General features: G+C 40.8%; 1 protein-coding gene across 4 annotated transcripts; it reads right to left on the bottom strand.

Moving 5' to 3' along the window:
• Positions 1-45,492: 45,492 nt before the first annotated feature.
• AP1S3 (adaptor related protein complex 1 subunit sigma 3) lies at positions 45,493-119,314 on the bottom strand. Of its 4 annotated transcripts, none has more exons than XM_059703334.1 (6): positions 119,160-119,314; positions 89,731-89,888; positions 78,483-78,661; positions 76,905-77,013; positions 70,942-71,079; positions 45,493-45,624 (listed from the first exon to the last, which is right to left on the bottom strand). In XM_059703334.1, exons 1-6 carry the CDS (start codon positions 119,248-119,250, stop codon positions 45,514-45,516), a joined length of 786 nt encoding a protein of 261 aa, XP_059559317.1. In that variant the 5' UTR covers positions 119,251-119,314; the 3' UTR covers positions 45,493-45,513. The 4 variants fall into 4 exon arrangements, with proteins under 4 accessions (XP_059559317.1, XP_059559320.1, XP_059559318.1 ...); XM_059703335.1 differs by lacking the exon at positions 45,493-45,624 and adding an exon at positions 57,073-59,573 and having other exon boundaries at positions 119,160-119,313; XM_059703336.1 differs by lacking the exon at positions 45,493-45,624 and adding an exon at positions 61,200-66,289 and having other exon boundaries at positions 119,160-119,308.
• Positions 119,315-130,337: the final 11,023 nt, after the last annotated feature.

The raw sequence follows: 130,337 nt of genomic DNA on the forward strand, positions 1-130,337 counted from the left end.
GTGATTCAAACTAGTCACGATTGAGATTACAGGTTTGGCCCTCATAGTCTTGCTATTTTATCCCACTTGGAAATGTGATTAGTTAGGCAAAATAAATTTAAACTTGAGAATTTAATGATGATCTTTTATATAAGTGAAATCTCCACTGAGCAAATCTAAATCTAATTGGGGATTCCTGGAACCAGTATTGTATAACTGGGTCTTACACAGGCTACATGGAGAGTGTGTTCTCCTTCAGCCTCCCACTCCACATAAATCTTTGATAGAAGTGAGTGCTTCCTTCAAGAGCCACCATTACGCAGCAGGTTTTAAATAAAGGTGCAAAATCCGGCAAGATGGGTATGGGCTTCACTACATTCAGATGTCCATCATTCTGTCTGTCTATTCATCATCTCTCATGTAATTATTTGTCACCATCAACTCAAATCAAGACCATAGAGGTTATTTTTAGAAGTTATGGAAACAGTACTTGTTGGGGACTCTACACATCCTTTGACCCCACACAGGCCTGTCCCTCCACAGCTGCATTGCAAACCTCAGACCTTAGCCTTCCATGAAGTCCTGCTCTCTGATAGAACCAGTCTGTAATAATGACAACAAACACCATTTGAGTAACCTTCTGCTCATGCATTCATTCAGTCATTTGCTCATTCATCAAATGTTTATTGAACCGATTGAATTATTCGGGAGGAGTGAGCCATCTTCCCTGCCCTCTGAGAGCCCATAGGCTAGGGGCTAGAGGTTTAGGTAGATGCATGGAGGTGGGTGAAAGAGGCACATGCATAAGTCATTGTTAGATAAGACAGAATAAAATATATTCCCAAGGGAGGCTCAAGGAAAGGGCCAAGAGGAAAGAGGAGTAATTCATTTTCCCAAAAGTTCATGAAAACTTTCATGGGTGTGGTGGCATTTGAACAGGGCCTTGAAGAAAGATTGCATGTAGAAGAAAGATGAGATAAGGATATGCTCTACTGAGGGAAAGAGCAAGGCACAGAGAGAAAGAAATAGATCTGCTACAGAAAACGGAATTTGGTTTGCCCTAACACCAACAGGTAACATGTATTAAACGTTTACCTTGTTCCAAGCACAGGGTTAAGTGTTATACATAAATGATGATACTTAATCTTTATAATAATTTTATGAGATAATCTTATTATTATTCCCACTTCACATACACGAAAACTGAAGGCACAAAAGAACCAACAACTTTCCCAGGTTCATTCATTTACTAAAGGGAAGAGCAGAGACAACCCCAAAGAACTGGCCTTCTTCCTAGCCCACCTTGTAACCATGCCCCTACACCTGCACCACCTGCTGGATAGTGCAGAACAAGGCTAGAGTCTTGATGAAAATCCCTTTGGATGCCAAGTGAAGGGGTTGGGGCTTCATTATTGTCACCCTGTCTCAATAGACAGGGAAATAAATGTAGAGAAAGGAAATAAATGACAACACAAGGAAAACTAGTGGGGCAGCTGTGTGGAGAATATATTTGCATTTTGATGAGAACGCTTAATGCTTCAAGATAGAGCCTTTAACCAAGGGAAGTTCAGACTTTGAGGTAGCCCCAGATGTTAGAGACTTCCAGATGAAGCTGAGGGTGGGCAACATCAGCTTAAGGATACCTTTCACACATCCTGGGAAAGTAGCTCTCTGCAGATAGAAACCCACTTCCACCTCCTCCCCTGCAAATGAAGTCATTTAAATCAATCTTATTCTACAGATAAGGAGAGTGAAAGTCTGAGGTGTGTGTGTGTGTGTGTGTGTGTGTGTTTTCCAAACTCATGCAGCTGGAATGTGGCTGAACAGAGATCCAAAAGCAGGTTGTCTGTCTCCCAGTTCTGTGCTTCTTACATGGCTAGAGTCAGGTTTAAACTTCCTGAGTTAATATTTAAACCAGCAGAGTCAGAAGCATGGCAGCAGGCTGCACACAGCTGTACTTCCAACTCTCCCAGCTTCCGCCAGCCCAGGAAACACGACCATTGCAGGAAAGGGGGAGCACTGCTGCTCCCCCTGCTACTTAGGTTGCAAAAGGAAGGCTGTAATCTGCCCCTCTTGTCACCCCTTCTCCCCCATCCTCCCCTCTCACCTCCCAGGCTACTTCAAAGTGCTCTTGTCCACTGCCTGGCTGCCTCTCACTATTGTCAACTCCTTGTTGTTGTTTTTCAAAGGTTAGACCAAAACAAGTAATCTAGAAGTACCCAGAGAAGAGTTAAATAAAACAAATCAGATTGGGAAGGCAAGTGAGCCAGATGCAGAAAATCAAGTTCCTCCTGTGTTTTAAACACAGGACTCCAAGAATGAGAAATGCATCTCCAGACCGCTGTGGGCCTTCCCCTCCTGCAACTTCGCAAGTGGACACATGGAGCTATTTGCCTTACACCTAATTGCTACAAATTAGGTTTTGCATCTAATTGCATTAAAGCCTTGCTGACTTATTCATGCACTTTTTAATGAGAAAAGTGCAGCCTGATTTCAGCTCTCTGCTCCCCTGAATATCAATCTCTCATTTATTAGCTCAAGTGTCTCTGGAAGAGAGAGTGCTTTCTGGCAGAGGGGCCACTTTTCATCAAGTCATTCAACATTTTGCACATTTGACTAAAGTAAACCTGAAGAATGTCCCTTCCTTCATGGGTCCGCAGCTACATGGACTAGGAGAAGAGGACCAGAGCTGTTGGATGGGAGTTGAGGAACTATTGAGACTATACTGCAAAGGCATCTATGAGAGGAAGATGCAGGCCTGGTTGGGCAGCTGTCTGTCTGAGGAAGGTCCATCTGCTAGGTGAGACAGGGAAGAGCGGTAATACTCCAAAACAGGAATGTAGCAGCACTGATGCTAATCCCAGTAGCCAGAGGGATAGCAGCAGGACCCACTTACCCAGAGGAGTCTTTGCTCATTCCCAGGTCAGATGCAAGAGACCAACCAAGCAAGTTGGGTGTGGGCTCTTAATCACCCCCTACTCAAGATTCTCCAATGGCTAGCCATTGCTCTCAAATTGACATCCCAAACCTTAACACTGCTCACCCGTTCCTGTAGATCCTGCCTCCGCTTGTCCCCCAAACTTCACCTTCTTCCACTCTAGTCTTCCCTCTCTGTTCCTCAATCACTCAGAGCTTTCTATCACCCCAGGGCCTTTGTGCATTCCATCTCCTAAATGTGGAACATGGCTCCTAGTCCATACAAATAAACTGCCATTCAGTCTGTAGCCTTCCCTTCACTCATCATGTCCTAATGGAAGCCATCCTTGACACCCCAGATTAAAGCAGGTTCCATTCTTAAAAACTCTCAAAGAACCCAATTCCTTACTGGATGGCCTTCATTTTCTGTCTTTATGCTGTGGCATTAGAGACCTTGGTCCTGGAGAGACTGCCCTCCCAAGGATAGCTAATACATAAGAGATAATAAAAGATTCCCTTTGCAAGCATGACTTTGATATTTAAAAAAAAACAACAACCAATTCAGAGCCCACTATCCCACTGTCTCCTTTATCAAACTCTTACACATTAAGTCAATATTCTCCCTGCACTATTAAATCACTCCAGGACCAGGTAGTGGATAATTAGGGACCTACCATGCAGAGGCTGCCAATATTATCCAAGCTATCCAACCCTAAGCTTGTTCAGAACACCTTCTGACCAAAATCCCAATAGAGGCTCTGACCCATGCTGTGTACTTTCGCTGCTCTGCCTCCTGGCTGACCCTGGTGCTTCCCCGTGTGGCCCTGCATGGCAGGTGGTATCTCCTGTTTCTAGAGATCCTGAGTACAAACTTTTTTATAATTATAAAAATATTCTTTCTTTTCTTTTTTTGTATCTACATGAGATGATGAATGTTAACTAAACTTATTTGGTAATAAATTCATGGCATTTAAAGTCAAATTATGCTTTAGACAAACTTATACACTGCTGTATGTCAATTATATCTCAATGAAACTGGGGGAGGGACTTATTCCTTCATGACAATCTTTCCCACATCTGTTGATTTTGTACCATACCTGTTTCAAACAAACCCAAGCATACTCTAACACATTTACTGTCATCAGACCTCCCTTGATCATTCCTATAACAGACTGTTTTATATCTCCCCCACTGGACTGTAAGCTCCCTAAGAGAAGGTTCCATATCTGTCTGCGCTTACTTTTGTTATCACAGTACCTAGCTCTTAAGAGATACCCTAAAAAAAAGAACAAGTATTCCCAATCCCATGAGAAGTTCTAAGAGAATTACACAGGAAGAGGGAGGCAGAAACCTGCCATAATGACCAGGTTGACACAGCCAAGCATGGAAACAGGCTGGACACCTAAATCTAGGTAGGTACCCAGCGCTCCTCTAAGGTGGAGAGGATGCCAGGTGAATCGCAGTAGTACCATCTCCAGAACCCATTAGCTGAAGAGATAAGCCCAATCCCACTTAGGTCCGGGTCACTGGTGTGTAGACTAAAGGCATCAATGGCTTGTTGAGAGGGTCTGGGGCTTGGAGAGACATAGTCAAACTGACTGGTGAATCAGCATTTTAGTATTACCCAGCCCGAGTGAGCCTCCACAGGCCACTTACTTCACCTGCAGGTCTTTACCACCGAAGAAATATGGTGATGCAAAAACTATACATCAGTGAGAGGGCAGGAAATGGAGGCTCCTCCTTACTAACCAGAAAGTCATAAGTGGTCAAGAATTTACTTTGTATTGTGTATGTGCACATGTTTTTGTTTTTTTATTTACTTATTTATCTGTATTTTAATAATTTTTACATTTTTCAGTTATAGTTGATATACAATATTAGTTTTAGGTATACAACCCAGTGAGAATACATTAAAGGGATTAAGAAATAATTTTATTTTTTATTGTGATATACTTGACATATAATACTGTGCTTGAGATGTATGATGTGTTGATTGATACATTTATATATTGCAATATAATTATCACATAGCATAACTAACACCTCTATCATGTCACACAGTTATCGTTTCTTTTGTGTGTGTGTGTGATGAGAACGTTTAAGATCTAGTCTCTTAGCAACTTTGAAGTATCTAATACAGTCTTGTTGACTGTAATAGAAGCTTGTTTTTTTATATTTGTCTGAAAGAAACCATCTGTGTTCTCAGCACACCCTTAGGACATTGCAGAGTGTCTCTGAAAATACATTCATTGATGCCCAAGGCCATTTAGGAAGACAATCTGAGTGATGGTTAACATAGGTGACACTGTAAAATAATAAATAGCACTGACAGCCAACTGTTAGGGCTTATTCACAGGAGGCAAGAGTGTCACTGTTGCTTCTCGCTTGCTGTTTAAAGTGCGTCACAGAGGCTAAACGGACATCCTGTGCGTCGTGCTCAAAGCCAGCTCTGTTCTCTGACACAGCATGTCCAATTAGAAGCCCAGCAGCTAGCACCCCTGACCCCAACTGTGGGAGGCAGGCTCGAGCTCCGGTGCTATTTCCAGCCGAGATGATGAGCCCGGGGAGGTGACGCATCCAAACACTTCGCCTGTTGTTTCTTAATTGACAACCCGAGCGCTTCGCTTCAAATGATCCTTCCTCCAAACCCAATTAAGTAGCTTGCTTCTCCCGGAAGGCAAGTTTCAAAAAATTCCCCTGTACTCCCATTCTCCGTTGCCATTCCCCAACTCCTAGCCACCTCCCCTGAGGCAAGCATTCGAATGTGCTTAAGGTGGATCTTTTTTGCTTGTTTGTGCGCTTGCAAAATGGACTTTGTTGCTCTCTGTGCGTGTATTTTTAATTTATGTAAATTGTATTGTGTTAGATGTCCCCTTCCATTTTATGCACTACTGCCCCCCTCCCCCCCACACACACACACTTATCACTGTCTCTCTGTGGTTCAGTTGCTAGGTGTTCATCTAATCTGCACAGTATGAATACCCACACCTTACCTGGCCACTGACTTGGTGATGAATACCGACTCTCCATTATTGCAGAAGACAGCCCTGTGCCTGCCCCTTACATCTGTGCACATTCTTATCTTTCCTAGGGCCAGAGTGCTCTCCACAGGCTCCGGAGAGCGCCTCTATCCTTGCATTCCCAACCTGCCTAAGCCTTTGGAATTTTCTAGTCTCCCACTTTTGCCAAACTCATATGTGTAAAGTGATATTTCATTAATTAAATTTGCATTAATGAGTTTGAGTGACCCTCTATATGCTTGGTGGTCTTTTGGATTTCCTCTTCTTGTTAAACTATCTATCTATATCTTTTGCCTATTTTTCTTCTATGGTTGCTGTCTTGTAGAGTCTGGTTATCAATTTATCATCAATTTTCTACATTACCACTATCTTATCCCATTCTGCCATCTATTACCTTTGTAGTATCCTTTGTTGAAGGATTTAGATGTCATTAAAGTCATCTTTTTTTTTATCCTAAGGTATTCGAGGTGTGTGTTTTTTTCTCATCTCTGTAAAACAAAGTAGTTTACATTTTTTACTAGTAAGTTTACAGTTTTCATATAGAAAAATTGTATTACTCTTTGAAGTTTAATCTCATATCTTCTAACTTACTGAATCTCTTAGTTTAAAGAGTTTGAATGTTGATGTTGTTTGATTGTTTTAGATTAGTGATTATATCATCTTTAAATAACAGCAGTTTTATTTCTTTTTCTAAATCTTTATATCACTTTTATCTACAGGACTCTGATAACAGAAGTGCTGATATAAGATCTTTGTCTATTTTTAAAATTTGATTAATTAATTTTTGACATGCTATATTATATTAGTTTCAGATGTACAACATAATACAAGTAAGGGATCTTTGCTTTTTTACTGATCTTATATGTAATTATTATAATTTTTTATTAAATATAATATTTGCCTTAAGTTTTTTTAAATAAAGCTTTAATCAAATTAAGGAAATTCTTTTTTATTCCTAGTTTGTGAAGAGCTTTTATCACAAATTAATCTTAAATCTTATAAATGCTTTATGTACATGGATTGCAATAATCATTAGATTTCTCTTCATTAGCTTATTACTGTAGGTCAATTAGTATAGGTTGTTTTGTTGTTAGATTTCTGTATGTTACATCATCTTTACATTCTTTGAGAAATAACTTGGTCATAACATTTTAAAATATAATATTAGTTGGTTAGATTATATTTTATTCAAAAATAATTCTGTGTTTTATATTTTTCCTTATATGGCATTGGAATCAAGATCATACAGGTCTCATAAAATTGGCTGTTGCTCTTGTCTCATTACTTTCTAGAATAAATTACATAACCTGGGAATCTGGTGCTCTTGATAGTTTGGTGGAGATCCCATGAAGCTTTCTGCACTTGAGTTGGGGACACAAACAGGTGGGTGCATAGGAGGAGTTCCTTTAATACTTATTGGTGCACTAATTTCTCTACTTCTTGTTATATCAATTTTGACACTTGTTTTTTTTTTCTAGAAATTCATTTAGTCCATCTAGTTTACCAAATAAATTAGATGCAGTTATCATAAGAGTCTTTGATTATTTTTATTTTTATTTTTAAATCTCAGTTGTATTTGTGGTTGCTTCCCCTTCTGCATTTTATCTTTTTTCCCATTTTCCCTTCTTTTTTAAATTCTTCTTGCCAAATGTTTCTCTTGAATTAATATTTTTAAAAACCAATTTTGAGTTTGTTAATCTTCTCTTATTCTTTATCCCCATTACATTGACATCTAATTTATTTTCATTGCTTCTTTTCTATTTTGTTTATTTGCTCTGCTGCTCTTTTCCCATGTCATAAGCTTAGCTTGTTTATATTTTAAATCTTTGATGTTTCCTGATAAGTATATTTAAAGCTATATATTTCCCTCAAAGTTCTCCTGTAGATGTGCCTGACAAGTTTTGACATTAATGCTTTCATTATAATTTAAGCCTAGATATGTCTTCATTTCCTTTATGACTTCCTCTCGACTCTAGGTTTTTGGGGTTTTTTTAGTAGTAAGATATTATCTCATTATATGTGGGATTTCTGTTAGATATCCTTTTCTTATTGATTTATAATTTTATTGCATTACCAGGTACATTTGGGGTGCATGCGCTATCAACTTTCTGCAGATGTCAAATCTGGAGCACTAAGAAAAAGTAACAAATTTTGACCTAGACACAGTTGAGACATTTGGAGGTTTAGAATGCCATTTTGAAGTCAAAGGAAGAGCCAACCAATAATAACTTAACAATGAGAAAGGCTACAGGAGCTTACTTTGGGCCTTAAGAGTGTGGAAAGATTCTAACAGGGAAGGAGCTCTCCAAGAGACAAGAAATAGGTGACATTTGGCGTTGGAGCTTCGGATTCTATCCCAGAAGCACATTATAGATTTTTTTGGAACATGTTCATTAAAGGAGTAGTCTCCCATCTATCCTAAACTCCTTCCTCACTTTTGAGGATTTAAGAACACAGTGGGGCCTTGATTTATGAGTGTCTCAACTAACGAGTTTTTCGAGATACGAGCCATCTCTCGGCTGATTTTTTGCTTTGAGTTGCGAGCTAAAATTCGGGTTATGAGTCAGCTTCAGATACCCCACTGCTAGTTGGTGCAGCGAACGTCACAGTGAACGCCACAACATCAGCCCAGCATCACGTGTCTCACTCGTTCACTTTTTGATTTGACATATGAATAATTTGAGTTACAAGCTCCGTCACAGAACGAATTAAACTCGTAAGTCAAGGCCCCACTGTAAATGGTTCTCAGAGGAATTGTAGGCACAACAGATGAAATATAACCAGGAATCTTCTTGATTTCTCTAGGTGTTCAAATGCCTCCCTCTTGGGCTAGCTTGAGATTCCAGTCCTACCTATCCTTAGCCTTTTTCGTTTTGCCTCTAGATCAGCGGTTCTCAACCTGTGGGTCGCGACCCCTTAGAGGTTGAAAGGCTCTTTCACAGGGGTCGCCTAAGACCATCGGAAAACACATATATAATTACATATTGTTTTTGTGACTAATCACTATGCTTTAATTATGTTCAATTTGTAACAATAAAATTGGGGTCACCACAACATGAGGAACTGTATTAAAGGGTCGCGGCATTAGGAAGGTTGAGAACCACTGCTCTAGATGAACACTTTTTATGCTACTTTTGATTATTTATATATCAGCATCACCATTCCTGTCAGTCTTCCAGCAAGTAACTGAAAGATGAATGTATCACATTCTAAATTTTTTAACGACATAACTAGACTCTCCTGAGGCAGTCATAAACCTGTTAAGGCTCCTACATATTACCTCCTTAAGGATTCTAAAACATGAGCTTACTCTAACGTGTCCTTCCCCCCACTTTTTTTTTCTTGGCCCTTTTGGACTTCCTATTTTCCCAATTACTCTTTGGTTCTGGAAACTCCATCTCCAGTAGGCAATAATACTTAATTAAGGATATTTGTCTACAAGCTTTAAGTAAGCTTTTCTAATTGCAACAGTTTCACATCACTTTTGTTCATGCTGATAACTTATTTAAACAACTTGAATAATTCAAAATCATGTTTTGAATTGTTAATCAGAATAATGATAGCAGCAGTTCAACACTCTCTAACAATTTGACTTGCAGTGGGTTTGAAAAAGGCCCTGAAACCATTTCCCTCAACATCTTGAGTCTCTACCCTCAAAGCAAATCCAAAATAGATTTGCTGCTCCTCAGAGACAGCCTTTCCCCTGTAGTGTGTTGATTTTGGACATAGCAATACAGAGGAGACCTGGTGTCACTCCCCAGGTACATTTCACAACTGCAAATATCTTTGTATTCTCCCTGGCTTTGATTTGCAATCTCTCAATTAAAGGAGACAATAGGAAAGCTCTTTTCTGCTCCTTTCTTCTGCACATGTATCTCATCTCTCTTTGCCTGGCTCATGCCGTACCTCTCCCACAACTCACATCATATCAGTACACAGTAGTCCCTCCCTTTCTCAGCTGCCAATAACACATGGAATTGATGGCGTTCTCTTCCCTAATTAGTAATTACCTAGCAAATCATTGTGTCCCAATTGTTTTTCTTTTCCCCTGGTGGAAGCATCCTTAGGTGTTGATGGACTTTGTTTCTCTTTTATCTTTCATCAAAGGTCAGGCAGGGCATTCATAATTCCCAGCCAGCCCAAGGCCAGGCATGCAGTACACATTAGGTAAATAGTGATTAATCAGTGTCAGTAGCTGAGTGAAAGAAAAAAGATTTTAAAACAAGATTATGACAGAAAGAAACTCTGAGCTCAAGTAAACAGGTCATGCTCCTTAGCCCTCTGGACAACTGGTCTATAGCATTTGTTACAGTTTTAATTATTTGTTTCATTACTATGTTCTTTTCTAGAAGGTTACCTCGACCAAGATGAAAATTATGTCTAAAATTACATAGGGAACAATATTGCAGGGAATGCATTTCCATTGCTTCTGCTATTCTTAACTGGAAGTATATGACTATCTGTAATGCTACTGGTCATGGGCAATTAGGATGTCTGTGTGCTGGTGCCAAATAGCCTAAATGTGAGAGAAGCCAACTTAGTATTAATCACGAAAGTCACTACAGTTAGATTTATGCAAAGAAAAGAGAACTATTTGCACAGGATTAATAAATCATCCTCTCTAATACTTTAATTCCAGAGACTTCTAAAAACCTAGACTTGAAATTTAGCATTAAGGAATTGACTGTTCCACCTTAACTTCACAATTTTTTTCCCCCTTTCCTGACACATAGGAAAAACCATGAGGGAAAAACCCTAAAATCATCACAATTTAACCATGTCACCAAGCACTATCTGTCTCTGCAGTTTAACCTGAGAGTTTGACTGGGGTGGAATAAGGTACCTGACGCGTGACTGACATTTGATTTGTTTCCATTAATTTGTGGGACTAGAGAAATGAAAATTGTAATAGCTACAACTTACTTGGGTGACATTTTATCTATTTTAGATATTTTAGCAGATTGACAATGAATAGAATGTACTATTTCAGTACACTCAATCTGAAATACCTCATTTGCCCTATAAAGAAAGACAACCACTGGTGAAAAGGTTATTTTTCAAATGTCAAGAAGCAACTGCTCCACATTATTGCCTATCGGAGAGAATGCCTTAATGTCCCAGATTTTCATTTTCCGCTACTCGTAAGAGAATCTCTAGAACGGCTAAAAGGTACAAGAAAGACACTAAACTACAAATTAGAAGGGTAAATACCCTTCGGAAAGGATCTTGACCATTACAAGTGCTCTTTCTTAGAATGCATATCAATGTCTGGCTCCACTGCACTCAATTCACTCTGAAAACAGCCCCCAAATCCATGCTTCATCTGTGAGTGCTGTATTCATGGTGAGGCAGCACACATCCATTTATTCTCTTACTGAGCCTCTTATATGTGGATAAATCATGACATCCAAGACACACCAGATCCCTGGCACCATTAATTGAGGTAGAAAAGACGAGGAGAGGAGCAGAACCTACTGCGGGGGCGGGGGGGGGGGGGAGAGGGTAGGGAGGATGGATCAAGAATTCTGCTTTGGAAATGTTAAGTCTGCTATGCCTGAAGACATCCAAGCAGAGATGTCAAGTAGGCAGCAGAGCAGAAGAGGGGTGGAGATGTAAATCTGTGAATCATCAGCATAAATAAGTTATTTAATGTGATAAGCAAATTCATGCCTCTAGAATAATACTCTTCTACAGAATAATCATCAGAATAACAACCAGGCCTGCTGCTCAGGAGTATGGTCATGAAAGTTATTAAAATATTAAAATATTTCCCTGTCTCAAGTCTCCCACACCCCCAGCACCCGTTGGCCTGCCCACCATCTAGTTACTTAAAGGTATAACATCTTCAGGCAGTGACAATTTAGATTGGTCTCTATTCATGACCTACCACTTAAACATTTCAAATATAAGCCCTGATTCACAACTAATATTTCTTGAGCTCTTAACATATGCCAGGTGCTATGTTAAACCCTTTATTTGATTGCCCTACTCAGTCCTCACAACTACCCTTTATGGTAAATATTAATATCATCCCCTTTACACAGTTGAGAAAACTGAGGCTGGGAGAGGCTGGTAGCCAATTCTGGGCTCTATAGATAGTGGCTGATGGAGATCAGGCCTGAGCCAAAAAATTCTAAGGTTGGAGCCCCTATACCAATCTGCTTCCCTAGCTCTGGAGAGCCTGTCTTTGGCTGCATGGCATTATCAGGGCATGGGGATCTATAGGGTGTCTCAGAAAAATGTATACACACTTTAACAGCTGATAGCTTAACTTTGAAAATAAAATGTATTTTAATAAATACTGCCTTTATAATTGCAGTGAGGACATAGCAAGAACGTGGCCATCTGCAAACCAGGAAGAGAGTTTTCACCAGGAACCGAATCAAATCACCTTGATCTTGGACTTCCCAGACTCCAGAATTGTGAGAGAATAACATAAATTTTTATAGTTTAAGCCACCCAGTCTAGGGCATTTTGTTATTGCAGCCTGAGCAGAGTAAAATAATTTGCTCTTCCCTATTTCTTTTTTTTGTCTTCTTAAATTCCTTCAGTGAGTATGCATTTCTTTTATGGAAGTTATTCGTTCTGTTTGATAAATATTTCTTGCTCTTTGCATTTCAAGCCCATAGAGAATTGAATTCCTTTATCTCCTTGGAGGTTAAGCATATACATGCTTTTTAAAAAGCCAGGCTGTGATGTAGCTCATTCTCTCCCCTAGCTCAGGTGATCCTGGCAGTGCATGATGTTGATGTAGAGTTTCTCTCAGCCAAGGCCATTGAGTGGCTATGATTAGCGGACTTCCTACTCAATGGAAATTGATTGAGAAATAAAACTATGATATTTGGGATTATTTGTTACTGTAGCATAGCTTAGCCTATCCTGCCAGATATAGCTTCTAAATAAAAAAAAGGAAAAAAAAGAAACTTTTAAAAATTTAAATAACATCAGCTTTTACATAGAATTAGACTCTACATACAGTAAATTAAACCATGTCTGTGTTCACCTACCTTGTGGGATCAATGAGAACTAAAATATCTCCCTAGATCAAACACTCATTATACTGCTTTATTTTCAACTAGAGGCCCGATGCATGAAACTCGTGCAAGAGTAGGCCTGTCTTCCCCCAGCTGCCAGCACCAGCTTCCCTCTAACACCCAAAACCTGGGCTTCCCTCGCAGCCTGGCTTTGTCCAGAAGTTTGTCTGGAAGGATGTTCAGAAGGACATCAGGTCTAATTAGCATATTATGCTTTTATTATTATAGATTGTTGATCATTTTATTTCTATCTCCATACATTCTCTTACTAAGTAAATGGTCACACCCCCAAGGAGGATAACTCAGAAATTTTTCATCAGAAGTAGCTTAACAGGAATACTGGGCTCCTTTATTGATAAATCATTGAATTCTTGAAGGACAAGGCGATAGGTGAGGACATTGGGTAGATTGCCACAGTGGACAGTTTTGGACAATAAGGCATGACTCTTCTGTAAATAAAAAGTGAAAGGTGACTAAAAAGGAAGAAAGCCAACATGTCCTCACGATGTTACTCAGTCTTCAAGGCTGTCCAAAAAGTGTAGTGAATGATTTTATCTAAGGGAAATTACTTATCCTATTTATCCATCCTACAAATCAGAACAAAATCTGGAGGAAATACAGGGTGGGAGAAGTGCCAATTAGAATAGGCAGCCAAATAGCAGTGGTTACAGGGAAATGCTTGCTATGTGTCACAAGGTACGAGTTACAGGGCCCTCGTCAAAAACACAACACAACTCAGCTGCAACTGAGCTCAGCTCTTTTTGTTTCACATAAAGTATGAATAAAACATTGGGCGCTATTCCGAGAAGAATAACCTATTATGAAAACGGCATCAGTGAAAGAAATGGGGATAGCAGGAACAGCCAGGCAGTTACACTATGTGTGCCACAGCACAAATATTTTCATTAAAAGTAAATATGTCCAACACAAAAATGCTCTGCTTTACCGTAACTGCTCTGTTTTGTAGCATCTATGAATCAATCTTGGGCTATTAAATGTGTAAAAGTGAACAACATTGTGCCTTACTAATTATGATCTTCATTGGCATGGAGCCTGGGTAGAAAAGATACAATTTGCAGCTCTGTATTGAAAGCAAATCTCCCCACAATTGTTTACTGAAGTATACCATTTTCTTCTTTATTTCCAAAACATATGCAAGGTGACAAAGTACTCTAGCCTTTTTCACTTCAGCTGCCAGGACTGTATATTAATGCCTTTGTAGGAATGCTCACAGTTACTGAAATAGAAAGAAACAAATCCTCAAGATGGCAATATTAAGAAAACACCAAAGAATTGGAATAAGTTCAGTTTTTCCCCCTCTCTCCTGTTTCTCCTTATCTCTCACTCAACTATTCCTAAAACATTTTTTTTAACTTCTTTCTGATTTCCAGGCTAAGAGCTCTCTACTTTTTTCTAAATCAGCCTTCTCCTATCATCATTTCCTTCCCTTTCCACTTGAGTCTGCAGGGTTCATCACCTCAAGCAGGATCCGCCAATATCCTCAATCCCTTCTGTGCCACTATCTGTCCAATGTGTTACTTGGTACAATGTTTTTAGGGTTTGTTTGCTCTTGGTCTCCTTTTACTTGACAAACTCTTTCATTTTCTTCAAGACTTAACTCAGATCTATTTCCTTAGCAAATTGGTTTCCACCTTGAGAGTTCCCCAGGTGAATTCAAATTGTACCCCCTACCCCACCCCACCCCACCACCACACACAGGGAGGGCAAGGAGAGACAGAAGAAAGAGACAGACCACTCCAGGTTGGTAAGTGGCAGGTGTGGTAAGCAAGGGAACTTACACAGGAAACTTGGTCTGGGCAGCCACAAGACAAGTAGATTTCCACACTCACCCACCAGAATCGTAAAAGTTTATATAGAGGCCTTAATGGGGTTTAGTCACGACAGCACCTTACTCTCTCAAGGCTACATCCTTGAAATGGTTCCTACTGTGGAAATTGTGGGCAGAGTGTACATTCCAAAGATGGGGGTGGGACTGGGGCAAGCCTCCAATTGCCCAGCCAGCTCCAGTCAACAGGCAGTAGTGTCCTCTCAGTGACCTCCTCCAACACAAACTTTGCCTGGCACTCCCCTTCCAGGCTAAGGGCATATACCTAAGTCTTTGGTTCCTCTATTATTAATTTCACTTGTATTGTTTGTTTGGGTGGCTATCTTCCCCAATTGACTGGGAGCTCCTTCAGCGCCAAGACTTGCCCTAGAAATGTTTGCATTCTCAATATATTCACGTCATACGTATTGCTTCTCACACAGTATGAAGTCAACCACTGTTTGTGGATTATGATGGCAATTTGTATCAAGAATACAACAATTAGCCCTAACAGGTTTGGCTATCAGTGGATAGAGCATCGGCCTGCGGACTGAAAGGTCCCAGGTTCGATTCCGGTCAAGGGCATGTACCTGGGTTGCAGGCACATTCCCAGTGGAGAGTGTGCAGGAGGCAGCTGATCGATGTTTCTCTCTCATCGATGTTTCTAACTCTCTATCCCTCTCCTTTCCTCTCTGTAAAAAATCAATAAAATATATATTTTAAAAAAGAATACAACATTTATTACAAGAAGTGAATGAAATTAGAGAGTCCATATTTTCCTCATGGTTTACAGAAGGGTCACAAAAGAGGCCTGGGGAATTTGGTTTTCTGAAGATACAAAGGAAATTTAGGGTTTCTGCTTCTAAACTTTTAATTTGAAAATGTGACAGTATCCAAAGGTAGCTTATAGCATAATTGCAAAAACCGTGTTAACATGCTAAATACACTCACCTGAAATGGCAGTGAAGTTAGAAATCCAATTCTTTAAGTGTAGCTGGAATAATTGAAAAATCGCATCAGAAAAAAATCTGATGTAGTCATGAAATGAGAAAGAGTCTTAAAACTGCTTTATTTTTTTTTATATATTTTACTGATTTTTTACAGAGAGAAAGGGAGAGGAATAGAGAGTTAGAAACATCGATGAGAGAGAAGCATCGATCAGCTGCCTCCTGCACACCCACCACTGGGGATGTGCCCGCAGCCAAGGTACATGCCCCCGACCGGAATCAAACCCAGGACCCTTCAGTCCCCAGGCCGACGCTCCATCCACTGAGCCAAACCGGTGCTGGCTTAAAACTGCTTTATTAACCACCATTGAAATTTAATAGTTTAAACATTAACTCTTTGCTGCAGAGGGTCTCAAACGTAAGAGAGTTTGTAATACTAATTGTTAAAATGCTCCTAATCTGTTTCCAAGGGCTTGAAACGGCCTTTAATTGCTGCTCTGTCTTTGATCAAGGCAAAGAAAAAAAAATCACTAATGTTAAATTCATTCAGCATTCTCAATGCCCAACAAAGGGAATATATGTTAAAGTTTTTTAAGTATAAATAAAAAATTAAGAATTAGGCCAGCGGTTCTCAACCTGTGGGTCGCGACCCCTTTGGGGGTCGAACGACCCTTTCACAGGGGCCGCCTAAGATCATTGGAAAACACATATATAATTACATATTGTGATTAATCACTATGATTAATCACTATGCTTTAATTATGTTCAATTTGTAACAATGAAAATACATCCTGCATATCAGATATTTACATTACGATTCATAACGGAGGCAAAATTACAGTTATGAAGTAGCAATGAAAATAATTTTATGGTTGGGGGTCACCACAACATGAGGAACTGTATTATAGGGTCACGGCATTAGGAAAGTTGAGAACCACTGAATTAGACAATTGACAGAAACTTTAGTTGACAATGAATGTAAAAATAGACTTTACCCTTCCACCTGTAATTCTTAGTGAATAGGGGTTTTCAGTCTGGAATGCAGATATTTCTTCATCATTCATGATAATTTTACAGGAAATAATAAGTTTTATTTTTACCTCCTGAATATTAAAAATATTTCAAGATCATTATATATTTTTATTACAGTAGCTTTGGACATGTTCATTTATGTTGTTTAAAAGTTACAAATCACAGTTAGACTACATCAGAATTACTTGAAAATTTTCCCAAAATAAAAATAATGTTGGGACACCAGACACTGGGGGGTAGGGGAGGTGGGGGGAAGGTCAAGGGGGGGAAAAAAGGAGACATATGTACTACTCTTTGTAATATTTTAAGCAATAAAACAAAATTTAAAAGAATAATGTTGGTTACATCCAATACTATTGATTACTTTTACCACAACTCTTCATTTATGGTCAGAATAATATTTCTTAAATACATTCAAACTAACAGATAAATGCATCAGAAAAATAATAATTAAGAAAAATAAATTTGCAAAGTGCAGAACTGTTGACAGGGAATACTAAAAGGAGATCATAACTCTTTTTTTAATAAAAGGAAAACATATAATAATTTCACTCAAACCAATATAATATTAAGGTACTTGTAGAAACATTGTCACCTCCAACATCTGTCACCTAATTCTTTCTTGCTGAGTACACAACCTCTTCCATATAATATGTTCAAAGATGATGGCTGAAGACTCAGTCCCAGGGTGAATCTGAATCAAATTTAGCCTTTTATGGTAATCCTGTTCCCTTTGTCAGGGTGGGCATACAATCAAGGCAATACGTCTTCTTTTATTACAAGTTGTTTGTCAGAATCTGATGCAGCCATGGAACTGTACAGCCATCCTTCAGCCCTGAGGTGGGTCAGCCTGAGGGCAAGCTGCCATTCTGAAGGTGGTAGAATAGACCAATTGTTACCATAGTTAGCTAATTATTACTAAAGGGAAGGAGGCAAAGGGAATGGACACTGAGCCTGTTTGCTTCACCAGGAAGCTACAGACTCATCCACATACTCCAGGGGATTGCCACCGAAGAGATTTAATCTTGGAGGGACAGGAAATCTCTCCAGGAGCACTGCCTGCCCTCCACGACTGGATTGTCTGCAGTGGTCGGCAAACTCATTAGTCAACAGAGCCAAATATCAACAGTACTTCTTCAAAATAGACTCGCCCAGGCCAAAAACCAACTTCTGCGCATGGGCCACGAAGTTTCAATCGCACTGTATGTGCACGCCCACATGGTATTTTGTGGAAGAGCCACACTCAAGGGGCCAAAGAGCCGCATGTGGCTTGCGAGCCGCAGTTTGCTGACCACGGGACTCTGGGGGAACAAGGGGAGGTAAGTACATGCACAATAGAAGCCAAAATGGCACAGGGGGAAGTGCTTGACCATAGAGGGCTTTCGGTCTAATCTGTAAAAGGGATTACTGGTCAGGGGTGGACCTATCAGAGGCCCATAAGCTTGGGAGGTTGATGGATTATTTTGTAAAAACTGCTTCTTCCCAAGCCTAAGATGATAAAAACCCAGTTTAACGAAGAAGCTCTCTCTTGCCCAGCTAGTGATACACTGGCCCCTCATTTGCACTTTCGCTTGCCAGGGCACACACAACCATGCAGGTCTAGCAGCCAACTGGGGCATGCAGCAGGCCACAGCGACTCCATAGCTTTAATAAGCGACTCCATAAGCTTTAATAAGAAACAAAATTCATTGGGATTTTGATAGGGATTGCACTGAATCTGTGGAGTAATTAAAACTGTATGGTACTGGCATAAAGATGGACATAGACAAATAGAACAGAACAGAAGAGAAGGCCCAGAAATAAACCCACACATAAACAGTCAACTAATCTTCAATGAGGGTGCCAAGAATATACAGTGGGGAAGGATCATCTTTTCAACAAATGGTGTGGGGAAAACTAGTTATCCAGATGGATCCGGAGGCCTTTGGACTCTTATCTCACATCATATACAAAAATGAACTCAAAATGGGTGAAAATATTAGACCTAAGACCTGAAACAGTAATTCCTAGGAAAGAAACCATAGAGGAAATGCTCCTTGATGTTAACCTTGGCAATTACGTGTTGGGTATAATCCCAAAAGCACAGGCAACAAAAGCAAAAATGGACAAGTGGGACTACATCAAACTTAAAGCTCTGCAAAGCAAAGGGGACTTTTAACAAAGTACAAAGGCAACCCACAAAATGGGAGAAAGTATTTGCAAACCATATATCTGATAAGTGGTTAACACCCAAAACATACAAGCAACTCCTACAACTCAATAGTATGGAAAAAAAGCCTAATAACCTAATCTTAAAGTGGGCAAAGTACCTGAATAGACATTTCTCCAAAGAAGACATACAAATGGTATATAAAAAGGTACTCAACATCACTAATCATCAGGGAAATTCACTTCAAAACCACAATGAAATATCATCTCACACCTGTTAGAATGGCTATTATAAAAAAAAAAAGGTAACAAGTTTTGTTGAGGATGTGGAAAAATTGGAACATTTGTACAGCATTATGGTAATTTAGAATGGTGCAGCTACTAATGGAATTGAGGCTCCTCAAAAAATTAAAAATAGAATTGCCATATGATTCAGCAATCCCACTTCTGGATATATATCCACAAAGAATTATTAATAAGATCTGGAAGAGCTGTGTCATCCTCATGTTCACTGCAGCATTATTCATTATAACAAAGATGAATAATGAATGGAAACAACCTACATGTTCATCAGTGGATGAATGAGTAAAGAAAATGTGGTATATACGTACAATGGAATATTATTCAGCTTTTTAAAAAGAAGTAAATCCTACCATTTTCAACAGCAGGGATGAACTTGAAGGACATTATGCTGAGGAAAATAAGCCAGCCACAGAAGAATAAATGTTGCATGGTTTCACTTACATGAGGAACCTAAAGTAGTCTACCCATACAAGCAGAGAGTAGAACCGTGGTTGCTAGGGGCTGGGTGTGAGTAGGCGAAAATGGGTATGTAGTTCCAGTTATGCAAGATGAGTAAGTTCTAGAGATCTGCTATAAAACATAGTGTCTACAGTTAACCATAGTATATTGCACACTTACAATAAATTATTAACAAGGTTGATCTCATGTGAGGTGTTTTATCACAAAATATGGGTGGGCATGGGAAAACTTTCAAAGGTGATAGATATGTTTATTACCATGATGTAGTGATGGTATGGGGTGTATGCATTTGTTCAAACTAATCAAATTGTATACATTAAATATATGCAGTTTTATCTATATACTAAAGGCCTGGTGCACGGATGGGTCCCTCAGCCTGGCCTGCACCTTTTTGCAATACAGAACCCCTTGGGGGATGTCAGACTGCTGGTTTGGGGGATTGGGCCGAAACGGGCAGTCCAAGGAATGTAGCAGTGTGCGAAGTCTGACCATCCAAATGGCCAGTACATATGACGTTCATTGACCACCAGGGGGCAGATGCTCAACGCAGGAGCTGCTGAACTGTGGTGACTTGGCAGCAGCGCTTCTCAGGTGATGCACCCCAGAACCAGAGAGGAAGGATCCTGATTCCTCACGAGGTTGCATGATACCACCTTCGGCCGTGGGTTATGTTATTGCTGGAGCACTGTTGGCCCCAAATCTGGTTTACTGCTGAGCTGCTGTAATTAATTTCCTTTCAATGTGCACGAATCATGCACCAGGCCACTAGTATATAAATAAAGCTGTAAAAATATTGAATGAATATGGGTTTAAAGGTGATTGTAACAAGACAAAAATAATAACCACCACAACAACAAAAACAGTTTTCTGTCCTTGCACAGCCCATGTCCACCAGGCAGCTCCTATGGTGTGGCTATCAGCATTCTCTCTAATTCTAGTACATAGACATTTCCACCACTCCTTTTATTTCCCTGAAATTAGCCATTGTGATGTTAATTTTATGGGTCAACTTGTCTAGTCCATGGTACCAGGATATTTGGTCAAACAGCAGTCTAGATGTCTACTGTGAAGGTAGTTTTTAGATGAGGTTAACATTTAAATCAGTGGACTTTAAGTAAAGCAGATTACTCCCCACAATGTGGTTGAGCCTCACCCAGTCAGTTGAAGGCCTTAAGAGAAAGACTGACTTCCCCAAGAAAGAAGTAATTCTGCCAGCAAGTTGCCTTAAGATTTGACCTGCAACATCAACTCCTCCCTAGTCTCTAGCCTGCCAGATTTTGTGCTTGCCAGCCTCCCCATTACCTGACCCAATTTCTTAACACACACACACACACACACACACACACACACACACACACACATCCTGTGGGTTGTTTCCCTAGAGAACTCTGACTAATATAGTTTACTAGTGGCCTGGTACATGAATTCATGCACATTGAAAGGAAATTAATTAGAAGAAATATTTTAATATTGCTATTCGCCCTTTCTCTATAATAGAAGTGTCAACCAAATTCACGATCGACAATAACACACTTGCCATTGGCACCAGCAAGAGCTTTATATGTATCGTGCATGTGTGAGTCAACTTAACCTTTCATATATATATAGAATAAACTTGCTTAATTAGATCTGCTTTCTGATGTAGCTAAACTTTTTCCAGCCCAGTGAAGCACCCCAACTTCTCTTTCAGGTAATTGTCAGCGACACAGAAGTAAATATCAACATGAAGCAGATTATTATTGTAGATCATGCAGGGAGAACAAAGGGTAAAAAATTTAACTGCAGCAGTGTTTGACTATATTCTGCACAGTGAGAAAACCTGAAGTCATTTTCAAGGTCCACCATTTCTTACTTTTCAGACAGGTCAAGTTTCTAAGCTTTCTAAATCTCTGTTTTCCAGCTAATGAAAAGAAAATAGGATTCCACCGAGTCTCCTATCTACCTACTCCAGGACTTCTGTGAGGATCAAATGAGATGAGGCACGGGAAAATGCTTCACAGTGTGAAATGTTTCCACCAGGCTATAAAGCAAGTGATGTTCCTGGGCTGAAGAAACTGCCAAGGGGCTAGTCAGTAGGGAGAGGAAGCCAGGCATTGCTACATGATGTCATTACCCAGATGGACACTTAGCATATTAGCCTTATATATATATAGATGTTTTCAAAAAAGTTTCTTATTTTTATTTTATCTAAAAACTCTAGACCTTTAGGGAAGTGTATATATTACCTAGTTTTCTCCTAAAGAGCCCAAACAATTCTTCATAGTTTTAAAGATAATTTATTTTATCCACAAAACAAGACTATTGCTGTTTATTTCCCTTCTTTTGTTAAATGGCTATAATATAAAACTAAACAATTTTTAAGTAATAATTGACACTGAAGAAAAACTTCCAGAGGTAACATCTATGACCAAAACGAACAAACAAGACTCAGTCACCTGGGATTACAGATCACATTTTAATTATCAGGGGAGGAGGTATAGAGAGAGCACAGCCAGCTGCTTTAATTTCTAATTAATCCAAAACCGTCATTTCAAATGACCAATCAGCCATTCAGCCATGTCAGAGTGGAGTTTTCAGATCTGATTGTTAATAGGCAACAGTTCAGGGCTTCCTAAGAAAAACAATATATGAGAAGGTTTTTTCTGGAGATCTAATATTTAAATAAATATAGTTTTAGTAGCTTGCTATTTGATAAGCACCTATACTATAGGTCCTATAGGGTCCTGCCTCTGAAAATTAATAAAATGCAAGGAATAGCTGTCCACTTCAAAACATCCCAGCTAAACCGACAATCTCGTAGGCTACATATCTAGTTAAGTTGACTTACCTTACTGTTTGGCCACATTATGGTTTATTTGCTTGTTCCCTTGGGCCACGAGATAATGTTCTGAGTGTGTGGGGGCATGTATATACTTATACATACATAAAATGTCATGTTTAATAACAGTGATAATTATATCAGTTGTAACCACAAACACATATGTTTCCTAAATGGCAGGCACTATGCTAAGTATCTTACAGGTGTTGCCTCATTTAAAGTTTACTACAGCCCAATCGGGTTTGTTTGTCTCATCTTCCAGATGAGAAATCAAAGGCTCCCAAAGGTTAAAAAATGTCATAGCTAAAAATTGACAGAGATGTAGTCCAAATGTCAGTCTAGGAACTCAATCACTAAGCCTCGGGCTTCTCAATGTAGAAAGGGAATAATAATAATCTAGGGTAAGATTATGAGTGATTTTTCCCTATATATTGATTTTATTTACCATTTTTGTACAAAATTGATAACTTGCACATTTTTTCTTAAATAGAAATATAAGCAGATATTAGGGCACACTAGAGAAGCAACATGTTTTTTAAATAGATAGATAGATAGATAGATAGATAGATAGATAGATAGATAAATAGATAGATAGATTTCAGAGAGGAAGAGAGAGGGAGAGATAGAAACATCAATGATGAGAGAGAATCATTGGTCAGTTGCCTCCTGCATGCCCTACACTAGGGATGGAGCCCACAACCCAGGCATGTGCCCTTGACCGGGAATCAAACTGTGACCTCCAGGTTCATAGGTCAACCCTCAACCACTGAGCCACGCCAACCAGGCAGCAACATGCTTTTTGATTGAGGCAGGCTGATGAAGTCCTGCCTTTGCTCTTGACCTTCACTCACTTGAATGTTAATTCACTCAATCTCCCCCAGGCTCAGTTTTCTCTTAAAGGCATTGTGATTAGTGATACAAAATATTTTGTCTTAACACAGTGCCTGAATATAATAAACACATTGTAAGTGTTATTCTTGTTTTTATGTCATTTTTATTCTCATTTCTATGAAAGCAGAGTCTCCATTTTTATAAAAACAGGGTTTTTAAATATCTACATATATGATGGGGCCATGCCACAAAGGGCTTCCTTAGTCCAAAGAGCCAGACATCTGCCATTTCTCCTCCAGAGGAAGAAATAGTTCCCAAGCCACTACATTTCCTTGTCACTATAGAACAGTTTTCATTATCACCGTGTAGTAACAATTAGTTGTGTATCTCACTGAGACCATCAAAACATATTTAGATTGTAGCTTAACTGTTCTGCTAAGTGGTAGCAATGAAAAATAGTGGGAAAATGTTGTTGCCCAGGATAAACTATTTCAGAAACAAAGAACCATTGCTTTATGAGCTAACCTTGGAGTTAGATACCTTTCATAATATCAGAAAACAACAATATATCTATGCATCTATAACTACATACAGTGTTATTTTATATTAAAATTTTATATTTGATTATATATCACATTACATATATAATCTCTAGGTTGTCAATATAAAAAGTTTCAACAAGCATTTAATTATTTTGGTATTGTAGAGTTTTTAAGAAAATTAAGTCATATAAATAGAGTCAGGTTTGAGGAAGTGACTTACTGTGATTCTAAAATACTAAACCAAGTAATTGAAGGGCCCCCTTCGCTATCCTTGAAAGAATCAGGGAAGTTATGGGTGTGAACAGTTTTTTATTTCCCCTGATGAATTATGTATGTTTCATCTCCTTAATATGAGAAAATATCAAAAAGGCAGAAAGCAGTGATTTTGCTAATAAGTCTTAATTAAAAGGACAAGGCCAAATTGCTGGATAAATTATGGCCACTCGTCCGAAGTCCCACTCCATTCACTATCATTTGGATGAAAGTTTCATCTCCCATGTCCCAAAGTTTTCCTTCTTTAATCTATTTAGTGTGCTGTGAACAGAAATGTATGATCTTGATTAAATTCAGAAGAACTGCTGGGTTGTGCATGTTAGATCTCAATGGGTCACTGCTACTAGAAAATCAAAATTAGAGTTTTAGGAATGTTAAATAAATAAATGAATGAATAGCTGGGACCTTTGCTCTGATGGAGAGTTAGTGTGAAACTAGAAAGAATCTGGCTAACCTACAGGCAAACATTCCAAGACCTAAAAGGGTCAACGTCTGGGGAGTCATTAATTTATAGGTAGAGGGTAGCCTGGGGATGAAGGCAAATTTGTTTGCATAAAAAAGTAGTAGATTAAAATACAGACTCACAGGGGGCCCAGGGAATTGGCATGTTTTAAAGTGCCCCAGCTCTTAACAATTGATGGAAAGTCAATTTGGAAAAATTGACTTAAGAAGTAAAAATGGCCGAAACCGGTTTGGCTCAGTGGATAGAGCGTCGGCTTGCGGACTGAAAGGTCCCAGGTTCGATTCTGGTCAAGGGCATGTACCTTGGTTGCGGGCACATCCCCAGTGGGAGATGTGCAGGAGGCAGCTGATCGATGTTTCTCTCTCATCAATGTTTCTAACTCTCTATCTCTCTCTCCCTTCCTCTCTGTAAAAAATCAATAAAATATATTAAAATAAAAAGAAGTAAAAATGACAAATCAACTTTTGGTAAACTAATCTACCACCTCCAATGACATTGCAGCAAAAAAATCGAAGTATGTAATCTTTACATTTAAGCAATCTTGCCACAATGCTGAAAAAGCCATATTTGACATGGGAGAGAATTAATAAACCAGCAGACATTTTTGCCTTTGAATTGCCAATTTGATATTTTGTTCAGTCTCCTACCCCACCTAATTGAGCAATTCTTTTAACTTATAAACACACCACTTCCATATCAATTTCAAATGACATATAAAATTGAATGACAGAAGTAAATAGGTATTGTGGAATCCATATATATAAAGAGCCAGGGGCCATCACAACCGAAACAACCAAATGGACAACTGAACAGGCTGAGTGGGGCAACAAGGCTGGCAGGGGGTTAGTGAGGGACGACCAAACGACTGAGCCCCAGGCTGTGTGGAGCGACCAGGCCACCAGAGGGGGGCATTGAGGGGTGACCAGGCTGGCAGGGGGGGCAGTTGGGGGCAACCAGGTTGGCAGTGGGGGGAAGTTGGGGGCGACCAGGCCAGCAAGCAGGTAAGCAGTTAGGAGCCAGCAGTCCCGGATTGTGAGAGGGATGGATTGTGAGAGGGATGTCCTACTGCCGGTTTAGGCCTGATTCCCAGGATTGGGCCTAAACCGACAGTCGGACATCCCCCGAGGGGTCCTGGATTGGAGAGGGTGGAGGCTGAGCTGAGGGGACCCCCATGCACAAATTTCGTGCACCAGCTCTCTAGTCTATAATAATATCACAAAGATTGGCATTACTCATTAATTACTAATTACCTTCTCAGATTTCTGGATTTGAATATACTGTAGACATTGACAATATATTCTCGCATAGCTAATGCTAAGGTTGGAATTTAATCTGTTCTAAAAGTCAACCTTCAAGTTCAGGCCCTCTCTCTGGGCAAAAGCAGTAGCAAGGTTGCAGAGTTTCAACTGTGTCCTCCCAACAGTTTTCAACTTTCACTAACCATACGGCCTAATGGCAATAGTCCTGGGAGAGTTGAAGACCTAGGTATTTTACCATCGGAATGGGAATCATCCCAAGATGACTGGGGAACAGGGGAGTAGAACTGGAACCTACATTTTCATAAGCCAGACAGGATGATTCTAACTCTGTTACTAAATGTATTAGTCAGGATAAAGTACATGATCATTCATGCTTTGGTTTGCCAATCTAGTATAATAATAATATCTGAATCTTCCTTTTCCCTAGGAATATTGGAAAGATAACATTACTGAATTTACATTTAAAAATTAAAACTTAAGGATTATGTTTTTTAAAAGTAGCAGTTGAAATTAACAGGTTAAGCATTAGGAAAATTTGAATCTAAAACCCATTATACCACTTACTCATCACTGAATTTGTGTATCAGTTTCATACCTGCAAAGAGGAGAGATTTAACAACAACCTCATGATGTTATGTGAGATTAAAGCAGGTATTTTATGCAAAGCACTAGTCTCATGATTGCCACATTGTATGTACTCAATTAAAAAAAAAAGATGTTAGAGGAGCTATAAACTTGCTGGATTTTTTTCCAAGTAAGAGTGATAAATAAAGCTGTGCTGCCATAGCCACTAATATTTTGGGAATCTTTGTTGCTGCTACATAACCTAGCTCTCTTGGTCAGTTGATGGTAGAATGTTTTGCTTCTAAATAAAGTAATTACCAGGTACAGCCTTCCCTATGAACCGTGGTCACCATGGAGATCAGATTCTTCAAGCAATGGATCATCTGCCAGAATGCCAAGAGCAGATCCATGTATAAATATTCCTGCAGAGGCACACATGAAAAGCCCCTGGCAGAATACACTTCGTGCCAGATGTTCAGTTTCATGTTTAACCAGATGCCCAGTTGTTTTTATTTTCCTGCTGTAATTAGTTACTAGCACTCATGGGAATGAGATCTTGAGACATCAGAAGAGAAAGCCTTTCTCAGCGACTTTCAAGGATCCTCTGTCTGCACTAATGTGCAGTCTCCTGACTGCGTGCAAGAGTTTGCCACTTCTCCAACCACCACCACCCCCCCCACCCCCATCTCCTTGTAGAGCAAGTCTGCTCAGCTGAGATCCACCAGTGCTGTGACTGCGGGCAACACCAGCAGCCCACTGCCCACTGTTCACCTCTGGCACTGGCAGCTCCCAACCCCTCCTCTCTGAGGCCTTGGATGACCCCTAGAGTCTTGTCAACATCTGTCATGGAGGAGGACTTTGTATGGAAAGACGCTGCCGGAACATGTGTCAGGAGAAAAAAGTAATGATAAGAAACCACTAGGAGGGAAAGACAAAGCTTATAATTATTAGAGATCAACACCACATAGGAAAGCCAAGCATGGGGGTTGAAAGAAGACAGAATTCGGAGTCAAAAAACAGGGATTTGAATGCCAGCTCCTTCAGTCCTACCAGTAATAATCATACTTAACATTTCTTTTAGCGATCTCTAGCACCTTACATGCAACCTCTCATTGAATGTTCACAACAAACACATGAGGTCAATTCTACTGTATCATTACCCGGTTTTTCTAAATTGGGGGCCTGGGGGGAAATGAGGTGTACCACAAATAAAAATGTTCCTTTTAGTTTATCCAACAATTCCTCTCCTTTTAAAACTCCAGTGATGAGTAATTGTTTTGTACATCTGCCAACTACATTCAGGAAGCTAGGCGTCTGAAATGTCTGTGTGATCAATTTCTGGTACAATCAAGGGACAGTGGGTCTGTTAGGAAACGCCTCCTAGGGCAGCAGCATGTGAGTATGCGATAGAATTGTACAGAAATAAGGCTCCAGCATTTATAGGCTAAAGGGGATTTTTCAGTTTCCTTACACTGGGTTACATGAGCATTCCCTCCCATATTTTCCTCCAAACATGTCTCGTGTAGATAAAAATAATTTAGATCTCTCTAAATATCTCACCTTCCCCCACTAGAAACCTTCAATAGCTCCTCAATACCCAAAGAAAAGGTCTATAACCCTTAATGAGGAGTTGCAGGTTCTTCACAATCTTCCCACGCATACCCTTTCTGGCAAAAAAAAAAAAAAAAAAAAAAAAAAATTTAAAGCCACTCTTTACCTTCCCCCATGTACACATACTGACTCTATGTTATAGCTACCTCACACCTCTGCTACCACAACATGCCTTTACCTCCGTGTCTTTGTTCATGCTGTTTCCTCTACCAGATGCACCTTTTTCCTAATCGTTGTCTGTCAAAACAATATCATGTATATTAGTTTGCTGGCCATTGCAAAGCACCATAACTGGGTGGCTTAAACAACAGAAATTTGTCTCACTGTTTGTAAGTTGGAAGTCCAAGATGAAGGGTTTGCAGGATTGGTTCCTCCTAAGGGCTGTGAGGGAGAATCTGTTCCCTGCCCCGCTCCTCGCCTCCCCCCCCCTCTCTCTCTCTCATTTCTGCTGGTTTGCTGGACGTCTTTGTCATTTTTCCAACATTTCTTTTGGAATGTTTTCCAACATTTCTTTTTCTTAGGCTTTCAAGCTCTAAAATAAGGGAGAGCATCCATCGTAGGTATCAATCTCATCAGCACTTTGAGACACTGAATACTTTTGAGACTGTAACGTGTTTTTTAAAATTACTAAATGAAAAGTCTGACTTCCATAGCTAAAAGGTGTTTTGTGTCTGTTGAAGTGAAGTGATTCTCCTTAGAAACGGATCTTCCTTCATTAAGCATGCTGAATCCAAGTGAAATGGAAGCCTTACCAGGAGAAGGAAAGATCAATCGATACTGTTCTATAAGGCTGTCCTTTTCATTTGTTTCTTGTGAATCACATGAACTTCAGGGAGATCTCGCATCCGTGCTTTTCATTAGGGAACAGGTAATGTGCTTAGCTTCCCTTTTATGACTCAGTCTAGGGAACACTGTGATCTGGCTTCTGGGTTTCAAAATAAACAAACTTTTTTCTCATTAATGTTAGAATAACCTTGGAGAAGCTGAGAGACTGGTTTTACTAAGCTTTGAAAAAGAAAAAAAAGTGCATTTTAGAAAGGCAAAATATATATACCTACAGCAAGATGATAGAATTTGTCTGCTAAAGTGTATGGCACAACATCCACCTGGGCCTGCAGGCCGGGAGAGTAATTCTCTGACACAGCAGCCTCCAAGGTCAGTCCTGAGAGGAAGGCCAAGAACAGTTTCACCACCCACACGGGAGAGTCCACAGCCACACTGTCTCGGTTACAGGCAGTAGATCACCCATTACCTTTCGCACTCACCATGTCATATAAGGCGCAACAATTCTAACTTCAAGGGGGCCAATACTTGGGACTGGGTGGAGGTGAGGGGCAGGGCATCTGTGTCCTTAAAAACCTTTTCCCTATTTCAGTCTTGCTTTTTCTAACATGTTTTCAGGATAACCATCCCTGCTAACACATCACTCTTTTTTAACAGTTTTATTGAGGTATATTTCATAGGCAAGAAACTGCATATATTTAATGTCTTCAATTTGATGAGTTAGAACATGTGCATATACCCATGAAACTATCACCACAATCAAGATAACAAACATATCCATTGCCTCCAAAAGTTTCCTTTTGCTCCTTTGTTTTTCCCTTTGTTGTTATTTTTGTGTATAAAATATGAACACTGACTGTGACACCTACCCTCTTAACAATATTTAAGTGCCCAATACAGCGTTGTTAACTTGAGGCAACATATTAGTCTTTATACAAATGTTGTTGAAAAGGAGCCACATTTGCAGAATGTGTTCAAGGAGACTGTTTATCTGATCTTGCCCTAGCAATGCTTCTGGCTGTCATTCATGGATTTTAATGGGCAAATTTCAAGTCAGTTCCAATCAACAAGGTTAGTTTACTTGAATCGTGTTAGAGGCAGAAAGCGTGGCCCTAGCCGGTTTGGCTCAGTGGAAAGAGCATCAGCCTGCACGATGAAAGGTCCTGGGTTTGATTCTGGTCAAGGGCACATGCCTGAGTTATGGGCTCGATCCTCAGTAGGGGGGGGTGTGTAGGAGGCAGCCGATCAATGATTCTCTCTCATCATTGATGTTTCTATCTCTCTCTCCCTCACCCTTCTGCTCTGAAATCAATAAAAACATATATATTTTTACAAATAAAGGGTTCCATGAAGGCTGGAGAGAGTTTAAAGGAGAAAACGTTTGCAAGATAGGAAAATGAAGAGGAGCCTGAGCCATTCTAGACAGTGTTTAATGATAGCTCATGTAGCTGCCCATCAAGGGAAATGAGGATGTGCTTAGATGCTTCCACACCTAGTAGAAAAGAACATAAAGTACTTTAGTGTTTATCTTGAAACCTCTTGCGTAGATGAGATGAAAAAAGATGAGTTGTGACTCAGTGACTAACTAGAGGAAATGTGTCATAAGACAGTGATTTAGTTGAGTTTCAGCATCACACTCAGCCAATCTGACATACAGTTTGAAAGTTGAGAAGTAAACTTACTAAATACGATTTTTATTGCTAGTACATTTATTTTCCAAGATAAAATACATTTCTTAATCCCATAATTCTGGATCAATCTTATAAAAGAATTTCACTCTCAAAAGCCAATAAATTTTGATTATTTTTCCCAAGTAAATATCTACATTAGTCATAGAATTTATTATTACAGGAAACTCATAAATGCAATGAAATAATTTATGCTCTCTCCCTGTGGGGAATATAAATTCATATGTATTAAAAAGAAGCTAAATTAACTATTTCAGAAAGCCAATCGTGGCAACTATATAGCAGCCACATTATGAAATATACACCCTCAGGGTTTAGCAAATGTTGACTAATTTATCCAATGAAATACAAAATATCAAACTTTCCATGTTAGAAGAAAACATGGTTTTAAATTTCTGTTGCATTTGGTTCTCTTATATTCATCCAAACTTTTTGAAGATAACATTTTTCCAGTGTTATTGAGGTATAATTAACAAATAAAATTGTATATATTTAAAGTGTACAAGTTGAGGAATTGTGATATTTATTTAATTGTTGCCGGGAGCCGGTCCATCCTTGCTGTTTCAAAGGACCTGGCATATATGACATACTGTTCTTAAAATGTTTGCTCACCTTCTTGGCACTATGTGTTTTAACCAAGTTTTCCTCTCTGAGAAAGGTTGTTTCCCCAGGTAGGGATTTTCCCCTGAAGTTAGGGAGGGAATAAAACCCCTCAACTAAGTGCCAGGCGGGTAATTAATCACTTTAACTACAAACAATCATGCTTAAGCTACATAATCTTTACTCCCTGGAATGGAGATAAGAAACGCCCTAACCTTTGTAATAGAGATTGATAGGATTGAATCAACTGGTATAAATACAGATGTAACAAGACAGAACTTAGAAGACAGAACCAAGAGAGACAGAACCAAGGCACAGAACCTACACAGAACATTCTCTAGAGACAGAACTTCGCTGGAGAGAACATGGCAAAAGATCCTGGACAGAAACTGGCCACAGAACCTGCAGACAGAACCTAGCGAGAGAACCTGGCTGAAGAACCTAGAGACAGAACCTGGCTACAGAACCTGGATAGAACATGGCAAGAGAACCTGACTAGAACCTGGTGACTGAACCTGGCTGGAGAACCTGGACCGAACCTGGCTGGAGAACCTAGCGAGGGAACATGGCTACAGAACCTGGCTGGAGAACCTAGCAAGAGAACATGGACACAGAACCTAGCTGGAGATCCTAACCAGAACTTCGCTGGAGATCCTGAACAGAACTTGGCTGGAGATCCTGGCTAGAGATCCTGGCTAGGCTGCTGATCAACTGAACGCTGTCTCCGTGTCATTCCTTCTTCGCCGACTCCGTCCACACCTTTGGGAACCCCTGGACCTGCTGGGGTTGGACCCCAGCAAATTGTGATATTATTTATTTGAGTCTTCCCTCCTTGTTTTTAGTCAGTCTAGCTACAAATTTGTCAACTTTGTTACTTTTTTTCAAGAAGATAGCTTTTAGTTTTGCTGATTGCTTCTATTTTTTTTCTAGTCTCTACTTCATTTATTTCAGCTCTGATCTCTATTATTTCTTTCTTCTGCTAACTTTGGGCTTATCTGTTCTTTTTATTCTAGTTCCACTAGGTATAACCTTAGTTTGTTTATTTGAGATCTTTATTTTTTTCTTAATGTAAGCATTTATCACTAAAAACTTCCTTCTTAGAAATGCTTTTGTTGCACCTCAAGTTTTGGTATGTTATTTTCCTTTTATTGTTGTTTCAAAATACTTTCTAATTTAGCTTTGATATTTTTCTTTGATTGTTCAACAGTGTGTTGTTTAGTTTCCACATTTTTGTGAATTTTCCAATTTTCCTCCTGTTTATTGGTTTCTAGTTTCATACCAATGTGATCAGAAAAAAAAACTTGATATTTTAATCTTCTTAAATTTGCTAAGACTTGTTTTGTGACCTAACATATAATGTATTCTGGAGAATGTTCCATGTACACTCAAGAAGAATGCATATTCTGCTGTTTGGATGAAATGTTCTGTAATATTTGCTAAGTTCCTTTGGTCTAAAATATAACTTGAGACCAGTGTTTCCTTATTGATTTTCCTTTTTATTTTTAAATATATTTTATTGATTTTTTACAGAAAGGAAGGGAGAGAGATAGTCAGAAACATCGATGAGAGAGAAGCATCAATCAGCTGCCTCCTGCACATCTCCTACTGGGGATGTGCCTGCAACCCAGATACATACCCTTGACCGGAATGGAACCTGGGACCTTTCAGTCCACAGGCCGACGCTCTATCCACTGAGCCAAACCAGTTTCGGCTGATTTTCTTTTCATTGTTGACAGTGGGGTATTAAAATCCCTAATATTATTGCATGGATGTTTATTTTTCCTTTGATGTCTGTTAGTATTTGCCTAATATATTCAGGTATTCTGATGTTGGGTGCATATATATTTATAATTTCTATATTTTATTGATAAATTGACTCTCTTAGTATTATAAAATGACCTCCTCTGTCTTTTGTTACAATTTTGACTTAAAGTATATTTTTCTTAGATAAGTATAGCTATCCCTTCTCTCTTCTGGTTTCCATTTACATGGAATATATTTTTCTATTACTTTACTTTTAACCTGTGTGTGCCCTTATAGGTGAAGTGAGTCTCTTGTAAACTGTATATCATTACTGTGTTTTGTTTTGTTTTTTAGTCTATTTAGTCATTCTATGTTTTTTTATTGGGTAAATAATCCATTTATATGTAAAGTGATTATTGATAGATAAGGACTTACTACAGCCATCTTGTTATTAATTTTGTCTTGTTATTTGTTTTCTTGGCTTCTTCAATACACAACATCAAACATTATATTCACATTTATTTAAAATGTCTGATCAATTATCATTTTAAGGTATTGGCAGGATATGCAAATTACTTTGATAGAAAATTAGATGCTTGATATTTTTAGTTTTCATTCATAATTTTTATGCCTTGACACTCCCTAAGAAGTGTAACCTGCACTTGTGTAGAAAAAAATAAGATAGGTTCCCAAATATTCACTAATTTTGAAACTAAAAAGTCACTATCTTTAAAGTATTCCAGCATTTATTTAAATCAGGCTTTTTCTGTAGGAGGTCAGATAGTAAATATCTTAGGTCCAATGGGTCACCCAGCCTCTGTCACAACTATGCAACTCTGTTATTGCAACACAAAAGCAACCACATAGCATATTTAAAAGAATGGACTTTGCCAATAAAACTTTATTTACAAAAACATGAGGCAGACAAGTTATGGCCTATAGCCATAGTTTTCTGACCAAACCATGATCTAAATTATCACAGGGACTCTTACATTTCCTGCTCTTCATTAATCAGGTAATAATGAGGAAATTAAAAACATGAAACAATACATGTTAGGCATGAAAATAATCCATAGGATTTTAATTTCTCAGAAAATAACATGATAAATATTCTTTTACCTCCACATTTAACTGATAGTAAACCTTGGACTATTTAATGGGCTCAAGATACATTTTTGGCCGAGACGGGTTTGGCTCAGTGGATGGAGCGTCGACCTGCGGACTGAAGGGTCCCGGGTTCGATTCCGGTCGGGGGCATGTGCCTGGGTTGCGGGCATATCCCCAGTGGGGGATGTGCGGGAGGCAGCTGGTTGATGTTTCTCTCTCATCGATGTTTCTAACTCTCTATCTCTCTCCCTTCCTCTCTGTAAACAATCAATAAAATATATATATATTATAAAAAAAAAAAAAGATACATTTTTGAGCAGAACCAACAACAAACCGGACTCACTAATGAACTGAATTTAAGAGAAGAATCAATAATGACTCCAAACTTTTTAGCATGAGAAAATAGTGATGCCACTTATTGAAATGAAAATACTAAGTAGGAATATATTTGGGGATTGAAATGCTAATTTTGAAATGTCTGTGAAACATCAAAGAAAAGCTGCCAGATAGGCTAATGAATGTATTCAGAGAAGAGGTTTTGACTAAAAAGATAAATTTGGGAGTCAACAGCTCATAGATGGCAGTTAAAGCTATGAAAAAGGATGAAGTTACCTAGACAGAGATGGTAGAAAGAGAAAGCAAGGCAAGGAGAGATCTCAGTGTACTTTCTGAATCATCCAAGAAAACACTAATCATGGTCAGCACAGTTAAACAATGTGAAGAGGATTTTATTGCACTCCCAATCTTGGTAAGTCTGTAACTTATGGGAGGTAATAAATCATATTTCTATTTCCCATAGTTATTTTCAAATTTTTCAAATAAGATAGCCCTTTGTCCAGGAAATATGTTAGGGTACAGGTTCATCTCAACAAATTATAGGAAATGCTATACAAGTTAATAATGATTAATGTACTATATTTAATTTAAGAATTTTTATAAATTCATCTTCTTATACTCAGTACCTATGGTTCACTAGTCAAAGAGTTAATATTAGCCTCCCCATTATGTAGAAAAGCAGCAGATTTCAAATAATCTCTGCAATTCAGATTCATGCTGCATTTTATTTCTATCTACATAATATACTTATTGTTCTTTCTCTTTAAAAAAGTATTTTTATTGATTTCAGAGAGGAAGGGAGAGGGAGAGAGAGATAGAAACATCAATGATAAGAGAGAATCATTGATTGGCTGCCTCCTGCACACTCCCCACCGGGGATCAAGCCGGCAACCTGGGCATGTGCTCTGACTGGGAATCCAACAGTGACCTCCTGGTTCATAGGTCAACACTGAACCACTGAACTACACCAGCCAGGCTGTTCTTCCTCTTGAGAAACTATCTTCCCAGAAGAATAGGCAAGTTCCCTGCACTTTATTAATGTGAACAGAACTAGGACTAAGAGGAGATAGCTTTTGTCATCTGCTCAAGCATTTTAATTTTCACTTATAAAAGTCCACTATCTATTTTTCAGGAAGACGTTGGAGAAAGGAAAAAAGAACAGTAGATGAGAAAAGACCAAGAGAATGCTCAAGACAATGAACTTAGTGCAAACAGCCATTCCATTTTCTGGGCAGTGGGGAAGATTTATGTAGTTCACCTTCCAGGGTGCTTGAGAGACTCATATCAGACCAACCCTCTAGTAAATAACAACTACAAATTCTGAACAGGTATAAAAAGCAAACTCTGAAGGTATTCGAGGGTGAAAAAATGGAATGGAGTCAATATTTGTAAAAAGAGAGTTGCACTGGGTAAATTCCAGTTTTTATAGCTTTTGATAGAGCTAAAAAGGATAAAAGAGCTGCATTGAAATTTGAGCTGCTTGCCACCTACTGCTGGAGAGACAAAGTTTTTTAAATTTCAGTTTAACCAAATTACCAGCCTGATTTTTTAAAAATCAATATTGTTCAGAGAACCATAATAGAATCAAGAGTTTTTATAACATTCTTCACAATGTCCAAGATGCAATACAAGATTGCTCAACATAAAAATAAACAGGAAAACATGGCCCATTCTCCAGTTAATAGACAATATAGACCAATCCAGAGATGACTCAGATGTTGACATTATCTGACTCGGATTTTAAAGCAGCTATTACCATTATTATCATAGTATGTTAAAATTAGGCTATATCATCAGAAAAACAAACTATAAAAGGAATCAAATATAAGTTTTATACCTAGAAAATGCTATATCTGAAATTAAAATGTTACTGGATGGGTTTAGTGGGTCAGAGTGGAAAAGACAAAAAAGAGATCAGCCAACTTGAAAATAGATCAATAGAAATGATTAATCTAAAGAATAGAAACGATTGAAAATAAAAAAAGGAACAGAGCTTCAGAGATGTGTAGGGCAATATTGAAAGGTCTACGCTATGTGTAATAGGGGTCCCAGAATGAGAGCAGAGAAAGTATGGGGTAGAAAAACAATTTTTTAAAAATAATGGCTAAATTTTTTCCAAATTTGGTTGAAGTAATAAATTAACATAGTCAACCTGTTAAAAACCAAAGGAAAAAAACTTATGAGTAGACAAAGAAAAATAACACATTGCACGCAAAGAAACAAGAATCATTGACTTCCTCTCATCAGAACAATAATCTTTAAAGTGCTAAAATAATTTTAAAATAGTGAATGTATAGTTTAATCTTCAGCAAAACTACCCTTCAAAATTCAAGATCAAATAAAGGCATGTGTGGATAAGAGAAAGCTAAAGTTCATAACCTTCAGACCCGGACTTCACGAGGTTCTTTAGGCTGAACGGGGTAAAAACATAAATTTTCAGGAAATAATAAAGAGCATTAGAATGATATATGTGTAAATATGCAAAAGGCTAATTTTTCTCTTAATTTTTAAAAATACATATGCCTATTTAAAGAATTACATTGACCCAAATATTTGAAGATAGACTGAATTTTTCACTTTGTGTCTAAATGTTATCAAGCTTAGATCTTAAAAGGTCACCAAATTTACTCTGGCATGAAACTGACATTTGGAGATAATATGATTTTTATTTTCTGGAGTTAAATATTTTTTCTATCAACATTTACTTGTCACATTCATTCTAGTTGGATCTTTTTCTCCCCTTAGTAAAGAAATGTGTCCAGAGTTGATAAGCTTAGCAAGCTTCTAGCCTAATAGGATTATTCTCAGAACCTCTTTTTTAAAAAGAAGACACTTTCCTAATGGAGTTTTATTCTGAGAGATTTCTGATTTGCTAATTAATGAAGCAGTAAGTAATAAACAACTCCTGTGTAGTTAGAACCCCTAGGTTCTAGGACGTATACTTAGTTCATTAACTCTGCAGACTAATTTAGGTTAGAATAAAGAGCAAGGTATTTTCAGATAATGGTAAAATTATTTTTTAATAAAATAGAATCTACTCCCCATTCATACACACACACACATTATAATGTAAAGTTCCTCCAAAGAGAAAGTTGTATTTAAAAATTCAGTTAAAAATGCATCCAAATGCTGGTAAACAGAAGAAGGTAATTTTGTACTATTAAAAATATTGAGCAAAAATATCCAAAATAAAGTTATCAGAATCATACTATATTCAGAATCTTTTCATAATTTCTAAAAATATTCAACAAAATTATTTTCCCAATTCTTGTGTTTGCCTGCTGGACATTTCTCCTGGATACTCTATCAATGTCTCAACATCTATTTATCAGCAATTAAACTTTTCATCTTCTGCCTCAAAACATTTTTTTTCCTAACTTCCCATTCCTTGGTATCACCATCTTCTTTGTCTCTGAAGTTCCAAATATAACATTTATTCTTGGTTTCACTTTTATCTCTCATAAAAGGATTGACCTTGTCCTATTTTTTTTATTGCTAAGTCCCTGTAAACTAACCTTTTCTTTTCCTTGCCTCTACCTCCAGTGTAATTCAGGCTATAAAATACTTCACTTGAGGCCAAGAATCCTGGATTCAGGGTTAAAGAATACAGAGGTAAAGAAAATGCTGTGCAAGCCTTCATGTTATCTGGTGTTTATTAAGTATTTAAGTTAATTCATCTACTCTTACTACAGCTCATTTAAATTAATTCACCTAATATTACTATCCTATATAATAAAACCCTAATATGCAAATTTACCAAACAGTGGAATGACTGGTCATTATGAACTGACCACCAGCAGGCAGACACTCAATGTAGGAGCTGCCCCCCTGGTGGTCACTGTGCTCCCACAGGGGGAGCACCGCTCAGCCAGAAGCCGGGCTCACGGCTGGCGAGCGCAGTGGTGGTGGCAGGAGCCTCTGCAGCAGCACTGAGGAGCAGCAAGCCAAGCTGTAGGGAGCAGCAAGCAGTCAGGCAGTAAGGAGTGAGGGGTCCTGGACTGTGAGAGGGCACAGACCAGGCTGAGGGAGGCCAAATTTTGTGCACTGGGCCTCTAGTAGTTCTATAATAATACAGACATTATTACTATCCTAGCATAGAGAGGGGAAGACTATATAAAAAGATACCAAGTAACTTGCCCAGTTACCACATATATGTACATTAATGAGTGGGTCTTAGGCTGAAGCCAAGTCTGTTTGAGTCCAAAGTATAAATCTTTTTTTTAATTTTTTTATTGATATTTTTACAGAGAGGAAGGGAGAAGGATAGAGTTAGAAACATCAATGAGAGAGAAACATCGATCAGCTGGCTCTTGCACACCCCTTCTGGGGATATGCCCGCAACCAAGGTACATGCCCTTGACTGGAATCTAACGTGGGACCCTTCAGTCCGCAGGCCGGCGCTCTATCCACTGAGCCAAATCAGTTAGGGCCAAAGTATAAATCTTCATCAGTACAGGTACTGCCTTTCAGGGCCAGATTCTAAGGCCATGAGGTAGTTTGATGGCATCTCCATGCATTTCTTCCAGGGCAAGTCTTCTCAAATCAATTAAGTTCAATGTGCAAAAATATAGTGGTCACAGAAATGTGTTTCATCAATCGATGTCTGTCTATTCTGGTATGATCTCCTTCACCCACAGCTTTAGAAGAAAGATAAAAATGGAATCTATCTAGCTAATTGGTGGTATTTGTGTGAAGGGAAAATCTATTTGGAATCCCAGTGGGTTCAGCTTCTGCTGGGTTTGTCCTAATAATTTATAACTTTTCTGCCCTCAGTCATCAATGCCATCCCTATCCATAGGAAGAAACGTAAAATAAAATAAAAATGTTTTAAACAGCTAGAGTTTAGAAGAAATGGCCCTGCCAGCATTGGAGAAAGACAAAAGAGCAGTTGCTGTTGAAAAATGCTGGTACCACAAACTGAAAGCCACTCCTTGGAGATTCTGAAGATACAGAAAGGGAAAAGTCGAAGAGGGAGAAGGGAATATGCGTGGCTGCCAATGTTGCCTCCGTGAAAGGAAGTGTTTTTGCTTTGCCTTTTTGGAATGAGCCTTCTTAGTACAAAATGCATCTTCAATTGTGCATGAAGCCTGAGGTAGAGGAACGCTGGTTCCCTCTAATCTGATTGCCCTTTAGCACAGATTGGGAAGAGGGTCCTAGAGACAGGGCTGGAGGCGCCTGGAGGACAAGCAGGATTTGCTCCATGGGAGCCCAGGAACATTTCGTCCAACTGTCTGTTCATCATCTCAGCAGCCAGTGTCTGCTAGCGGAGCGGCTTTCAGCCAGAGTCATGGGCTAAGGGGGTGTACACCGGGTGGAATTGGCAGGATCTGAGCCTTTTGCCCATCAAAATCCATTGCTGGTTGGCACAGGAACAGAGATTCCTTTTAAAATGGAACGTGTCAGCCAAATTAATCCCATTAAACTCTAAATGACCTTCCATTGAGGAAAGCTCACTAAAAAGGATGTTGCTCTATTACTATTCCTTCTCTACCTTAGAAATCTTCTTGGGAAAATAGAATTTCTTAAAGTGTCAGAATGTCAGAGGTAGAGGCAATCTTAAAAGATATAATCTGCCTTAGTTATTATCCCATCTAACCATTTTATTTCATAAATGCTTGACATAGGGAGAAAGATAACTCATCAGAAGAGGTGAATTACCTTACGTTTTCTTGTTGCTGTTGAAACATAAAATTCATGTACTATATAATGTCTATAATTTTGTTTATAAAATAAAATAATAATTTTTTCTAGTTTTAGTCCCTTAAAATAGATCTCAATAAAATCTAATTCAAAGTCACCTTGAAAGATAACTCAAAATAGCTCTTTTTGTAAAGTTCTAATCTATGTTATTCCAGGGTTGATTAAAATATCTCTTCTGGCCAGACTGATCTCTCCACTATTAAAATAAGACTTATAACGCACTTTCTTTATAAGTTCTAACCTATTTTTGAAATTGTATCATACGTTGAGTTCACTGCCTTCTCCCTTATATCATTATACATATCTTGACTTCCTTCTTTCTGTGTACTTATTTCTAAGTACACAGAACTCTAAACATATTAGAAAGTTCTTGTACTTATTGGTTTGAGGTTTCCAATGTCAATCAGACTTAAGAAAAGACAAAGATTTCAGCATGAGACACACTATTACTATTGCTAAGAATGGTAGCTAATATGTAGAGGGTGCTGACTAAGTGGGGAACAATTTACTAAGGGTATTACCTTGTGTTATCATGACACCTGTTTTTATTAGGAGGTTAGTGCTATTAAAATTCTCCATATTGCCAATAAAGAAATGGGGTCAGAGTTCAGAAATTGTCCAAGGCCACACAATGAGAAATAGTTGAACCAGGATTTTAGTTCTAAAACTCTGATATCAAAGCACTGACATAACCACTATGCAAACCTGCCCATAAACTTGTGAGAAATGAATCTGTAATGTAATCAATTGCAAGATTTATTGGGGAGTTTCTAATGTTGTGCGAAAGAGCTGAGTACCTGACCTAGCCTTGGTGGGGGTGCTCATGGAAAAAATCCCAAATGAATTGCCCTCAGCGCTTAGTTTTGAATAAAAAGTAGGAGTTTCACAGTATGGTGGAGGTGTTCGCCAATCAGTGGGAAGAACACAGAGTAAAGAATAGATGCAGAAAAGGGTGTAGTGCATTTTAATATAGTTTATTATGATTTATGTGTCAATTTTTTAAAGTCCATTATGTAGACATAAGTACGCAAAAAGTCAGCAAAATAAAACATACTTTAAACATGTTTCAGTGGATAGATTACTTTAAATTCCAGATTTTTCAGTCACTTCATTATGATGCTGTGACAGACAAGTAATCCTTGACTTCTAGTTGGAGTGACCTTTCAGTCTGGCTTCCTTGCAGATCCCAACTTTTATATTATTTTCTTTCCTTTGCCCTTCAGAGTTTTCCTGGGGGTTTAACATGGCTGTGTGAATTAGCATCTCCAAGTTCTAGAGCTTCATTATAAAGGTCTTCAGTAACTTCATCAATAATGTAATTTCAGTTTCTTGTTCTTACATCCAATCCAAATGTAAATATACCTTTCATATGCCCTTCTGAAAAATTGTATCCCTGACTAAAATATTTATTTGCTAGCAGCTAGGAAGAAGTCAAATTCCAGACAAGAGATTTGATTTTTACATGTGAAATAGGTCTTTTCACAATCAGACTTGATAATGTCTTACAAATTGTCTTTGAATTCACACTGTCATGTTTCCTTCTGATATCTCCCCCCAGAAGCATTTCTCTTTTCATAAGCCATCAATTGAGTGGGAAAACAATAGCTTATTTTGGTATTTCCGCCACTTTTGACATCTCTGGTGATACTCTCATCATTGTGAATCTGTTGTGTGTTTTTTCTCTCTCTGAATTTCATCAGCCTTACAGCTAGTTTCATAATAAGCCCTAATGGAAATCATTGGCATGAATAATCAAAAGTTGCAAACCATGTGTGTGGTTCATGATGAATTAAAGTCATTCTTATTTTGATAAGAATTACCTTGACAGCAAGTCATGATTAAAATTTACTATTTTGTGATTCTTTTCTCTTGAATTTTCTTGGGTTTTGTTGAGCCTGACTTTTAAGAAATAATGTTAATCAGACCAGAACTATTTTTTTTCCTTTATAAGTATGATGCTATCAGTAGAATTTGTCTTTACTGCCATTTAAAATTTAAAAGAAAAATATCAAACTTTCAGTGGAGTTGTAGTTAAAGTACAGATAACTCTGTACAAGAGTCAGATGAGACTGTGTCTGTTTAGTTTCAAAGAGAAAAATACTATTATTTATTATTTATGATTTTTTTTATTAAAAACTGTCAATAGAATAAAAGTTTAAATTCTAGAAAGTATTCTGACTTTATCTTCCAGTCCCATTGCTATCTCTCTTCAATTTCCTTCTTTCTGTAACTTCTCTTCTAGAGCTTAATATAAATTTTGTTTTCATCATTATCTTGGGTTAAATTCAGTTGGGAAGGAAGGAAGAAGCATGGGAGTTGATAAGCAGAAAAAGTCAATTCAAATAAAACTGGCTTTTGCATTTTTCAATCTTCAAAGAAGAATCACAGGTTTGGGGACAGATTCATTCTGCTGAAGCATTAATGCCCACTTATTTATTCAGTAAGTATTTCCTGTGTGCCAACCACTGGGGAGCAGTGTTTTGGGCTCTAGAGATATATTGGTGAGAAAAACAAGACTGAAACCTGGCCCCACAAAGTATAGAATCTAGTCAGGAGAACAGACTAAAATAAACATGTAAATTAATGTAAGCTATGGTACATACAAGACAAGAAAGGTAGGTGGCATGATGAACACATTATACAGGAACCCCCAGAATGTTCCACCAAGGTCAGATGAAGCTTCTCAAGGAAATGGCATTGTGGTTGAGAGCTGAAGATGGGTAAGTGGTAACTAGGCATGGGGGTAGATGATGAGAAGATTATTTGGGCAGTGGAGAACACTGTACTTAGCTTGTTGGTGTATCAAGGAACCCTAAGAACTACTTCATAATATAACTTCAGAGTAATGCAGCAGTAATTTTGAGGAGGGGGGAATAGAAAAATGGGTCACAGTACTTCACACAGAATAAGTACTAAATGAACTTGGGCTTCTGTAGCTACCGTTTTCCTTTTCAAAATGCTGCGCCCCACCTCCCTCCTCATCTGCAGCTCTCTCAGCCATCTTCCAAACATTTTCTAAGAACCCAACTTTTCAGCCCCCAGGCAAAAACCCTTTTCAATGTATATTCTAAGTCTGTTCTGTGACCTAGCAGAAGCCTTCCTTGAATACATAAAATTAATGTATTGGTCATTCAGCAAATGTGTGTTAAGCTGATATGTGGTTAACAATAGTGACAGCTAAGACTTACTGAGTATGTACCATTGTGCCAGGGATGTCATATGGGTAGTGATCTCTTAACAGCAATTTTATTTATCAGGGTCTTTTACTGCCTTCATTTTACCAATGGGTACAGGAGGTCAAACAATTTTCTAGGGGCATATGTCTAATAAGTGGCAAAGCTGTGCTTTGAATTCAAGAAATCTATCTTGAGTGTGAGAGCCTAACCACTGCTCCAAACTACCTCTTTAAAGGAACACAAGGCTCTTGTTCATGTGGCGCTTCCAACCTACTTGGAAATAGACAGGAAGATGGTGTAAATTCAATAAAAATGTAAATAAATAAGCTGCACAATGGCCATTTGTGATTAATTTTACAAGGGAGTTAAACTGAGTGATGGGATGCATAGGGGTTAGGTTGTGGCAGGAAACAACGATTTAGAAAAAGTATTCAGAAATAGATTTTTGAGCAAGGGTCCTTAGAACTGAGATCTAAAAGATAGAAAAGAAACAGCAGTATGAAAATGTAGGAAAGAATTTCCAGCAAAGGAAATAGAAAAAGCAAAGGTCTTAAAGTAGGATCAGACTAATGTATAGGGGACATTGAGAGAGACCAGAACATGGAGGGAAAGTGTAAAGAGATAAACCAGACCATGTAAAACCTGCTGCCACCATAGTAGGTTTCAATGTCATCCCAAAGACCATGGGAAGCCAGTGTATATTTTATAGCAAGCACTGACGTGAAAAAAGATCTGATTAATATTTTTAGAATATTAACTTTCATATGGGAGACTAGATTACAGAAGTCAAGAGTTAAAGAAAGAAGACCAGTTCAGAGTTACTGCTGACAACTGAGAAAAACATGATTATGGTTTATACTAGGGTAGTGACATTGGACATGGAGAGAGGGAATAGAGAGAGAAATGTAAAGACCTGGATGTAGGGAGTGAGAACAGAGGAATCAAGGATGACTCCTAGGTGTTTTGTCTTAGATAACTACAAATGCTGGTCCCTCCTAAGGGAGACAAAGGAGAAGCAAGTTTTGAGGAAAAGTCATGAGTTCCAATTTGCACCTGAAGTTTGACTTCTTATTGGACCTTCATGTGAAAGTATAAAGTACAAAGTTGCACCCATGTAGTTGGAGCTTAAGGCTAGAGGTAAAATATAAGTGTCATCAATGATATATAAAGTCATGGAGTTCACTAAAAGGGGAAAGAAAAGAGGTTTAGGCCATAGTTTCTAGACATCACCATCTTTCTCTGGGTCTTAGATTCCCTATCAGTTAAATGTAAGAAAAGCAATAATGATATATCCTGCCTCAGGCTGGAGGAATCTAAACTTATCACCCTCTTTTCCTTCATTCTTGAGGGTTCCTCTACATTGCTCGCAAGTAAGGAAATATTTTTCCCAGCAGATTGTCAAATGGGTTGAAAGCTTGGTTATGGCTTCCTGGAGCAAAACAAAGAACAATTCTTAGATCCTTATTCAACTTTCCTTCCATTGAATCCCATTTGTGACCAAGCAGATAAAGCTCCAGAAAGGGCCTTATTTATTTTCCTTTCAGAATGTTCATGAGAATGGGGCCAGCGATGTTCCTAACTTCTTTATGTAAATCCAAGGAATCTGAGTTGACATCCCACACTACAGAGGAACAAGTAAGCACAAACTTCTGTATACCAACCACATAATCATATCTGAACATTCAGCTTCAACACCAAGATTTACAAGGATCCAGCAGATCCTTTTGTCAATCAACAAGAATTTACTGAGAGTCCTTAGAGTCCCTGGTACCAGATGAGGCTGCTTTTGTGAGCAAGCAAGCAAGTTCTCTGCCACAAAAATAGAAATGTAATCACTTGTTCGTCCAAACATTTCCCTTTAGCTTTTGCAATATGCTTTTTTTTTTTTTTTTTTTTTTTTAATGAATGACTAACAGAATAGCAGCTGCAAAGGTAGCTTGCAAATTTCAGCCAGAGGCCCTGAGAGGAAAGATGACTCATCCACACCTGACGTCAAAGCCTCCTTCCTCTCAGAGCAGCAGGAAGAGAATGGTAATGCCAGGGTAGAATGACCCAGATGCCCTCCTGAGTCCCTCATGGATCATAACAGCTTCCTCCTCCCCTGACTGGTAATGATGATTTCAACCCAAAGAAAGTTTAAAATGTGAAAACTAAAATTTCATAGTTAAGTTGACTAGAAAACTAAAAACAAGAGTTTCTCTCTTCCTGTCAAGCAATACCAAGTCTCTGTTGTGAGTTCTCCTTTGGAAAATGTTGAAGGAATGAAATTCCTTTCAGTGTGTTTTGTATTGATTTGTGTCTCAGTTCAGGCTGCTGTAACAAACACCATAGACTGGACGGCTTAAACAACAAACATTTATTTCTCCCAGTTCTGGAGGCTGGGAAGTCCAAGATCAAGGTGCCGACAGATTTGGTGTCTGTTAAGGGCCCTCTTCTGGGTTTGCAGATGGCGAACTTCTTGCTGCATCTGCAACAAGGTGCAGAGAAAGAGGGGGCTCTGGTTTCTTTGTCTTTTTACAATGAAACTAATTTCATTATGGGGGCTCTACCATCGTAACTTCATTTAACCCTAATTACCTTCCAAACCCTCCACCTCCAAATATCATCACAAAGGGTTCGGGTATCAACATGTGAATTTGGGGGACAGGGGACAAAAACATGCCATACATAACAATTTGCTTACCAACATCTTCCTAGTGACTATTTCCAGTTTGCCTTTTACTTCATGATTTCTAAGGACTTTAGTAGGTTATGCACCAGCCATTCCCCTACTCATTCTGATACTTATTCAGAGGCTCAAGTGCACCAAGTAACTCCAATGTCACAATTCAACAAAATTCTGACATCTCTGTGCAAATCATAAAACAAATGTGCCCTTGAAAACTTCCGGGTTATGTCAGAGTTCATCCTCCAAGGTATTTGTCCTGGGGCCTCCTGCCTAGGCTACTACTCTCTTTGTTTAGTGCTCTGGGTGTTGCAGAAGACCGGAGAAAAACCAAGCCACGCTTAGAGAAAAGGAGTTACATTTTATTATTAAATTCTGTGCAGGCCCAGAGAACAATGTGTCTTTCAAATGCTGGGCCCCCAACATGGAGGAAACTTTCTTTATTTATACTTTTTCCAGTCCTTTGTCTCCCAAATTTGGAATGAGACTTCTGGGCCTTCTCAGAAAGAAGGCCTGTGTGCTGGGAAGGGGCCATGAGACCATATCTCCAGGCCTGGCCTGGTGTCAGCACTGACAACTCTGTCTGGGGCATAGTTTACGGCCTCTCTGGAATGGGAGTAGTCTTATTTTCCTTATTCTTTAAGACAGAAGCCAGAATAGCAGGGTTAAAATTTCAAACAGCAGTTTTTATATAAGATGGATGCTTCATGGGCAATGCATCAATTCCATTCTAAATCTTTCTCTTCTTCCCAAGGTGACTGGATATCTAATTAGCAGATTAATCCTAAATCATTGATGACTACTAATGGGTTACTTGGTCTTCCTCTGAAATCCCAATTTAAGTCATATGTCTGGTCACTCTAGCACCCACTGATCACTTAGCTCTTGGAATTTTTATTATATAAGAGTCTTTTATTATTCCTTTGAGTATTGGATATATTGAATTTTTATTGTATCTTACTATTTGTTTTGCGGCTCTTAATTGGAGTAAAATTACTTTATCATCATCTTAATTTTCATTTGTTCTTTTATTCAGAACACCTATCACAATGGTTTTAAAGGTCAACCCAATAAGAGTTTGTGAGGTTGAATTGAATTTACATGATGGTGACTTCAGGAACAACAGTCCAATTTCATAAACCTAATAGTAGCATTTCAGATATTATAGCAGATAGGTGGGAAAGATAATTTTGGATGAGAAGGACTTTCAGAATCCCTTAACATATTCTCGTATGTGCTATTGATATGGAAAACTAGCCCTCATTAGTTTGATGCCCCAGGGTAGGCTTCAATATAACATTATCACCCAAATTTACACAGGACCAGCTGATAATAGGAAACCAATTATTAATTCGTAAATTATAATGAGAGAAGGACCTGGCCTATGAACCATGACACTAGCCGAGGGCATGTCCTCTCTAACATGCAAGTCTGCTAAGGAAAACACACTAGAATGAGAAGTAGATGCCTGATAAATATTGGATAAGAGTCAAAATAGAGATCTTTTCAATAGGCTTCGGAAATCTCGTGAAAGGCCCTTCATTTTTGCAGAAGAGTACAATTTTTGTCATATGGAGTTGGAACCCCAATCCTTTGGGAAATGCCAAAAATCATCATAACAAAAACGCTTATTCTCCAACTCCCTTTTCTAAAGTTTATGCAAATGTGCATCTTCTGAATTGTATATGTTCATCTTATTTGCAAAGCTCCCCACCTTCCCCTTTGTCATTAGGGGGTCATTTCTATACTGGATGGTTTTATTATCACTCTCATTGAGACTCTATTGTCCTCCTGGAAGAGGACAGCCTCTAACCCTTCTAATATTCAATCTGGAATTTCCCCAAAATGGGTGTATGACAGATAATGAGACTATTCCATGAGTTCACCCCAAACGGATCCAAACTATATGCATCTGTTGGAGGAAAAGAGAAGCATCATAAATAATCAGTAGAAATCATAAATAGGCAGGTGATGCTCGATTATCGTAATACAGAGCTTTAGGGGAGGAGAGAGGCTAACATGAAGCATTGATAGGTGTAGCAGGCATGATGCCACTTTGATTTTAACTCTATAATAGTCCATGTCCAATGGTGGTAATAATCCTAATTATGAAAATCCTGAAGTATAGAGAAATTAAATAACTTGAGTAATGTCACAACTTGTGATAACGCTGAGATTTAAATTAAGTTCTGTCTGGTTCAGACATTCTCTGCACTTCTCACCATGTGCTGGGCTCAAGGGTCATGGGCTCTCAGCTCCAGGAATCAGCCATTGTATTTCCATTGAATTTCTATTTGTGTTCAGTAGGCAGTTCATCTGTGTCAACACTGGTTTTAAAGTGAAATAATAAGGAGACCAACCAAGATGGCGGCATAGGTTAACGCCGGAGTTTGCTGCTTTGAACAACTACTTCAAAAGTGAAACCAAAAAACGGAAGGGACGTCTCCCAGAACCACAGGAACGCTGGCTGAGTGGAAGTCCTACAACTAGGAGGAAAGAGAAACGCATACGGACACTCAGAGGAGGCGCAGTGCTGAAGTCAAATTCTGAGGTGCGGAGTGCGCGGAGTGGGCTGGCGGCGGAGGGCGCGGTTGTTGTTTTCAATCGGGAGGGAGTCAAAGACTCTGAGCACCAGATACAGGCGAGTCTTTAGGGACCCAGACTCAAACAGGAGAAGCGGGACTGTCTGGCTTCGGTCAGAGCGAGTGCAGCTTTCTCTCCCAGCTTTGCAGCGGGTGCTGGGACTCAGAGAGGCAGAGCCCCTGGGGACAGGACTGAGAGCCGCCATAACTGCTCTCTCCAGCCCACGCTGTTGATCCTATTCGACCCGCCCTACCCAAGCCCTGCACAGAGGCATTTGCCGGATAGCCTCAGGCAAAGGCTAGATTAGCACCTCCCTAGAGGACAGAAGTTCTCTCACTGCTGACACTCATAGCTGATTCTCATAGCCACTTGGCCTGGAGGTCAAACCCTCCCTGGAATTAGCTACAACAATCAAGATTTATCTATAAGACTGCGAACAAAGACCACTAGGGGGTGCACCAAGGAAGCATAACAAAATGCGGAGACAAAGAAACAGGACAAAATTGTCAATGGAAGAAATAGAGTTCAGAACCACACTTTTAAGGTCTCTCAAGAACTGTTTAGAAGCTGCCGATAAACTTAATGAGCTCTACACGAAAACTAATAAGACCCTCGATCTTATATTGGGGAACCAACTAGAAATTAAGCACACACGGACTGAAATAACGAATATTATACAGACACCCGACAGCAGACCAGAGGAGCGCAAGAATCAAGTCAATGATTTGAAATGCGAGGAAGCAAAGAACATCCAACCGGAAAAGCAAAATGAAAAAAGAATCCAAAAATGCGAGGATAGTGTAAGGAGCCTCTGGGACAGCTTCAAGCGTACCAACATCAGAATTATAGGGGTGCCAGAAGATGAGAGAGAGCAAGATATTGAAAACCTATTTGAAGAAATAATGACAGAAAACTTCCCCCACCTGGTGAAAGAAATGGACTTACAGGTCCAAGAAGCGCGGAGAACCCCAAACAAAAGGAATCCAAACAGGACCACACCAAGACACATCATAATTAAAATGCCAAGAGCAAAAGATAAAGAGAGAATCTTAAAAGCAGCAAGAGAAAGAAACGCAGTTACCTACAAGGGAATACCCATACGACTGTCAGCTGATTTCTCAACAGAAACTTTGCAGGCCAGAAGGGAGTGGCAAGAAATATTCAAAGTGATGAATACCAAGAACCTACAACCAAGACTACTTTATCCAGCAAAGCTATCATTCAGAACGGAAGGTCAGATAAAGAGCTTCACAGATAAGGAAAAGCTAAAGGAGTTCATCACCACCAAACCAGGATTATATGAAATGCTGAAAGGTATCCTTTAAGAAGAGGAAGAGGAAGAAAAAGGTAAAGATACAAATTATGAACAACAAATATGCATCTATCAACAAGTGAATCTAAGAATCAAGTGAATAAATAATCTGATGATCAGAATGAACTGTTGATTATAATAGAATCAGGGACATAGAAAGGGAATGGACTGACTATTCCTGGGGGGAAAGGGGTGTGGGAGATGTGGGAAGAGACTGGACAAAAATCGTGCACCTATGGATGAGGACAGTGGGTGGGGAGTGAGGGCGGAGGGTGGGGCGGGAACTGGGAGGAGGGGAGTTATGGGGGGGGAAAAAAAAGGAACAAATGTAATAATCTGAACAATAAAGATTTAATAAAAATAAAAAAAAAATAAAGTGAAATAATAAAAGTGAGAGATACCTGCATGAAATTTATCCTAAATTTTTTTGAGTGTTATCTTATATGTTACTTCCTTACCCCATTCCTGAAATAAACCAGTCAAATAAATTTCCCAACATAGTAAGTATAAAGTGATGTGCCTACAGCCTTGAATGAACCTTCAGTTCTTAGCCCCACAATTTGTCCAACATAGTCCCTACTGTTCTTTCCCTTGTTCTTCCTCAGCAGAGGTCTGAATGTCAATAACTGCAGGGTCCTCCTCCAAGTTCTGAAACTCCTCAGAGGCCCAGGCCCGGCTCTGGGGGATTCCCCCTCTGAGATTCTAGGTTCTAATTACTTGAATCTCTTTTCTTTGCTCCTTAAAGTGGTAACTGCAGTCACCACCTCTGTGATACATCAGGATTCCCTTTCCACTTTTTCAACCCACTATACTGTCTACACAATTCTTTATAATAAGTGCCCTCTGCTCAAATGACTAAGAGCTGTTTTGTGACTGGGCCCTAACTGACACAGTAATTGATACTAGAAAAATTATAAATCATAAAAATAAAGAAAGAAATAGAAAGAGATGGAACAGTCAGAAATCACCCTTTTGAATAGGAGGCATACAAAAATAAATGAGTAAAGGAAGCCAGCCAATAGGCTCTTTATTGCCAATTTATGCCTATAGTAAACAATCACAAAACCTCTGTGACTACAACTCTGAGCTTGTGCTGCCCTTGTGTCTAGGAGCTTAGTTAGGTGGTACTGCTGATGTTGGCTTGGCTCACTAAGAAACCAGGAGTGAATGCCAACTTGGCCACAGTAAAATAGACAACTGGGAGAGCAACCTGAAGATAGAGACATTGGCAGGAGCCAGATCCAAGTAGATGACAGTAAAACATTTGAATTTGATTCAGGTGTAATAGGAAGATCTATTTCTATTTCTTTAGGAATAGTTTATTTCAATTTCTTTACTTTTCATTGGTTTCTTTTCACAGTTATCACTACTTAAAATGACAGTGAATACTGATTTTCTACTTATTTATTGTCAGTCTCTCTCAATAAATTACTGGGAGGCAGGGATTTTTGTCTTACTCATTACTATATTTCCAGGGTCTATGCGAATTCTTTTAAAGATAAGGGGCTCAATTTTAGGGAATGGCTATAGGGTTAAGCCTTGGACTAACCTGTGGCAGGGCCACAAACAAGTCCCAGCTTGGAGGGCAGAGCCCTCTTAGCATAATTAAGCTTAACCTTATAGCCCTCCCTAGTTTCTTCCTAGGTAGCTAATGGGCTGTGGGAGGTGCAGCAAGTGCTGCCAAAACAAAATGAAACTCACAAAAACATTGTAAACATGTTGACCACACCCTTGTTTTGATCTGACTATAAAATAAAGCCTCAGCTTACAGGCTGGATCTTTCTGTGTCCTCATCCAGGCATGGGAGACCCATCGAACCCTAGCTGTATTCTCTTTGCCTGACTTCTTAATCCTTCACAACCTCTCCTCAGGTTCCCTTGGCCATGCTGGCATGGCACACTCAATAAATATTTTTTTAATAAATGACTGATATTAAATTGTTTTTATGTCACCCTTAGGAATCCTTGTCTGATACCTGCATACCCCCACTCAATAGAGATATACTCAGGCTTGGTACTTCTGGGCTGTCTAGTACAGTGTTTCTCAACCTGTGGGTTGCGACCCCTTTGGCAGTTGAACGACCCTTTCACAGGGATCACCTAAGACCATCCTGCATATCAGATATTTACATTACAATTCATAACAGTAGCAACATTACAGTTATGAAGTAGCAACGAAAATAATTTTATGGTTGGGTCACAACATGAGGAACTATATTTAAAGGGCCAGAAGGTTGAGAACCACTGCTCTAGTACTTCCCTGTCTTAGCACTTTCATACTGCTTGCCTACTTATCAGTATTCCTCTCTAGACTATAAGTTCCTGGAGACCAGGGGCTCTGTGTTGGTCGTTGTTTTATCCCTAGTGTTTAGCATAAAGATGTGGTACATGGCAATGATTGCTGAATATTTTCTGAAGATATGAGTATATATTAAGCATATAGTAAGTCTATTCTAGGATGAATGACTTTGGTTATTATGTTAAGGGAAAGAAAATAGAGAGAAAAATACTCAAAAAGGAGAATGAGATCCTATGCTCTTTTACTTTAGTTGCACAGAATCTATTTTATGAAAGTTAAAGATTTTATACTTAGTTGGCTGAACTGCCTACCCACAGATGATTTAAAATTCTCCCTGAGGAGGGAATGACGCAGAAAAACAAGAATAGCTGTTGTTGATATGTGACTTATACCCCTCAAGGATATTCAGTAGCTTGTATATCCGTTACATCAGGCTTCTCTAGGTTATTGTATTTATGATGTGGACTTGAAATCAGAAGACTAAATATAGCATCAAGAGCCCCAGGCAATTTATAAGAGCCTTGGACAAAAGTTTATCTCATGTTTTCCATCAAGCACCCATTTGAACCTGTCCCTCTTGTATTGGCTTATATCGTTTTAGCTGGATAAACCAGTAAGGAGGAAAGGACATTTTATTAACCATATCCTTATTTAAGGTTGAAAAGCACCCCCACCTGTGACTTACAGTGCAGAACATACTCAAAGCAGGGTTTGGGGCTTTTGGTGTTTGTTACTTTCCTTCTTTCCTTCCTTCCTTCCTTCCTTCCTTCCTTCCTTCCTTCCTTCCTTCCTTCCTTCCTTCCTTCCTTCCTTCCTTCCTTTCCTCCTTTTCTTCCTCCTCCTTCTCCTCCTCCTCCTCCTCTTCCTCCTCCTCCTCCTCCTCCTCCTCCTCCTCCTCCATCTCTTTCTTTGACTGAAGCCTCATTAAATGAGTGGAAATAAGACCTAATCAGTAATTATATCACTTAACAGTGAGATTGCTATCTGAGGGCAATGCTGAAGTCAGTTCCTATTCCAAAGGGCAAATGGTAAAAATGAGGCTGTGTGGCCTTGGAGTCTAAAGTCCAGTTTTTGGAAAAGGTCCAAGATCATAATGTGAAAATGTCATTTAGGCCATTGTTTTCTAAGTAGAAGAACCCAAAATAATTGTAGACATGAGTAACTAATGGACTGATGAATTATTCATACCTGTGCACACCTGCCACTTTTCTAATGTAAGACTGTGGGAATGAATAACTAGAGTAGTTGAAATTAAAATTTCATCCTCATTAGTTACTACTGGCTGGGGAACATAGACGACATAATCTATTGAAATGGTTAGCATAGTGCATAGTTGCTATTATTTTCTTATTAGAGCTACTATTTAGTGAGTTCCAAATCAACTTATTTTCTGACTGAGGTATGGATGTTTCAGAAAAATAGTTGACTGTCACCACAGCAGCTAAATTCTACTCATTCAAGTACCCATAACTGGGTTTAGCTGACATTTATTAAACATTTTCTAATTGCCAGGCATTGAACCAACCTCTTACAAGTTTTACTTTACTTAATTCCCACAACAAAAAAAGGGGGATTCCTCCCACCACCCCCTAGTTTTACTGATGAAAATTGAGAAGTTGGGCAAAACCCAAAGTTCCACAGAGAATAAATGGCAGAGCTGGGATCCAAACCTGGGTCCAACTCCACAGCCTTAAATGTGGTTGTTTCTTTGAGATCAGCTCCCATCTGAAATTGAGCCCCCTGTGAACCTCACCCATCTCAAGCTAGTTGCTCTATTTAAAACTCATTGATGCTTGTTAATGAGCATAATTCACTCTAAGTTCTTTTTTTATTCAATGAAGGTATTATTAAATAAGGGATATATGAATGGGCACATGGATGAATGAACAAAGCATTGAATGAGTGAGCAATCTCCCCATCTTCCCTGTATCTTAATCCCTGAGCCTGTGAACAATGTCTACCTTAACCTTATCTTCTGACAACCATTGTGCAGCTGATTCTGATTAACTTCTGTTTCTTTGTATGTGAGGTGTCTTGCCTGAATACAAACTCATCCAATGGAAACATGAAATGAACTTTTTGAAGCTATTTCAAAAACTCCATTTTCCATTGCACTGTAAATAACTTTAATGAGGGAAAGAGGTGACTAGCAGCAGAATAACAGCCAGAAGTACTATGCATTCACAATTTCTACAGTTTTTGTTTGTGTATCAAGTTAAAACAGAGAAATAAGAAAGAAAAAGGCTAAACCAAATATGAGTCAAACTACTTCTCTTCTTAAACTCACATATTTTTAAACTTGAGTACAATTAATATTGAGTTAATAAATATAGCATAATTTTCAGGTAATGGATATAGCAATGTGTGTTGTTTTGTTTCTTTCTCTTTAAGGAAAAGGAACTGAGAAATTATAGACTTGAGTCAACTCAACACAAGGAGTATTCATTGAGAAACTACTTTGGAGTTATTATTTTGTTCATTCAGGCAACAAAAATCTTCCCTTACTATAAGCTAGTCTGTGAACTGTGGATGCAGAGAGACCAGTCCTTGCCTCGCCAGGCTCTTCACAGGCTAGTGGAGGGTTTGATACATGTCTTGATCATAGAAGCTACATAAGAGCTGTGTTGTCAGAACAGAGGAGGAGATGTGCTCCTCTACCTGAGGAGGTCTGGGAGGGTGACCTTTGGGTCCTGAAGAAGGTGTCTTCTGCCACATGATGGAAAAAGATTTGGGGAACCTAATGCATGCCAGGCTCTCTTCTAAGCAGTGTTCTAGGTGCTGGGGATTTGGGTCCCTGCCCTCAAAAATCATTCATCCTAGTGAGGAAGAAAAAGGGGAGGATAAATACATAAAAACATGCACACACAGGTGAATAAAGAGGCTAATAACCAAACAAACCCGTAGGAAAATTTCAAATAATGTGTTATAAAGAAAATAAAACAGGATCATGGGAATGAACTTGACATTCTGCTTTTCTGGAACTATCATCAAAGGGCTCTCTGAGAAGGTGACATATAAATTGTAAGTTCTGAACATGCAGAAGAAAGCAAGAGTGGGTCACATGTTGGCAGCACAGTTGAATGAAGGGTCCTGTGATCAGTGAGGCTGGAGAGACCATGACGAGACCTGGTTCCACACCAAGGAGCTTAGATATTATCATATGAGCACCATGAGATGACGACAGGGTTTATAGTAACAGGGGAGAGATCTGATCTGGACTCACTGTGCTTTGCTCAGTCACTGAGAAATCACTGCACAAAGTCTGGATTAGGAGATTTTTCTCAAATTCTTTATTGGAAAGACTAAACCAACAGACCTTGTCTCTTTCTCTGAAAAGGGCAAACAATGTAAACTATATCTGATGTTCTTCAATAAAACAAAAATGTGACTCAGTTAATATTCCTGGTCATGGTTCTGAAGCTTGACTTTTATAGAAATTATGACAAGAGTCCCATGTAGGGAGATAATGTAATGTGCCTTATTGTGTCCAGTTTTGGAAAGATGTATAAATCAATAATTAAAGAACATAAGTATCCCACCCAACCCCACCCACAGCAGTCTCTGCAGAATGTGGAGGAAGGAGCCTGCTGGCTGCCAGCAGGAGAGAAAAGAGTAGCCTCTCAAGTAGACTGTGATGCTGGGCGTCACCTCCCTGGTATGAAGGTCCTAAAAGCAAGGGCACAGGTATCAGGCCCTATCAAGGCCTGTTTCTTAAATCAAGATCTTCGTGTTTGAGGCAGAATATCATCAAATTTTTAAATGTGCAGCTTATCCAACAACTGCATTGAACACTAAAAAGTAAGAAAATGTCTGTGAGCCATGGTAGTCGGTAAAGTGTCCCTAAGGTGGGCAAAACTCATGGTCATAGACCAGCCGTGGGCGAACTACGGCCCGCGGGCCAGATCCGGCCCGTTTGAAATGAATAAAACTAAAAAAAAAAAAGACCGTACTCTTTTATGTAATGATGTTTACTTTGAATTTATATTAGTTCACACAAACACTCCATCTATGCTTTTGTTCCGGCCCTCTGGTCCAGTTTAAGAACCCATTGTGGCCCTCAAGTCAAAAAGTTTGCCTACCCCTGTCATAGACCCATGACCCTCACTAGCTATTCCTGGACTTGTGGTAAATATCCTCTTCTATGAGTTACTGAATACTTACCTAACCACTCTTCTATCCTGGGCACTTAGATTGTTCCCAATCTTTTGAACTACTAGAAAACTACTGTTGAAGATCATCCTTATTCATGTAGACTTTTCATGTTTTGGATTATTCTCAGACTAGAGGCCTGGTGCACAAATTCATGCACAGGTGGGGTCCCTCGGCCTGGCTGGCGATTGGGGCCAATCAGGGCAGTCTAGCCCAGTCCAGATCAGGCCGGCCTGCCAGGGGAAGGGACCGCAGGAGGTTAGCCGGCTGCGGGAAGTTGGCTGTGGGAGAGCACTGACCACCAGGGAGCAGCTCCTGCATTGATTGTCTGCCCCCTAGTGTTCAGTGCACGTCATAGCAACTGGCTGGTCATCTGGTTGTCCAGTCGTAATGGTCGCTTAGGCTTTTATATATATAGATAAGATCAGGAGTAGGCAAACTTGTGGAGAGGGCCAGATAGTAAAAGTTTAGGCTTTGTAGAGCAGTGTGTCTCCTCTTCCTTCCATTCCTCCCCCTCCTTCCTGTGCTCTTCCTCTGCCCTCCTCACCTCCTCCTCCTCTTCCTTTTCTTCTTGTAACAAACCCTTTAAAACTATACAGACCTTCCTTACCTTGAGGGCCATACAAAATCAAGCCAAGGGTTGGACTCGGCCCATGGGCCAGTCTCAGAATTCCTGGGTCAAAGGCTATGAGCACTGTGATGTCATTTATACTCACTAACAAAAGGTATGCTGTTTACCTGGGTCATCCAACGTTGGGTGTTATTTTTTAGCTTTCATTTTGTGTTAAATATAATTTGAATTTTTGTAAAAGACAAAGAAATTTTGCTAGGAATTCTTATTCATTTTTTTAAAAACATTTCAATCTTGCTAAAATGGTTGAGGTTAGAAGTAGAGCCCATTACCCCAGAAAAATGAAATGCCTCATTATGCTTTTTTTTTTTTCTGCACTGTGGAGGGGCAACATCATTGTGTCATATAAGGTCCCTCAGTGCACTGGAGACATTAAGTTTCTGGGGAACATGACCTGCCCATGGCCTTTCAAATCTGTGTGACACTAAGCTTTATCATTTGGGGATTATCCTGAATATGTCAAAGGAAGAAACTATTTTAAAACTAGAGTTTGCCCACGATTAAAGTTTCTATTTTGTCAGATTTGCCCTGTTGGCCTCAGGGGAGATATTAGCCTCACGCTTGCTTTGTCCAATGAAGCAAGAAATTCGTCCTAGCCAGTTCATCCCAGCCTGGCAGGAGTCAGGAGAGGAGTGCAGGGGGTGGTAGGAGGGAGGAGAGGAAAAACCTCCAGGGGACACACCCCAACCTATTAGCTATAAAGAAATCCTCTTCCTTGAATAGAAAGGTAAGAAATGGTATTTAAGTGCAATTTCTGTCATCCACTTATAAAATGCTGACCCAGTTCCATCCTTTTTCTTTGTTTCAGCTCCATGAAGCTATTTTTGGCAACTTAACTCTTCTTCCCAACAATAGAGTTAGGATAGCTCTTCTGCTGCTTATCGATGGACCCAGAATAGAAAGCAGTACCAGCAGCTGGCATTTATTGAGCACGTACTAAGTTCCAGACCCTGTCCAGATACAGATGAGGAAACTGAGGCAGGCAGAAGTTACCTGCCCAAAGTCACCTCAGGCAAGTAGCAGCCTCAGGATATGAACCCTGAAATTCCAGGTCCAAAACCCACCTTATTAATCAACTCAGAGATTCTAAGTGCTGACTGTAAGAGTTGATCAAATGGGATACGTAAAGAGATTCTCCTGGTCTTAGAGGAGAGCCAGCAAGGTTGACAAAGGCCACCTCTCCACTTGTTCCCATGCAGGTCTACCTTTCCTGCTGCCCAGAGGGACCAACCTGGCAAGGCTGATGGGCAAGCTGCCCTGAGCAAAGTTAGAGCCCCCAAATCTGCAAAGTTGCCAGTTATATATATACTCTTTGTTTACTTCACCCCCTTCCCTTTTGTATCAGAAGAAGCAAGGCTTTCTGCCCCCAGCCATGTCAGTTCTGGCTCTAACCACACAATCCTGATAAAGTGGAAAGATGCAACCTTCTCAAAGAACCCATTGCACTTCACCCCCAAAACACCTTCCCAGATTCTCCCCTTCCTGGTCTCCATAAGTATTGGTATTCACATACCATACAACTGATCATAGCATCTGAATGTGGGGAGGGGGTCCTAAGACCACCTTCAGGCTTGATGATTCATTGGGATTCGCAGGGTTCAGAAGCTGCTATAGTTACAAGTATTGTTTATTTCAGTAAAAGGATATGGAATAGAATCAGCAAAGGGACAAGGCACATGGGACAGGTCCAGGAAACACAAGCTTCCAGGGTTCCTTCTCGGTGCTGTCACACAGGGATATGCTGAATTCTCTCAGCAGCCAAGTGCAATGCATACAAAGTGCTGCCAGTCAGGGAAGCTCATCAAGGGATTTTTGGGGGCGGCGGGTTAGTCATGTAGGCATGTGAGGTTCATGTGACTGATCTCAGCTACTGTCTCTAGCCTCAAACCCAGAGCAAAAACCATAAATCACAATGTTAGGATAATAATTGTACAGCCTGGCCCAAGCCCTCAGGCATGCAGAAACACTCTTATCTGGCAAATCATTCCAAAGGCTTAGAGTTTATCTCCCTAGAGGCAGTCTGCTCTGGGTGCAGGTTTTATTTGGACTATGCAGGGTTTGAGCAACCAGACCTGATGAGTTAACACTTTCCTGTACACATTTTAATCAGAGAAAATGACATATCTCCTCAAATGGCTCTACCAACAATATTATTTGCCACCCAGATGAATGGCTTTGGCATAAAATCTTAGTGTCAACTCACATAAATATATTAAATTCAGGCTGGCCTGGAAATGTGATAGATCAACTTTTAGTCCCAACCCACTTGTTTTCTCATTGTTGTTGTTTTTTCCACAAGAAACAACACATATCTTTATGGTACCACTAGTAGATGCTCAGTTTTAATTTTGATCACATTACTGACATCATAGGAGCATCTGCAGCCAATTAAGTGCCATGTTGAATTTAGTCTTTCATTTTCCAACTTACATAGCAAATATTTATTGATATTTTTACTGTGTGTCTGATACTGGTATTAGTTACTTGTATTAACTCTAGACGGTGCTATATTTTTTTCATTCTCTGAAAATAAACTTGATTACATGTATCCGGATCCTGTTGATAGTAGCCCATAATTGTTTCACGCATTAGGGCAGGCTCACTGCTGTAACAAACCCCAGGAGTTCAGTGGCTTAGCACAACATAAGCTTATTTCTGACACACATTTCAATCCAGTGTGGCTATTCCTACAGGGTTGGCTTTCTTGATGACCTTTTTTTAGGTTTCTGCCATCTCATGGCTCTGCCTTCTCTGGATCCTGGAGTACTTTTCCTTCAGCTGCAAACAGGAAAAGAGAAAGAATGGAGGGTGATATGTGGGAGGATGTCTATGAGTCAGGCCTGCAGTTGGGCATATGTTATTTCAACCCACATTTCACTGGCCATAATTCCCCCATAGAGAAACCAAACTTACAACGAGCCTGGGAAATGAAGTCTAGCTCTATGCCCTGGAGGAAACAGCAAATGATCGGATAAATAAACAGCTGGTATTTGCCTCATTTTTCATTCAACACTGGCTCAAACGTGAAGGTGCTATTTCATAGGTAGATTCAAACAAGGTCGAAATGGAAGCCTTAGCTAAATGCAGAAAATAGTCACAGAATCAACGATTTCCCCTGCCCTCTTCCCCCCCAGATTATCAGTCCCTTTTATTCAACACTGGAAAATATGAAACATGTAAGAAATTCCACCTCCAAAATTAAACACAAACTTGGTAATTCACCCTTTATCTACATTCCAGGAGTAGCACTTCTGTCTCCTCCTACATGGTACCCTTCATTTAAAGTGCACTCAATGTACTTCACTTGATCATTTAAAAGGGTGACAAACAGGCTTGAATGTCATTAGGCTTGTATTTTATACCAGTATACAGGCTCATCAAATACTTTCATGAGGGAACACTTTGATCAAGACAAGGTTTAATTAAACAAATGGTTAGCACTGGGACCCGATCAAAGCATAAATGTTAATGTGCTGATTATTCTTCCCTCTCGTGTTTAAGGAGTGGTTCAGACTAGCTCACTTCCATGTTCCCACCTGACTCTGACATTCTATTCATTCCAAAGAGCAAGTTCATGAACCTTGTTGGTGGGACATCCAGGACCAGCATGAAGTTCCCCAATTCCTAGTTCATTTTGATGCTTCAATCATAATTATGATATTTAGTCGTTTGGCTCAGAATATCCCAACCAGTGAGTTATGGCCCACTTGCTTGCTCTGAGAGACTGATGGCTAAAAATCATATATATTTAGAAAAAGAAAATTAAGCCACTATTTCCCATCGACTCAAAAGTTCACAAGTTCAATTTATATTTGAATAGTATTTGGATGGCTGTCTCAGAAAAGTATCTAAATGTATTGATTATTTATTTTATCTCATAATATTCTAAATATAAAATGCAAGAGCAGAGAGGACTTGGAATAAAAATATCTACAAATGTAACAGTTCCTAAAATAATGAGTTATTCTGATTTTTGCTTTATGATTCATCATTCTTGACATTCTTTATAGTATGCATAAGATTTAAATTTTCTTTCATATTGACTTGTTCTATTCTCTTATATCTTAAATTAAGTTTTCAACTAATAAAGTATGTACAAATGGTTTTCTTTACAACTATGACTATTATATCCCATGAGGTTAGGTATTGCAAGTAGAACATAATTGATTTTATTCACTTTTTAAAAATTTATGTTCCTTGATTTATTTATTCATCCATCCACCATTTCAGTTTAGCCTTTAATGTTACAATTAGCCAAAGTCAAACTCTTGATAAAATATTATAAAAATTTGTTTCTAGAATTTAAAAGATACTTATTTATAAAAACAGAAAAATATAATTTACCCAGTTCATTAGATTCCCCAAAGTTATTTAATTCTACATAAGTGAAATTAATACTTATAGTTTGACTTTTTAAAAGTTTGTTTTAGTAATAAAAATATGTATTTTAATACTTTCAAACTTTGACTGCATTATTTTCAAAATTATTCTTCACTATACTTAATTTTTAAATTTACTTTTGTAACATTCTAAAAATTCCAAATGACCCAAATTATTTTTGAAACAATTTTTAACCACAAGCCCCTTTTTACAACCATATTAGTTCTTTATTCTTCACATTTATGTAATCTTAAATTTTACAGATATTTTCCCACCATAATAGAAACATTTTATTAAAACTGGAGGCTTCAAAAATTCAAAAGATTTCTTCCCCTCCAAAAAATATTTTTCTTAAAGTTTAAGTCACCATTGAAACCGTATGAGGGTTATCTCACATTTGGAACCAAGTGTTCTCATAATTCTTTCTTTCCCCCAGCCTAAACGTTTTATTTACTTCAAAATATTATCAGGTAAATTATGCTGACATCTTTCTACTAAACATCCATTTTACACACAGGATTAATGAACATTGCAAACATCTGCAAGTATAAAATATGAATCAAAGTTCTCTTATAAGTTAGTTATACAACCATGTCGGGTGTAGCTCATAAACCTAGTGGATGTAGCTCCTGAGGTCCTGCTAATAAAGCAAAGGCCCCATAAGTCACACAATTGGAGTTGCTCATTTTACCAGCCTCCATGGACACTCTCAACATTTCCAAAGGAAAGAGAAAAGGCGCCACTTTGGAATAATATTATTAGTAAACAGATAGGGGTCATGTCAATACCATGAAGATAATTCTAATCTAGAGGACAGTTAAATCATAACTGTATCATCTCTGATTAATCTACCCTTGTTAGGAACTATGCTAAGGAGAAATGTTTAAAACCTTATCTATTCTGTAAAGTAGCAAAACAAGCTGGTTGACAAAATAGCAAATGAACACTTCGAAACGATTAAGTTATGATGGAAACACTACGTAAGTTAGTACTGATAGCAGAAATGCAAGGTGGAGACGTTGAGATTTAGTTAATATCTGAGTTTACTCACAAAGAATTTGACAAAAATAAAAGTTCATCTGTAGGCCTAAATTCTATATTAAATGTTTCCTTGAAATTAGCTAGTTAATATTAATAAAGGAAAGAGAGCAAAGGAGAGGCCAGACATTGTAAGCATGGTCATCTGGGCAGCTTCACCAGGAAGCACAGCTTCACACTCCTTAAGGAACCATGGATCCATTCCCTGCAGACCACTGGGGGGAGGGACTGAACAAAGGGGGGAGATGGGTGAAGTCCAGGTGACACACAGAAGGTGCTTGCCTGTCAGTTTAGCCTAGGGAACGATGGATTGGCTAGGGGGTGGACCCCATCAAAAGTATGCGAACTCTTGAGTTAATTGGTTAGTTTGAAGAAATTTTCGGGTTAAAATCCCCAGACTAATGAGTTTTCATGCTCTCTTTCCTCTTGTTTGCTCTTGCTTTCTCTTGCTCCACAACCCATACTCACCCATGTACTTGCCTGTTCTCTCTTCATAGCCATGTGTCCTTAGTAGCCGCATGGCCCATGGCCACGCTGACTCCGCACACAGGATGCTGGACTGGACTGGACTGAATTCTAATATGGAACAGAAATTCTGGGCAATGGCCTTAATTCTGGCCCTACTGAAGACAAGTTTAGACTTTGTCCATGGCGAGGTGGACAGAGATGGGACCTTGGAGGTCCTCTTAATATTACATCATCAATAAAGCTTTCCACAAAACCCCATTCTTCTGTGGGTGCCTCAGGAAATTTTTTTCCTTATGGCACCCCAAGAATTCCACTTCCACTGATAACAGTAGTATTACCAAAAGGTGAATCGAATACAGCCCTACTGTTACAGTCCTGTTTTTTGCTTTACTTGACAAAATAGATTATCATTGTTTAATACCAAAGTACATTGTCTATGGATAGAGTTTTTCAAGTTGGTCAAGAATTAAATAAAAATTGAAGAAAAAAATTAATGACCCTCATTTTGCAAGTTACTGTAAATAGTCATTGGCTTGCTTTACTTACATTCCAGAGCATCTGATTGAATTTAATCCAAAATTGTGGGAACCATGTGAAAACAATGTATTAGCATTTCCCAAAAAGTAAAGTTAAACACAGTTCACCGGTGATGTTTCATGGGAATTATCATGTGAGTTCTAAAGAAGAATTATAGGTTCAGAAGAACATCTATGTATGTCTGAAGAAAAGTTGTATCATTATTTTAGGAAATTTGGTATGGAAAAAAATAGTTTGAATAAATTAAAAGTTAATTTGCTTTATCACAATAAATTCCAACCTTACATAAGTTAATAAAATAAAAGGGGTTACTAGTTTTAAAGAATGATCTGCTTCATTAACTATGGGTAAAGAGATTAGATTATCAAAATGTGGGTGGTGGTAAGAAAGAAGTCAACAGGAACAAAGCAGTAAATACTCTTCCCTCATTTGCTGTCACCTACTTGTGGGGTTTCTCCTTGATGATAAGCACCAAGAAAATTAAAAGGACTTGACCAGGAATTTTCATGTCAAGCATGAAATCTGATTTTTCTAAAAAATTTACTCCTAAAAGCACACTCATGTTCCTCACTTAAAATTTTAAAAAAACATTTTATTTGGACGTTTTATAAAATTTAGTATTTATTATCTTTTCTTTCACTTGGTAGTTTTATTATAATTATACAATACAAAGAAAACATAATGATTATTTTCACCAAGGCTCATGTAAGATGTCTCCAAAGTCCCTCAAATTTACCCCAGCGTGCCATATTGTTGTTCATTTTCTAGGTGTGATGCTGACATGAAGCCTGAGGAGCCCCGTCTATAGCTAGGTGGTCTCTAATCTGTATTTTATGGAACAGAAATTCTGGGCAGTGGCCCTACTGAAGGTGATACGGGACTTTGTCCATGTATGTAAAAATGAGGTTCAAAGCCCATCTTACAAGACTTTTTTTTAAAAAATAGGGTTCCACCAAATAATAACAACGAAAGCTAAACCACAAACTGAAGAACTTAGGTAAACAAAGTGATCACAAGTGATAGTTAAACTTCAATCTGATGCCATCATTATAATTACATGATTAATTGAGGAAATGTTAGATATTGAAAGCCCAATAATTACTTCGTACGCTAATCTGAGTTATTTCCATTTAATGATAGTTATATTGAGGAACTGGTCCATTTTTCCTTCTGTACTGCTGCCTTGCCATTCTTCCCTAAATATCTCTGCCAAGATTACTCAATGAGAACATTTTTCCCTCACGGTCTCTAGAGGTCTACCCTATGGGATCTCCTGGAGGATCCAATAGCAGGCACACTCTTAGAAAAAGCACTCCCTACCCACTCCAGTGTGAATGATACCATACCTCAGCACTAACATTGAAAATGCACAGGTAAGACATCAGAAGTGGGCACTAAGATAAAAGCATTGCGAGCTATTTCCATACAAGGTCTGATCACATTCACTACCTGGTTATATAGAACTTTCATTCCAGGAAGCATGGATGTGACATATTCACAATAATAATGGTCGGCAGCAAATATTTTCTTCAGGGGTGAGGAAAGAAAAGAGGAGAAAAGGCATCTACCATACAGCAATAATACGGGGTGGGGCAAAAGTAGGGTTACAGTTGTGAGTTCATTACTTTATTATCATTTATTAACTAGAGGCCTGATGCACAAAATTCAAGGGGCTCGGCCCTCACAACCCCAGGCTTCCTCTGGAAGGTTGTCTGGATGGTCATTCCGCTGTTTGGCCATCAGGTCTAATTAGCATATTACGCTTTTATTATTATAATCGTATCATTTTCCATATGAACAACTGTAAACCTACTTTTCCTGCCCTGTATTAAATGCCCTAAGTAAGCCTAATAAACAGTAAGTCTTCAAATATCTTAAAAATACCTTAAAACATAGTTAAAACAAAATCTCTCCAGCAACTAAGAGTGCTTTGTAACATAAAGATTATTAAAATAGTAATAATAACAATTATTACTCTTGTTATTTACCTCTATTATACTATTTTTATAATAAGGGAAATAAGTTATAGACACTATATCTCCAGATGTCTAAAACCTTAATCAATATATAGAGTCTGTAGAAAACATGACCTCATTATACTGTCCCTTATATTAAATTAAAAGGTAAAATTAAAATCTCAGTCAAGAGAGCAGCTTCCAAGGCCTCAAAAACACAACTATCTTTGGTTCTTATACTATCTTTGGTTCTCTTCCTTCATTCCAACCCTGAAAAATAAATAAATTCAGGACATTAAGATCAGATACATTGTATCTGGACTGAAATTTCATTATTTTCAAGTGTATTTAAAATGTCCAGCATGGCCCTGGCCGGTAGGGTTCAGTTTGTTGGGCATCATCCCGTGCTCCAAAAGGTTGCCATTTTTATTCCCAGTCAGATCACATGCCCCAGTTGGAGGCTCAGTGCCTGGGTTGGGGACTCGATCCCCTGTGGGGGCCATGCAGGAGGCAGTCAATCAATGTTTCTCTCTCTCTCTCCCCCTCTCCCTTCTTCTCTCTCTAAAATCAATAAAATCATATATTTTTAAAAAATGTCTAGCGTTACATATGAACTCTGAACTATTAACATAATTTTGAATGATCAATCAGATAATTTTAAAAGCTAAACCTTTAGAAAAAGTATTGCTACTTTACATTCTAAAGCACGGATTATTATAATACAGTTCTCAGCCTGTCAGTAGAGGACCAAATGCAGCAAAAAAACATACTACAATAAATGTATTTAAATTAGCTTAGAAAATTACATGGAGTTAGCACATTGCAAACAAATGTTCAAATCTACTGAATCATGAGGCTGTTATGTGAACATCCAGAACGACAATAAGTCATATACAGTATAATACAGGCATGTAATAATGATAAATATGTTAAACAACTTTCAATTTTGCTAGTTAACAAAAAATCCCTTTTAAGTTATTTTTGGCATGGTGCTGGAGGCTCTGTCCAATGACTGGAGGCGGGCGCTGCTTCTTTGCAAGGCCAGAGCACGCAGCGCTCAGAGACTTCAAGAAGGTGCAGTCAGAACGTCGGCTTGTTCATGTACTCTTCCAGGGTCTGCAAGAGAACAGCAACTTAGAACAGCTTCCCTCAAGCCACATCCTGTAGCAGACTGTGAAGTCTGTTCCGCATTCCTTTGCCATTACTGAAAGGCAGTGTTGAAAAGTTCGTGTGGACATAAAACTCTGCATTCTAATCAAGAAGGATGGTTCCAAGTCTGAGTATCATTCGTATACACACCCATAGGGCTCAAACTAACTAATGATCAACTGAGGAGAAACTATGCTGGATCACAAAAATGAATGTCCAGCAAGAGCAACGCTAAAGCAACAGCTGCAAGATATCACTGCTGACTTCAGAGAAGTGCGCCTGCTAAAATGATCATGAGGACTATGCCAGGCACATGTATGAGAGAAATCGAATTCTATTTGTGGAATATTTTTAGCGTTACAGATATTGTACAGAACATCTTCCTTACACTTGTTGCCAAGATATATCGAAAAAACAACCATAAGTCTTAAGATTTCCTGCCTTGCATCTTGAGGAAGCTTTCTTCCAAAGTATACAATTATGTTTCTTCATCTTCCTCAACAGTTACCAGGTTTGTGACATGCCACAAGGCCATGGTTTTTGTCCAGACTTTTTAAATGTTTGAGTGGCTTCACAATGACAGGCAGAGTTCAAAGCTACGGTGATGTTGCAAGTCCATACCATGCACGATGGATGGACTTTTCTCTTGCACTCTTTCCTAGAATACCTGTGTGTGCAACACACTGGGTTCTGGGTTAAATCAATAAGATAGATCAAGGGGGGAGACTTAGGTAACACCGCTGCCTTTGATAGCTCAATCTGTGATGCTCAATGCATTCTTAAGCCTGAACCCCAGGACACGTGGTTCACTTGCCCCTGCCAGGAAGACAATCAACCAGCATGGGACAAACAGGTGAAGGCCAAGGCCAAGCCAGATTGTTCAGAAGATACTCGGGTTACAAATCAGGTGTGTTCTAACTGGTCTTCACCAGCTCTATTTAGAGTGCCAGTGCTCCTCTGCTGAAAATACTGTGGTCAGTCATCCACACTTCCCTATTAGGTGCTTACACCTTGAAGATGAACATTGGCCAATAAGAGCTGACACCCCAAGACCTCTGCCCTCTACCACCTTTTACAGATGCTGCCCATGTCTTCACAGTTAGCAAGGGTGTCACATTGGCCAGGGGCCCATGCCTGTTTTGTGGCAACACTTAAAAAGGAATATAAAGTCACAAATACAAAATTGGGCATAAAGTTTTTGAAAATGAGGGGGGCGGGGGAATGACAGGAGATTGCGAATTTTTTTTTAATTTTATTTTCTTGTTTAAAGTACTACAAATAGTAGTACATATGTCTCTTTTTCCTTTTTTCCCTATTGACCTTCCCCTGGCCTTCCTTCCCCCCCAGCATATGCCCTTCCCCCCCTCCCCCCCAGTGTCTTTTGTCCATTGGCTATGCTTATATGCATGCATACAAGTCCTTCGGTTGATCTCTTACCTCCCCCTACCACAACACTCCCTAGCCTTCCCGCTGTAGTTTGACAGTCTGTTCAATGCTTCTTTGACTCTGTATTTATTTTTGTTCATCAGTTTATAATGTTCTTTATATTCCACAAATGAGTGAGATCATGTGGTATTTTTCTTTCACTAACTGGCTTATTTTTAAAAGATGACAACTATCGCAAAATCCAGAACAAGAGCATATGGTTACCAATCATTAAGTGCCTGACACCCTCTACAATATATTTATTGTCTGGCTACTTCTTCTTTGCAGTTAAGATACCCTGGAGTTGTCACCTCACTGACTCCACAATTCATTGGCCCCTACTGAACGGCACTGGTGCATTCAGTCTGCTGAAGACTGAGCCATGCTACTCAAATTACATGAGCCAATAATGTATGAGGTTGGTACAGTCTTGAGCTTGTAGGAACAGATTCTTTTCTAAACTTGCTTTCTTACTCTGTGGTCAAAACATCTGTTTGTCAACCCCATTAGTAATCTCAGGAATTGCAACCTCTGCAATTCAAGATCACTATCTTCTTTTTCCTTCTAATCACTTTGCACCTGTCATCTGCAATTCTTAGTTGTTACCTTCACAGCAAGATACTGCCTAAAGCCATCCTCAACCAATCAAACTGTTCATTTACTTCCACATTATCAACATCTTGCCCTAGTATACTCAGAATAAGCTTTCACCACTTGGAGATTTAAGACTGTATATATGGGGAGACAGTCTTTTATTAAGGGGTCTAGAGAAAGTCCCAGGGGCTATGTGCAGGTTTTCAGTTGGGTTAAAAATGAAACAACGTTATTATTTTAATCTTAAGGTTACTCCCTTAACCTTTAGTAACTACAAATATGTGTTTAGGTCCCAAGGACAGAAAATAAAGAAAGCAGTAATTTTTTTCTTTATGTGATTATATTACTTGCGTGCATTCATTTAAACTTCTCTGACTGAACTTACAAAGCAAACCAAATATACAAAGTCAATTTTTTAGCCAGCTCCCCAAATGTTCATTGACTTAGCCTGTATCAGAATGCCGATAATGCTGTTTCGATTTGGCAGGTGCTGTTGAATCAACGAGATTTATAGGGCAGTCATGGCATTGCCAGCTCACTATGGGGACACAGAGGCTAACTGGAGGACCCCCGAGACCTACTCATCAGGACCTTCCACTCAATCACAGGGGACATGAACTACCAATTAGTGTTTAAAATTGTGAAAGGGCTCTCTCTTGAAATACCTGCTTCCAGATTTAAATGGAACTAGAAGTACTAGATACACTGCAAGCTCTTTAAAATGTTTTCCTGGGTCGGGGGAAGGGGTGTTCAAAATAACACAGGTGTGTCTTGGCACCAATTCAAAAAATTTTAATTCCCTAAGTGCCAAAAGACCCTGTTTAAAGTCTGTTTCTCCTATATTTTAAAAAATATTTTTATTAATTTCAGAGAGAAGAAGGGAGAGGAGGAGAAAGAAACATCCATGATGAGAAAGATCTGCTGCCTCCTGCATGCCCCCTACTGGAAATCAAGCCCACAACCCAGGCATGTGCCCTGACAGGGTATCAAACCCTGACCTCCTGGTTCATGGGTCGATGCTCAACCACTGAGCTACAATGGCCAGGCAAGTTTGTTTCTCCTACAAGGAGACTTCACAGTAAGAGCCCTGGGATGGAATTATAAACAACCTCCTGGCATAGTGAAAGAAAGGCTGTTCTGTGGAATTTCCAAACCACTGATTTCTCAAGTATCTTGTAAAATTCCCTTCCCATAGCATTTGAAGAGAGTCAAGTAAACAGCAGAAAGTTTATGTGCATTTTTTGCACCTCTAGCAATAAATACATCGGCCTTTTAGCTGGCACAGACAAACTCAAAAAGACGTCTTTCTCAGTATCCAAGAACTGATGCCCTAGATAGGCAGGAACAAGTAATCAGCTCAAAGACGTGCAAACACAGTTGCTGGGAAATCATTCCGCACATTGTTTTATTAATTTAATCAGTTTATTCTTTTAAAACAGTAGGAAGAATGGCTTTAATGCCAATTTTTCAAAGGTACTTTGTAACACTCTGGAATCTCTTGACCTGCTGTTATGAAAATAGAAAGATGGCAAGACCCATAAATGCTGTGGGAAGAAGTACCCAGAGGCGGCAGAGCTGGGTTGGATTATCTCATGTAGGAGGTCAAAGGCCAGTGGAGTGATGCGCTATTCTTCACAGTGTACCTGGGAAAACTGAAGGGACCCATGGCGGGAAGGTCCTTTATGCCAATCTGGACTACAACTAAAAGCAAAGCCCCACTATACTTTATATGAGCACCACAGAGTGGGGAGCACAAACAAATGGATGCTTCAGGGCCCTTTTATACCTTGGCAAGCGAGCCTCGGTATTCCCAACTAATTTATGCAAATAGGAGCCCACACACAGCCTTCTGAGGAGGTGTAAGAAATTTTAATTAAAATGATAAATGCCCTCTTCAAGAATAAAGCTCTGATAGCCCTGGCAAATGAAATAAAGATGTGCTGCAAATTTCCTTTCTGGGGCAGCACATACTTTAACGAAAGTTTTTATACCCCTCATAAAATTATTCTTATAAAGAATACCACCAAGTATTTGATAGCTTTTTGATAGGGAGGTAACCTCACTGAAAAGCTCAAACGTGAAGAGTGAAGGTTCTGGAGCCCAAGTGCCTAGGTTCAAATCTCTAATCCACACTTAGTAGCTGTGTGATGTTCAGCAGGTCACTTAACCTCTCTGTGCCCCAGTTTACTCATCTTTCAAATGAGGCTCACAATACTACCTACCTCTTAGAGTTGCTGTGATAATTAAATAAATTAATACATGTAAGTTGCTTGGAAACTGTACTCAGTACAGAGTAAGAACTTAATAAGTGTTGACTAATATTTAATTACCACTACCACCACCACTACTACCACCATCACAATCATAACTACCATCACCGTCACCACTACTACCACCACCACAACCACTACTACCACCACTACCACCATCACTATCGTATCTACCGCCACCACCACTGCCACTACCACCACCAATATCACCACAACCACTACCACCACCATCAACATGACTGCCATCATCACCATCACTACCACCATCAATACCACCACCATTATAGTCATCATCAACTTTTCCCACTGCATGAGAAACTGAGTACTGACCTCCTGTAACATATCAGAATCTTCAATGGCTTTGACAGCAGATTTCTTGGACGTTTCCTGAATTTCTCCACCTATTATAAATTCATCCAGGATAAAATAAGCCTTTTCAAAGTTAAAGATAATATCCAGCTCACAGACCTGGTAGGACAAAAAAACAACAACAAATGTTTTGATAAACCTGCAGTGATATCAAGGGAAACATATACTAGTGTCTCGAGCTTTTCAAGTAACACCCATGTGGCATACCAAGGATAAAAATATCAGGTAGCATGTTAAGGACAGAAAAGTTGAACTAGGGAATTGCAGGCCTTTAATAAAAGTAGTAAAATCACATTCCATTAAAGCAGAGCGTGTCCCTAGGTAATGTTTAATGTCACAACAAAAGATTTGAGACTCGGTGGAGGAATGAGGCTGCCCAGCTCCTATTTCAACCTGCTCAGATGAAAGCTAAGCCCCACTACATTTCAGGCTCTGGGGCCGTGCTTCCTCTCTCCTGCTCTCTGCTCTGTGAGTCGGAGCTCCTAGTTTTAGGACCCTCAGAAGGTCACACTTCAGACCTCAATTGCGCTAATTTTTCTCAAAATTATGTCACAGGCCAGTGGCTCTCAACCTTCAGAATATGTTTAAACCACCCAGAAGCCGTGTTAAAACATCACTGCTGGAGTTTTTAGTGCAGTGTGCCTGGCTAAGCCCGAGAGTTTGAACCTCTAACGGGGTCCCAGGCGATGCTAATGATGCTGGACATGTGGGGAACCAATGACACTGCCATAGACCAGAACAGTCTGATAGATTTGGTCAAGTGAAGCAGTGGTAAGACTACTCCCCGTATTTCAAATAAAGCTCATTTCCAATTATTCAACCCAACAGCCATTCAGGGACTCTCCTTGCTGTTTCCTTCAACTCACTGACACCTAACTCTCCATTCCCACACCCTCCTGAAGGTCTGAGAACGGCAAGATTTCAGTCCTCCCTGACCCCTACCTCTCAGCAGACTGGAGCTTTGGAAACTCTTCACCAATCTCGTCCCTGAAAATTTTCTCTCTCCTGTTCCCTGACTGTGGCGGTCCCATTCAAGGCCTGTCCTCTTCCTCCATCTCTGATGATTCCTTTTCAAGCTCCTTGGATGGTTTGTCTCCCCTGTCCCCATCCATCTACATTTGTTTAAGAAGTATTTCACATGGGTACTACACTTATTGGGGGGATCACCTCATAAGGGATATAAATGCCTAATCACTATGTTGTACACCTGAAACTACTATCATAGTGTATGTTAACTGTAATTGGAAAATAAATTAATTTTTTTTTAAAAGAAGAAGTATTTATGGAGTGCTTGGGACATATCAGGCAAGAGGAAAAAGAAGGTTGTAAGAGGAAAAAGAAAGTTGCAAAATAATGTGCATAATGCAATTCCATAATGCAAATCCATTTTATTTTTAAAAGTTTATGTCTAGAAGGATAGGTAAAAAAATATGCAGTACTTTGCAATTTTAAACAATGTAGATAAAAAGAAAGCACAGCAGATCAGACACCATGCACGTGAAAGAAGGTAGGAGAAGTAAGCAGTTACCAGAAGTTGGAAGAAGCAGGAAGTTGGGAGTTACAGTAGCCTCAGAGTTCAAGGCAGGCATAGACCAGGAATCCAAGATAGGCAGCAACTTCATTAGGAGAAACCAGCAGCCAGAGCTCTGCAAAGTGAACCTGATACTAATGCAAGTTCTCTGAGAACTTCTCATACCCCACTCTCAGAGCAGCTGCCCCTCCCCGTGCCTGTGGGGCTCCCCAGCAGCCAGGGGGCAATTAATTTATTGCACCTCAGTTCAAGGGATAGGGGTAAGGTGAAGTGGTGTACAAAGCCAAATACACACAAAACACAGACACACTAGGCATGCACATACACGCACAACTTGGATATGCAGGTACTATCTCTAGGTCATAAGGGAAATGGATGCACAAGTTCTATTGGCACGATAGAGAACATTACCCATGAGCAGCTATTTCACATACAGCAACTCCAAAATTCGACTTAGTGGCTATTTCTTGAGTCTAACCCCAAGGGCTATGTATCACAGAGTAAGAAGAGAAAACATTTCAGGGGAACCTTAGCCTAAATGCAGGTTCTTCAGCTATTGCCTGATTACTCAAATACTTGCTTTTTTTTTTCTTTCAGATACTTCCAATTCCACCTTAAGCACCCTGCCCCAGTACACCAGATGCTCAAACAATTTCATTCCACCAAATTATGCAAAAACACAGGGCTTTTGTGTTAATCAGCACACAAGCCTCTTTTTAAAAATCATTTTCTTGTGCATCTATATCTGGCAGAAAGCTTATAAAAGGCAGAAACAGTGATAATTTAACTTTACATTTGATCTTCAAGCCTTATGCTTTATTATAATTTGGAGTAAGGGTCTTCTCTTAGAGCAGAATATGTGATGTAGCAAGAATATTTCTGGTATTTCAATAACTAAATCCTTTTGGATAGAGTCTAAGAAGGACCTTCCCTTACTGAATTCTCTTCTAAAGTAAATACAAAAAATATCAAGTTATATACAATAAATGTATAAAACTATAGCTTTAACCGGTTTGGCTCAGTGGATAGAGCGTAGGCCTACAGACTGAAGGGTACCAGGTTTGATTCTGGTCAAGGGCATGTACCTTGGCTGCGGGCACATTCCCAGTAGGGGGTGTACAGGAGACAGCTGATCGATGTTTCTCACTCATCGATGTTTCTAACTTCTAACCCTCTCCCTTCCTCTCTGTAAAAAATCAACTATATATATAAAATTATATATAAGATAACTCTAATGCAAGGTATAGCTAAATAGCAATGGACAATTTAGAAAGTATTGTTAACTGCACTGTTCCTTTGATCCTCACAATAGCCCTATGGGGTTAGCAAAGTAAATATTTCTATTAACCTCTTCCTACAAGAAAATCCCCTCCATGGAGATCCAAGTGCTCCAAGACAGCAATACCCACACCTTCTGAGGACATCAGTGAAAACTGGCCCAGAGTCTGAGATGGGGAAATAGGCAGGCTTGGAAATCCCGGAGCAGACCCTTATCTATGGTGAGACCCGGAGCTTCATAGCCTCTATAAACTGGGGTTAATGCTACTTACTGCAAATCGAAAGATTAACTAGTTAATCCTTGTAAATCTCCTTGGAATTGAAAAGTGCTAAAAAAAAAATACATGACTTAAATCAGTAGCCAGAGATTTTGATTTATCTGTCATCAGAAGGTAATATTTTTCCAGTGCTATATATAAGAGAAGCTCAGTACAAAGTTTTCTCTTAGATAACAGAAGGACAAAATTCAAGGAAACCTTCAGAATAACACAAGAGAGAAAGTAAACCAAAAAGCAATGTTCCTGAGACGATGTCAGTGAGAGTTAGTACGCTTTGCTCATCACTGTTAATTAATAAGGATTGAACACCTAATGGGCAGATAGCCTTGAACTGCTCTTAGCTGCTCTTAGCTTAATGAAAGATTCATTGAATTTTTTACTGAATTAAATTTTGGATCCTCCTAAAGGTCTGCCCAAACAGGTTGAAAGATTGATGCTAGAGAAATAGGAATTCATCCTGACTCTCCCCGTACTTTAAATGAGCCTCGTGCTAGTGAAGGGAAGTCTAAGTCTCTTGAGAAACCACGTGTTCTGAAGTACCCTCAATTTGGCCAGATAAGATCCAGATCCACATTCAGCCCCAGTTCACATTGTCATAGCTGGATTAATCCAGAAAAACACAACAGGTCAGACCAGAGTGCAGAAATGAGAGGGACAAGGCGAGTCCTGGGGAACTCCTGCAGGCCTTTGCAAAAGGCCGAGCCTGGAGGTTATTTGAAAAGGAAGTACCAAAATGTCAGAATTCATCCGAATGACAGAAAGCATAACATCAAATAATCTCAAATATAAAAATACGTTATTATGTTTTTGCAAATCTCTCTTTTAAAAATGAAAAAAAAAATCTTAGGGAACCAGGAGAAAGAGAAAGAAAAGTGATCTAGCTATCTCGTTTCCTCCATACTGACCAACAACCTGAAGTCCCTGAAGCAACACTTAGGTCTTTTCATAATTCACAAAGGAAAACAGGGGGGAATAACAGGGAGGGAAGGAGAGACAGCAGGAAAATTCTTTCAGAGACCTTTCAAGTACTCAGCCTATAAAAAGAATTGCAACAAATCTGATAAAAACCCACCCAATACTGTAAATGTTGCCCATGCCATTAAATGGAATACAGAAAACTTAGAAAGTAAGTGCTCCTAATAACACAAAATAAAATTCTTCAGTGAGCAAGAAATCATTTTCCAAATCCAATGACTACTCGGATTGTGAACTACTTTAATTGTTTCTGGAACGGTTGCTAAAATATGGTCCAGAGCTGGTTACAAGTGTTGAAAAAACAAAGTCAGTCCTAGGTCATGATCGTGAAAGACTTGCAGTTCAATGGCCAAGCAAAGCCCGTGCAAGTGAAGGATAAGACCGGGCTGGCCCATGTGGCTGGAGCACTGGGTGTGTCAGGGATGTAAAGAGAGAAAAGCTCGAGAGTGGGAGAGTGGCCTGGGACCAAGGTTTACAAAGCTTCAATAGCAGGCTAAGAAGTTTGAATTTTAGATGGAGAGTGACTGAGGAGGAATGTCACCCCGAATCTGTGCTTTGTAAGGAAGATGGTAACCAATAGGCCAGGTGAGAGCCAGAGATGAGGTTTCAAAGAGAAGCAAAAGTATGATCCCCAAAAAGTCTAGACTAGTAACAGGAATGAAGAAGAGGAATTTTAGCCTAGTTTTATTTTTTTTTTTAAATATTTTATTGGGTTTTTTACAGAGAGGAAGGGAGAGGTATAGAGAGTTAGAAACATCGATCAGCTGCCTCCTGCACACTCCCCACTGGGGATGTGCCCGCAACCAAGGTACATGCCCTTCACCAGAATCAAACCTGGGACCCTTTAGTCCACAGGCCTACGCTCTATCCACTGAGCCAAACTGGTTAGGGCTTAGCCTAGTTTTAATAGACAGAGGCAGATTGTAGTATAAAGGTTGGAGAAAGCTGAAAGGATCCTGAGACACAATAAATTCGATCACAATCCAGAACAGAAGATGAGTTTGGTTCTTGTTGCGTTGAAGACTAAGATGATTGAGAAGCCCAGGAAGAGATCTTCAGCAAAGCAAGAAACAGTCACATGGTAACAGGTTTCCAGGAGAGGAAATCAGGCAGACACACCAGAGAGGAGGAAGAGCAGCAGGGCATTTAGGGAGCAGGTGGAGGGAGGGATCTCAATGGAAGAAGCCAGAAGGGGCCATAAGCAGAATTCAGTGTCCTGGCAAAATAAAAAGGAGCAAATTTAAAGAAAGAATTGTGGTGAGCAAGGGATCGGTGCTGCAGGAGGTTAAGCAAGTGAAGATTTAAGAAGAGTCACTGGTGTTGGCCACTAGGGAGGGGTGAGTGGTAACTGATTTCCTTGGAGCCACAGAGGTGGAACCCAAGCTGTGAGCTGCTGTGGAGTGAATGAGTTCAGCGGGTTGGGCCACCTCATGTAAGACATTACTGGGGAGCAAGGAGATAAAACAGCAACGTGAAATGAAAGGGTATTATTGTTGTTGTTGTTTTCATTTTCATGCATAAATAATATTAAAGAACATGTGTGATTTAGTAGAAGAAGCCAGAGAGGAACTAAAAGAGCAAACGAGAAGAGAGATGACAGTCCATGACAAAGAAGGAATCCTTCACAATTACACTCTTGTGCATTAAACAAGGTCTCATGTGTTGTGGTCTGAAGACAGGGACACCACCTGCCTTGAAATCTGCCATTTAATAATTAAGGAAGTGGGGGAAGCCTTTTGCTCTGATCCTTGATACAAATGTAATTCATATTTTACACTTGAGAGAGAGAAGGAATGTGATGGCAGACTGAAGTAAGAGCTGAGATGGAGACCTACTGATTCTAATAGACCAGAACAACTTACATTTCCAAAGTACTTGTCCAGCAACTCCACATAACGATGCACAATCTCTAGTGTCAAGAGCTCATTGTCCTGACTTTCTACTGCACAGCAAAAGTATAAGCTAGCATACCTTGAAAGGAAAAAAAAAAAGTAAAATATGATGACCCATTAAACAACCTGAAGGTGGTTTTCCCCAATGAAGATGCAGTTACCTTCTGCTTCCCATCCAAGAATGAAATGATTATTCATCACATTCCATATCTCAAAATCATAGTCCTGTGTGTTTCTCCTATGGGTTTCTCCTGTGTGTATCTTCTACTCAAAATACTCTTCCCTACCCCATTTGTGTGGCTAACTCTTCCTTGTCCTGTTGCTCTGAGCTTGGGTGTCATTTCTGCCAAGATTGTCATTCCTGTCATCTCTGACTGGATTGGAAGCCCCTGCTATGCATCCCTGTGCCTCCCCTTTCAGAGCATCAGGTCTCTTCATTGTCCATTTCATAGCCTGTCTCTCCCACCAGATCAGTGGTTCCCAAAGGCAGGGGCTGCCTTGGTCACTGTTGTAACCCAGTGCTTGTAATATCAGTCGAGAGAACCACTGAAGCCTATTCTTTATATAAGGATTTAAAATACAACCGAACCAAAAATTTTAGAAAACCAGCAGGTGGAGAATACAGACAAGCTTCTTGTCAGCAAATACTAAAAATGTTGACCACGGATCCCACTTTCTGGTAATTTAATCCATTAAATGCAGTCTGCAGCGGTTACTCTACCCTTCCCCTTCAGGTCTTATAAACACTCTTAGCAAGAGCCTTTCTAACATGTGTTCCTTCTGGAAGTTGCATGAAGATGCTGGGTGCAGGGTCGGGTTGGCTGTGTTCTGATCCTGGCTTGGGTATCAGTTATCTAGGTCTAAATGGGCAAAATTACTCTATCTCTTGGGGTCTCAGTTTCCTCATCTATAAATTGAGGTTTCTTCTGAGTATGGTCTTCCTACACAAGCAGGTGCAATAAAGAGAGAATACATAGGATTTAAAGCCAGAAAGATCTGAACTTGAATTATGGCTCTGCCAATTACTACTCAATTACTGTGAGTAGGGATTAATTACATAAGCTCTCGGTGGCTTTAGTTTCTTCATCTGCAAATATGAACAAAAATAACAATAAAGAGAGTTTTCCATCTCTGCAGCACACTAATCTGCATTTCCCCATAATACTTATTACTAACTGAAAAATTTTTGATTACTTAAAAAATGAGTAAGTGCCATGAGAGCAGGAATGTCCTGTGTCCCATTTACTACTGTATCCGGAACCACTAGGACAGTGCTGGGAATACAGTAGGTGCTCATAAGGTATGTCTTGAATGCCAGCATGCATTATCAACCTGAGATTAAGTACCTAGACTCTCTCCTGGCACATCAAAGGCCTTTCAATAAATGAGCATTCTTTCCTAGTTAGTCTGTGAGTACAGTTATTTGGGCTCCAGTCTTTAAAGATTTCAGTAAATGATGAAATTGGTGTTGCAACCTAAAATGCTCAGGTTTAAACAAACCAAAGCAGTAACAAGAAATAAATTCAGTTCTCATAAAGTTACTCACACCTTTTATAAACAAGTTTTAGTTCCTTCCAGTCGATAAAACTGCTCATCCTCTGACCACGAGAGAGCACAATCTGAACAATCTCCCGGGTGATCTTCTTCCTTTCCTTGTCAGAGAGAGTTGTGTACCATTTCTGCAGCCGTAATTTCCCTTGTCGACTGAAAAGCAATATGAAATGTATCTATAACAAAGAAGGGACAGAGAAAAAACAGAACTTGGTCAACCAAATCATTCTATGTAGACACAAATGCTCAGTGGCCGGGTGTACAAAGGATTATAATTCTGAACCAATGAAAAAAGGCTTCCTAGCCTGAAAACAATCCCCTCTCTGAAATTACCTTTAGCCCATCAGAGAAACAAAGAAATGTAGATACCACAAAGTTTATTTATATTATAGGGGAAAGATAAGTTCTTTTTAAAATTCCTCTTATGAGTCACAAATGCAGGATAGGGAGAAATATATATCAAGGAAGTACATAATTCTTTTAAGAACACATTAAATTTGTCCTTCACAAGCAAAAAGGAAATGTTAAGAACAGTGGAAGAATTTACTTTAAAAGTTATATCCTAGTTCCATATCACTACTATAGACACACAATGATAGAGAAATAAAGAAGTAAGGGAAAGAAATGAGGATGAAGCAAGGTGTGAAAGTGAGAAGGAGACCATATTTTGTCATTAAAATATTTTTATGGTTTTTTAATTGATTTTTTTAATCTTTAGTTTCTTTATTGGTTAAGGTATTACAAATGTAATTGATTTTTTAGACAGAGAGGAAGGGAGAGGGATAGAGAGATAGAAACGTTAATGACAGAGAAACATAATTGATTGGCTGCCTCCTGCATGCCCCCCACAGGGGATTAAGCCCGCAACCAGGCATCTGCCCTGATCAGGAATTGAACTGGTGGCCTCTTGATTCCTGCGTTGATGCTCAACCACTGAGCTACACCAACTGGGCCATATACTGTCATTTTAAATAAAAGTTGTACATACTTAAGGTGTGCAACATGATTAATACATGTGCGTAGTGAAGTGATTACTACAGTGAAGCTAATTAACATATCAACTCACATAGTTACCATTTTTGTGTGTGTAATGAAAGCACTGAAATATACTCTCTTAGACACTCCAGTATTCAATACAGTGTCCCCAAAAATGTATACACACTTTGAACAATTATTAATTCCAATGGGTTAAATCTGAAAAGAAAGAAATATGAACTGAGTTATCAGATTTTAATAGTGTATACATTTTTGGGGGGACACCCTGTATACTGAGAACTAAAATAATTAATTTTTTAAACTTTTTACAAATACAATATTTAACCCCTTTTATTGAAAAGGTTTGGCTCTGAACATCATGGCATAAGTCATACAAACTCAATAGGTGGTAATGTCTGAGGGCCAAAAGAAACCAGGCTTTCCTCAGAGCTTCCCCTACCCCAACCTGTAGAATTTGAGGTCTTCTTAATAAACTATCTCTGCCTTAGAAAGGAAACATATGTTTTAACAAGGTCTTGAAGACCAAGACATGGCAAATGAAAAGAAAGCAAGTTACAGAGCTCTATATGCCTACTAGCTTTAAGAAAAATTACCCTCAGTCTGGAATTTAAATATTTACTTAGAACACAGCATTTTCTTAAATACCAATTTCACTATCAGAGCAGGTATAGGTAACCCAATAATGCAACACAATTACTATTTTCTAAGAATCATATTAAGAAAAGTGTTTTTGTTTCTAAGGATATCTATATATATAAAAGCGTAAGCGACCATTACGACCGGACAAAAGTATGACCAGCTAGTCGCTATGATGTTCACTGACCATCAGGGGGCAGACGCTCAATGCAGGAGCTGCCCCCTGGTGGTCAGTGCGCTCCCACAGCCAACCTGCCATGGCCAGTCAACCTCCTATGATCCCTCCCCCAGGCAGGCCAGCCTGATCAGGACTGAGCTAGATGATCCCCATCGACCCCAATCTCCAGCCAGGCCGAGGGACCCCACCCATGCACAAATTTGTGCACTGGGCCTCTAGTATAATCATAAAAGTGGCATTCTAAAAGTACAAAGCAGAATGGTGATAGAATAAAACCTCAGAATCTTAAAAACAAGCCCCTTTTTGGATAATCACCAATGGATAAGAGTATTCCGTCTGATGTTTGGTGAATAAGCAGATTTTTGTTAGAGAAATGAAATCCACACATTTTCTTAATGTTCACTTTGCATTTCCTGACAGAAAGTTTTCTTCTTCCCATTTAATCTAATCTCTTCAAAATCAGTTTAATCTAAATCAGTTAAAATTAAATGGATTTTCCCTGATTTTATCCAGAAAGTGTATAAAGAGACATATCACTATCCTTCAAATAACAGCTAACTTGGCAAATTTGAAGACAGCCTTTAAGTATAGCCTGAATCTTTTCCTTCCAGAGAAATAACCCTGGTTTCATGTCTTCTCCTTCTTGGTTCTATTTTCAGATGTCAAAGTCATCACGGTTGCAATTCTTCCATATTTCTCCATAGGCTTTATGTTCATTTTAATTTGGGGCACTCAGACCAATGCCAAAGTCACAGCGAGAGGCTATAACTATTGCTGAGTTGAATTGTAGAACACTTCCTCTATTTGCAATCTTCACTCAAGAACAGATGCCTATCTTTTTAAACATGGATCAACAATGGAGAACAATAAACAAAGAGCATGTTTTTTTTCATTCTAACAACAAATTCAAAGGGAAAGGATAATCAGGGACATAATACATGTATCCGTGAGCCCATACAAAATATAAAATGCATTCCATATTCAAAAGAAGGAACAAATAGGTTCAAGTTTATCCAGCAATTGCACTGCATAAGACAGTGTTGAAAGACTTGGATCTCTCAGGTCCTGCTCTGGTGCATGGTGTCTGTTACATCTCCCCCAGATTTAACAGCTCGAGAGACTCGGCAGAATGAATCCCAGTGATTCACAAGAGTCATCACCTCCAGCAATTGATTTCATCCAATTTATCAATTTAGTCCTTCAAGGCAGATGTTTCAAGAGGTTAATCAAATGCCATTTTTGATTAGCATTAGCTTGAGAGCAGGAAAAAAGGCAACTGGGTGGTTTTCTTCAATAATTACAAAGAGCCAGGTTAAATTTGAGTTGACGTCATCAACAAACTTCATCTGACTTCAGAAAACAACCACCGGACATTTCCTTTCAATAATGTTGCTGAGAAGAAAGGGGTAATGAAGAGACTGGTAATACTTGCAAACACCAACTCCAGAAATAACCAGAAAATCCAATGAAGTTGATTGAGCCAGCTTGACTTCCTACATTTGGCCAAAATGCTCTGGCCTCAACTGGGTGCCCTGCTGCACCAATTTCTCCCATCCCTGTCCCAGAGGGAACCACATATGTCAGCAGCCCTTTTGAGGGGTCTGGTTCTGCCCCACGTGATCCCTCAAATCCAAACATGTAAAGTTAATCCAAGCACTCCTTGTCCTCAGAGTATCCCCTACAACAATGCTTGACCTTACTGGGCACAGCCCAAAATTCTCACCTTGATCCAGAGCAGAAACTGGCTGTTTTCTTCATCATATATTTCTGAAGCATGTCTAGGTGCCATTAAGCCTTTGAAGGAAGCACAAAGCAGACCAGTACCAATGTATTTGGGCTGCTGCTCTGAGCCAGTATTAGCATCTTCCTTCTATTTTTTATATTTATTTTTTCTCTCAATTTTATTTTATATTGGTTTCAGGTGTACACCTTGTGGTTAGACAATCATAAATTTTACATAGTGTTCCCTGGATAGTTCCAGTACCCCACCTGGCACCAAACATAGTTATTACAATATTATTGACTATATTCTCTATGCTATACTTTATAACCCTGTGACTACTCTGTAATTATCAATTAGTACTTCTTAATCCCTTCTCCTCTTTCACCCACCCTCCAACCCCCTTCCCTCTGGCAACCACCAGTTTGCTCTCTGTATCTATGAGTCTGTTGCCATTTTGTTTGTTCATGTATTTTGTTCTTTGGATTCCACATATAAATGATATCATGGTATTCGTCTTTCTCTGACTCACTTATTTGACTGAGCATAATACCCTCTAGGTCTATTCATGCTGTCACAAATGGTAAGATTTCATTCTTTTTTATGGACGAGTAACATTCCATTGTGTAAATGTACCACAGCATTTTTATCCACTGGTCTGTTGATGGACACTTAGGTTGCTTCCGTGTTTTGGTTATTATAAAAAACACTGCAATGAACATAGGAAGGCCTATATCTTTTGAAATTAGTATTTTGGATTTCTTTGGATAAACCCCCAAACGTGAAATCACTGGGTCATAAGGCAGATCCATTTTTAATTTTGTGAGTAAACTCCATACTATTTTTCATAGTGGCTGCACCAATCTGCATTCCCACCAACTAGCATCTTCCTTCCAGTTGAAGATAAACAACGAACGCCTCCAATAGCAGCTTTGGTTTTTAATGTTTGAAAATCTCCCTGCTCCTGACCTGAATCCATATAGTGGACCCACAACCAGCTTCCAAGAAGAGGGGTATCCAGGACTCTTTCCTGTCCCAACACTGTCACACCATGAACACCCCCTTTTCTAGCTTATATTTCAGGATCCGAGCTGCAAATATAAATACACAGACTATGTCCCTTCCCTCCAATCCCATCAATCTGACAGGCCCTTCCTCTAGTGGTCGGACCCCATGATACATCACTTAAAGGACCCTATTGCTAGGGTCCTTACCAACTTTGCCCCTTTTCCAACTTCTGCCACCACTGCAAATTCCCAGCCCAGACAAGCCCCTCCACTCTTATCTTTGCTTCTCTATTGAGACAGCAGGCAATTTGCAGATCGGTACAACCATAAATCTATGCTGGCCCAGCTCAGCTGAATCACCAGTGTTACTTAGAAACTTTCCAGATATCTTTTCATGTAAAGGGTTACTAAGCAAAACCCCCTTTTATTTCCTACACAGGTTATTCCAGGTCACCACCCAAACCCCTCATATTCCCCATTTCCATCCTCACTCCCTAACTCTCAAAAAAAGCCAAGAGGACAAACACCATTCTGTGGGATTTCCCAGCTCCTCCCACACCTGGACACCCATATGCACAAACTTGGTCACGCCCACCCTCAGCTGATTGATTTTCTTCCTTTGTCAGGGAGCACATCATCTCCTGCCCTGGCTTTCAACTCTCACCTACCTCTTCGGGAACACAGATTCCCAGTCTGACACTGCGGGTCTCGGCCCCTCTCTTTTGAGAATCCTCACACGTAGATGTTGAATAACTAACTCCCTCTCATCTTGAAATCAATGGCCTTCTCTAGAATTGCAACCTTCCCCAAAGCGACTCAGCAGTCTCAAGTGTCCAAATGTGCCCCTGCCTATACACCCAGTACGTCTACTTTTAAAATATTTCTTAAGGATGTGCCTTAATATAAAGGTACATATTTGAGAACTAGAGGCCCAGTGCACAAAAATTGTGCACTCGGGGGGGAGAGGGGGTCCCTCAGCCAGGCCTGTGCCCTCTTGCAGTCTGGGACCCCTCGGGAGATAATAACCTGCTGGCTTAGGCCTGCTCCTGGGTGGCAGAGGGCAGGCCTAATCCCTAGGTGCAGCCCCTGGTCGGGCTCAGAGCAGGACCGATTGGGGAGTTGGGGCGCTGCCCCCTGTCATGCACAGAGCAGGGCGGATTGGGAGGTTGCGATGCCACCCTCAGTCACGCTCAGGATAGGGCCAATTGGGGGGTTGGGGCACTGTCCCCGTCACACTCAAGGCAGGGTCGATAGGGAGGTTGCGGCGCCACCCTGTCACGCACAGAACAGGACCGATCAGGGGGTTGGGGCGCTGCCCCCTATCACGCACAGAGCAGGGCCCATCAGGGGGGTTGGGGCCCCGTACCCTGTCACACACAGAGCAGGGCCGATCAGGGGGTTGAGGAGCTCCCCCCTGTCATGCACAGAGCAGGGCCCATCAGGGGGTTGGGGCGCTCCCCCCTGTCACGCACAGAGCAGGGCTGATCAAGGGGTTGAGGAGCTCCCCCCGTCACTCACAGAGCAGGGCCAATAGGGGAGTTGGGGCACCGCCCCCTGTCACACACAGAGCAGGGCTGATCACGGGGTTGGGGCGCCGCCCTCTATCACCCACAGAGCAGGGCCGATCAGGGGGTTGGGGCGCCGCCACTGTCACACTCAGGGCAGGGCCGATGGGGAGGTTATGGCTCTACCCCGTCACACACAGAGCAGGGCCTGTGGGGTGGGGGGGTTGAGGCGCCGCACCCTGACACACACAGAGCTGCAAGGCGATCAGGGGGTTGGGGAGCTCCCCCCTATCAGGCACAGAGCAGGGCTGATCACGGGATTGGGGCACCTTCTCCTGTCAGGAACAGAGCAGGGCCGATAGAGAGGTTGTGGCCCTGCCCCCTGTCACACACAGAGCCGCAGGGCAATCAGGGGGTTTGGGCGTTGCCCCCTGTCACGCTGATCCCGGTGCTGGGAGGCATATTACCCTTTTACTATATAGAATAGAGGCCTGGTGCATGGGTGGGGGCTGGCTGGTTTGTCCAGAAGGGTGTCCTGGATCTGGGTGGGGGTCCCCACTGGGGTGCCTGGCCAGCCTGGGTGAGGGGATGATGGCTGTTTGCAGCTGGTCACACACCCTTCAGGGTGGGGGTCCCCACTGGGGTGCCTGGCCAGCCTGGATGAGGGGATGATGGCTGTTTGCAGCTGGTCACACACCCTTCAGGGTGGGGGTCCCCACTGGGGTGCCTGGCCAGTCTGGGTGAGGGGCTGAGGGCTGTTTTCAGGCTGGGACTGAAGCTCCCAACTGCTCCTTTTTTTCTTTCTTTTTTTTTTATTCTGGGCCAGCTTTAGCCTGGCTCCAGCTCTGAGGCTCAGCTGCTGAAAGCAGGTATCTGGTTTGTTTAGGTTCTATAATCGAAATTCTGTATCAACTCCAGCTCTGAGATCCCAGCTTGCTGAAAGCTGGTTTCTGGGGGTTTGTTTAGCTTCTATATTTGTTACAATGTTTCAAACTGCAGGCTCAGAGGCTGGCAAGGCAGGCGGGGAACATTGCAGTCCTCCGTCACTGAAGCAAGCAAGCCTCATGTTCAGTTTAAGCTGCCTGGCTGACGGCCGCCATCTTGGCTGGCAGTTAATTTGCATATCACCCTGATTAGCCAATGGGAAGGGTAGCGGTCGTACGCTAATTACCATGTTTCTCTTTTATTAGATAGGATTAGATGTTTACTACAGGTCTTTATAGTAACACACACTAAATATATAAAACTGGAAACTGCCCAAATTGCCAATAGCAAAACAAATTTAAATGGTATTTGTTAAAGGATTTTAATAAGTGATAATGCCTATGATATAAGGTTAACTTAAAAAAAAACCCAGGATCTAAAATAGTACACAGGCCTGGCCAGTGTGGCTCAGTGGTTGAGCGTCAACCTATGAACCAGGAGGTCACAGTTTGATTCCCTTTCAGGGTGCATGCCCAAGTTGCAGGCTCCATCCCCAAAGGAGGTTGGGGGCGTGCAGGAGGTAGCCAAGCAATGATTCTCTTTCATCATTGGATGTTTCTATCTCTCCCTCTCCCTTCCTCTCTGAAATCAATAAAAATACATATATTAAAATAAATAAATAAAATAGTACACAGAATATTATAGCAACATTGTAAAACTATACTTGCATAGAAATTATATAAAGGAAGTACACTGAATTGTTCATTATGTTTATCTTGGAATAGTTGAATTATAAATGTCATTTTCTTCTTTGTACTTGCCTGGATTTTCCAAAATTCATATGTGTGATTCTTTAATAAGGAAAAATGCTTAATGAAAATAATAGCAAGTTCAGTAAAAATCAGTCAACATTCTATCTGAAGGCCAAGTACTATGTAAATGTCCAAGTGCTTTGAACAAATAAATTTATACCTCAAGGAAACTGCTCTCTACTCAGGAGATCCTGTGGTTCTGTAACCAGACAGACTGGTTCACAGCCTATCTCCTGGCCACAGCACGATGGAGGTAGGCGGAAGCGTAGAGAGCAGGTAAGGAATGATAAAAACTATCATCGTTGCTGTGTTCGGTCGGGGGAGCCCTAGTAATCATTTTTCTCTAATTTCCAAACAATCTCTAATTTCAGAACAATCACATATATTAAGGGTATGTGTTTCAAGAAACTTTTGTTTCAGTTGCATGTACTTCTACTGGGTAGTGGTGTAAAATGCATTTTTGTTTTTGTGGTTTGTTGTGGCTAAAAGGACGAGGAGAAGAAGGAGGAGGAGGAGGCAGAAGAGGAACAAGAGGAGGAGGGGGAGGGAGAAGAGGAGAAAGTCATTTGCTTAAGCCTTCAGGAATCTATTCTATTACAGACTGTACCAGCATTCCCATGATGGAAATCTGAGCTGCCAGACTACAAGTGTCCCTGAAGTCATTTATATATGTTCTTAGCATGAAGGTTCATTGACAACCTGCCAGTCCTCAAGTTTAGTAACTCTCTGAAACAAGCTTGTTACCTGCCAGAAATTAAAATGTCAGCTATTTCAAATTTCTTACATGCCATCCAGCCAAAATGGTGCATATGAACCCCTGTTTCAGATTAAGCCTAAGGCATGCCAGGCATCCATCATGAGGCCAACCCACATCTAGGTCTGGGGGTAGAGGGTAGTGGAGCAACTTGGTGGTTAAGTGGAAAGACTGTGCTAACAGGCAGTTTGAGAGCTTGCATTTGAATCCTGGCTCTGTTGTTTAAAATGAGCTAAATAGACCTGGAAAATTACCTGATCTTTCTGGACCTCAGTGTCCTCACCTGTAAAATGGGGATGACAATAGTAATGATGTCAGTAATGCTGAAGGATGTAATGTGCGTGTCAACTTCTGAGTGCATATCCAGCACAGAGTGAGCTCAAAATAAATGCTTGCTATCGCTAATATATCATCCAGAAGACTGTCCCACCATTTATACTCCCATTTATCTTCATTGGGATAAGAAAAAAAACATGTTGCTTCCTCCTTGTGAATCACTCCACTCCTCCTCCATCACCTTTCACCAAATAGTTCCATGTTCTGATAGGAAGTGTCCCTGACAGCCATTTCATAGGTACCCAGAAAAGCATTCTGCTGATTTCTTTGGGTAATAAACCATTCAATTTCTAGCTGATTTGCTACCTTGTCTCCTTAATCACCTGGCCTCATCAATCACATTTCCAATGCTTAAAGAATGAGTTTACAGACAACCCAAACTTGCAGGGAAGTCTTTGAAGTTCCTTTCTTTCTTTTGACTGCTAACCAATGGTCTTCTAATCAAGGATTTATTCATTCTAAGTTCCCTGTAAGGTGTTTACTTTAAGGTTCCCCATTTTTCATTCATGGGCATGCACAGTTCTAATTTATCTATAATTGGGTGGCAGCAGTTACTGTTTTCATTTTCACTGTTCACCTCCCCTCTGAACTCTGCTTGAACTGCATCACTACTCCGTGGGGGACCTTTCTCTCTCTTCCCCCACCGGGTTCTATTCATGAGCAGGTGGCCCAGTGGGAATTACAGGGCGGGTGTGGCACTGAACCTGCTGTCTGCTTCCCTCTCTGAGTTTTGTATCTGTGAAATGAGACAGCAAGGTCACATATCAAATACTTTTCATGGGCAAGGCAGAGGTAGGTAACATTTTAATTAACGGTAAAGGTTCAGTGTAATACAATAGGGTTGGAAGAGAGAGTCAAACTGTAAATCACAAGTTCCAACTAAAGAAATAACCATAATTCAGCCATAATACGGTGTTGCCAAGAGAAAAATATCAGCCAGTATGTCCAGGTCTTCCAATTTTTTATTCCCAAAAGAAGCCTGAAATCTGAATGGTTATGTAAAACACTGGAATTCTTTAAATGCTGGGAATCAATAATCCTATATAATAAAAGCATAATATGCTAAGTGTCCGACCGATCAGTCGACCATTTGGTTGACTACTCGACCAGTTGCTATGATGCACACTGACCACCAGGGGGAAGATGCTCTGACCGGTAGGTTAGCTTGCTGCTGAGGTCCAGCGATTGGGACTGGGCGAGAGGACCAGACACACCCTGAAGCCCTCCTGTGGTCCCTTTCCGGCTGGCAGGCCCTCATAGACCCCAACTGGGACTGGGTGAGATGGCCCGATCAGCTCTAATTGCCTGCCAGGCTGAGGGACTCCATCTGTGCACAAATTCATGCACCGGGCCTCTAGTAACAGTAATAATAACACAACAATGTTCAAGCAAACAAAGCCAATTGTAAGTTGGTGGTGGTCTGCGCTCTGCTTTTGGGCTCAGGTCTCATTGGAAACTCCTGAGTTAGATGACAGCCAAAGTCCCTATTTCACAAACGTCATTCTACAGCTTTACTGCACTCCATGGCTTTCCCCTTGCTGTGGTTTCTGCTTGAGGAAGTGGCCCTCTGGCCCAAGAATATTGCTCCCACCTCTCAGCCTAATGTTGAGATCAGAATCTCCTAGTAATCCTTATTCATCAAACTTTATAGGTTTCTTTTTTCCTCAAGATTTCCTGCTCAGGTTCCTGTTTCCACAATAAAGGGAGAGAACATTTATAGGGATAATTAAAATCTAGACAATCCCAGACTCTCCTGTCTGGCTTGTTATTATCAACCTTTTTCCTGAAATAAAATGTTGAAAAGCAGACACATTGGCCAACATATTTCAATTCTTTTGCCAATCCTTGCACACCATCTGGTGGCAGAACTATCTGCTCATAACAAGTGAAATGCTCAGTGAGGAAGGAAAATCAGGTGAATTGGATGAGGAGGAAAGAGCTGGGAAGACTAGAAAAAGAGGGACAGTAAAGTGAAAAAGAGGAAAGAGGTGGAAATGGAAGTTATGAACAATTCACAAATCAATTTGAGAATTAGCTAGTGGCCATTTATGAAAAACATTAAAGAGCCTCCTATAAAGAAAATTCCGCATAACATCGTCTGTTATCCTTCCACCTATATGCACCACAGGGTTATTGAAGGAAGGGTGGATAGATGGGTAGTAATACTGATAAAACGGGATCAGCAGCTTGTGGGGGGTGAACTTCATCACCTAAAATTTATGTGTTGAAGTCCTAACCAACCCCTGCCCCCCAGTATCTTAGACTATGACCTTCGTCATTACAGGTTAGTATGAAGTCAAACTAGAGTAGGCTAGGCCCCTAATCCAATAGGGCAGGTATCATTAAAAAAGGGGAATTTGAACACAGATATGCTCACATCGACAACACCCTGTGAAGATGAGGGCACAGCTGAGGAATGCCCAAGGTGGCCAGCAAAACCCCAGAGCTGGGAGAAAAGCACGGGGCAGATTCTCAGAGGCCCGGGAAGGACGCAGCTCTGCTGAAACCTGGATGTTGGACTTCCAGCCTCCAGAACTGTGAAAGGATAAACTTCTGTTGGTTAAGTCACTCAGTTCCTGGCATTTTATTACAGCAGCCCTAATGCACAACTGGTCTCTGGCACTGAATTTTATGTCTTTTTTTTTTTTCATTGCAAACATCGTCATCATTGTTTTCTATGTTTACAATTCAAAACCATAAAACCAAGTCCTCCACATTCCAGAGATAAAGTCAGCAGATTCCATTCAAGTTAGCAAATATTTATTCAGCGTCTAGCACAGTGAGTTATTTAAAATGAAATAATCCACCCAGCCAGTGTTGCTCAGTGGTCGAGCATCGATCTATGAACCAGGAGGTCACAATTCGATTCCCAGTCAAGGAATGAGCCTGGGTTGCTGGCTCGATTCCCAGTGGCGGTTGTGCAAGACGCATCTGATCAATGATTATCTCTCGTCATTGATGTTTCTATCTCTCTCTCCCTCTCCCTTACTCTCTGAAATCAATGAAGATATATTGAAAAATGAAAAATGAAGTGAAATGAAATAATCCCTCATACCTGGACTCATAAAATGCTAACATTAGAAAGGACAACAGAGCTGATTGGGTGCAAACTGCCTCTTAAGATAAGGACATGCAGACTCAGAGAGCTGGTGGCTGGACCCATGGTCGTGTAGCGAGCAAGAAGCAGACTTAACATGATCTCCTGGCTCCCAGCCCAAGGCTCTTTGTACTTGGCACCTTAAGCCACTTTTTGTTTTCTGGCAAAGCTAAAACTACCACTTTTATTCATTTTTTCCCATGTATGCAAATAATTATAGCCAGGCAAGTCTTATGCTAACACCAGAGACCTACTTATATAATGGTTGACAGGTGTTGAGAGTGTTCCACTTTACAGGCACCCCATTTAATCTTCATTAAAATGGGTAAGAGGTAGGTAATACTATTACCCCCATTTGATTGATAAGAAAACTGGAGCCAAAGACAGTTAAGTACTTTGCTCCGGGTCAATCAGCTAGAAGGTTCCAGATACGGGCTTTGGTTCTAGAGCCTGCTCTTTAACTGACTATGCTACGTTCCCTCTTTAAGGAGGAGCAAAGACAGACTTGGGCACCAACTAGACTGGCTTCACCCACCTTTAAAGTCAATATGATACTGAACCATCTTTACAGCTAGAAGGTATTATTTTTTATTTAGCCAATTAACTGCCATAAGCTTCTATAGATGCAAGTGGAGAACCTTTTTAAATTACATTCAAAATATCGTGGCAGTTAACTGGTTAAATTGGAGTCACATTGGTTATTAAGATCATATAAATTTCAAGTACATACTTCCGTGATACATCATCTGTGTATTGCATTGTGGGTCCACCGTCTGAAATCAAATCTTCTGTCACCATATATTTGAAGTTCTTTACTACCTCTCTGCCCCTCTTCCCTCTAGTAATCACCATACTGCTGTCTGTGCCTGAGTTTTTGTTTGTTTTTCTTGTCTTTTCATTTGTTGCTTTCAATCTTATATCCCATATATGAGTGAAATCATATGGTTCTTGACTTTTTCCATCTGACTTATTAGCATGAGCTTTATTCAGTGGATCCATCCGTGTTGTTGCAAATGGCAGTATTTCATCTTTTCTTATGGCTGAGTAGTATTCCATTGTGTGTGTGTGTGTGTGTGTGTGTGTGCACATGCCACATCTTCTTTATCCAATCATCTAGCAAAGGACGCGTTGGTTGTCTCCAAGTTTTGCCCACTGTGAATAATGCTGCAATGAGCATAGAGGTGCATGTATCTTTGTGAATACATGTTTTCAAATTATTCGGATAGATATCCAGAAGAAGGGTTGCTGGATCATATGGTGACTCTATTCTTAATTTTTTGAGAAGCCATCATACTGTTTTCCATAGTGGCTAGAGAGTATTTCTGGAAGATCTCCCCACCCTATCCAATACTAGGAGTTTCTGTGCCAATTTTTTAAATGAGAAAAAAGGAACAAAAAGCCTGTGCTTACAGAGATTAAGATAGAAGAAATATTCAACTAAAGGTAATAATGACATTAGCACTAAATCAGTCTGGGTCACTACTATCAACACTAATAAAAGAGAAAAATGGTAATTGGCGTACGACGATACCCTTTTCATTGGCTAATCAGGGCTATATGCAAATTAACTGCCAACTAAGATTGGCAGTTACCTGCCAACAAGATGGCGGTTAATTTGCATATGCAGGCACAATGCAGGGAGGCGAAAGGGAAAGCAGGAAGAAGCCCCCTGCCACTGACAGTGATCGGAAACCCTGGGGCCGCCTTTGCCCTGCCCCCCAGCCATGATCGGAGAATCAGGTGCCTTTTCCGCCCTGGTCAGTGATAGCAGGAAGTAGGGGTGGAGCCAGCGATGGGAGCTGGGCACGGTTGAAGCTGGCAGTCCCGGGAGCTAGGGGTCCCTTGCCTGGGCCTAAAGCGAAGCCCACGATCACGGGGCCGCTGCAGCTGCGGGTCCCTGCTGCCCGGGCCGGACGCCTAGGCCAGAGGCCTTAGGCCTGGGCAGGGGCGGAGCCTGCAACCGCGGGGAGCTGGGGGTCCCCTGCCCAGGCCTGACACCTCTGCCGGAGGCCTCAGGCCTGGTCAAGGGGCCGATGCGGTGATTGGTGATCGGAGGGTGATGAGGGTCCACTCCTCTGGCCGAGGCATCAGGCCTGGGTGGGGGGCGGAGCCGGGGATTGGGGGGATATGATGGTCCCCTTGCCCAGGCCTGAAGCCTGGGTCAGAGGCATCAGGCTTGGGCGGGGGGTGGAGCAAGCAATCAGAGGGAGATGGGGGTCCCCTGCCCAGGCATGATTCCTGGGCCAGAGGCCTCAGGCCTGGGTGGGGGCCAGAGCCAGTGATCGGGGGGAGATGGGGGTCCCCTGTCCAAGCCTGACACCTCTGGCGGAGGCGTCAGGCCTGGGCAAGGGGCCAATCAGGCGATCGGAGGGTGATGGGGGTCTACGCCTCTGGCCGAGGCATCAGGCCTGGGCAAGGGGCAGAGCCAGTAATCGGAGGGGTCTGGGGGTCCCCTGCCCAGGCCTGATGCCTGGGCCAGAGGCATCAGGCCTGGGCTGGGGGCAGAACCAGTGATGGGGGGAAATGAGGCTCCCCTGCCCAGGCGTCAGGCCCCCCAGCCATGATCGGAGAATCAGGCGTCAGGCCTGGGCAAGGGGCTGATCCTGCGATTGGAGGGTGATGGGGGTCAACGCCTGAGAGCTCCCAGTATGTGAGAGGGGGCAGGCTGGGCTGAGGGACACTCCCCCCCCCCACACACACCCAGTGCACGAATTTCGTGCACCGGGCCCCTAGTTAAATATATAATAGCAGTGACAACAAGATGGGTGAAAAAAGCTTTAAGCAAAGTTTACTGGACCGGCAATTTTTTGCTAGCAGTAAAAAATAATCTGAAGCCTTCTATGTAGTTGAACTAGATCAAATGTGGGCCCTTGTCTCTTCTTATACAAATAAGTGCAATAAGGAACTTGAACTTAGAAAAAAATGGATTGGATATCTCTACCAAGGGTGTATAATGCTATGGAGAGGAAGAGCCATTACTTCCTTTGAAATTATAAAATAACTTCAACAGGCCCTGTATTGGTAGGAGAGTCCCTGTGGTGGGAGGTAAGGAGAAGTATGGCAGGAAAAGAGAGGAAGAAGGTATAGTTGCTGCCTGCTACGCTTTCTTTCTTTCTGAAAATGTATTCAGTTTTACCTTTCTTCCTGTCTTTTCTTATTTATTTCATGTATTCATTTAGCCAGTATTTGAATGTCTACCATGTACCAGGCACTGTGCCAAGAGGTGAGGACACCACCAAGAACAGGACAGGCAAGTTCCTATCCTCATGGAACACATATCCTAGCAGAGGAAGATGGACAATTAAATGTAGAATTACATCCAAGTATGATGTGTTAAAGCAGAAGTAGCACAAGCAGCTATGGGAAAATTAAATAATCTTGTCTAAACTTATCAAGGAAGTAACTTTCAAGATAAGATTTGAAAGATCAAGAGGTTTAGCCAAATGGAAATTAATAGAGAAAAGGGAAGGTAGGGCTAAATAAGAATGATCAGGCCAGCCCTGGCCGGTTTGGCTCAGTGGATGGGGCATTGGCCTGCGAATTGAAAGGTCCCGGGTCAGTGGTTCTCAACCTTCCTAATGCCGCGACACTTTAATACAGTTCCTCATGTTGTGGTGACCTCCAACCATAAAATTATTTTCGTTGCTACTTCATAACTGTAATTTTGCTACTGTTATGAATCGTAATGTAAATATCTGATATGCAGGATGTATTTTCATTGTTGGCAACCCACAGGTTGAGAACCGCTGTCCTGGGTTCAATTCCGGTCAAGGGCACAGGTTCGGGTTTTGAGCTCAATCCCAGTAGGGGATGTGCAGGAGGAAGTTGATCAATGATTCTCTCTCATCATTGATGTTTCTATCTCTCTTTCCCTCTCCCTTCCCCTCTGAAATCAATAAAAATATAAAAAATAATAATAAAGTAAAAATAAAAATTTGTATTTTTTAAAAAAAGAATGATCAGGCCAAGGAAACTGTAGATAAGAAAGTCAGGAGAGAAAGGATACAGTGTCTTCAAAGAAATGAGAAAAGCACATATGGTTGGTTGACTGGAGAGGAAGAGTGAGGAGAAATGGCAGATGCAAATATAGGATGGTCTTGTAAGCTACAGTAAGGAGTTTGGACTTTGGGCTAATTACCATGTTTCTCTTTTATTATATAGGATAATAATAAGTTGTGATCACAGTCAGGTAGAGCTAAACATGGAGAACTTCCCTATTGATGCCTGGGTTCACACTCTTAAATTTAAGTCCCTCCCATGGCTCTGACAGGACAGGACAGCCATCAGTAGTGGCTGGGCACACATCACAGACCCTCCTGCAGAGCCACGCTGCCAATGTGGCGGTGTAACAGCTAATTAACCTCACACTGCACCTTCAAGGGGACAGGCCAGCTCTGCCAAGGCCATCATTTTCTGTCTTCCAGTTTTCCAGGTCACTGATTATGGGAGAATAAAAAAGACCAAGATCTCCTGAATCAAATGAGAGGAAGGGGAGTTTTGAAAGTAAGGATATTAATGGTGAATCTGCATATTGTGTTGGTATGCCCATCTTGAATATGAAATCTTGAGAAAAGACTTAACTTTGCAACAGTGCTGTATGAAATGAGCAGCTCAGTTCTAATTAGTTGAAATCCACCTTAAACTATCTGCTGAAATTATATTGCTTGAGTCTCATCTGTAAATACTTTTAGTCAAGTGGAAAGAACCTGTGAGAAAACATTCAGAGAGAAACAAGTTCAGAAAGAACCTGCCCCTGAATGGCTCAACCCAGAAAGGCCAGTGTGGGCCCTGACCAGTTTGGCTTAATGGATAGAGCGTCGGCCTGTGGACTCAAGGGTCCCAGGTTCGATTCCGGTCAAAGGCATATACCTTGGTTGTGGTCACATACCCAGTAGGGAGTGTGCAGAAAGCAGCTAATCAATGTTTCTAACTCTCTGTAAAAAAAAACAATAAAATATATTTTTTTTAAAAAAGAAAGAAAGAAAGGCCAGTGTGGAATAGGGGCCTTGGAAACCTGTCCGTGGGTTTAGGAAGGAAACAGCGACTGCTACTTCTTTAATATGTATTTATGGACAACTTCCAGAGATATTTCTGAAGATTGTAGCAGAAAGTCTTTACCATGCTAAACTTCTGATGTCAAAACAAAATAATTTAGTCTTGGAATGTATTCTGCAAGGTAAATGATTAATCAGATACTTCAGATGTGTATCCAATACCATTCTAAATGAACAGACATATGCTAATGCCTCATTGTGGTTCAGAGCTATATCTAACTTCTTATACTTCTGCAAAAATGTGTTTTGGTTTCCCACAGGCTGATCTGCAACTGTTTTGCTTTGAGGTTTCAGTGAGTTGAGGTTTCACACCCCACTCCCTGCCTTCTGGGTTTATTCATTTTACCCAAGTAGTATACATAATTTAGTTATAATTTTTGTCAGGGCTTTTGCAAATAATGATTTTGAGGTTAAACTTGAATACTTTCTGGGCCTTCACTAGTCTAACTATACCAGAAACTTCTATTTCTAACATTTATTGCTCAAGTACAGAATGACAAATGTTACAGAAAAGTTGGAACTGTACTAAGTAAAAGTTTTCCAAATTACAAAGAGGAGAGAGAGAGATAGAATGTGAAGCTTTCAACTTTTAGGAAAACAAAAATAAGGACAGACTTAAACACAAACATTAGAAAAACTGCATAACTCTGTAGCAGCATGCCTGCCAAGTTAAAAAGAAACCAGACAGGTTCCAACTGAGCAAATGACCACAGGCTTTCATTATTGTTACTGCCATACCCCTCCCGGTATTCACGCCAGTAAATGTGAAATGCATGCCTTGTGAAATTCATGGTTACATCTCAGTGTTTGATATGAAGAAAAGATTATTTTTATATCATTTCAGTTATATCTTTTATATTATTTACCTGATTATTTTGAAATTATTTTATGTCATTTAGCTCTGCTTTATATCATTTTTGCTATATACAATTTTATATAATTTTAGATTCTCCCTTTTATTCTTCTTACTTTTAGAAGGTAACTTTATACTTTTAGAATTTATATTTAGAATATATGTAATTCTTTTTGTGTGTTAATCCTCACCTGAGGATATTTTTTCCCCATTGTCTTTTTCAGAGAAAGTGGACATGGACAGAGAGAGCAAGAGAGCGAGACAGGGAGAGAGAGAGAGAGGTGAGAGATAGACATCAACTGGTTGCCTCTGGCACTCACCCAGACTAGGGGTGGGGAGCAAACCGAAACCCAGGTATGTTCCCTTTACTGGGAATCAAACCTATGACCTTCAGTGCTTGGGCCTACACTCTAACCACTGAACATATCAGCCAAAGCAGGAATATATGTAAATTCTTTATATGTACGTGATTAAGACTGTAAACATTCTTGCCAAAACCGGTTTGGCTCAGTGGATAGAGCGTCAGTCTGCGGACTGAAAGGTCCCAGGTTCGATTCCGGCAAGGGCATGTGCCTTGGTTGCAGGCATATCCCCAGTGGGGGATGTGCAGGAGGCAGCTGATCGATGTTTCTCTCTCATCGATGTTTCTGGCTCTCTATCTCTCTCCCTTCCTCTCTGTAAAAAAAAAATCAATAAAAAAAAAAAAAAAAGATTGTAAACATTCTTGCCCTAACCGGTTTGGCTCAGTGGATAGAGCGTCGGCCTGCAGACTCAAGGGTCCTAGGTTCAATTCCAGTCAAGGGCATGTACCTTGGCTTCGGGCACATCCCCAGTAGGGGGCGTGCAGGAGGCAGCTGATCAATGTTTCTCGCTCTCTATCCCTTTCCCTTCCTCTCTGTAAAAAATCGATAAAATATATTTTTTTTAAAAAAAGATTGTAAACATTCTTTTTTGAGCTCCAATCATTTGAGATATTGCTCATGTTCACTTTTTTATAATATTAGAAGAAAAAAGTAATAGTATAAACAACACTGCAATGGTTCTCTCAAGGCATGGCTTCAGGAGACTTTATTTTTCTCTTTATTTACATTTCTGTTTTTCCCCCAAATTTTCTATAATAATTATGTATTATTATAATTTTATAAATTGTAAAGATTGCTAAGGCAATAGAGAACACTCTAACACAGGAAGGGAAAAACCGGGCTTTCTGGTTACCAAGGTAGTATACATGATTGAGTTATAATGTTTTTCAGAACTTATGCTGGACAGCTAGAGGCAGAGCCATTACTAGGGATGCTGGAACAGGGACTCTGCCAAACACCCCCTCCCCATATCCCAACACACCCCGCCCAAGAAAATGCAGCTTTATTGATATTGGGATTAGTTCAAGAAATAGCCCAGTATTTGTAAGCATTTTCTTAATCAGAAGTGAAAAATAGTTAACATAAATTCTTCCAAATGGCAAAGTAAGACCCCAGGACGCAGGAGGAGACACAGCTGGACTGAACTGCAAGGATTCTGAGAACCCAGCTCGCTCTGATGGTGTCCCTGGCAGCTGGGAGCCAGCACTATCCCTGAGGGCCTGGGAGCCTGGATGGAAGTACTGCCTCTGCTCTGCCCTGTGTAGCCCCCTTCTAAGTAACAGGAATTTAATCTAATGCTACACAGAAGGGGGGATTATTATTATTATTATTATTTATTATTATTTTACATCAAAAAGCTGAAAAAGATAGAATTTCTAATTTTAAATGATTCATCTTTTCATTAAGGCAAACCTAAACAACCCCTACATTTTGATACTGTGATGGCAAATCAACCTGAACGCACTAGACTAGTGCACTAGAAAACAATGCAAATAAATCTCCTTAGAAATTTAATTTCATTTCATTTTCCTTACATTTTGACAGGTTGGCCCTAGCTGGTTTGGCCCAGTAGATAGAGCATCAGCCTACAGACTAAAGGGTCCCAGGTTTGATTCTGGTCAAGGGCACATGCCCCATCACTAGTAGGGGGTGTGCAGGAGGCAGCCGATCAATAATTCTATCTCATCATTGATGTTTCTTTCTCTCTCTCTCCATCCCTTCCTCTTTGAAATCAATAAAAATATATTTTAAAAAAGTTTTTTGACAGGTTGGTGAAGTTTTAGGAGAACGCATTAGGAAAACCATAACAATTACTTCATCCATTGCTCTATTAGCATTTTCTTAATAAGGCAATCAGATTTACTGTATGTCAGAGCAGGTCATTCCCTGCTCAAAACCTTCTCCCCAAGGAAGAGTCAAGTCCTTACCATGACCTACAAGGCCCCACTCAAAGTACTCCTCCCTAACTCTGACATCATCATCTATTCTTCCCCTCACTCTCCCTATCCCCACCAGCTGGCACACCCTACCCCAGGGCTTTTGCACCAGCTGTGCCCTCCACTCAGCACTCTCTTCCCAAGATATCTGCATGGTTTCCTCCCTCACCTCCATCAAGTCTGTTCACAAATCTACCTCCCAGTAAGGCCTACCCTGACCACCATATATAACATGGACCACCATCACCACCCTTCCCCAACACTCCTTATCCTCTGACCCACTCTATTATCTTTCACAGTATTTATGACTTACTGTTTTATGAATTTTTTATTTTATTGTCATTATTCCACATTCTACAATGTATGGTTTCTAGGGCAATGATTTTCCCTTCTGTTCATTGATGTATCCCAAGCTTCCAGAACACCACCTGACATATAGGAAGGAGGCCCTCACTCAATTCATGGCAAATGAGTGAATGAATTACTGTGGAAAATCAGCACTTGTGTAAAGAAGATGAAGCAGTCATTTACTCCATGGCAGTTTCATAATACAAAAAAGAAAATGTAATGTGTAAAATGTAATTATTTAGTTAACTTACAATAGAACTGTGAGAATAGAGAAGATTAATGTTTAGAATAATGTTATGGTTTTAAATTATGTCTAAATCCATCATTGCCTCACATTTTAATGGCAGAACTTTGCATGCAGAAGAGAAGATAAATTAATCTCTTCTGGGAATTGTTGATATACTCTCAGCATACAAGTATATTTGGTGTCAATTTTGGGTGGATAAGTCTAAAACAACACACTAAAAGCAACATGAGAACACAATGAATTTTTTCTATAAATGTTATAGTAAAAGAAATGCAATGACCCATCATCATAGCATAGTCAACGAAAATCTCCCTGAGTCCATTTACTGATAAGACTAACAATCATGACGTAATTGCCACAAGTACTAAACATTTAACTTTTCAACTGGCTACCAAATATCTGTTATTCCAATGCATTCAACATTATCTCCTCCCAAAAAATGAGATCGAGACAATAAATAATAAATAATATAACAATCTAAGGGAATAATTTTGACAACCAAGGAGACTGGGCTGTGGGTCTAGTATGCACTTGAATTAGGAGAATTATCATGGAATAATAAGCAGAAAACAAGTTTCTAAGGACACCTGAAACTTTAGGTAAGCACAAAATTTAAGAGTTTCCTTAATGCCATCCATTAAGGTTCGCCATGTCACTGTTTTTTTCCTGGAAAAACTTGTTTTCATTTTTAAACCAATAGGTTCAGAATGAGAATCCAAGCCTTTGTCATCACCCATCTCTTGATGTTGTCTTTATGATTTTTCCAGGTGCCATTCGAGTGGCAGGACAGCGGCAGTGTCCACCAGCTGCAGAACTCCAGAATGAGTTAATAACTGGTCCCATCAGCACCAAGGGCTTAACAGAACTTTTCACAATAATGCTTCTCTAAACAATACTGAGGATGATGTAATAGAACACCTTCTAACATCAAGATGCCTTTACATCTCTGACCAGGACTCTTCCCAAGTCTGGGCTATTAACTAGTCCACTGGGTTTCCTGTATATCACTGAAAATCAATCGTGGGGTGTTTCTTGGTTTAGAAATTGGAAAAGAGCTATATGGATCTAAAGCGGAGAGCTATGTTTTAAATATGTGTGTACCTTGAAATTACCAATATAATAGACAAGACACTTTGCCGAATGCTAAAGCTGAAGAGAATTGTGGATATGATATGATTTAAAACCATAATTTAAAACCAAGTCAGTTCTAGAGGAACAGGCACTGCCCACAGATGCATGGCTGGTAAGCTGCTGAGTCAGGAGGAGATCTGGATCTCAAATATGCTTGTCTTTTGACCAAAGCTAAATGCAAGCATTCCAAGACTGTACAGGAGATCTCAGGCTGACAGTAATAACAAAAACCCAATCTTTACTTTAAATAAATGAGATTTAGTTTTTTACTTTAGTTTTAGGGTGGACAGAGTTAGTAAAACAATACCATTGATTCTAAAAGTAAATATTAATGTTCTACAAACCTTACTGGAAAAGCTTACAGTATCTTTAACTATGAAACTAAGAACTGCTATTGGTTCTTCTTGCTTGGTAAGTTTTAGTCATGGGCTCAGTGTTTGTGACACATGTCCTTTGGAAGGAAGAGTTTGGAGGAGCTAATTCTGAGAATTACCACCCAGGGTTGATTTTGGATGCAATCCAAGGAAAGCAGAGAGACTGTGTTAATTAATTCTTTACAGACCCAAGCAATGATTCCTTAGGGTCTGACCCAACTCTCAGATAATAATCATTGTCCCTCCTAAGTATATAAAACAACCTTAGATGCCTGTGGACTGTGGTATTAACCAATCTAAAATGCACGATGCATAATGTTTAAAACCAACCTGTGAACCTTGTAAGAAGAACTAAGGCAATGGGTCCTAGTTTCCTAAGAAAACTAATGCTTTAAATTCCACAGCATAATCCAAGCACATAAATCATTCTTCTGTATACATTACTCCACATTCTATAGAACACATAGAACTACCAGAATGAATTTAGTCATCAGTTAGGTTCGTTGGTTAAATTAGGAGTGCAATGAAATATAATATATTCAACGATAAACATCTGTGAAAAATAGTGGGTGAGAGGGATTCCAACACAGATCTGTCTGACTCTACAGCCTAAGGTCTTCCCAACATCCATGCATCAGTCCTTCCCACCAATCAAAGGCAGTCTTCATATGCACACAGTGTAACTGCTGGTTACACTACTCAAACCTTTTAAGTCTGTGATAAATAGACACATAGAGTCAACAATACTATTGATTGCTCATAAAAGACTACAGGTAATCCCTATACCTTGGAAATTTAAAAAGCCCATATGCAGTGACATTAGCCCTCTGTAGAAGACGTGGTTGAATCAACATAACCATGGCATGGTCACAGTATGATATGGCTACAATGGCAACCAGAAAATGGCTCCAGGATCTACCCTACAGTGGCCTGTCTGAGGAAATTGCTATTAATAAAAGTGGTTGTTTAGGGTCCTTGAAAATAAAATACAATTTGAAAGAATTTGTGAACACATCTCTAGAGGGAAAAGGTGTCTTATCTGCCTTCTAAGAGTATCTACTGTTAACTGTTTACCTGACGTGGAGGTAGATGCAACAGCAATGAGTTAGCAAACTGTAAAGGCACTATCGTTGGCCCACTAACTCTGGTCCTAAGCTTTCCCAAGAAATCTTCTGATCATCACCTAACCTCTCAGGGAGACTTTCCTCCAGGAAGACTCAAATCTGCTGCTCAACTAATCTGAACATGATATTCCACATGACAATTATATTTATCAATAAAAATGACCTTCTGCATGACAGGCACAATGTTGAGCACGTTTACATACATTATATTGTTTACTCCACATATCTGGGTGATGTACCGATACTGAATTAAAAAAAAATATATGTTGTTGACATTTAGAAGACTTTCCCAGTGTTAGCAAGCTATTGGTGGCAGGGGTAGGTATTGAATTCAGGTAGGATTCTACAGCTTTACAAAAAATGCTCAAGTCTAGGATAATCTGGAAGGGAAAGGGGATGTCAATAGACTTCCAGAAAGTATATGCCAAAATTCGGATTCATGAGCATTGCTTTAAGGAGAAGATCCAGAACATTTAGCAGATCCCCAAAGGGGTTTTATATCCCAGAAAACTATAAGAATCATCTGCTTCTTTGGAGGTGACATTATTTAACTGTCATGGATTTAAGCTTCAGTTATGGAAAAATAGTTTAATACTAATCTAATTTCCATTAAAGTAACTCCAGGGCTAAATACTTGACAGGGAACCTGGCCTCCTGCAAATCTCATTATATGATTCCATTGCGGGCCTTTTTCTACAGTTAAAATGTGATGGGAGTAAGGGTGGGCAGTAAAATAAACATGCATTGGCAAGAGGGCATCTGTTCTTTACCTGATGGCCTCCAGCTCCCTACACAGAAGTCACACAGGGAGCCAGCCCCAAACCACACCCAGTACAGAGCAATCAGCCACATGCAGACGGGGCTGAAGATGAACTTAATATCTTCAATTTTGAACATTTGTTTCTTCTTTCATTAGATCAGGAAAATAGTATGAATTTTGTAAGGGAGAATGGAACAGACAGTTTGGGGTCACTTTTGCTGGAAATAAGCATTCTTTGCATCACCCCACAGAAAAACAGGCAATGCAAGAAAAGCACTCTATTTTCTCACCTCTTTCCCATGCCCAACAGTTTAAATTGTTATTTTAAAAATTCAGAAATCTAACCTAATTGTAGCAATGTGTAACTACAGAATAAACTACAGTCTTTGGCAACCATAAACACTTATGGCAGTTGGCAGTAATGCTGATATTTAATTATACATCTTTTGAAGATGCTACAAAAAAAATACCACCCCAAGATGTTCTGGTTAATGATTTCTCAACAAAACTAGGAAATAAAAAAAGACACTTTGTAAAGAAAAGGAAGTCCTACTCTGTTTGTGATTATCTTATTTCACAGTTAACAAAAAAAAAGAATGTTGTGTCTTCTTTTTTTTATCACTTTTGATCAAAGTCCAAAATTTTTAGCTTCCACAGTCAAGATCTTAGTACAGAATATAACTGTAAATTAGAAGTATATTATAGAGCACTCATGTTGTAAATACTTGCTAAAAATATAATGATTATGCAAAGGTAGTTATCTTAAATATTCTGTCCTTTGAACTCTTACTGATAAAATACAATTATATTCACTACTTCTAAAAAGGAACTCAGGAAAATGGGGTTTAGAAGGTGTTGGGGTTTTTTTTAAAGTCTTAACGTAATTTTGTTAGAAAGATTTAATGTGGTCTTTAAAGTATCGATGAGTTGGCCCTGCTGCTGACTTATGGGGAGCAGAGATTGCAACAATGCAAATTTTATCAGCACATGTTTGCTAAGCTAGCTGCTCTGCTCCAAAAATTACTTTCTATTATGATGTGAGGCATTTTTGATATTGATTTTACTAATAAATATGGATACACATCAGTTAATCAGACAAGCCCATGATTTCAAAGAAAGTCACTTTTAGAAAGGTGGTTGTTGTTTTTTCTCAGATTGAAAATTACTTGCCTTGCAATTGAGACAGGATAAATGCCTTTTCCTTATGCTTTACATAGAAGTCTTGGTTGAAGTTTTTGCATTCTGTCCATTAAGTTTTAAAATGTTTGGTTCTTAAATAAGTGTAATGGTTTGAATTTTAACGGCTGTGGATGGAAAAAAAGGCCACATGCTAACCTGACTAGGTCAGGGAAGGCCTGCATGGCGGTTTTGTAAACTCAAAGAACTAAAGTAACCACAAAAGATGGTCTGAAATTAAAACTTTAACTAAAAGCAGTTTATGGTGAGTAGTCACTCTTAAGCAGGTATCCTCCCTGACAAAGGTCAGTCTTTACCTTAACTGAGCCTATTGTCTTTTTGCATCTACGATAACATATCATTGGAATGTTAAAGTAATTTTCCTTTTTCTGGACCCCTCAAAGCAGAGGCACCACTCTGTGGAGACCATTGTTATTGTTATGTTTAATTGTTGACTATTAACTACCCTGTACCTACCTAAGTAAAAGAAGTATGTGTCTACATTTTACTTTTTTTCCAATCCTAGAGGTTTCCCTACTTTGATTTCTCCCACCTCCCTAATCTATCACCAATAAATTTCATGCAACCCACTTACATCCCCTCCTTTGATTGTAATGTATAAAACAAGGTAAAAAACTGCCATTCTCTGGAGCATTATCCCAATATGTTGAGATAATTATCAACAGTTTGGTTTATATAAACTCACAAAAAATCTTTACAGGTTTGAATGTGTTTTTTTCTTGCGTTAACATAGGCAATGATGTTAAGCTGCTTAACAAATAAATATTTATTGCCTGACTTTTCTTAGAAAATGACCATGGATGTTAACTAGACTTACTGTGGTGCTCATGTCACCATATATACCCATATATTGAATCATTATGCTGTATATCTGAAAGTAATATATTGTTATATGTCAATTACATCTCAAAAAAAATAAAGAAGAACATTTTACAGCAATTTGATATTGTCCCAGCTTCTAAGCTCAGGACCAATAGGCTCATCTCAATTAAAAAAGTATAAAAAGATGACCATAAGCAATGATAGGTTCAAGTTTTTCTGAGATATGAGTGTGATTGTTCAACTTATCTGATATAATAAAAAATTAACATAAAACTGTACATTTCACTTTGAAACTTCAAGTCAGTCCAATCTATACATGTGCATTGTGCTCCTATTATCTGGAAAAAAAGCAACAAAATAGAGTTTTATTTTAGATGTTTGTCCCAGTAGGTCTGCCACAATGCTCATAGTCGGTATCTATGAAATGATGACTCTGAACAGAAAACAAAAATACCAGACTTTCCTGATGGGGAGTGTGTGTGTGTGTGTGTGTGTGTGTGAAGAGAGAGAGAGAGAGAGAGAGAGAGAGAGAGAGAGAGAGAGAGAGAGAGAGAGAGAGAGAGAGAGAGAGAGAGAGAGAGAGAGAGAGAGAGAGAGAGAGAGAGAGAGAGAGTTTTCCAAATTCAGTCCCATATGCAGCCATGTTAATCCGCTTGCAGACCCATCTCACTTCCCAGCCCCTTCTTCCTCCCCCATGTGTGAAACAGGCTTCTCACCAAACCAAGTCTGTAACATTTGAGAACCTCTCTCAAAATTCACACTCCGCATGTACCCTAACCCTTCTTGACCACATTTTTGTTTTCAACATTCGTGAAAGAAACCCACAGTGGAGGGTAGAATACCAGCTGCTCCATTTATATAAGTTTCCCTCCCTATGGGATCAGAAGCATGATCATTTTTGTTTCCTCTATGTCTCTTAATAATCTCCATTCTGGGTGCAGAACACAGTAGGCATTTAGTAAATGTGTACCCACAGCAAAATTATAATGCTGTGCTCCCTCTGCACTGAACCTGATTGAAGCCAAACTTCACTCAATCCAGTCCGTGCCTAGACACACAAATAGGTGGGTGAGCAATGCAAGGATCCATACATAGTTACATGCGCTCTCTGCTGGTGTGGCTGTTGTCCCTTCATGCCAGCTTCGGACACAAGAGCCCCACCTGCAAGCTACATCTAGGATGAGCCCAGCTCCTGATCAATAGTAACACGAGGACACGCAGATCAACCATTCAGCCCCAGGCCAGCCCTGCTTCTCATTCTGATACTAATCTATATTAGGATTGAGAAGGCATATGATTTTCTTATTGCTGATAACAGGGTATGAGAGCCAGAAAGAATGTTTAAGATTATATCTTAGGCCCAAGCTCTCCTAGTGTGACAGCTGAGAGCATGTTCTAGGATGTTGGGTGACCTTGTGAAGGTCACAGCTATGAGCATCACTGGGTGAAGGACCTGGATCCTCTCACCTTCCAGTACAGCAATCCTTCCAAGCACCGTGCTCATCTGTCTTTCTAGCGACGTAGTAGTTGCGACGTTAGCCTTATTCTGCTATTCAAAGAAGCTTCCCCTCTCAGAACAGAAGTTAGTGCTGGAGGAAGAAAGCTCAGGGCAAACAGACATACAGGGTAGCAGATGGTTTTTCAGAAAAGCACAAGGGAACTAACCCACTCAGAGACAAAACACACACACACACACACACACACACACACACACACACACACACACACACCTGCAACTTCAGCAAAACTGCCCGTGGCTAAGGAAACAAGTCACCTCTGAAACCCTGTGGTGGAGGGAAGGGAGGCTCCTCCTGACTTTGGACAATGCTCCAACTACTTTTGACTCATTTCCCCAAATGCATAAGGATGGTACTAATATTTATGTTGTAACTCTAAAATTTTTAAAGGTTTTTCTTTTTAGTTCTTAGAGTTCACCTGTGAGAAATGCCATTGCCCGAATATTCTGGAGGAGTCATCCCTCAATGGGATTGACAGGAAGGCAGGGTTAGAGGAGAAGGTGACCTGCTCCTTGTGGTAGACTCAGCAGGCTCTCTTCTCCAGGATCTACATTTCCTTGAAATCACCTTTCTTTATAGTCTACGTATCAATCCTTCCCCCTCACATATCCATACATACATACATACCCACCCACACTCTTTTCTGAAAAGCTGAAGGCAGGGCGGCCTGCCCTTCTGGGCTCAGCCCCATGCCCGTCCCTCCAGAGCCCTCCCATGGCCTCCTCCACAGAGTCCCTGCAGCAATTCTATAATCCAAACAACACGCTTCAGAGCTTAATTCCCACCCCCGCACCCAGCTAGGTTTGCTATGCATGTGAGAAATTTCTTCCCAACAGCACCATTTCTTGTAATCAGGAAACAGACCTCAGGCTTGTGGGGTTTTCTTTTCTGATAGCCTCCACAGTTAAGAATATGAGGATTAACAAATGAGGGGGGGTGGGGGGGAAACCAGCCTGAAGAGTGATTCACATACTGTTCCTCCACTTATCATTTCCTCTGGACAGAGTAATCAACTTAGATTATATCAAGGATACTTCTTAGTTGGTTAATTTTGTCTAATAGAAAATATGCCTTTAATTAGATTTTTCTCCTCGAGTCTTTTGAGAGGCAGACTGGCCTTTGGTTCTGTTTCAGATCTTTCAAGAAAATTAAAGATACTGGAAAAGGAGGCAAAAGTTCCAGGCAATTTTCAATATGACTTTGAAGTTGAATGAAACATTAATAACTTGGGACCCTATTCATATTCCACAGTGATGCTTATTTGACCTTAATGTGAATTTTGTGTGTGTGTGATCAGGAAAAATTGTTCCAGAGGCTGTGCTTAAATAGGCTAAATATGCTTAAATATGCTGAACTCAGCACCCTGCATGGTAATGACCACTGAAATGTTTATTAAGAACTTTCATTTTCTTCCTACCGCAGCCAATCCAGCACTCAAGAAAAACTAGATGCCAGGGCCTTCGTGCCTTGATAGCGGATACCTACAGCTATGAGCAAAATGTGTTAAAAGGTGGGAGGTGGCACACCCATGTACTCTTTCTAAGTTCAGATTCAATCTGACCTGCCTTGGTATAGAGTCAAGCCTCCCAAAGCTTGCTGATGTAGACTGCACCATTTGAATTCTTCAGGTATTAAAACCATGAGGCCAAATGGACTCTGAAAGGTAGAATTTATACACAGCACACTTAGAATTGAGGAATTGACTTCTTAGTAAAGAAACCGAGGGCACGTGCTTGTTTAAGGAATAAAAGAAAAACGTTCTATGCCTACATGGAGTTTTGAATCACATTTAGAAAAAATGGGACGTTAGGATAACCCTTACCTTCTCCCACCTCCCCAATATTTGCAGTCTATGATATTTTGTTTCTTTATTTTATCTGTTCCAAAGAACTCCTCAGGGTTTGAGAAAATAAGTCTTATGAACCAATTTTTAAGTGGTTTATTAGCTTTTTCCTATTTCTTTAAAATAGAGCCTAGCTATCATTTATGGAATGAATTCCAGGCCCCCCATGCAAAAGGCTTGAACTGGATTCTCTCATTCAATCCTCAGGTAACCCCAGGAAGTAGGCCTGACTAGGAGAGGGAGGAGCCACCTGTCCAAGTCACGCAGCTTACACACAGGGCCAGGGGTGTCCACCTCGCCACCTCCCCACTCCCTGCCATATCACACCTGGTCCCACATCTTCTAGATGTGAGCAAGCCAAGGCTTCGTGAAAACCTGTGTGAAATGCTCCGTGTGTCACACGACAGAGAGGCCTCTTCTGACAGAATGTTCAGTCACCTGATGAAATTCTCACACTTCTCATTGAAGAAACATTTTTTTTTTCAGTCCTCTTCTAGCTTCAGCTGCAGGATGAAACCTGATTTTTCCCCCCTTTTTTTCAAGGAAAACGAGGAAAAGCAGCAGACATTGAAATTGGGGGCAGAACAATTCAGTGATAATCTGGATCTGATACCAGATTTGCCAGGTCTTTCCCGACTTTTTTAGTATGTGACTTCTCAATTTTGCTGGAATGTTCAGCTGCCCATTAAACGTGGAGAGGCACACCCTGGATGACCTGACAAACACATCTGTACTTGAATGGCTCAGTCCTGTGAAGCAACTAGAAATATTATTTTACCTGTTACCAAAAGTTTCAGAGTCACTGAAGTGAGTGAGTTGGCTCACATCCCCGCCCCCCAGCTATTCTCAGTTCTCATATGAAAGTAAAATACAATTAGAAGTTCTGAACTCTAGCCAAGAGCCCAAGCCCAAGTTAGTGAGAAAGAAAGAGGGAAAAAAATTGGTGTGTGTGTGTGTGTGTGTGTGTGTGTGTATTTTAAGGGGACTCCTTCTGCTACCATCCCAATTACAAACACATTCAAGCTTAAGAAGTTATAAAACACAGAGTTTCCCAGAGAAGCAATAAAAACAACATATTTATAAAGTCTTTTTTATATCATTTAAAAGGTAAGATAAACTGAGGAAGAAAAAAAGTCCAAAGACATGGATTCATGAAACAGACTAACAGATCTCAGGGAAAGGGAGGTGAAGGGGGTGGGAAGAGATTCATCAAAGAATTTATATGCATATATGCATACCCCATAGACTCAAACAGTATGGTGAAGGCCTGGGGTGAGGCATGGTGGGGGGCTGGGTGGAAAGGGTCAAAGGGGGGTGGGTAATGGGGGACATCTTTAATACTGTCAACAATAAAAAATAAATTTTCAAAAAGGTATTATATTATGGGGAGAAACCAAGATGGCGGCATAGGTAAACACCGGAGATTGCTGCCTCGCACAACCACTTCAAAAATACAACTAAAAGACAGAACGGACATCACCCAGAACCACAGGAAGGCTGGCTGAGTGGAAATTCTACAACTGGAAGGAAAGAGAAAAGCATACCAAGACTCAGAGGAGGTGCGGTGCAGAAGTAAAATACTAAAGTGCAGAGGTGCATGTGAAGCGGGCTGGCAGCTGAGGGCGCGGTTGTCTTTTTCAATCGAGAGGGAGTCTCAGGCTCTGAGCTCCAGCTCTGGGCGAGTCTCTGGGGACCCAGACTCAAACGGGAGAAGCGGGACTGTCTGCATCGGTCGGAACTCGAGGGCAGCTTTCTCTCCGAGGTGCTTGCAGCAATTGCTGGGACACTGAGAAGCAGAGCCTCTGAAGGCAGGACTGAGAGCAGCCATAAGTGCTCGCTCCACCCGCCCTGTTGATCCCTTGGGACCCACCCCGCCCAAGCCTTGCACAGAGGCATTTGCTGGATAGCCTCAGGGAGAGGCTAGATTAGCACCTCCCTAGAGATCAGGACAGAAGTTCTCCCACTGCAGACACAGCTAATTCTCACAGCCAATTGGCCTGGAGGTCAAATTCCTCCCAGTGTTACCTACAACAATCAAGGCTTAACTACAACAAGACTGTGCACAAAGGCCACAAGGGGGTGCACCAAGAAAGCATTAAAAATGCAGAGACAAAGAAACAGGACACAAATGACAGAAATGGAGGAAAGCAAAATGCTGGATATAGAGTTCAAAACCACACTTTTTAGGTCTCTCAAGAACTGTCTAGAAGCCGCCAATAAATTTAGTAAGGCCCTCGAAAAGACTGGTGAGACTGCCGATAAATATAGTGAGATCCTCAAGAAATCTAATGAGGCCCTCGATGTTGTGATAAAGGACCAACTAGAAATTAAGCATACACTGACTGAAATAAAGAATATTATACAGACTCCCAACAGCAGACCAGAGGATCGCAAGAATCAAGTCAAAGACTTGAAATACAAAGAAGCAAAAAACACCCAACCAGAAAAGCAAAATGAAAAAAGAATCCAAAAATATGAAGATAGTGTAAGGAGCCTCTGGGACAGCTTCAATCTTACCAACATCCGAATTATAGGGGTGCCAGAAGATGAGAGAGAGCAAGATATTGAAAACCTATTTGAAGAAATAATGACAGGAAACTTCCCCTACCTGGTGAAAGAAATAGACTTACAAGTCCAGGAAGTGCAGAAAACCCCAAACAAAAGGAATCCAAAGAGGACCACACCAAGACACATCATAATTAAAATGCCAAGAGCAAAAGACAAAGAGAGAATCTTAAAAGCAGCAAGAGAAAGAAACTCAGTTACATACAAGGGAGTACCCATACGAATGTCAGCTGATTTCTCAACAGAAACTTTGCAGGCCAGAAGGGAGTGGCAAGAAATATTCAAAGTGATAAATGCCAAGAACCTACAACCAAGATTACTTTATCCAGCAAAGCTATCATTCAGAAGGGAAGGTCAGATAAAGATCTTCACAGATAAGAAAAAGCTAAAGGAGTTCATCACCACCAAACCAGTATTATATGAAATGCTGAAAGGTATCCTATAAGAAGAGGAAGAAGAAGAAAAAGGTAAAGATACAAATTATGAACAACAAATACACATCTATCAACAAGTGAATCTGAAAATCAAGTGAATAATCTGATGAACAGAATAAACTGATGATTATAATAGAATTAGGGGCATAGAAAGGGAGTGGACTGTCTATTTTTGGGGGGGAAAGGGGTGAGGGGGGTGCACGAAGAGACTGAACAAAAATCGCACACATATGAATGAGGACAGTAGGTGGGGAGTAAGGGTGGAGGGTAGGGTGGGAACTGGGTGGAGGGGAGTTGTGGGGGGGGGAGAGGAACAAATGTAATAATCTGAACAATAAAGATTTAATTTTAAAAAAAATAAAAATAAAAAGGTATTATATTAAAATAGAAAACACTGAAGCATCTAATAATAGGACAGACAATAAAAATCTTGCACACCGGATGCTTTGAGCCTTTTCCAGAGACAATCACTCTCTCTTCCATATCCTTCTAGAAGCTTTCAGTTTATATATAGGAGTATCTGTATGTTTATTTTACACAAATGGGGGAAGAATGTGCAGGATCTACGCTGACAAGTTACGCCATACCTGGATGAACAGGGCAAACATGAGAGGGGCTGGGAAGCCATGGTGTCCTGCGCCCAGGGCTCCATGGGGACATGGAGAAAGGCATGCCTGTGGCAGAAGCATTAATCTGAAACTAACTGCGGCAGATGCTCCTGAACGCTGTGTTCAATCGGAACTGGTCCAGGAAATGACCCTGCAAAGGCTGAGCCAGCTGAGCAATGCCCCCCGCCCCCGCCCCCCCCCCCCCCCATCCTCAGGCCAAGAAGAGTTGGAGGTGTTAGGACCCGAGTTAGCCAGAATTGCTCCCTGATCCATATGCCTCAACTAGGTCCCCACACCACCCATCTCAGAAATGGTGGCAATTTCCAAAAAGATGAGGACTTAGCCAAGCTTTCTAGTATAATCCTTTGCTGTGTGCCTGATACAAAATATTTAGAACGTTTACAGAACTTCCCACCGAGAATGGGGGTTCCAGGAGAGTAGGAAACTTCCGGCTTATCCAGCACAATCTCTGGGGCGCCGATGCAGGGCTGTTTTCTGTGGACACCGGATGCCTGGGTTCGAAGGGCACCACACTTGTGCACCTCAAACTAGCAAAATATTGCATGCCAACTATAATTAACTGTAATTTTTTTTCAGATTACTGCTGTCATCACCTGAAAATTCTCAGTAAACTCCGAACAAGGGCCCCTACATTTTCACTTTGCACTGGGTTCCCCCAATCAGGGAACCAGTCGTGCCTGGAACACTGCCAGTGTGTCTGATGCACTTGTCTAATACGCCTACCAGTGAATACATGGAAGTTGCCTTAGAACATGGGTCAACAAACGACGGCCTATAGGCCAATTCTGGCCCTCCCTTGTTTTGGTAAATAAAGTTTTATTAAAATTTATCCACACTCATTCACACCTTGCCCATGGTTTCTTTCACTCTACAGTATAAGAGTTAATGGTGACAGAAACTACAGAGCCCACAAAATCTAAAACATTTACAATCCAGCCCTTGACAGAAAAAATTTTCTGACCCCGCCTTAGAACGCTGTCTTAAATTTTTCTACCCAAATAATTTTAACAGCAGCAAAGGCGGGTAGCCTTGGGAGACATGGAGGGTTAGCCTTGAGCAACTAGCCATAAACATGCTATTTATCAGGCTTTTATCTTTAAAGCTTATGTGCATTTTACACCTTGGACCCAAATATATTCATGTTTTAATGCAAAAAAATAATTTTTTTTTCATCTAAAAATGATCTGGATGAGTAGTGTTCATCCTCTGAGGTCCCCCCTCTGCAAGGATAAGTATAAAAAGGGCATGAGCACCTCAGTTTGCAAACTATGACCTCAGTGCCTCCTCCTCATAGACCTAGATGGAAGGAAGGCTCAGGAGTATTTTAGTGTCCACTGGACCTCACCCCATACCCATAAATTCTTATCAGCCCCACAATCCTGCTAAACAAGCTCAAAAAGGGCATTCAAAATAGAATCCTGGATGCTCTTATTCTTCACTGAATGTACTTTAGTCTACGCCCCATCGCACTGAGAAACTAGTGAGTGATCGTATTATTCCTCCCCAGGCAGTTTTAAAAAACTATTTAGAGAGAGCTATCTCACACCCAGATCTATCTGTGGGAAAGTTTTCAGGCTTGGGGCTTTATGGGAGATGTTTTGAAGCCCACCTTCCTCATAAGGGTCAATGGCATTTCATCCCTAACTTAAACAATGTGCGTATAAATTACTGTATTCTGCTATTGGCAGCCATGCAGCAAGTATTTTCCTAGTCAGGATGCTGGCAAGACAGGTTAGTACAACACAGAGCATTTGAGGGGCATTTGCCTCTGATTTCTGCATATTCTATCACATCTGGGATCTGGGGGCTTCGAAAGGTGATTAGGGAGTTTCTCCTGGGTAAATAAATGACTAGGACACTTCAGGGGAAACAAAGAATTCCATCAGAGAAGACTGAGATATATCAGGAAGAGAGGCTCTGTGAGGGGCAAGGAGAGGCCCCAGGGAAGGAGTAACCTCAGAGAGGCCCCAGATCTCTGGGACAAACTCTGAATGTAGTAACAACAAAAAAGTGGAAGGAGTTTGTTTCTGTTCTGTTTTGTTTGAAACTCATAGATACAGAGAACAAGTAGATGCTTGCCAGAGAAAGGGGGGTGGGGAGTGGGTGAAAAAGATGAAGGGAAATAAGAGGTACAAACTTCCAGTTATAAAATAAATAAGCCACGGGGATGGAATGTACAGCATGGGAACTATAGCCGACAACATCGTAACTTTGTATGGGGACACATGGTTACTAGACCTACTGTGGTGATCACATCATAAGGTATATAAATGTCAAATCTCTATGTTGTGCACCTCAAACTAGTATAATATTTTATGACAACTATAATGAACTATAATGATTTTTTTAAGTGAAGGAATGATTCACGGAGATGTCAAGAAATGCATGACTCTTAAAGGGATTTTCTTGATGTGTGTGAGAAGGGAAAGGATAACTTTATTACCCTCTCTCCGTCCATAATGAAATAATTCATGGGACCCAACGGGACAAGCATTGACGATACAGTGTGGCAAACACGCAGTCTGCTGACCGTTCCCTTCCAGCTGTTGCTAGTAAAATGCCACATAAAAATCATAAGCTCTTGTCAGTATTTGTCATAAAAACGAGTAATAGGAACTCAGAAGTAACAGTCCTGGCGAGAGGCAAATACAAGTTTCCCTCGTGTTGTTGGGAGATCTGTGGGAAGGGAAGTGGGTGAACCCTCTTGGGACAACTGAACACCACATAGGGTCATTTCCCTCCCTATTCCAAAGCCCCTGTCCCCCACACCAACCGCTGGCCAGCAGCCCAGACTGGGCCTCAAGGGGAGGAAGGAGCTCATTACAGCAATAGACTGCTTCACCCTCAGACTGGAATTTAAACTGCACAAATAACTACATCCTGATTACAATTCACTTATGCCACAGACAATACAATTAATATACTGGATAGGTAGGGGGCACATGGCAGGATTTACAGGTTCATAGTTGGGGCTCTCCTCCCTCACCCTCCCCAATTCCTTTTCACCTTTCCTATGTCTATGTAACATAAAGAGACAGCAATGAACACGGGAAACGGAATTATCTGATTTAGAAGAAGGGTGCACACATGTTGCTTTAAACTAACATGAATTCTGGAAAAGAAATGGCTTCACAGTTCAGCTTGGGAAGGTCTCTCTAAAGACTTAAAATCACAGCAAGAAACCTTCGACATTTCAACAACCGTCTATCTCAGTTTAGATAAATAACATACATTATGAGAACTGAATCTGCAACACAAGAAGATGATTACTCAGATTTCAAAAGGGCTTTCCATTTGAGTTTCTTTCAATGGGTAATTCCCGTTTTGTTCACAACATGGTTTTAAAAGTCACTTCAACTCTTCAGAAGCATGTGGCCTGCATAAAGCAAAGTCTGCTTGCATTTTTATTTACGGTGTCCCCAAAGCCTTTTAAAATTTACCCTATAAATTTTCACTGCTATCTTCTTACAGGGGATAAAAATAAAGAAACAAACTAAAAAATCCTTCCATCACCCCGCCGGTGTGGCTCAGTGGTTGAGCATCAGCCTATGAAGCAAGAGGTCATGGTTTGATTCCCGGTCAGGGCACAAGCCCAGGTTGCAGGCTCAATTCCCAGTGTGGGGTGTGCAGGAGGCAGCTGATCAATGATTCTCTCTCATCATTGATGTGTCTATCTCTCTCTCCCACTCCCTTCCTCTCTGAAATCAATAAAAATATATTTAAAAATAAAATCCTTCCATCAACATTTTAACCATTCAGTAGCAAATTCTTCCCGGGAAGATGTGTACATGCACTGGGCTCCCGGCCCCTGAAACACAATAACCCTAGCATTGTTTTCCAAGGCAGAGATTTTTAAAACAAAGGCAGGGTGCAGAAGTACAAAGCTGATTCATACAGTATGATTCAAATACAAACACAGCTCCAAGATGTGTGAGGTCTGAAATCTCTGGGCTGGAAACTTGGGTCACCCGCAGAGTGGAATCCAGAACCTTTTCCGGTGTGCACATGCCAGGTGGGATGCCCTAAGCACTGGCCAGTTTTCCTAGAGTAAGAGTTGGCAAGAGTCAGGAACGGACAGAGGTTACAAAATGGCCCTCGCAAAAAAAGCCTAGTGCTGCAGGGCAATAGGGAGGACCGTGATTATTCCCTACCGTTTGACAGAAAAAACAGATGAGACATCATAGTCACTGAGCACTTATAGCAGGCAAAGCTGCTCTATGCATTTTCATCTGCATTAACTCACACAACCTCTCTCTGATGCCTTTACACTCTTAAAAATAGACAGCCCCCAAATTGTTGTGCTTTTTGTTTGTGTTGTTTTGTTTTGTTAATCCTCACCCGAGGATATTTTTCCATTGATTTTTAGGGAGAGTGGAAGAGAGAGGAAAAGACAGAGAGGAACATCGATGTGAGAGAAACACATCAATTGGTTACCTCCTGCCCAAGCCCTGACCAGGGCTTGGGCAGGGGAGGAGCCTACAACCAAGGTATATGCCCTTGACCGGAATTGAACCCGGGACCCTTTGGTCCGCAGGCCAGCGCTCTATCCACTGAGCCACGGCTAGGGCCCAAATTATTGTTTATGTAGGTTGTAGCCATATATTATACATTTAAATAGAGAAAAAGTTTAGAAATTAACTGGTTCATTTATTTTTTATATATATTTTTATTGATTTCAGAGAGGAAGGGAGAGGGAGAGATAGAAACATCAAAGATGAGAGAGAAGCATTGATCAACTGCCTCCTGCACAATCGTGGATCGAGCCTACAATTCTGGCATATGCTTTGACCAGAAATCAAACTGTGACTTCCTGGTTCATAGGTCAATACTCAACCACTGAGCCACCACAGCCTGGCTGGGCTCATTTAAAAAAAATAAATAAGGCTATTACACACTAACAGAGATAACTTTTTATGAAGAGTAACAATATTTTCCAAAGCAAAAAAAAAAAAAAATATTGAGAAGGGTGGCACTGTTAACTTTTAGCAAGTCTCCATAATTTCTGGCTCAATAGGAGGCATTTGGACTATCCTAACTGCTTCTGCATTCAATAGATGCACTCACTACCCAAGGTCAATCTGTTGTATTTGTTTCAATAGAACTCCACGTGCAGTCACATGGGAATGAACTGAATAGGGCAGATAATATCATGTGTTATCATGAAAACAGTTTGGCCTTGTGGCCCTCTGAAAAGTCTTAGGGACTCCTAAGGACCCCTGCCTTACAAATTTAGAACAAATATTGTCTCCATGAGCAAACTAGCATGGAGAGGTCAAGGGCTTATCCAAGGACACACTGCTAGAACATGTCAAACCAGGTAAAAGGCAAAGAGCACAACAGTTACTCTCATCTGGTTGTTGCAAGGATCGAGATCATAAATGCAAGGGTTGTGCATGCCACTTGGCCTATCACAAGTGCTCAAGACATTAATATTTCCTGTTGGGCAAGATCTGGTGGAAAACCAGGGAAACTGCACATTTCTGATCAACTGACCACAATTTTCACCAGCAAGAAAGTTAAATCTCCACAGCAGGTGCTAGAGCAGTGATGGCAAACCTTTTGAGCTCGGTGTGTCAGCATTTTGAAAAACCCTAACTTAACTCTGGTGCCGTGTCACATATAGAAATTTTTTGATATTTGCAATCATAGTAAAACAAAGATTTATGTTTTTGATATTTATTTTATATATTTAAATGCCATTTAACAAAGAAAAACCAACCAAAAAATGAGTTCACGTGTCACCTCTGACACGCGTGTCATAGGTTCGCCGTCACTGTGCTAGAGCATGGGCCCCGCTGCAGCCCCGGGGATGGAAGCTGTCTTCAGCTGCTCAGCAACTCCACGGCCTCATTCCACCCTCCCTCAGGCAAATGATGCTGGCGGGCGCTGCTCACGGTCACCTTGTTCCTGGGGAAACCTGAGCAAGCCAAGAGAGCTGCTCCATTATTTACAGCCTCCTTTTTGCATCACATGTATTTACCAGGAACCCTCAGCAAACAAACAACAGTGCCTCTACATGCCTCTAGTCTGTGCAGCCAAAGCCCTCCTAGGAACTGGCACCTGGGTCTTGCTGTCCAGGGGCTGGGCTCTCCCCTGTTCTCCTTGTCCATCAACTGTCTGAACCTACATGGCCCTCCTGTCCGGGCCACCTGATCAGAGAGCACCAGGGGCTTGCAGGTCACTTTTCCCGGGATTTGGAGAGTGAGGTCACCTGATGAAGTGGGTCTGGTGCAGCTCAGGCCACTGTGCTCTCAAAATGCTACCTGGATGGAAGGCAAGAGCAAGAGGTGCCTGAAGCTGTCGCTTCCACCCAAGTGCATCCACGGACCTGTCCCCTGCAACACTGCAACTGGTCTCCCTGTTTCCACTGTGATACTCACACAGACACACACACACATGCATACATGTGTCACACAGACACACACACATATGTGCACATGCACATATGCAGAGACACGTATACACGTGCGCACACATGCACATACACACATGCACATACATAGACACGCATACATACACACGTCTAACCTCCAAGAGCCGCCAAAAAGATCTTTTAGAAATATGAATATAATGAACAACATAAACTAATGGACAAAAACAGATCCAGAGACAGAGAAGCATCCATCAGACCGTCAAACCTCCTCAGAGGGAAGGTACGGGAGGGTGGGGGTAAGGTGGAGAGATCAACCAAAGGACTTGTATGCATGCATATAAGCCCAACCAATGGACACAGACACCAGGGGGGTGAGGGCATGAGCGGGGGTGGGGGTGGGGGGTGGCAAGGGGGGATAAGGACACATGTGTAATACCTTAATCAATAAATAAAATAATATAAAATAAATATATACAAGAGATAAGGTCCGTTTTCCTGCTAACATGCTCCCAAGGATCCCCCACTCAGATGGAGTAAAAACCAAACTCGGCTTCTAAGGCCCGGCCTCATGTGGCCAGGGTTTCTTCTCTGTGGCCTTTCCTCCGCCTGCTCCCACCGCCGCAGGGCTCCTCCAGGACCTCAGACGTCACCACCTCTTCACAGCGGCCTTTCCCGCACGCCCACCCCGCAGACTGGCCTCCCCACCCTCCATCTCCTGGTGTTTGCGAAGACAGCGCGCTTACTCTCGTTGTTACTGGCGGATTACACGCCTCCCTCCGGCCACACCTCCCGCTTAGAACTTGAGCCCCGGAGAGCTAGGTCTCCACCGATCCTCCGCGATATCCCCAGCGCCTGGCACCACGCCTGGCACAGCCTAAGTGCTCAGCTAACGTTGGCTGAATGAATGAAGCAGCGGCGCCAGGTGGCCGCGAGAGTCCCGGGCTGGGGTCCCGGGTGCCCCGGCGCGCCCGCCCCGTCCCGGCGGCTGGGCCACAGGCACGGATGGGGACGGGCCGGGGGACCCCGGCGGGACCCGGCAGCTCCCCACGGAGCGCGCGCCGGGCCGGGCTCCGCAGGTGCCTCTCGAGAGCGAGAGCACTCACTCCCGGGCCAGCGCCGCCCCGATCTCGGGCACTCACCATGGTGACCGGGCCGCCTCCGCCCCAGCCTGACGAGTGCCGAGTGGCGAGAGCCAAGTGCAGGAGCCGGCGCGGCTGACAGGTGAGGCATCTGCCTCGGACCAGGGCTGCTTCCCACAATGCCCTCGAACTGAAAGTTTGCAGACTCCTCCCCGCCGGCTCCCCTGCCGCTCCCCCAGTTCCCCCTCCTCCCCTTCTCTCCCTCCTCCCCGCCCCTCGCCCCGCCCAGCGCCGCGCTGGCGGCCTCAGGTGACAACTCACCTGCGCGCCTCCAATGCACCTGGGCAGAAGAAAAGAGCTCGCTGTCCTTTTCAATCGACCCCAAACAAGGCCTCTGTGGTTGGAGTTAAGTGAGAGGCGGTTCAAGAGGTGAGCAGGAGCCAGAAGGCACTGGGTCCTTCCTACATGAGGGCATCATAGACACTAAAAGCCTCCAACCTCAAAGTTCTCAAAAATCTCAGTGCCTCCATATCCCCGGCTTTCAGTTGCTACATGCCTGATGGCTTCCACTCCTGGTGTGTGGCATCCGCCAGAGGACTCTGAAAGAGGGTTATTTAACAATTAAACCCCAGATGATGGGGTGAGTTTGCCTCCTGGCAGATGGTCCACAGTTACTGCGAGTTCAGGAAAGCTGCTTTCCACACTTCTAATTCTCCGGCCAGGGTCCGTTTTTTCTCCATCGTGGACCTGTTGCCTCGTGATACCTGGATCTTCTCTGATTTTAAAGCGGGGCTCAGCCCTATCGCACACACCTTGCTGATTGATCTATGGAAAACACCTACAGGCTCCTGCTTTAAGGGTTTATTGCTAGTGGAAAGACATGGGAAGACTAAAGGTGAGTCTTAAAGCTGGTAAAATCTCAGTGATAATTAAGTAAAAGATTAAAGCAGGACAAAGTTCCCTGACTGTGTGGTTCATGTTAGGGAAAGTTTGATTAGAGAATGAGGGGAATTACACTTAAAAACTATTGCTATCCCTTGCCTTCCGTCATGACCTTGCTGAGATAGGCCGTGGATGCTATCCTGGGCTTCTGTCCTGGGCTTCTCCCCCAAATGTTCTTACCTCCAGATTCTCAAATAACACCCCAATCGCTCTTATGGCTGGACACCTCATATAGGTTATCTTACCTGTCCTTCAAGACAACCTGTAATTCAATACATGATTTTCAGATACTTTCTCCCATTTTATAGGTTGCCCTTTTATTTTAATGTTTTCAACATTGTACAGATAAGAGCCTGAGACTCAGAGGCAGTGAGGCCAAAGCAGGCACAGACAGAGACCAGAGGCAGGGCTGAGCCTGGCACTGAGGCACCCGGGCTCAAGGCGATCCCCCTCCGGAGCCTCACTCCTGGCAGACCCGCTCAGAATGCAGCAGTGGTGTCAGCAATGTTTACTCAGAACATTCACTGTCTCAGTGGGATAACTTGAATTTTTGAGTCTTGACTTCCCTCTCATCTTTGCTCCCTTTCAAACTCCAGGCTCTACATGAGGTCAGCAAGGAGGCCAACCCCATCGAGGCCCCAGAGGCCCTATAACTCAAGATGTTTCACTGTGAAGAGGGCTTCCCTGGCCTAAGCCTGACAGGGCCTTTAGATTCAAAATCTGCTGTCTTCGTGTTATCCTAAAACTACAAGACCAAAGGGAAAGGCAATGAGCATTTATTTGTGACCCAAAAGAATGGCTTTGCAGGAAGCACTGATTCAGGTAGAAGCCCAAACAGTGTCCCCAAGAGGAAGTGAATGCAAGGGATAGTTATGAGAAAAGGGAAGGGAACAATTACGTGAATAGGAGGAAGAAATAGAAGGTGCAGATAGGCGACAGTGACGCTCATTCTAAAGAATGTCTTTAATTTTCGGTTCTAGTTACGACAAATAGTTGTTTGGGATATAGTGCTGCTTAGGCCCAGTCTGAAGGTGGTTTCGCCCAGTTTCAACATTCCAAAGGTTTGAGGAGTAAGACGTGCAAGGCTGTTCCTCTGGGATGGCAGCTTTGATTTTAAAGTGGCTCCATTGATGTGATTTCTCACAGTTGGCAGAAGCCAGGGTGCACGGTGTGTTGTACGTTTCAGATTTGGTCATCCCTGAGCTGGTGCACACAATTCTTGTGTATGTGTATGTGTACTGACTCACAACACAATGCCCTGGTATTATAGGTCAACTTGATTTATGAGTTTCACTTCTCAAATCACTCCATAGTTGCATGGTAACAGAAGATATAAAACATGCAGTAAAGGCCACCCTGGAGTCCACTGGGAGAAGAAGAAATTAGGCACATGATAACAGTCAAATGATGTTATTCTAGAAAATGTTAATTTTCTAGAAATTAAGAGAGATCAAGCTATGAGTTTAAAACAATAAAGGAAGAAAAGGCCATCAAAGGAGTTTTGTCAGGAAGTCTTTCTATCCGATCATAATGGTAACCTGGTTAAATGTTAACTAAACTAAAGATAAATGGAATGGGGAGGAGGAACTCCTGGGTTTCTCATTTTGTTAGTCTTATTAAATACAAGACCGTCAGCAGAGTGGGCTGATGGTTATCACTGCTATACCACAAGAAATAAAGGGAATGGAATGCAGGTACACCTTGTTAATCTGGCAGCTACAATCACCACTAAAAATGCAGTAGATGTCAGTGTGATGGGTGTCGAGTAAAACTGAAAGTCTTTGGTTTTTAGATTCCATATATAAGTGAAACCACACAGTATTTGTCTTTGTCTGACTTATGTCTCTTAGCATAATACCGGCTGGGTCCATCTATATTGTTGCAAATGGCAAGATTTAATTTTTGTTTTATTTTTACTGCTATGTAATCAAACAAACAAAACAAAAACAGACCCATAGAAACAGGGACCACAGGGATGGTTGCCCTACTGTGATAGGTTTATACAATAAAAGGTGATTACTGGAATTAGTGGGCTGATCGCATGGTAAGGTATACAAAAGTTCAATCACTATATTGTACACCTGAAACTAATATAACTAATATTGTACAGAAACTGTACTTAAACCAAAAATAATAAATTTAATGATTTTTCCATTTTAAATAAAGATTGAAAGACTTTATTTAAAAGTCGATGGAGAACTATTAAACTTTATTTAAAAGGTGATGGAGAACAATCAGAACCATCTGGCCCTCCAGTGAGTTGAGGCAGGGGGAGGGTTGAGAGCTAACCCCTGCCCTGGTAACGTGGCTCCATGGACCCGTGCTGAGTGCTGGGATTGTCTTACAGTAGAAGAGGTGTTTATCTCAGTGGATAAATGCGACAATTTATAGCTTCTTTAAGCATTTGGAATGAGGGAGGGAACCTAAAAATGATTATGTGAAGGTGGGAGAGAGCAAGGCAGAGATAGGATTAAGATTCTGTGTTCTCTTAAGGGTGGTCATACTTTAGGGCAGTAGTTCTCAACCTTCCTAATGCCGCGACCCTTTAATACAGTTCCTCATGTTGTGGTGACCCCCAATTTCATTGTTACAAATTGAACATAATTAAAGCATAGTGATTAATCACAAAAACAATATGCAATTATATATGTGTTTTCTGATGGTCTTAGGTGACCCCTGTGAAAGGGTTGTTCGACCCCCAAAGGGGTCATGACCCACAGGTTGAGAACTGCTGCTTTAGAGGAAGGGTCTGAAAAAGAGGCATTTCAGAGGTTTGTTAACCTAGATGCACAGAAACAATGGACAGGGCTTACTTAAGACAAATATAAACCTCCCACTAAAAAGTTATAGGCCTGGGGCGTGACTACCCACCCTGACGTGCCCAGTTAGGAATTTATGATCATATCATCCTATGAAGCTACTTTCCATAGAAGCTCTTTTTCATTCATGCGTCCTAAAGACACTGGCAGGATTAAAAAGTCAGTATTCACTAATTATTGCTGTTATTACTAATAATAAATTTTAACTTGTATTAACTTTTTTAAAAAGCTTACAGCACTTTCTTCTGACGCTGTGACTCAGGGAACCGAACTTTGTTTTCTACCTCCCTGTGTGTTTGCCTCATTTCTTGGACCATGTTTTAATCACCTTCGTATCTCCTTCGCTGCTCAATAAATATTTGAATGAATAATAATTTTTAAAAAGCTGCCTTATATACTCACTGACCAAAGTACCTTTTCCAAAACATGTCAAAATGTGTCTCTAAAAAGTCCTGCATTGTTTCAAAGCAATGGAGAGAGCTGAGCAGGTTGGCATGGTAGCTTCATGGCTCCAGCAAGCTATTCTCCAGCAGTGCAAGCTGCACATGAAGGCCAAGAAACAAGCAGATTGCCTGGCTGGCATGACTCAGCAGTTGGGCATCAACCTGTGAACCAGGAGGTCATGGTTCAATTCCCAGTCAGGGCACATGCCTGGGTTGTGGGCTTGATCCGGATGTGCAGGAGGCAGTCAATCAATGATTCTCTCACCATTGATGTTTCTATCTCTCTCTCCTTCTCCCTCTCCCTTCCTCTCTGAAATCAATAAAAATATATCTATATATATAAAAGGCTAAGCAACAGACCAACCAGCCAACCAGCCAATTAGCTGGTAGGTATGACACACACTGACCACCAAGGGGCAGATGCTCAATGCAGGAGCTGCCAAGCGACAGCAACTTCACAGAGTGCCCTCTCGCACTCCAGGACCCATCAGGGGATGTCGGACTGCCGGTTTCAGCTGGATCCCTACAGGCCAGGCCAAGGGACCCCACCTGCTGGAGCGACCCCGCTCACTCCCTCACTCCGCAGATGCCCTTCAAGCCCCAGCATCGCCTCAGGTGCGGCTGGCCAGGGAGGGAACGCAGGAGATTGGCTCCAGGGCATGTACGACCCCTCTTGCCCAGTCCCGCCCTGCTGGCCATCTTCTTCTTTTTTTTTTAAATATATTTTATTGATTTCTTACAGAGAGGAAGGGAGAGGGATAGAGAGTTAGAAACATTGATGAGAGAGAAACATAGATCAGCTGCCTCCTGCACACTCCCCACTGGGTATGTGCCTGCAACCAAGGTACATGCCCTTGACCGGAATCGAACTTGGGACCCTTGAGTCCGCAGGCTGACGCCCTATCCATTGAGCCAAAGTGGTTAGGGAGCCATCTTCTAATTAATTTCCTTTTAATGTGCACGAATCTGTGCATTGGGCCGCTAGTGTATACTCCAGCAGTGCAAATACGTATATAAAAAGAAACAAGCAGCATAGTAATCTGCACACAAAGATTTATTGTCACCTGAGGGAATGTCAGCAAGCAGTCCCCTACACACAGAGATTTATGTGACTGAATATTTCCCCTTCTTCTGTTGAAGGAGAATAGGTCCTTTGCCTTATATTTTCTGACCTTGTGACATTACGACATCGTAAATACCCTGTTACATGCTGGCTTTTTTCTAGAATGGATCAGTATTCTAAAAAGTGTTAAGGTAATAAATACTGGATGCTAATCTTAACTTTATTTTTTATTTATTTTTTCTTTTTTCGAATTAAAGAGTCACATTTATTGCAATCCAGGACTATGAGGGGCCATTCCCCAAATCTCATAGCAACAAGATGGTCGAAGCTCCAAGGTTATATAGGCAAAAAATCACAAAGGTATTGATTACATCCCAGGGTTTGGAATGAGGAACCTGGTTCGCAAAAAAAGCAATTTACAGAAGCAGAATTAAGCATGTTATCTAAATTACAGTTTTGGGTCTAGAGGCTTTGGGTAGCCTGGGTTAAACTTAGGCATGTTATCTAAATTACAGTTTTGGGTCTAGAGCCCTCTGACCTTGAGATAACGGTGCTGTCCTTCCCAGGTAAAGGAAAATGTCCTTTCTAAGACCAGTATGACCACAACCCATGGGATATTCACATTACAATCAATAAGGCATTTAATTGAATGGGATGATTTATACAATTCAGAAAATCAAAGTAACTTGTCCATTGTCAAGCCAAACAACAGGATTAGAGTTAAACTACAGTTTCTACCTGATGGTTGCTACCATACTTCATTCCCCACTGGTTTTATGTACATGAATCAAATCATGGACTCATCTTTACTAGTTAGGGGATTGTACTGCCCCCTAACTACAAGTAGTTTGACTGAATTAATTTTTCTAAACTGCCAGCTTGGCACATTTAATTTTCATTTACTCACCCCACTTCTTTTAGGGGCATTCTCTATTCTGTTCCTGCTCTCCTGTCCCCTAGCGCATCTAGCCCCACTTGGCCCTGGACTTTCTCACTGGCTAGAAAAAATGTTCTTACAGTTACCAAGTGCCCTAGTGCCACAGTCCCCGCCAGTACTGTCCTCACTGAAGTCCAGTTCCCCTCCTGCGGGCGTTGAACCTCCTCCTGGATCTCACGGGTGAGGCCGCTGGCTGCCGGGATCAAGGCCGTTTCCTGGTGCAGGAGCTGGGAGTGGTGTAGCCAGGTCTGGATGCCGTCAGCAGGGTGACAGTGTATAGTCCTTTCCAAGTTGGGGTGAGTCCTTGGGTCCTGAACTTCTTTACCCACACTGAGTCCCCAGGCTGGAAAGGATGTACAGGGTGCGAGGTGGGCACTGGCAGAGCGTCTTGAACAAGCTGATGGGTGGCTCTCTGGGTATACTGCAGAGCCTGCAAGGACTCTAGAGGATTTTCAGGTGACTCCGATGAAATTTTTTTTTTTAGGGACGAGCTGGATCCCAAGGGGAGTTCTTTGGGGCCCTGGAACTTCTCAGGGTGCGCACCCCCTAGAGACCCCTCAGTCTCCACAAACGGCTCAGGGGAGGTTCGGCCTTCCTTTGTCGCTAATCTTAACTTTAAAACGCACATTCTGCTCTTTTGATCTAGTATTTTAAGAGTTGGGTGAGGCCATAAATTGCCAGGAATTCATGTAGCAGTAGAGGATTTTTATGCAGGCTCATCCTCCTTTCTTTTGTCTACTTTCTTTTCTTTTTCTTTTTTTTCCCCCCTATAATTATGTGGTTTGGTATATATTTTTGTAATTTTTAAATTTTCAGTTACAGTTGACATACAATATTATATTAGTTTCAGGTGTCAAACAACATAATGATTAGATATTTTATACCTTCTGAAGTGATCGTCCCAATAAGTTTAGTACGTATCTGACACCACGCATAATGATTACAATTGACTATTTTCTTAAAACACTGTCTTTTCCTCCCTACTCACTTGTTTCCTCTCCTGCCACAGTTGCTTCACACTTGTTTTCTCCTCACTCCCACCTTTGAGAAAGCACTGAGATTGCTCCAGATGTTCTTGTAAATTATCATCCCTCTGTTACAGATGAGGAAACCGAGGCTCAGAATAGTTAAACAACTTGTCAGTAAAATGCAGAGCTGGGATTTCGGTTTGGGCGACCCTGGCTCCGAAATCCATTATCTTTTCACTACAGTTATCTTTCGGCCACCAGCATGCTTTACCTAGACTTTGAACTTTCCTTTATTCTTGTCCTCTTCATTCCCAAAGCACTCGGCTGTATTATTCTAGCCAAGCCTTTCAGCATTGTGAGCAAGAGTCTGAGAGGTTCCTTGTCTTGGACTCAGCGTTCATACTTCCACCTCTAGCCTGAGGAATCACCACCCTGGACATGGTCAGGGCCCCACTGATGGATGGGAGAACTCAAACATCCATAAGGAGAGTCCTGCTGAGGCCATATGGACTTCAGACTTTGGTGTGCACAGAAGCATGGAGGGAACAGGCTCAAGATACCGAGCCCAACCCTGCCCAGAGAAATGCTGATTCAGACCTGCTCAAGGGTTTAAAGCGAGGTAGCTGTGTGCTCAGATTCCCCAATAAGGCTTCAATTTTTGTCCTGGCCTAGCCACTGCTTAGCTCTGCAACCTTGGACTGATTGTGTAACGTCTCTGTGTCTCCGTTTCCTCATTTATAAATGGAGATAATATTGCTATGCAATTCATAGTTTTTCTGTGAGAATTAACTGCAATCGTAATACCTGCAAAGTATTTCACATGGTTCCTGGTACATAGTATGCACTTAATAGAGGTCAACCATTCTTTGATACTACAGTTTGTGAGCCTCTTTCTTGGGCAAAATCCAAGCTCTAGTTCGGACTGCATCCTCCTCAAGAAAAGTAGAAGAGTTCGAGTTCTGAAGAGTTCTGAAGAGTTCTCCCTCTCTGCCCCTGGCAATCACGCTCTCCCCACAGGCCCCAAAGTCAGTTAATTTTCAATTTGGTTCAGTCCCAAAGTTGCCTACTAAGAAGCTCCCCCTCAGGGCTACTTAGCTGGAGAACCTCAAAGCTAGGGCACCTATCCCCCGGTTTTTAACATAAATGACTGGAGAACCCACAACTTATGAAGACTCCAGAGACACTTTCTTATTCACAAGTACCGCATATTTGGCAATTCTGTATTAAGTACCTACTATGTGCTGGGCACTGTTCTGGGTGCATAGTACCCCGCCCTAGGTGAGTGTATAATTCAGTGTACAGTAGACGAGTACATCAACAAAAACAGTATGCCTGGAAATTGTGATGAGTTCTATGATGGCTGAACCAGGGATCAGTGATAGAGAACAATGGGAAGCGACACCAAAGGGCAATAAAGGGAGAAACTCTGAGGAAGGGACACCTAACCTGAAGGCTGAAAGCAAAGCAGCTGGTGAGGGGGATGGGAGAGGATGGCTGACACTATCTTGGCCTTGACAGGGTACGAAGACTTTACCTGCTGGGGATGAGAGTGCTTGGAGGCACTAGGGAAGGCACGTGGGGCTGGAGCACAGGAGGGAGCAGAACAATCCAAGATCTCATCCCAAGTGAGGCAGGCTTTGTGGGCTCTGCTAAAAACCTGGGGTTTTATTTTTAAAAAGAACTGCTTTCAGTCTTCTGTGCAAAATGGCACCCACATCCTGCTGGCCCCACGATTAAAGAATCATGAACAGAATGCTTGTTCCGCACCCCCCTTTCCCTTCTCTGAATCCCTTTTTAAATGACATCACCTATCTCAGGCCTTGGCAGTGGAGGTATTCACTTACCTGAGCCTCTCTATGCAACAGAGAAAATTATTTTTCTTGGATGTGGTTATTGGGAATGTTCCCCATTTCTCATTTTATTTCCCATTTTGTAACCATTGAACATTTGCCTAGCTAGTTCTCTTGCATCAAATCTACACCTCCAGGCAAAATGAGAGCCTGCATGTTAGCTTAGAGTTTGATTTCTGGTAAAATGAAGCTCTCAGAGCAGTAAACAACCTTGTCTCTCCTTGCCGGACTTACAGACTAGACCAGGGGTGGGCAACCTTTTTGTGAGTGCGTGCCAAAACCAGCAAAATCTGACTCAAAATTCTTCTGCGTGCCAACCCTAATTTTTTGAGAACATGTTACGCCTACTTGATATCTCTTAAGGCGTACGTATTGAAGAAATAATAAAATTCATTCGAGCGACAAAAACACAGTATATGATGATGAAAAATACATTTATTTTTTAATGTATACATGTACACTGATAGTCCAACAGAAAACTTTATGACTCTGTTTGATATTATCAGTGGGACTTTTGCTGCCGAGAGAAACATAGAAATTTATTCCCCTTTCATTAATACTGGTGGGCAAAGCGAGAGAGAAGGTTTCGTTTTTATAGAGTGAAATTTTGAATAAGTAGGTGAGGCAGTTGTCTTGTCAATGAAAACCCGTTGCGTCTGAGGCTGAAACCAAAACACTCGTTGGATCTAGGAAGGCAGGGAGAGTTAAGGCAGAGGCATAGAAATTGCTCTTCCCCTCTCTCGTCAATCCATGTCTATGGTCTTTAAGATAACTTGTTATGTAAAGTTATTTATTTATCTAAGATACACCTGCACTGAATTTATCTGAAAAATAAAAAAGTCGATATTAAGAAAAAAATTGTAAATGGAAGATTATAAGAGAGGGTTTCATGTGCCAGCAAAAGTTACTGGCGTGCCATGTTTGGCACGCGTGCCAGGGGTTGCCCACCCCTGGACTAGATGCTAACAGCCTTTCAAGTCTGTAGTAAGGCTTTTAAAGACCAGAAGGCTGAACTAATTTCAGAATAAGGCATGACCATGGTGACACCCTGTGTTCGTTTTGAGTAACAGCTACCAGTATGAACCTTTTCCCCTCTACCTAAAGAAAATTAAAGAAGTTAAGTGGGAAAACATCCTTTATGCACTCAGCCCATTCTTAGGAACCTTATTTTTCCTATAATTGGTCTCCACCTTCCCAAGTACAACTTAATAAAAAAGAGTATCAGTTCAATTCAGTGGGCCTAAGAAGTAGGGGCAGCAATGAACTGTCTTTCAACCACCGAGCCTTAGTGTTCTCATCAGTAAAAATAGAAGTTTGGACTGTGTACTGCCCGGGTTCTTTTCAATTCTAAAATCCCAGGAGCCTGTGATGAGAATTGGAGATCTGGGTTCTAGTCTTGCCTTTGCCTTGCCTTTGGAGGTCCAGTCACTGACCTTCACTAGGTCTCAAGGTCATGGAAGAGGTGAAGGATTGGATTCGGTGCTCTCTTGGTCACTTTTTAGCTACTTTAAACATGTAACTTTTGAAATTTTCACCCAACTTCACAGACTCGACAGTCACCATTGCAATTTATCTAAGTCGCTGGCAGCCCCATGCGTGGCTCTCAGGCTGGTGCAGCTTCCATTGCACTGTGGTCTCTGCCCCCCCCCAAAAAAGGGCATGAGTGACAAAGGCCAATCAGGAACCAAAGAAAGATTCAGGCATGAAACCACGGATGCAACTTGGGCTTTCAGACACCACCTCATCCAGCAGGCCTTGGAACCAGGTCTGGGATCGGCTGACACTATCTTGGTCTTGACGAGGGTACGCAGACTTTACCTGCGGGGGATGAGTGGCCTCTGAGTGCCTTGCAGTCCCTGAGACTTATTAGTCTTTGAATTTCTGATCTCCTGGCCCACTCTGGCACATCAAAATAGCTCACATTTACTGGGCATCGAGTTTTTGACAGACAGTGTTTAAAACACTTTATATGCATTAACTTGTTTAATCTTCATTACAACATTCCCTGGAGGTAATCATTCTCCCTACCTTGCACTTAGAGAAATCTGGCATTAGATTTCCTTATAATTAGTGTCTGTAAGGCAGGGAGAGTAACTAGTCTGAGACCACACAGCTCCCAAGAGGGATTCCAGTCCAGGTGGCCAGCTCTGCAGCCTGGGCTCTTGGCCGCCTTCCAATGCCCCCCACACCACAGCTGTCGCAGAGTATGTGCTCAG

This window comes from Myotis daubentonii, chromosome 7 (assembly GCF_963259705.1).
Source record: "Myotis daubentonii chromosome 7, mMyoDau2.1, whole genome shotgun sequence".
Classification (NCBI taxonomy): Eukaryota; Metazoa; Chordata; class Mammalia; order Chiroptera; family Vespertilionidae; genus Myotis; species Myotis daubentonii.

What these genes read in the sequence shown, in the direction of transcription:
- AP1S3 (XM_059703334.1), bottom strand. Translation starts at nt 119,250, where the DNA reads ATGCCTCACCTGTCAGCCGCGCCGGCTCCTGCACTTGGCTCTCGCCAC. An exon ending in GAGGCGGCCCGGTCACCATG is followed by an intron (nt 89,889 to 119,159) that starts GTGAGTGCCCGA and finishes ATCCTTTCACAG; the next exon opens with TTCTGGAGGCTGGAAGTCCA. An exon ending in ATTCTGATATGTTACAGGAG is followed by an intron (nt 45,625 to 70,941) that starts GTCAGTACTCAG and finishes ACCTTGTTGCAG; the next exon opens with ATGCAGCAAGAAGTTCGCCA.